We start from the raw sequence: 144,179 nt of genomic DNA, 5'->3' as shown, positions 1-144,179 counted from the left end.
AAGGCAACTGCACTGTGGAATTATAAAGACACCGTATCTTTGGAAAATTTGAATTCCAGGAAGTAATGTGGCTTGGTGAATCCTCTGAGGAAGAAAGACATTTTATGGCTAACGGTAGAGAAGAAAGAGCATTAAGGTAACATCAACGTTACGTTAGAAAGCAGTGAGCGTTGGGAGCAATTTCCTTCTTACAAAATAATCTGTTCCTCTTTTGGCAGGTGGAGAAGTGGAAGGATGAATGAAGAGCATAAAATAAGCAACTTCTGCAGACATATAATCACAGTTACTACCAAAGCTCACAGAAAATGTTCACTTAAGGCGAACTGACAGCAGATATTTCCTTCTCTAAGGATCAGTCTAATTCTGGCCTACAGGTAATGGAGGAAACAAGGACTCATGGGCATGATGATGCCTCCAAGTTATTTCCTCTTCTCTGTTAATACCACCCTTTTATCACCAAAGAGGAATCAGGAAGGAGGTCACACACCAATTATCCTGAGTTGCACACAAAACTTGCCGGATATTCCTGAATTCACACATTCCCTGGACACAACTGAGATACTACAAAGATGATCCAAATAGTTACTTTCCATCTGCCCTAAAAAAAAAAAAAAAAAAAAAAAACCTCTGTAAAGCATTTTATTCTTCAGCAGTTTTTAGAAAAATCAAGCTTGTCAATGCGCTGCTGAATAATTGGCTTTTTATAGTTTCTGATTTTTCTCAGGCAGATACAGTACTTATAAGGTTTTATAATTATAAACATTTTGCTAGCTTTGTTGATTTGGCAGAGATTCAAGTTTTTATACCATCCAAGTATTAAGTTTTCAAAATATAATCTTGCTTTCATTATTCTGATGGCGGATACCTCTGAATTCTTTGTGAATGGGGAAATAGGACTTCTTTCAGTGTTAATCAATCAATAATCAATTGTTACATTTCAAAGTTTGTTACATGGAGAGAGTCTCTTGCTAATTTTACGATCCTCGAAGCTAAGGGCTGTATCTAATTCATATTTCTATCCTTACAACATTGTATTTGCACGTGACAGATTCTCAGAAAAAAATTGTTAAATGAATGATTCAAACAATAGTGAAAGCTTAATTTAAAAATGGATATCATGCCATTCGCAGCAACGTGGATGGAGCGAGAAGGTATTTTGCTCAGTGACATAAGCCAGAAGGAAAAAGAAAAATATTGAATGGTTTCACTTATAACAGGAATATAGGGAACCAAATAAGACATCAGTGTAAAAAATAATAACAGTACAAAACCCAACAAAGCAAAAACAGACAATTATAAAGCAGAGACATCCTGCAGAGGAGGAGGAGGGAGAGGGATGAGAGGGAGGAAGGGAGGAGCACAGGGGACTGTGGTGATGGTGCACGGGTGCCTTGGGGAAGGAAAGTCTATGTGGATTCAATCTGAGGGGCTAGGGGGAAGCAAATATTGTCTAAAAAATTTAAAAAAATGATAAATGTTAAAAATGCAGTAAAAATGAATAAAATGCAGTAAAAAAACTGCAGTAAAAAATGAATATCAAAGACATGTTTTCTTTGTTGATGAATCTTAAAGTACAGGCAAGGAGACCATGATTACATTAACATAAGGTGGTACAAAATAGCAAGTTCTTATGAATTCCAACAGTGGAGTGGCCTCTTGGTAGAAACTGAATTTAAAGTGATATTGAAAAATGAGTAAGACCTCAGTAACTGGAGCCAATGCTAGGGTACTGCTAGTAGGGTTGTGACAGCCCTGGAGATCTAGCAGTGGAGTCAAGAGCTTGGGTGAGGTGTGTTCTGGACAGACTGAGATTAGTACGGAAAATAGGCCTAGAATGCCAAAGGAAGGAGTTCAGACTACATTCTACAGATCATATTGAACTGTGTACAGTGAGAGAATTATTCAGTTACCGGATTCTTACAAACTTCAGGGGAGAGGATAGAGATACAATTTAAGGACAAGACAAGAGACAAGAAGATGTCACAAAAGTGATAAGTGCTCCTATGAATGTGTGAACTGGGGTGTGAAAGCTGATTCTACCTCTGCGGGCTTAGCACCCAGGGCTGCTGCGCCTGAGCTGAGCCCTGTCTCTTCATGTTGGACATTTCCATTGTGCCCAGATTTAAAAACACTCACCCCAAGAAGCTGGCCCCAGAGGCTCAGCCCTGGGAGCTTCCAGGCAATTCATCTCATTCCCACTGTCTGAGTTTTCCCATGAGGGCTGAAATCCTATGCCACAAACTGGCCACCAAACAGACTCCAGCCGTGCTAACTATTAGTGTTTCCAATGACTCCAAATCTGGCATGAGTCATGTAGGAAATTCCAAACTTATTTTTCAAGTTCTTTAAGAATCACAGGGAAAAGTCATCATATTCCTTAACACTTAACACATAGGACTTTAATGTTGTCTCCTTTGATCAAAACATGATAGGAAATAGTTAAGGTTTCAGTGATTGTGAGAATGAAAACGAAGGCCACATGCAGTTTTTCCATCATTTTTTACTCTTTTTAAGGACTAGCAAGGGCCAATAAGAAACCAATTTAATTTTTGGCAAGCACAGAATTATCACAATCTTGGAAATATGGATTAAGAAGACATATGCTTTTTCATAAGTTTATAACCACAGTCTATCAGTTTTCAAGTAAATAAAGATTAAGTTTGGTTGGGTTTGCAGAGAAGGTACGTTACCCCTCACTACATATTTAACTTTCTTTAAAAGTGAACATCAAGAAAATGGATCTATTCAGAATTTAAAAGAAGACTGGGGAGCTTTGCTTCTGTTAAGAGAACTTGATATGCTCTTCATGTCTTTTTATTATTATTGTGTTTTGGAGCATTCACATTTATTCTTTTTTTATTTTATTTTTATATTCCCCATATAATTGCAACCCCCTTATTTTGACCCCCATTCCTCCTTTCCCCGCCCCCCCATAGTGTGTCTCTGGTTCATAGTTGTTTGTTGATTTTGATTATTTCTTTCTTATAGTTATTGTTTTTCCTGGTCCCTTATTTAGGTTTTCTAGATTCCTACTATGAGTGAGACCATGCGGTATTTTTCTTTTTCTTTCTGGCTTATTTTGCTGAGCATGATCCCTTCCAGCTCCGTCCATGTTGCTGCAAATTGCATCCTTTTTGATTGCTGAGTAATATTCCATTGTGTATATGTACCACATCTTCTTGATCTAGTCATCTATTTTTGGGCATTTGGGTTGTTTCCAAAGCTTAGCTGTTGTAAATAGTGCTGCTATAAACATAGAGGTGCAGGTGCTCTTTGGAATTAATGTTTCTGTGTCCTTTGCTCTTCATGTCTTGATGAGCTCTCAGTCTCAGAGTTCAGTGGATTAAGAGTGTGTTTTGGACTTGGGTAAAAACCTCTTTAGAAAAATCTAAGCAAGACAGGAGTGGTGTTGATGACTTTGGTAGCTTAGAGAAATGAAAACTGAGGAGCATGTTTTCACATGAGTCTCAAGGAAGCAGAGTGGCTTGCGTATTTCCAGTGGGACTTCAGTGTTTCTAAGTATGCTTCAAGTTAGTGTCCTTGGGCCCCCCTGGTGGTGCAAGGGGTTAAGCACATCACTGTGAGACTATCAGTAGCCACTGAAGCACGAGTTTGATCCCCAGCCAGGTTGCTAATCCACATGGCTCAGCAGACAGCTCCTGTCTCGCCACTGCTCCCCTCAGCAGTGTATTTCGTCAGTCTTCCTGTTCTGTTCCCCTCTCTGTCTCTGGTGAATCCTCTCACCCCTTCCCCCACCCCGCACCTCTGGCCTGTGCCCCTGTTCTTGTATGCATAAATAAATACTTTTTTTAAAAAAAACAAGCAAACAAAAAAATGTTAGTGTCCTTGCCCTTCTCACATGAGTCAGACAGACCACCCTAGTGCCCCTTCCCATCTTTACCAAAGCACCACATCAAAGACTTTATAAGCCATCCTTGTCAGTAACTAACCTTGTCTCAGAAGCAGTTTACACCAGCGTAAAGTACTTGCAGGTAGTTTTGCCAGGCTTTTCTCTTAGTTTATCAACATTTCTCCTGCCTGGACCTCAGATGCCCATCTCCCCAATAATCTATGACTGAGCACCTTGTACCTCTGCCTTTGATCCCTGGTAGCTGCCTTAGCCATAGGTCTTCTACCTTGACCACCTGAGCACCTACTTCTGACTCGCACTTGGACTAACCCAGAACACACTGCCATTTAGCTGTCAGCTTCATTAGTTGATGACCTTGACTTTGATGTCCTCACTGAACTCCATTCTCAGTTGCCACACTTAGTAAGACCTCATTAAGGAGGTTTGTGGAGTCACTTCCTTGGGAAGTTTTCATAAGAGAGGCTGAATAAACCAGTTTCGATGGTGTGACTGTAGTGTTGGACTCAGAGGCATCCTTGATAATTCCTGTAATTCCATGATCCTCACCAACATTGTTGATACAAACCACACAGGGCCAGGGGAGGAAGAAAGGAATTCTGTGGGTTACAGAGAATTTTGAGTACCTCAACTCAGGCTCAATTTCAGCTCCTCCTCACACGAGATGTGTTATTTATGGGTGAATATAAGCATGGGAAACTAGAGCTAAAGGAAATGTGGAATTCTAAAAATAATTGGAATTATTGAGAATAAAATGTGGACTATAAACCAAAGCAGGACCACAAAAATGAAGGACTTTTATTTCTTCTTTAATTATTACATATTTCTAGTAGGAAATCTAAATTGACATCCCTTATCATATTTTTTACCTTTAGAAAGATTCCTGAAAACCTGAAGACACTTTTATTTAAATTGTTGTGACTTGCTTTAAGATGAATGGACATAAGACATCAAGGAATCTGGGTGGGATGAGGCCAGTCTGGGCTGCTCCGTATTAACCCCATTATAGGACATGCTGGACCCCTCTAAGGTGAGGTAACACAGGTAATGCAGGTATGGTGTGCTGGGTAACTTGCAGGACTTCGGAGCTGGCCCCTCCTGCCTTTCATACGGGACATTTTCCATTGTGCCCAGAGAAAGAAAACAATGCCTGCTTGAAGAAGGGTCTCAGATGCCCAGCCCAGGAGCCATCTCCAGGCAATTCATCTCACTTCCAACTGTCCGGTGTTTTCCCATGAGAGCTGAAATTCTACCCTGCAAACTGGCCGCCGGACAGCCTGCGCCCGGCATTTCCTTCAGCAGCGCGAATTCCTAGTGTCTTTACAGGAATCCTGACCCAGAAATGCACCTCAATAGGTAAGAAGTTAAAAAAACATAAACAAACAGGGGAAACAAACTGGGAGATAAAACATTCTTGAGCTCCGGGAACTCAGAAAGGGTATTTGGAGCACAATTCACACTTGGGCCAGCCAGTTCTGTTCATGCTGATAAGTCATTTTGAGAAAAACAAATGAATTCATATCTGATAAACCGGCACATTGATAATACCGAATTCCTTTCGCCTTTCTAAGCCTCTGTCAGGGAAGGGGGATAGATAAGTTCTTGCTTTGCAAGGGCTGAGGAGGTAAGATTTACTGTAGATGCGACACAATGGAATATTTCTCAGTTTAAAGTTTCGCAAGGATTGTACTGATAAGTGCCCCTTCCCCCACCCGCCCCGACAAATAATTAACAGGCTTCGTGTCCCCATACCTGCTGTTAGAATGGCGGCAGATAAAATCTGTTTCAAGAGTATCCATTGTTCCAGCCCGAAATAAGAATGGCTGAGAAGATCCCCTGAGGGCTTTTATGATTTTTTAATGATTTTTTTGGGGGGGTTCCTTCAGGTGCTGTCGCTTGGTATACACATATGCATACATACACACATACAACAAAGTCCTTCTTTCTACCCATCCTCAGACCCCTAGTAACTTGGTGACCCCAGAGGAAAACCCAGTAAGCAAATTAGAGACCCAGCCTGGATTCGGAATGTTAGTTTTTTGGGATGGAGTGGCTTCTGGTTCTTCGGCTAGATTTAGCACTGACTTGTATTTGTCATTAGTCTTTGTGATGTTAAATTGTAGAACATAAACAAGTAAAAAAGTGTATGAATCAACCAGTGGCTGGAAGCAGAGCATGTGTGAAAAAGAATGGGAGCAGTGAATTATTTTCTGATTCTCTGGAGACATTGTAAATTATTTATAAAAAAATATATTTAAGCTCTATCTTGAAATATGGATAGAAAAGGGGCAGGTGAGTGTTCTTGTCCAAATACCTCCTACAGTGTAGGTATGCTTAAATGTTTATTTATTAATTCATTCCCAAGAAACACCAACATTGGGGATATAGTGGTTAATAAGACAAACTTGGTTATGTTCATCACAGAAAATGATATAGTTGTTTAGGAGCAACAGACAGGTAAAAAGACAATATACCACAGTCTGCTTAAAACTGAAAACAAGTCTGGAAGAGGGAAGGGTGTTTTCACAGCACATAGTGCATGAATGAGGAAAATGAGCTCTTACTTCCTCTCTGCCCCTCCTTTGACCCTTTCTCCTGAAAGACAGAGTAAGTGTTCTCTTGTTATTATTTCCACAGCAATATATCACCATACTTCTGATAGTCCCTCAGGAGAGTTGTGTGATACCACTTTGGTTAAAATTTTCAGAAAGGGCCTCTCTGGTGGCTCAGGGGTTAAATTATCAGCACTATCTAGCTATCCCCACTACTGGGCATGAATTTGATCCCCAGCCAGGGTGCTACCCACACTGCCCAGCAGACCTCTCCTGTCTCCCTGCTGCTCCCCTCAGCAGTATATTTCAGTCAGTCTGCCTGTTCTGTGCCCCACTCTGTCTCTAGTCAATCTTTTCACCCCCCACACCTCTGGCCTGCACCCCAGTTCTTATATGCATAAATAGATAAAATAAATCTTTAATAAACAAATTTCAGAAACAAGGCTAAGTTCATTCTTCTGCTTCACTGCCTTAAACTATGGATTAGATTTTGTTTTCCTCCAAGAGCAGGCCTGGGCAGAGCTCCCCTTACTTCTTGCTCAATGCTGTTGGTTCACAGGCCCCACAGACGTCCTGCTGGTCCATGTTGGGATACATAGGTTGTCCATCTGGTACCTGCAGGCACTCTACCAAAGACTCCACCAAAGACACCTCTCTTAGTTACCTCACTTCCAAATAAGTTTAGACTAAGTAAACTCAAGGTTCTTTTCCATCCTCTACATTCAGAATTTCTGTCATTGTTCATGTGTTGAGATGAATCTTTGAAATCAATGGTGCTTTTGTATCATTAGAGGGCAGACTACCCTTGGAATAGCAAACAAAAGAGAGTTTTGAGAAATTAAAATATTTTATATGAAGCATTGGATTCTTGTCTTGGTGGCTGAACATCGCAGAGGAGAAGAAAAAAAAAAAAGTGGTGAAAATAACTGTAGTGGCAGGAAGCCACTGATCAGGATTTCTATGATCCAAGCAGTCTGGGTGAAGGAGAGTCCTGGAGCCCTCGGTGGCTTTCTCAGGCTTTTACTGAGCTTTACATGTAGTGTGGCAGACAGGGACACAACAAGCAAGGGTGCTGGGGGCCAGGAGGCCAGAACGCCTCCAAGCGCTGGCAAGTCTTCATTCTGGGCTTCTCTCTCTCTCCTGCCTCTCTTCTGCTGCTTCTCCTGCTTCTGCTTCCCTTGGTGATTATCTCTATACTCCTCCCATGGCCCACAGAAGTAAACAAGAAAGTTTGCAATAATGTAACAACTGCAGGCACCTGATCAGGCAGGGCAATCTTAATGGTGGGAGGGCAGAAAAGCCTGAAAAACCATTTACTCTACAATTCACCCCCTCAGAGTTTTCTGCCATATAATCTATATACATACAATTTTCCCTTAACAAACATAAACACAGCAGCCATGGCCCACAAATGAAAATACAACAGAACACAAATAATTACAGGCAGGGCACCAACCTAGTGGCAAAAGACAGTTATTGGCACCAGTGGATGATCCACCATGTCTACTACGGAAGGAACTGCTTATTCGAGGGGGCACCTCTCAAGCATCTGCCGTCACAAGCCAAGAGCCGTCAGGCTTCCCTGCCTACTCTGGCTGTGCTCTCAGCCACATACAAACACACCTCATCGACCCCCCAGGATGCACTCACTCTGGGATTGGCGATTCTATACTCTTGGGGGTAATCGCCCAACCCTCAGGGTTTCTGTCTGCAGTCACTCCAACACTCGGCTTTCATAGCCACCAATGCGACACGCAGGCCCCTGCACTCAGGCCAACCCATTGCACAAGCTCATGGGTCGGGGATCCGTGGATACAAGCTCCACATGCGGCCTCTCTTCGGTCCCCTCTTTGGCTGTGGGCTCCACCACAAGCCACGTTCCCCACTCATCCCTCAAGGCCGGATTCCTCAGCTCCTAATCCTCACTCAACAGTGAGCAGGGCATCACCCACAGGTGATTTTAAGAGACTCACTGGCCTTCTTTAGCTTACTTAGGCTGTTTAACAGCCACTCAAGGCTTCCCAATCTCAGCACCAGCTTTTGCCTTTCTAAGTTGGCTTTTTCCCTCTGCCTAGCTGCTGGGCAGTACACAGGCTGCTTTTGGCATCAAGGCCCACTGGCCACCCCCAATTTCCCATCTCCTGGGGTGTACAAACAATACCATCCTCCCCCAAGGTCCCAAAAACAGAGCATTACTCTGCCAAAGTTCCTCCGCCTTCTGGCGGGATTATAAATCCAAGTCCATCAGTCTTCTCCTGCATCAGCACTGGGTGAGCTCTGAACCATGGTCCTTTCTTCCCCCACGATTCTGCTGCCTCAGGGGTCATGGGCTGGTCCTCGCAGGCCGTCTCCTCCTCCACTTGAGGTCTTGTCCCGCAGCTCCCAGACCTTGTCCTCCTCCTGTGCTGCAGCATCTCTAGCTCTTCCAGCAGCTCCTGGACTCTGGTCAACACCTGTGCTGCCATGGCATGTCCAGCATTGTCACAGGCAAACACAGTCTGCTCCTCAGCCCCTCCTGAGATCTTCGGAGGGTTCCATTCCCGTCTGCATCAAATCCATCCTGCCAACTTATGCCAATTATAGGGGCAAGGTGGCCAAAGAGTACGTTTTCTGATCCAGCAGACTGGGTAAAGGAGGAGTCCTGGAGCCCTCAGTGGCTTTCTCAGGCTTTAACTGAGCTTTACATGTAGTGTGGCAGACAGGTACACAGCAGGCAGGGGTGCCGGGGGGCCAGAAGGCCAGAAGGCCTCCAAGCCCCTGGCAAGTCTTCACTCTGGGTTCCTCTCTCTCTCTCTTCTGCCTCTCTCCTACTTCTTCTCCTGCTTCTGCTTCCCTTGGTGACTATCTCAACACTCCTCCCATGGCCCACAGAAATAAATAATACAATTTGCAACAATGTAACAACCACAGGTACCCCATCAGGCAGGGCACTCCTAATGGTGGGAAGGCAGAAAAGCCTGAAAAACCATTTACCCTACAATAACAAAGGTATTGCCCACTAATTTGTGGGCAAATATTCATTATTAAGCACATTCTTAGGGTACAGCAGTGTGTCAAACCCTGTGTCCTGTTCGTAGGTCATGAATCAATTTATTACAGTTAAAGAGCACTAAAAAGTAAAATAGAACAAAATAAAAAATAGGTATATTCCTTTTGTAAGAAGAAATATTATCTCAGGAAATTTTGCTTCATATATATGTGTGTGGGAATATGCAGTGAATCAAAATATGGAAGTTATTTTTAATAGAATGTGGAGGTTAAACATTTTGAGAAATATAAGTCTAAGGGATCAAATGTTACTTTTATGGTTAAAATACTTTTAAACTAATATAAAAATTACAGCTTAAGACCTGGTTGATGCAGGGAAAGATTTACACACTGATAAATCAGAATAGTAAGTATCATATACCCAATAATCTTGAAGAAATGGAATGCATTCTATATCATCCACATATACTCATACTCTTGCCTTAGAACTTTTAGTGATTTTCTTCTATTGTAAGTCTGTTATAAAAAAATCATAATAAACTGATTCTTGACTCATTCATATGCCAGTTCTACCATTCTTTACAGGTATGATTTGGAGGAAATCAATCTCTTTCTGCCAAGTTGCTTTATCTTCAAAATTGGAATACTTTCATTTGCAAACATAATTGTTTAAACTGTATCAGCTAATGTATGTATATTAGCTAATGTATATCAGCAAAGTGTTTAAGGCCCATCTCTAAAACATAGCAAACATTCAGTAAGTGATAGTGCTATGGTTAAAGGAATTAAAACAGAGGTTGGAAGAACACAAGGGATTATGGTGATGGTACACGGGTGAATTGGTGGTGGGAATTTCATGGGACTATAACCAAGATGAGAAAACATAAATTGTACAAAAATGAAGAATGATGTAAAAATAAACAAACAAACAAACAAACAAATAAATAAATAGAATAATCCTCCCCTCACCAAAAAAAAAAAAAAAGGAATTAAACATTTCTCCCTTTTTCTTAACTTAGGAATCTAAGTGCAGAACCAGCTGTGTGACAGCTGATAAACCAACTCGGAGTCCCACCTCTGAGCAAGAGGCATCTTTGCCCTCACCTACCCTTAGATCCTACTTACTAGGTGAGACTAATAAGTCAGCATAAATAGCACAGTACAAAAGTTGATTTCAAAAATCTGCTTCAATCGGGCTAAAAGGGTGTATTGCATTTGTCTTACTCTTGTTAAAAAACTAAAGAACTGTTCAGTTGACTGCTGACTTATGGCAACTATGTTGACTGCTGACTTATGGCAACTCGCTACCCTGAATGGCATCCTTTTTCTTATTTCTGTTTCAGATCGTGATGTTAGAGAATAGTAGTTGTTTTAGAGTATCCTATGACAGGAATTGCACATAGGTTAATCAATTGCATTTTAAATAAGTAACCAAAAGCCATGTTATTTGTGAATATCACCAATTGTAGGTGACACAATTCATTAAACATATAACATGTTTTTTCTTGAAAGTTACCTGGTGCCCTCTCTCATGGCCTACAATCTCAGGGGACTTAAGAACTTTCTGGAGATTGAGCCCACAGTCCACAGTCACATGTGCTATTGATGGCTTATCTCAACACATAACAGAATCATCTGGGTTCTGAGTTGTAAGACATAGTAGACATGACCTAGAACACTTTACAGGTGAGTAGACAAAGCCCAGAGATCTCAGATTGTTTGCTCAGTTTTGCCATATGCTTAGTGTGTGGCTCAGACATCCTGTCTCTAAGCCCAGTATCCTTCACACTGCATCCTAAATTCCAAACAATGGGCATGAAATAAAGGCAGGCCTATAGTTCAAGGTCATGGCAGGACTATTGAGAGCTGCCTTTACAAAGCTGGCTGGCAAGTCCTCTCTCAGCCTGGTCATAGGTCAGACTTTCCAGGAGAGGCAGGAAACTGGGCTTACTGCCACTCAACATCCCATATTTCTCTCTAAAGTACAAAAAGAAGCTGGTTCCCTTTCTGAAGGATATTTGACTATGTATTTTAAAAGCCAAGTGAATATTCATGACTTAACACAGTGATGCCAGTCCTAGAAATCATGAAGAAAGAATTTGGATGAGAGCAAAGATTTAGCTACAAGGATGGTAGTGCTTTAATAATCATAAGATCTTGGACCTGGGCCTCCCCGGTGGCGCAGCGGTTGAGCGCTGGGTTGTGAAGCTGCCCGCAGCCTCTGCAGCACAGGTTCGATCCCCGGCTGCTCCCCAGCCACCGGAGGAGGGTCCCACATGGCGGCCAGACCTCTCCTGCCGCCCACTGCTCCCCTCAGCAGTGTACTTCGGTCTTTCTGCCTGCTCTGCTCCCCGCTCTGGCTCTGGTGAATTCTCTTACCCTCCCGCACTTCTGACTGTACCCAGTGCTTGTATAAATAAACAAACAAATAAATAATAAATAAATAAATCTTAAAAAAAATATCTTGGACCTGTGGGAAGTATTTAAATAAATGATGGATGTATGTGTTTATGTATCTGAAGATATGTATGTTCATATATCATCTTTATTTTGTAATCATAAAAATGTTATTTTAGAAAATGACATCCAATAACCTGAGGGGAATATTCTTGATACATTACTCAGGAAAAGTATCTTACCAAATAGCATATACAGAATGATTCTAATTTTGTGACAGAACTCTATATTTATACTTATATTTGCTTAAATCAAAGGCTTAGATTAAATATCCCACTTTATCAAGCACGGGTGATAAAATGACTGAGTCATTAATATTTTTGTACTTGAATTTTCTTATAGTTTCCAAAACAAATGAATCTGGATACACATTATTTTTGTAATGACTCAAAACTATTATTAAAGTTAAAGTCTAGTTTCTTACTTTGCTGTACTTCAGAAATAGTTCCAACAAGCTGAGGATGTGTGGTGGCATTTAGATCTTCAGTGGATGAACAATGGTCAGAACAAGGAAGAATCAGTCTGAAGATTAACTAATTGTATTTCCTAGTCCTTTGGGTTTCATTTTAAATTTTATCAAGTGCAAGATTAAAAAAAAAACTTTCTTGTAGACTACCTGAAGGTAATCGGTGTCAAGTGTATCATGAGAGGAGCAACCAAACAAACTTCATAAACTAAATTGGCAATAATGAAGCTAGACCAAGAACAATTTATCATTGAAAAGCAAGAATGACAGCCATTGAACACTGTGCAGCCAAAATGTAAATGATGAAGCACCAATTTAAAAGTCACCTTTTTAAAAATATATATGAAATTCAAATATTGGCATGAATACCTCTGACACTGGGGCTGGACATTAGTGCCATGAAATCTGATGTATAAAATTTTAGATGGTTCCACTTATAGGAGGAATATAGGGGAAGCAAATAAAGGATCACGGGAAAAAAGAAAAGAGAAAAATTAGCAGGCAACTATAAATTGGAGACATTCAGCAGGGGCAGGGGAAAGAGAGAGCTTAAAACAGGGATGGGAAGAGCACAAGAGACTGTGGTGATGGTTTATGAGTGATTTGGCGGTGGGAATTTCATGGGGACAACACCTGAGAGGAAAAAATCAAACATTGTACAAAAATGAACAATGATGTAATATGTATATGTAAACAATGATGTAATATATACGTGTATGTGTGTGTATATATATATATATATATATATGTATACTCCCAAAACATGAAATTTGAATTTTTAATAAAATCTGATAATAGACTATTCTTGGTTTATGAATACAAAGTTTATAAAACATGCCACAGTTTATTTAGCAAGTTGTTTCTACATAAAATGAAAATCTACGACCTTACACATCACTGGATTTCTTAAGAATTTAGCAAAGGACACTCATTTAAAAATCAACAGTGAATACCACCAAGGTCCCAGGTTAATCCTTTGGATCACTGTAAGTTTAGGGAATTTATTGATTGATTGATTTGTTAAACTTTTTTATTTTCTAACATTATTATTTTTTGAATGGATTATGCTCTGTGAAATGAGTTTATTAATTCTTGGTCAATAAAAATTAAATAAATGGGTTAGAGTCAGTCTACCCAGCATATTTGAACATTGCCAGAATGCAGGGCGAGACTGAGAAGCTTTTTCTGAAGGACTGGGCAAAATTCCAGAAAGTTTTCTTCATTTTCTTTATGTTCCTTCATCTCCATCTCCCTCACCTGCAAGGTCTAAGAAATGAGAAAAGCCCTATGTCAGTGCTTTTGTCTTGCCTTTTTTTCTGGTTATTTTTTCCTTTCTTGGTTTTTTAACAAGCCATCTCTTATCCCTGGGTAATAACTTTCCTTTTCAATCACTATACATCCATATCCTACAGGAATAAAGGGGTAGTTCTAGATTTTTTTTTTTTTTTTTTGCACAGAAGAACTGGGGTGTAGGCCAGAGCTATGGAGGGTGAGAGGATTCACCAGAGACAGAGTGGGGAGCAGATACTGAAATACACTGCTAATGAGAGCAGGAGGAGAGACAGGAGAGGTCTGCTGTGCTGCCATGTGGGTTAACTCCCTGGCCGAGGATCAAACTCATGTTGCAGTGGCTGGCAATAGCTTGATAGCACTGTGTCTTTAGCCCCTGTGCCAAAAAGGAGGCATTTATTTATTTATTTTTGCATAGGAGAACTGAGGTACAGGGAGTAAGAGGATTCATCAGAAACATAGTGGGGAACAGGACCGGCAGATCCACTGAAATACACTGCTGAGGGGAGCAGTGGGGGAGACAGGAGAGGACTGTGGTTAGCTCCTGGCTGGGGATGGAACTCAGGCCATAGAGATGAAAGTATTGATAGTGCTGAGACTTAACCTCTAGGCTACTAGGGAGGCCTGAGTTCTAGAATTTAACAAACAATGGGATACTGGGAAATCTTAGTTACCTCCATCTTCAGACAATTAGTGATTGTGAGGAAATTGTTAGCTAGGCCCAAGAAGAAAACCTGAGAATCCTAACCTTTAGACCATGATGCCTGAGCCTTTGAATGTTTAAGAATTAGATGTTGATCACAAAGATTTACGAAGAACTCACATGACTCAACAAAAACAAACAATCCAGTCAAGAAATGGGCAGAAGAACTTAAAAGACATTGCTCCAAAGAGGAAATGAAAATGGCCCACAGGTATATGAAAAAATGTTCAACATCCCTATAATCAGGGAAATGCAAATCAAAACCACACTGAGATACCACCTTATGCAAGTAAGAATGGCACATATCAAAAAAACAAGCAACAATAAATGTTGGGGAGGATGTGGTGAAAAAGGAACTCTCCTGCATTGCTGGTGGGACTGCAAACTGGTCTAGCCACTATAGAAAGCTGTCTAGAGTTTCCTCAGTCTACTAAAAATGGAGCTACCATACGACCCGGCAATTCTACTCCTAAGGATCTACCCAAAGGACACCAAAACATTGATTCAAAAGATCACCTATACCCCTGTGTTTATTGCAGCACTATTTACAATAGGTAAAACCTGGAAACAACCCAAATGTCCAAAAATAGATGACTGGATCAAGAAAATGTGGCATATATACACAGTGGAATATTATACAGCAATCAAAAAAGATAAACTCATGCCATTCACAGCAATGTGGATGGAGCTAGAAGGAATTATGCTCAGTGAAATAAGCCAGAAGGAAAAAGAAAAATATCAGATGGTTTCACTTATAGCAGGAATATAGGGTAACCCAATAAGACATCAGTTTAAAAAAATAATAACAGTACAAAACACAACAAAGCAAAAACAGACAATTATAAATCAGAGACATCCTGCAGGGGAGGAGGAGGGAGCGGGATCAGGGGAAAGGAGGGAGGAGCACAGGGGAACTGAGGTGATGGTGCAGGGGTGCATTGGTGAAGGAAACTCTATGGGGACTAAACCTGGGAGGGTGGGGCAAAACAAATATTGTTTAAAAATGAACAGTGATATAAAAAAATTAAAAAAAACTAATTAACAAAAAAATAAGAATTAGCTGTGTAATGGGTTTTTATAGGCCCCTCCCTCTGACAGTTTTTATAGGCCCCTCCCCCTGACAGTTTTTATAGGCCCCTCCCTCTGACAGCTGACATGTCTCCCTCCAGACACAGAGGGGAATGAGTACAGTAGCAGTGTCTGGAGACCTCAAGATCTTATGGGCACCGAGATGACAATGGGCTGAGACATTGGCCTTGTGTTGCAGGGCCAGGCTCTGAGGCTAATTAGTGCTCCCAGACTGGAAGGTACCCACCCGCTCCTGCCTTGCACTGACCCTGCAGTGTCTGAAGCCCTTGGAAGCCTAGGAGCCTTGTCCCTTGACCCCCTCCATGCTGCTGTCTTCCCCTCTCTGTGTGATGCCTTTGAGCTTCTTAAGGTTTTTTTGACTCTGTCAACTCAAACTCACTCTCAAAAAAGGTGCTGACATTTGAGTTGGACTTGGATTGAGCACAGCATCTGCACGGAATTGTTATCCTCATGTGTCTTCAAATAGTGTTAAGTTCCTATCGCCTGGCAAGGGTTGGAGTCATACACTGGAGACCAGGGGTTTTACCCAGATTCTCTGAAATCACATATAAGTTACTTCTTCCTTGGATAAGGTCCAAGTGGGAATGGTTGAAAGGTATTAATTTAAGACATAACCATTGTTGGCCGCTCATAGCTCTCCCTAGGACCCCCAACAGAGAATTTTGATTTTTCTCAGGTAAAAGACAGGGCCAAGACACATGTGCCTATGTTAGATCGTTACATACTATACCTTGGGCTATACACATGGACCTAAATTAGCTGGGCCTCAGTTTTCCTTATCTATAAAGTGAGTATAACTAGTATTATTTTATAAGAGAGTTAAATGTAATCGTATGTATATAAAGGCATTTGACAGAATGGTTGACATCCAGAAATCTTTTTTTTTAAAGATTTATTTTTTATACAAGAGCTGGGGTATAGGCCAGAGGCATGGGAGGATGAGAGGATTCACCAGAGACAGAGTGGGGTGCAGAACAGGCAGATGGACCAAAACCACTGCTGAGGTGAGCAGCAGGCAAGACAGAAGAGGTCTGCCATGCCATGTGGGTATCCCTGGCTGGCTGGAAATCAAGCCCATTCTGCAGAGGCTGTGGACAGCTTCACAGCGCTGCACTCAACCGACTGTGCCACTGGGAAGGCCCCCAGAAATCATTCTTGGGTAACAGCAACTCTTCATTTCTGAGGTTTGAAGGGTTGGGACCCTACGTGGAATACGGTCCTTAGGTGAGTACTTGGTGTTGTTTGTTTGTTTCTAAACTGAAAGAATCAACATTAAGTAGCAAGCCATCTTATCTTACTTTGGACATTTGGGGGCCACATGGCAAGGGGTTATGAGCAGGAACCCTCTTTGGCCTTGAAGTAGTTCCCCTGGTCAAGCAGAGCATACACAAACCTGGTTGCCTGTCCTACCCTCAGTCTTTCTTCTAACACAAGATTTAATTGTCTGGTTGATTCACCATGTATTTCTAACTGTTAATTTTGATTCATGTCCCATGTCAACCAATGTTCCAAGACAAGAATGAAATTATCTCTCAGAACCCAATACAAACAGAAGAAAAGGCTAATCCACAAATCTTAATAAGCCATCATGCATTTCAGTCATAGCTGTTGTGTGTCACGGAGTCACATGGCAATTACAAATTTATGTATCTGTACATGCTGCTAGATTCAGTTCCTTGAAGTGACTTTTATATATCCCTAAAGTCAAATATAGGAGGTGCAAAGCATATTACCTTGTTAATCAGTTACTTAACCTTTGTTTACTGAGACTAGTCAGGGAGTGCAGAGGTGATGGTTTCATGCCAGGAAAGCAGTTGTATAGGAGAACAAGTATCCCATAGCATCCAAGAAAAGAAGCTGGGTATTTCTGTGCCTTCTGGACCCCAGGAGGATATGGGCATTGCACTGCAATTGTAACAAAATACCTTAGAGCAGGTGGCTTTTATACAAGAGTTTACTTCTCATAGATTTGGAGGCTGAAATCCAAGATCAAGGTGCTGGCAGATCCTGTGTCTGAGTTGTGACTCCTGACTTCTTGTTGTAGCCTCACTTGGTAAAAGAGAACTAGCTAGCTCTCTGGACTTTTCTTATAAGAGCACTAATCCTATCCATAAGAGCCTCACCCTCATAATAAAACCACCTCTTATATATCCCCCCTCCAAATACCATCACATAGGGCCAAGACTTTCAACATAGTTATTTGCGGGGGGGGGGGCATAAACATTCAGTCCATTTCAGTGTCTTTTTGAAACATCAACTTCGAACGCTACCACCTTTGCATACTTCTTGCCACTTCTTCCACTGGTAAGGGCTGTGGCGGGGCTGAGGGCAGGAAAGGACAAGCATGTCTGCTGGACACAGTTCTGCAGAGCACAGAAAGCAGCCCCAGCAGCCTTTCAGTCGCTTACCCTGTGCCCCAAGAAGATGAGAACAAATCAGTAGCACCATGTCCCAACGGGGTCCAACAGCCTTTTCTACAAGCTTTTGCCTTGGAGTCACTATTTGGAACAAGGTTATTTTTATTCTCACCCTTGTGACAAAATACCCACAAAGACGACAATGCCTGGGACATGGAAAGCTGTGTTTCTAAGAGGAGCTGTCAATGTTCCCAATTCTGTGACTCTGTCCCATTCCATCTGGGGCTGCAGTCATCTCTCTCACTCCCAATAAATCTCCAAGCAACTACACACACATTTCTAGTGAGAAAAGGACAGAAAATCTAACCCAAGAGCAAGAAAATCTGATGTGTAAATCAGAACTGGCTAAGACACCAGGATGCATTGTTCTATCTTTCTTGTTTTATTTGATCTTGGTCTCTGCTCTACAAGATGGGGAGAGAAAAAAGCAACAAGGAGAGAGATCGAAGAGGGAGGTGGGAGGTTATACGAGACGAATGGTCAATAATTGACCGAAAAGTGAGAGCCAAGAGCTGAAATATTCTTTTACTAAGTAAAAATAATGGCTATATCTCCTATGAGAATCTTCCTCTTTGTTCTTTACCTTGTCTCTTCAGGGATGGAGAAAACCGGGCAGCGGCAGAGGAAGTTCCAGTAGTTCCACTCGATCCTCCCCTACCTGGCCGCTTCCCCTTCTGTTTCAGCAACCAGTGAAGATCCATTACTGCAGCACTGGCCGCTATAGTGACGCTGGCTTTTCCTTATGGAATAGAACCAAGTTATTCACCTTTATATTTCAATAGCAAGCCTGTAGCGTGTTTAAGAAATGTTTGGAAAGGGCCTCCCCAGTGGCACAGCGGTTGAGCGCTGGGTTGCAAAGCTGCCTGCAGCCTCTACAGCGCCGGTTCAATCCCTGGCTGCCGGCCGAGGGTCCCCCCCTGGCGTGCAGACCTCTCCTGCCGCCCGCTGCTCCCCTCAGCAGTGTACTTAGTCGGTGTGCGTGTTCTGTTCCCCGCTCTGGTGAATTCTCTCACCCTCCCGCACTTCTGACTGTACTCAGTGATTGTGTAAATAAATAAATCTTTTTTTTTTTTTAAAGGAAATGTTTGGAAGAGCTAAGCAATCGCTCCAACAATTTTGTTATTTGTCCAGGTGGTTAAAAATCCTTAAGTTAGATGCTTTGTCACACTTTCTCTCTTTTCTATTCCTGTGACCATTGGGAGAAAAAGACAGTCCTTACCATCGATAGCTAAAGAGGGACTGAAGTTCATATAGGAATTATGCTGACAATATTGGCAATAAGGTAAACGCCACAGGGCACGGTTTCTGTGGCTGATTCTGTCTCTCTTGTAGGATGAGGTGTGAGGTTGGCTGACAGCTCAGTGCTTCCTGAAGACACCCCAGTCTGCTGCAAAAGAAGAATTGAGAGCTTTTTGTTACAAATGAGGTGTGAGGGAATCCAACTCTCAAAAGTGTAAGAACAAAATGGGAAGAAGGGGCCTTGATGTGTTAGTACCATCAGGCAGCAAAACAATATTTATCCTGGCTCTAGAGATTTTTTAATCTTTCCTGCTCTCCATTTGTCCTCCTTCAACTTTCCTGGCAAGTTGGCATAGAATAGTTACGGTTGGAACAAGAATCCTATAAGATTCCTCCTGTTAGCCAAAACAATAATAACAACAAAAGTTCAGGGTAGATCATTGTTTTTAATACAACACATAAAATAAATCTTATATCTGGACTCCCCTGCAGGCGCAGGCGGTTGAGTGCAGCGCTGTGAAGCTGTCCACAGCCTCTGCAGCGCAGGTTCAATTCCCAGCCGGCCAGCAAGGGTCCCACATGGCGCAGCAGACCTCTCCTGTCTCGCCCGCTGCTCCCCTCAGCAGTGTATTTTAGTCAGTCTGCCTGTTCTGTTCCCCGCTCTACCTCTGGTGAATCCTCTCATCCTCCTGCGCATCTGGCCTGTACCCTGGTTCTTATATAAATAAATAAATAAATCTTTAAAAAAAAAATCTTATATGACTTTAAAAAAAAAAAATCAAAGCCACCATGAAATACCACCTTACACTGGTGAGAATGGGCCTTATTAAAAAGCCTGGCAACAACAATGCTGGTGAGGATATGGAGAAAAAGGAACACTCTTACACTGCTGGTGGCTGGTCCAGCCACTATGCAAAGCTGTGTGGAGGATCCGCAAAACACTGAAAATGGAACTCCCATATGACCCAGTGATTCCACTCCTGGAATATGCCCAAAGAACACAAATATACTAATTTGAAAGGAACCTGCACTCCTATGTTTACTGCAGCTCTATTTACAATAGTCAACACATGGAAACAACCTAAATGCCCCAGTATAGATGACTGGATCAAGAAGATGCGGCATATATAGCATGGAATACTGCTCAGTGATTAAAAAAGATAAACTCATGTCATTTGTGGCAATATGGGTAGAGCTAGAAGGGATTATACTCAGTGAGACAAGTCAGGAGGAAAAAGAAAACTATCAGATGGTCTCACTTATAGGAGGAATGTGAGGAAACTGAACAAAGGGTCCAAAAATTCACAACTCTTGCAAGCTGACCATAGATCTGAGGTGCACAGCGGGGGAGGGGCGAGGGCTCAGGGGACTGTGGTGATGGTCACAGGTTCTGAGATGGGAGAATTATGGGGACTACACCTGAGGGGAGAAATCAAATATTGTACAAAAATGAAGAACAATGTAAGAAAATTTTTAAAAAATGAATAGGGGATGTAAGACAGACTCAAACTGGGTAACACTCATCACTGTCTCCACTGTTTCATCCTGATCCCATGCCTCCACATCATCTCCCCACAGGGCACCCTCCCACTGTGCATTCCTGTATTCTTCTTCTTATTATTATTACTTGGCGACCTCTGTTCTGCTCAGAATGGCATGCGAAATGACTGCTTGTGGAACCGATCTCCATTGTTAGGGAGAATAATAAAAGGATGTCTGATAAGCATCTTACGACAGATTTTTTTCTCCTACTGAAGCATATTGACGGCACAATTTTCCAAATTTGCGTTCTACCTGCAGCTCTGTGGAAGGAGCTGAGACTCCTTGCCAAAAGAAGATATTGTTCCTTCATTTCTAGAAGCTGCAAGCACTTACCAGATTGCTGTAGATATTGTCTTAGAGTTGACTAATTCTCACATTATCTGGAAGCCATAAATCTCTGGTTTTTAAAAAGACTTTTGAACTCTCTTAATGTTTCAGGAAAACCTATTTGATTGAAAAGTGTGTGAGCAGGTACAATGTAGTCTGTGCAAGAATGGGTAGATTTAAATAAATACATGTGAAAATCCAGATTATTTTTAAAAAGGTAGATTGAAAATGATGTTTTTCCTTTTTTTAAGAGTTATTTATTTATGCATGCAAGAACTGGGGTACAGGCCAGAGGTGCAGAGGCTGAGAGAATTCACCAGAGACAGAATGGGGAGCAGAACAGGCAAATGACTGAAATACACTATTGAGAGGAGCAGCAGGCGAGACAGGAGAGGTCTGCTGCGTCATGTGGGTAGCTCTCTGGCCAGGGATCGAACTCATGCTGCAGCAGCTGCAGATAGCTTCATAGGTTGCATATTAGCCCCTTGCGCCATCAGGGAGGCCTGAAAATGATATTTTTGTTTGTGGAACATTCAGTAAAGGAAGATGAGAATTTTTCAGATTCTGATATAATAACTATTTCTCTTTCACAGGAAGCTTTCTGAGTCTTCATGCCTATTATGAAGAACAGTCTAGGAAGATGTGTTTATGTTTGTTGGAAACTATGCTACATATCTTTTGAATGCCCACTCTAAGAGCCAGTTTTTCTATGACTCTTTTAAATAAGAGAATCCCTACATATTTAATATATAATTAAATTAAGGGCATTTTAAGTTACATGCCAAAATGTAGGAATGTCTGTTGGCTACAGGTAACTCTTTTTTATGGTCCTCTAATCAACTGTATTCATCATGTGTGCACAGCACATAAGACCCTATACTAAGTATTTTGGATATTGAGAAACTAGAAAGACAGTATCCGTACCGTCAATGAAACAAAATATCTATTGATGAAATAAGTCATAGATAGAAAATTAGATAGGAAATTAGAAAATACAGATAGAAAATTAGATTTAAAATACCAAATAGTTGTCACAAAATCTTTGCAGGTGATGTGGGTATTCAGATCACAGAGAGAACATTCCAAGTTATAACGCTGAGGAAATTTTTCATGAAAGAAGTGAAGTTTGGGCTTTGAAGAAAAAAAAAATTTTAATATAGGATACCTCTTTTTTTTTTTTTTGAGATTTATTTATTTATTTAAACAAGCTCTGGGTACAGTCAGAGGCATGGGAGGGTGAGAGAATTCACCAGAGCCAGAGTGGAGAGCAGAACAGGCAGACTAATGAAGTGCACTGCTGAGGGATGCAGCGGGCACGTCAGGAGAGTTCAGCATGCCACGAGGGACCCTCACCTGGCGGCCGGGGATCAAACCAGTGTTGCAGAGGCTGTGGGCAGCTTCGTAACCCAGCGCTCAACCACTGCGCCACCAGGGAGACCCTGAAGAAAATTTTGACTCATATATTCCTACTGCTCCATTTCATCCTATAATTGGGATTAATTTAGTTAACAAACCAGAATAATAGTTCCTTTTGTCGATTCATGTATCTCTCAGAAGATCACAAATGTAAGCAGAAACATAGAAGGTTAAACAAGGGTAGTTTCACAGGACATACAGAATTTAGAAATCTAAACATAAAGGGAAGCCAAAGTCGTTGATCTAAAGCCCCTATCTTCAAGAATCTTGGTAATGATTTAGCATCTTGGTTTCAATCAAGCCATTTAAACTTTAATGTTTTCAACATAGTAGTCACCAAAATAAGAAGAAATAATTGGAGTTAAATTAATGTCTCAGACACTCAGACAGTGTCAAAGGGTTGTTGGTTTTAACATTTTAAAATTGCTGGGAATACCTACTGTGATTCCTTCTAACACAATGTGAATAATAAGGAAGAATGTTAACGATTGCACTGTAGTTCTGCATCTTGTAACATTTGGTATATATAAAGTTCCTCCATTTTCTGTTCACCAGATGTGCCATATTTTTATTAACATAAAATTCCAGTGTGATTCTTAAATAATCCAGATTCAGTGACATAAAACAACTGAGATTTGGCTAAAATGAAATAGATGAACTAAATTCTACTTAGTGTCTTACTTTTGAAAGTAAAACAGCTTTCCGAGGCCATGGCTATACATCTTTAGAAGCAGATTCTGTTTTCAAGAGTACAATTTTAATAATATAGGCATTATTTAGAATTTGTTACAAACTGCTTTCATGACAGGATAGTAGTTTTTGTTGAATATATTTATTTTAAACATTGAGGATGATGATATTTCTTTCACTTAATTTGTTCTCTAAGTTATTGGGTTTTAATAGCTTATTTTCTGCTTTGTTATGAATGAGACAAAAGGAAACAAAATCAACACATAATAAACACCAATTTCATTCACTTGAGGGAAATTAACAGTTTACAATTATTTGTAAAGCATGCACTCACCCTTTTATGTGGAAAGAAGAGAGATTTGAACCAGACCCTCAAAGAACTTCCCTTCTAGGGGCCTCCTTGATGGTGCAAGGGGTTAAGACACAGCACTATGAAGCTATCCACAGCCACTGCAGCATGAGTTAGATCTCTGGCCAGGGAGCTATCCACATGGCACAGCAGGCCTCTCCTGTCTCGCCCGCTGCTCCCCTCAGTAGCGTATTTCAGTCAGTCCGCCTGCTCTGCTCCCCATTCTGTCTGAATCCTCTCACCCCCCCATACCTCTGCCCTGTACCTCAGTTCTTGTATGCAGAAATAAATAATTTTTTTTTTAAAGGACATTCTTTCTTGCTAGGGAGAGAAGACCTGCCACATGGTCTAATTAACAAGCCCTAACTTAAATGATCACATTTAGGGCAAGAGTTACATAAATGGGAATGAAGACCCTGAGGAAATTCAGAAGAGGGCAGGACATGACTTTTTAGATACATTCCATTTGGACAGTCTTGAGGGCAACAAACATTGGAATTAGGTCATGCTGTTTATGACCAGTGAGAAACAAACCACTTAAACAAGGGAACAGTAACATTAAAAACCAACAAAAACACCTTCCTGATTAAAGTAGAGATATCTTTGGGGGAGAGTGAAGTATTAGCTGAGAGTCTGCCAAGTGATGTGGACTTTGAAAATTAAACAAAAGAATCTATAGTAATATGTGGATGTCCGACTTCCATAAAATCCTGAGGAGTGCTGGCGAACCCCAAGCCCCACTGGGTATTTCACCACCAGCATAAGTCATGCATTTTTTCCAATTATATTACCGAAGTAAATTAGAAGAGAAAGTTATCTCATAATATGTGTTTTCTTTTAACTTCTAAATTCTTGAACTCTTGGTGACTGGTGATTGCTTTCTAGCTTTTTTAAATGTAGGAGGGAAGAGAGACATTCTGTGATTTGGAAGCTGACATTTTTTAAGGAAGTTTTGTGCTTGAGTCTCTAATTTTTTGTTACACACATTAACTACACTCAGATATGACAGCTGTTCTGTGTAATAAATAAGAAAACACCTTTTACCAGTGTATGACCTTGAGAAAGTTATTTTTACATGTGCCTCAGTATCTGTATATACAAAATTGGTAAAAGGATGATGATGGTAAAGTAATATCTATCTCAGAGAATTAAATGGATGTTTAACTATAATATGTATAATGTGTGTGTATATATAAACCATAAATATAAATATATATACCTTTTAGAATAGTGCTTTATATAGAAGAATTAATTGGTATCAATTATGATTGTTATATAGTAACAAGAGTGTTCCTAGTATTATACCATAATTAAATGGATTAAGTTTATTGTATGTAGAAAGAACACTATAAAATCTAGATATTAGATAAAAAGTCTTGAGAACCATATAGTCAAAAACAGGAAACAATCATAGTTTTTAGAGAGAAAATACTTTTTTAAGAAAATTATTTAACTATTCAATAGATGGGGAAATGCACAATCTTACTTATCTAGAGAGGGTTTATGTCAACTTTGTAGGAATGAGATGTTTCTAGAGCTGGGATTCAGTGTCATGGTATAGTGGTTCATTATTTTCCCTAAAGAATAATCCTTCAAACATTCAAAATAAAGAATGTAAAATTTCATAATGGAGCCAACAAGGGTGCTGCTTTTTAATAATAGCATTTTAAGTAAATTTTAATGTAATGATGAACTTAAGGAAATTGTATGCATAATTTGGAAATTGTATGCATATTTATGTGTGACTTAAATAATAACAAAGCATCTTTCAAAATATAATCAGATAATTAAGGGCCAGTATATTTCTTTGCATATGTTTTGTGAATGTCAAGGGTAAAAAAATAAGTATTGATAGCATTGATTGGTACAAATGATAAATAGCAGAGTGATAGAAAGATGACAAAAGATAAATGAAATCATTTTGACCTTTGCATTTTATATCAGATTTATTGGTAATAACACTGCTTTATTAAAATGTGAATATAGCACTATAATATAAAGGTAAATTTATTTATTTTTGAATTATCAAATATTTTATTTTATTTTATTTTATTTTTTGTGCCTCATTTATTTATTTATTTTAAATTTTATTTTTATATTCCCCATACAATTGCAACACCCTTATTTTGACCACAATCCCTCCTTTCCCTGCCCCCCCATAGTGTGTCTCTGGTTCATAGTTGTTTGTTGATTTTGATTTTTTCTTTCTTATAGTTATTGTTTTTCCTGGTCCCTTATTTAGGTTTTCTGGATTCCTGCTATGAGTGAGATCATCCAGTATTTTTCTTTTTCCTTCTGGCTTATTTTGCTGAGCATGATCCCTTCCAGCTCCGTCCATGTTGCTGCAAATTGCATGTGTTTATCTTTTTTGAATGCTGAGTAATATTCCATGGTATATATGTACCACATCTTCTTGATCCAGTCATCTATTTTTGGGCATTTGGGTTGTTTCCAAAGCTTAGCTATTGTAAACAGTGCTGCTATAAACATAGGGGTGCAGGTGTTCTTTGGAATTGATGTTTCTGTGTCCTTTGGGTAAATACCTAGGAGTGGAATTGCTGGATCATATGGAAGCTCTATGTTTAGTAGGTCCAGAAATCTCCATACAGCTTTCCACAGTGGTTGGAGAACCCCAAAAACTCCACAGAAAAGCTAATTCAACTCATCAATCACTTCAGTAAAGTGGCAGGATACAAAATCAACACGCAAAAGTCAGTAGCCTTCCTATACACAAACAATAAATCTGAAGAAGAAGAAATCAAAAAGACCATCCCTTTTGTTATTGAAACAAAAAAAATCAAATATTTGGGAATAAATCTAACAAAGAGGTAAAGGACCTATACAAAGAAAACTATAAAACACTGTTAAAAGAAATAGAAGAAGACACAAAGAAATGGAGAGACATCCCCTGCTCATGGATTGGAAGAATAAACATTAATAGATTATTTTAAATGTAAGTAAGTTCACCTATTTCTGTATCAGATTATCCCAAATCCAGCTGTTTAAAAAAATAAGCATTTATTATTTCCACATTGTATCTGTGGGTTGGGCGTTGGAAGGGGTGTCTCTAGTTCAAAGTGTTCCAGGGAATTGTGGACAAGATGTCATCTGGGGCTGAAGTCACCTAAGGCTTGACCAGGGCTAGAAGATCTTCTTTCAAAATGATCACTCAAGTGGTGACAAGTCAGTGATAGCCCCTGGCAGGACATTTAAGTCCCTTGCCGTGTGAATCAGCTTCCAGGGCTGCTTGAGTGTCCTAACATCATGGCAGGATATGTGTGATCTGAGAAAAAAGAAAGGAAATAGTTGCAGTGCCCTTTTAAAAACCAAATCCTCAAATCCTCACACTGTCATTTCTGCCACTTTCTAGTATCAGAAGCTAGGTAATAGATTATTAGAGCTACTTTGGACATATATACTCAAAGGAATGAGAATTAGCCCTCACCTTTAGAAAAGAGGAATGCCAAAGAATGAATTAATTTATCTATCTGTCTATCTATCTATCTATCTATCTATCTATCTATCTATCTATCTATCTATCTATCTATCTGCCTACCTACCTGCCTACCTACCTACCTACCTACCTACCTACCTACCTATCTATCTATCTATTTTTCCTTACACTGTTTGCTTTCTTTTCTCAGGTGTAGTCCCCATAGAATTTCCACCACCAATTCACCTGTGCACCATCACCACAGTCCCCTGTGTTCTTCCCACCCTTGTTTTGATCCCATTCCCTCTCTCTCCCTTGCAGAATGTCTCTGATTTATAGTCAGAAGGAAAAAGAAAAATACCAGGTGGTTTCACTTATAGGAGAAATATAGGAAGAGGGGGGTCAAGGACAAAAATAGTAATAATAATAATAATAATAAAGACAACAAAACAAAAGAAAAATGCCAAAGAATTTAAAACAATCACACAAATTAGTGCATGTTATACATGTAGCAAATACCAAGAAAACTCAAAAGATGTTAACCATTGCACCCAAATAATCATCACTGTTATCTAATGCACTGCCCATAGGAACTGAACATTGTTCTGTGTAGGTGTATTTTGGGTGAATGTGAGTTGTAACAAAAAATGACTTTGTAAGATCCACACAGGACTAAAAGGGCCTAGTGTGTCAAAACACAGCACTAGCATTTTTTTCCCCAATTAGTCCTTGCTTTTAAAACTAAACTTCTTGGGTCTCCCTTGTAGCAAGCTATCCACAGCCACTGCAGCATGAGTTCGACCCCTGGCCAAAGGAGCAGACCTCTTCTGTCTTGCCCCTTTCAGTCAATCCACCTGTTCTGCACCCACTCTGTCTCTGTCTCTGGTGAGTCCTCTCACCCCCCACACCTCTGGCCTGCACCCTAGCTCTTGTATGCATAAATAAATAAATCTTTAAAAAATAAAACTAAGCTTCTCCCAGGGCACACAGGGACAGGGAACACATCCTACCTAAAGCAACCGGATAACACATGCCATATTTACTGTAGGACTCTTATTTTAAAACAAACAAACAAACAAACAAAAAAAGGCACTGAAAAGAAATGAGCTATTCCTCTATGAAAATACGTAGAGGAGTCTTAAATACAGATTACTAAGTGAAAGAAGCCAATCTGGAAAGGTAAAATTCCAACATTTGACATTCTGGAAAAGACAAGCTCTGCACAAAGATCCGCAGTGGCCAGGGAATGAGAGTAAGGGGAGGGAAGGATGAGTAGGCAGAACATAGAGGATTTTTAGGCCATGGAAATAGCCCCCACTACACCATAATGATGGATACATGTCATATGTGCTTGTCAAGACCCACAGGACAACAACAAGAATAAGCCTTCATGTGAACTCTGGGCAATAATAATATGTCAATGTATGGGGCCTTCCCTGGTGACACAGGCTGTTGAGCGCAGTGCTGTGAAGCTGTCAGCAGCCTCGGCAGTGCTGGTTCAATCCCCGCCGGCTGGGCAAGGATCCCACATGGGGCTGCAGACCTCTCCTGTCTTGCCCGCTGCTCCCCTCAGTAGTGTATTTCAGTCAGTCTGTCTGTTCTGTTCCCCACTCTGTCTCTGGTGAACCCTCTCACTCTTCCGTGCATCTGGCCTGTACCCCGGTTCTTGTCTGCATGAATGAATAAATCTTTAAAAAAAGATATGTCAATATAGACACACCTATCTTAACTAACTAGAGGAAGACATTGACAATGGGAGGAGTTATGTATGTGTGGGGGTAAGAGTCACACATGGAACTTCTGTACCTTTGGTTCAATTTTTTTGTGAACTTAAAAAAATTCTAAAAAAATTAAGTCTATTTGAAAGAAAATACAGATGTATTGGAAAATACATTAGAAAGCTGCTTGGATTTTAGGATGAAACCCTAGACTTAAGTAGAGTGTTGGCCTTTTGATGACCTGCTTTGGATTATACCCCTTGATCCTAAGTAAATAATTAATTTTTTTCTATATTTGGGGGAAATTTAGCAAAATAATTAAGTGATTCAGTTAATAGATGAGGGTTTACTGAAGGCTGTTAGGCAAGATAAGACTGATATTTTAAAAGAAGTATCTGAGATGAGAATATGGGAGTATTTTAATATCCAAAGATGTTAAGGTATTGCCAACCCCAAACAATTAAGCATTTTTAAAAAAATAGGATAAGGATAAACAATCCATTTATGAGAGTAGTTGTGCCATAAATATATTCTGATAATGTAGAACTAAGAAGGCATCACTATCAATAAAGGAAGGAATGGATTGGAGGAAAGTTGGGGGGAAATTGACTCTTTAGGGAAAAATGTTCATCCTCAGCCCCATTTTGCATTATATAGGAAGATAAATTCCATATGGATGTAGTAAAAATCTAAAAATTAAATTATAAAAGACTTGAAGAGAATTAAATGTATATTTACTTGATGCCTGGGTGGGATGGGAATTCTAAATATAAAAGCATTGGAAGGACTCATTAGGGAAAGTAAATCAATAGATGTATCCAAGTATTAAATCTTATTGTAACACATTATACATTTTAAAACAAACCAAAAATACTGATGGATGGCATTCACTGTGTACCAGCGTGTACTAAACACTATGCCTGGAGCTTTGCCAGGATAATAACATCCTGAATCTTCTCAAAAACCAGCAAGGGGATTGATATTATTTCCTACATGTAATATATGAGGAAAGTGAGATTGCATCAGTAGTTTACAATTCTGGCTACATACTGAATTACACTGGGAGCTTTATTTTATTTTGTTATTGTATTATTTTTTATTGAGATAACATTGATTTACAACATTGTATATGATTCACTCTTGTTCATATGTATATTACCACACACCACACCATCATCAAAGAACTTATGATCCTCCACCACAATCCATTGGGTCCCCTCTACCCTTTGGCCCCAAAAAGGAGCTTTAAAAAGACACATGCTTCAACCCTGTCACTGAATGGTTTAATCAGAAATCCTGAGAGTAGCATCTGGACAGTTAATATTTGTCCAAAGGTCCCACAGCAAAGATAGAGCAGAGGTTTTTCTGCCTCTTAAATATTTGTATTTTCCTATACCATGTGGTAGGATTTTTTTGAAATTATAAATAGCAGCTAGTCCTCAAAGATTCTAAAAATGCAAATTAAAGCTTAACTTAAAGCAGAAAACGAATATATATTAGGATATATATGTTGATTTCTGCAATATAGACTCTTGTGGTCTGTATTTTGGGATATCAGTGGAAAAATCAGTGTTGGAATGGTGATAATCTGAAAGCTCAAAGCTGTGTGCTAATGAACACTATACAAAGTACAGGATGATGAGGGGAAAGATAGCATTTTGATGTCTAACACTTTTGAAACAATTGGCAACCTGCACAAGGCACATAACATGTTTGCATGATTCTGCTTATTCTGCATATCTTCTCTATCAGTTGACATTTACCAGAATGAATGAAGGGCAACTTTATTTCATTGTTTTTAAAAGCACAAAGTTTGGTGACAAGTCACTCAATTTAAGTCCCAAATATACTCTTACAGCTGTTTTGTCTTAGGTCAATTATTTAACTTTCTCTTGACATAATTTACTCAATTGCAAAATGGGAATAACAATAGTAGTGTATCGGGCCTCCCTGGTGGCACAAGGGGTTAAGACGCAGAATGATGGCTGTCTCACTCGCTGCTCCCCTCAGCAGTGTATTTTAGTAGATCGACCTATTTTTTTCCCCACTCTGTCTCTGGTGAATCCTCTCATCCCCTGCATCTCTGGCCTGCACCCCAGCTCTTGTATGCATAAATAAATCTTTAAAAAAATAATGGTAGTATATCAATGCTGATAACAAATCATCTAAAACACTAGTAGCTAACAATAGCTATGATTTTTTTGGGTAGGAATGCAGCTTGGTCAGGCAGTTTCAGCTCAGGGTTTTCTTTAAGCTAGTGCTACACTCATCTGGTGACTTGATTAGTGCAAGAGATTTGCTTATAGAATAACAAAATGGTGCTTAGTGTTGGCAGAGAGATGCAACTTCTGTCCACAAAGACCTCTCTAAAGGACAATGTGAGAATTCATAAAGCATGCCATCTGACTTCCTCCAAAGCTAGAGACCAAGGTGGAAGTTGCAATGCATTTTATGCTTTGAGGTCATATACTGTCATTTCTGTATCCCATTGATCAGCCCTGATTTAGTGTGAGAGAAGACTATATACTCATACCACAAAGAAAAGATCATGGGGGCCATTTTGGAACTGTCTTCCACAGGGCCCAGTTTGTGGACTTGTGGCAAAGTCTTATTATAATATCTCGTACTTAGAATAAATATTAGGCTAGAACAGAGTTTTTTTCCACAGTAAATATTATATAAGTAAATCTGAAATTCTGGGAGAGGGGACTGGACATTAGTGTTAGTAAGTTAATAATCACCTCAGGTGAATCTAATATGCAGACAGGTTTCAATAACACAATTCTATTCCAGTAGTTAACTTCATTATAATAATCAATCTAGTTGAGAGGTTCTATGTCTTGGATACACAGTAGAATCAGCTGGAGAACATTTAAAGTGTTTTCCAGGGTAGGTACTAGGTGAAGAGTGAATGAATCCCTGGGGCATTGGGATCCAGGTATCAGTATTGTTTAAGCTTCCCAGGTCATTCCCAGATACAGTTAAGTTTGACACCCTCTGCTGCAATTATGTAACTTAGATGATTAGATTCACTTTCTTCCATTAGCTGAGCTCCAATTCAGCATTCAGATCCTTGAAAGTTAATTTCAGAGCCTCCCTGTGGCACAAGGGGTTAAGACACAACCACTATCCACAGCCACTGCAGCATAGTTCAATCCCTAGCCAGAGAGCTACCCACATGGCACAGCAGACTTCTCCTGACTCACCTACTGCTCCCCTTAGCAGTGTTATTTCAGTCAGCCTACCTGTTCTGTTCCCCACTCTGTCTCTGGTAAATCCTCTCACCCCCCACACCTCTGGCCTGTACCCCAGTTCTTTTATGCATAAATAAATAAATATTTTTTAAAAAAAAGAAAATTAATTTCACTTGTTGAAAACAAAGGGAAGACCTTTGAGTCACCCAAGTGTGCGGGAATTCTGCAGATGGGCGGGAATGAGCAGCATGGCGCCAGGGTCTTTCTGTCTGTGTTCTGTGTGTCTGGAGCATTTGAGCTTCTGGCATGTCAGCCAGGCTCCTTTGGCCAGAATTTGCCTTCATGCAAGAGTAGAAATCTCTTAGACATGTGATTACTGGGCCAGGAAAATGTCACCCATTGCCAGAGAAAAACCAGCCTTCCATGAAACTAGAGTGGCACATGAAACCAATTTAGCCAAAGTGGCTGCATCAGAAGGCACTGTGAGATGGCTATTCTGGAAACGATGCCTGGAGATGGACCTGGGGATGTTTATAGGTACTATTCAGGCACAGCATCCTCAAATTCAAGAATATAGAGCTACTTGCTGCTTTGTGAATTTACTTTTGTAACTAAGCATTAACCTGGCATATAGAACAACCAATTACAATTTAGGGAAGTTGAGATAAAGAGAAAATGATGGATTTATTTGGGCCAGAAATGTACTAGGTAAATGGGAATTTCTAGTGAACTATATCATCAAACTAGACAAAGAAAACTTGTGGTATGTTGGAAAAAATCAACCCTTATTTGTGACTGAAAGAAGTGCTTCACAGACTTTGCTCATAGCTTGCTCTCCATATTTAAGCCTATGTTTGTTTTAAGAAAAACTTAATCCATGTGTTTCTGATTCCTTTACACATAACTCATCAGAGTCTTTATTTTGGAAAAAAAAATCCATTTAATGTCCAAGATGTCTTTGCTTTTTAGTCTTTTAAAGTGTTTTTCCATGTTTGAAAAGGGGCTTAAATAGCAAGTTTGCCAAGTTTGGAACCCTCTCAGATTTTGTGAATGCAGAATTTTGACCACTGTTTGGAATTTGAATTTCTTCAAATTAGACAAAAATGCGACTTCCTGTTTGCTTTTATACTCAAATCCCTTTTCAAAATTGAGTTTGAGACTTTTAATGAATCCTTAATGCAGTGGATTTGCCCATCCATAGATTCTTTTTTTGCTATTGTGGAGCTTATTAATGCATTGATATTATGATCTTTCTGACTCTTTGGAACAATTTTTATTTGTGTTGCCTAGTAATAAAAGAAAAACATTTTGAACTTGTTATAGCACCTTTTATCAAGGATCTCAAAGGTAACTTACAAACATGAACAAAGAGCTGTGACAGTAGCCTCTATACACATCATGATGAAGGCAGAACATGATTTGGAGGAAGATGAAAATGAGAAGCAAGAATATTAAAGGATTGAACCGGTGCTGCAGAGGCTGCAGGCAGCTTCGCGGCCCAGCGAGAGTCCTACATGACGCGCAGACCACTCCTGACGCGCCCACTGTTCCCCTCAGCTATACTTTGTCAGCCTGTCTGTTCTAAGTAGGTGTTTCTATTTCTCTAACTAAGTAGGTGTTTCTATTTCTCAATATCTGTCTTTCGGAATGAGAGAGACAGAAACTGACCATGTTAATCAGCTAAGCTAATGTTGTATTGAAATAATACAAATCACTTAATAATAATCAAAAGTGTTAATCAGCTATTCAGATATATTCATCTGCATAATGCCCTGTTATTTAAAATGTCTTTCTTTTTCTTTAATACATTTTTATTTATGGTTTCTGGGTTCAAGTAATCAGAAAAGGGAGAAAATAAAGCTCAAGAAAGTAGCAATGAACTATTACTGAGATCCCATAATAAATGCTATTTTCATAGAGGCAGTAAACTGATTATCTGATGTTATCTCCAGAAGAGTAATTTGGTCCACACCATCTTTTATGCTGACTGTTATTTCATAATGTGGGGACATTTGTGCAGGAAATGGAAGTCATAGTTCTTTCTTTCAAGAACTTATAAGATGTTATAATGTAATTGTAAACCATAACAAAACAAAAGCTTGATTTTTAATACTGACAGATATCTAAGCAACTTGGGGGCATGAGGAGGACAGACTATCAGTAGGGACTAAATGACCATATGGAGTTGACTCACAGTGCTAAGGCACAGAGCATCATAGTAAATAATAGCTATGACTTCTCACACAATAAAAATTTATTTTGAAAAAAAAAAGGAATAAATCATTTCACTTTATCACAGTTGTCCTAAGTTTGATACTTAAAGAGAAATCCAAATTGAATATCGCAGTGGAGATGAACATACTTTAACACCATTGGCACTTTGTTTTTTTTTTTTTTCTGTAACAAACTTTACATCTATTATGTCTACTTAACATGCACAATGGATCAAAAACTTTTGGTACTAGTGATCAAATTTTAAGTGAATATAATGAAGACCATGCTTCATAATAATTTTATATTTGGTATAATGTATGACCACACTTCCTATTTTATTTTATTATATTTTTCCTGTGCAGACATTTTATCTCTGCACTGGGTTCTTAAAATGCTAATGGTTGATATAAACTGAAGTTGCCGCTTGAAGACTATGTGATAACTTTTTCTTTTAATGAGGTTGAAAAATAGGATATTTTTCAAGGGAGGGTTTTGAATACTTTTTTAAATGGTTAACCTTAATTCAATTTGTCTTTCAGTGTCCTTTATGACAATATAAGGTTATCATTTCCCATAAATGTTGAAATGTTGAAAGGGTAAATATCGAAGAGAAGATTTTGGCTTCATGGTTGTAGGAATCATTATTCCTGGGATTCTAGGAAGATGATAGTGTAGGAAGTGTGAAGAATCTGTGTACCCATTGAGATGATTCTACTGGCAGAATATATCTTATGTAGCTATTTTGGAACTCTGGAGTCTACTGAAAGCTTAAAACTTCCAAGGAAGAATTAGACTGTTGACTAATTCAACACATGCATTGTGCACATCTCAGGAGGAGAACAGACAAAATGGCAGAAAGAATATTTGAATAAATACTGGGTGAAAACCTTCCCAAATTTGATGAAAATCATGAATACCAGCATCCAAGTTTCTCAACAATGTAAAATGAACACAAAGGGGTCCACATGTTGACACATTATAATTAAACTTTCAAAAGACAAGCAATTAATTTTGACAATACAAAGAGAGAAGTGATTCATAACAGACATGGGATATTTAATAAGATTATCAGCATATTACTTATAAGAAACTTTGGAAACCACAGGGCAGTGGGTTAATACATTTCAGTGCAAAAAAAAAAAAAAAAAAAGAACTGCCACCAAAGAAGTCTAAATCTGGTAAAACTGTCTGTAGGGTAAATGGTTTTCAGGCTTTCTACCCCTCCACCATTAGGATCACCCTGCCTGAGGGGGCACCTGCAGTTGTTACATTGTTGCAAACTATCTTGTTTACTTCTGTGGGCCTTGGAAGGAGTATTGAAGTAGTCACAAAGAGAAGCACAGAGAGAAGCAGGAGAGAAGCAGAGGCAGGAAAGATAAGGAGTGAAAAAGGCCAGAGAAGCCCAGAGTGAAGACTTGCGGGGAGGGGGGAGGGCTTTGAGGCCTGCTGGCCTCCTGGCCCCCCTCCTGCACCCCTGCCTGCCACTACATTTGGTGTAAGTAGGCAGGTTGATTCCAAGCGGACGGGTGTGGAGCCCTCCGAAGACTTCAGGAGGGACTGAGAAGCAGCAGACTGTGTTTGCCTGTGACAACGCTGGATGTGCCATGGCAGCACAGGTGGTGACCAAAGTCCAGGAGCTGTGGAAAGAGCTGAAGATTCTGCGGGAGCACAGGAGGTGGACAAGGTCTGGGAGCTGCAGGATGAGACCTCACCTGGAGGAGGAGACGGCCCAAGAGGACCAGCCCACAACTCCTGAGACAGTAGAATCGTCGGAGAAGGAAGGACCACAATTCGGAGCTTGCCCAGTGCTGAAAAAGGAAAAGACTGATGGACTAACAATCCCGTCAGAAGGCGGAGGAACTTTGGCAGGGTAACGTTCTGTTTTGGGGACTCTGGGGGAGGATGGTATTGTTTGTACACCCCAGGAGATGGGACTCTGGGGGTGGCCAGTGGGCTTGATGGCCAGAAGCAGCCTGTGTACTGCCCAGCAGCCAGGCAGAGGAGAAAAGCCACTGAGAAGGCAAAAGCTGGTGCTGAGATTGGGAAGCCCTGAGCGGCTGCTAAGCAGACTGAGTATGCTAAGGAAGGCCAGTGAGTCTCTTAAAATCACCTGTGGGTGATGCCCTGCTCACTGTTGAGTAAGGGTGAGGAGCTGAGGAACCCTTTCTTGGGGGACAGCTAGAGAACGTGGCTTGTAGTGGAGCCCACAGCCGAAGAGGGGACCCAAGAGAGGCTGCATGTGGAGCTTGTATCCTCGGATCCCGGACCCATGTGCTTGTGCAATGGGATGGCCTGAGTGCAGGGGCCTGCGTGTCACATTGGTGGCTATGAAAGCCGAGTGTTGGAGCGACCGCAGACAGAAACCCTGAGAATTGGGCAGTTACCCCCAAAGTAAAGAATTGCCAATCCAAGAGTGAGTGCATCCTGGCGGTGGATGTGGTGTGTGGCTTGTGGCTAAGACCACAGCCAGAGAAGGCCAGGAAGCCTGATAGCTCCTGGCGTGTGAGGGCAGATGCCTGAGTGCTTCCCCTCCCTCCAATAAGCAGAGCAGTGCCTTCGGCAGACTTTGTGGATCATCAGCTGTTGCCAATTATCATCCTTTGCCACTAGGTTGGTGCCCTGCCTGGACTCACTTGTGTTCTGTTGTATTGTTTATTTTCTTTTGTGGGCCATGGCTGCATTGTTTATGTTTGCTAAGGGAAAATTGTATGTATATAGATTATATGGCAGAAAACCCTAAGGGGGTGGATTGTAGGGTAAATGGTTTTTCACTGCTTTTCTGCCCTCCGACCATTGTGATTGCCCTGCCTGATGGGGCACCTGCAGTTGTTACATTGTTGCAAGCTGTCTTATTTACTTATGTGGGCTGGGGGAGTATTGAGGTAGTCACCAAGAGAGGCAAGAGAGAGAAGGGACAAAAGAAGGGAGAGACCCAGAGTGAAGACTTGGGTGGGGGCATGGAGGCTTGCTGGCCTCTTGGACCCCCCAGCACCGTTGCCTGCTGTGTACCTGGTTGCTGTACCACATGTAAAAGCTCGATGAAAGCCTGAGAAACCCAGCGAGGGCATCAAGACTCTCCTTTACCCTGTCAGCGGGATCATAGTAAACCTGCTCTGTGGCCATCCTGCCCCTACACGATCCTTCAAAAATAAGGGAGCGATTAGCAACTTTTGTTAGCAACTAGGCTAACAAAAGCTAGGGGAGAATATTGCTGGAGAACAATAGTACAAGAAATGATCAAGGGATTTTTGCAGTTTGAAGTGAGAGTACAATACAATAACTGCAAAGTCTGTATGAAGAAATTAGAGCTAAGTAAAGACAAATTTATAGGCAATTATAAAATCTAGTAATATTTTAGCAGCAATTTATAAGTCTAAATTTTATTTTCTATGTGACACACTTTTTTAAAAGGAAATATTTATTGAAAAGTTAGTATTGTTACTTTGGTTTGTAACTCCACATTTTGTTGCCAACATAATTTAAAGGATCAATGTATTTAAAATAATTGTCATTTATATTTTAGGGCACAATGTATAATGTAATTTTTGACATCAATAGCAGGAAAGAGGGTGTGGCGCTATAAACAATTTTTGTACAGCAGTAAAGTTAAGCTGGTATGAATTCATTAAGAATATGAGGTTACTTTTCAGTTAGCTATGAAGAAAAGGGTCAATTGAGACCTATAATCAATGTCATGAACTTGGAAAAACATACAAAGACTGGCTATTGGTAGGACATCCCAGTTATATTCCAATGATATCATAATTTTATACAAACTTGTGTTAAATATCTGGATTTCAAGACCTTAAAGTTTTCTTTCTCACTTGAAGAAATATTTAAATAGTACTGAACTTATCTGTTATATTACCTATAGATTTCAAATACTAATATTCCCAGACTTAGCAAAAACCTTTTCAAAAGAGATGAGAGATGACCAGTAAGGAAGAAAATTTTAAAGTCATACTGGCTTTGGAAGACTCTTATCACAGGGAAAGCTTCTAACTTAAGAAAAGCAATTGAATTCTGTACTCACCTGATGTTCACCATTAACTAGATGTGGTGTCAGATTTTTAAGTTCCCTTTCTGTGACACTCATCCCCATGTTTCCCAGACTGGTATCAAGTTTACAGATACCAACTTTTCCTTCTTCAAAAAAAAAAAAAAAAAAAGGTAGGATAAACATAAAGTAACTCAGAAATGTGACAAAAATAGAAATCCAGTTCTTAAAGTGTATGACTTAACACAATGTCGTTAAAATTTTCTGGGTTCTCCTTTTCCCTTCACTACCTCCATAATATGACACTTCCAATCTTCTCATACCTAGAAATGATTGTGTCATGTGTCAAGATGTAAGCAGTTAAATCAGTTGTAAGTAGATGTGTGCTGAGGTGGAGTGGCAATTTGTGGAAAACATTTACTCTTCTGATAAAATGCCATAAACACAGCCTGGTGCCAGGGTCTCATTTCTTCTTTGGTCTCCCTTAAAATGCAACTTCAGTGGCTACCATGTGACAGTGATGTTGCAACAATAAGGTAACAGGCAGCAAACAATATCCAATGTACCAGGGATAGCTGAGTGAAAGACAGGAAGACACTGAACCCAGAAAGAGATTTCAGAGCAACTGAGTAGCCTGCAGGAATGGTTGACCTCCTGACTTCCTGTTGTGCAGGAATAGAACCACTTACCCTCTGCTTATTTCTCTGTTACTCCGAGATTCTCCTTGCAGCCAAATGCATTGCTATGTAATGATCTTTTCATCTTATGCTTATTTTGCACAAATGTCATTAAATATATATCTTATATTATTGATTTTATATCTCATTTTGTTTATAAAGAAATATGGACTCAAAAGTAACAGCAAAATGAACCCAAGTCCTCTTACTGCCTCTCTCATGATTGTTCCCTTTTGAATCATACTAAGTGTATCAAGGTATTTTGTAAAAGATGATGCTCTTACGATAACTCTAAATGTCTGGCTTGACCTCTAAAAGTTTCCATGCATTTTCAAAATTTTCATCAGTTTGATTGTGGCAGCAACCAGTGAGGTAGACACTATTAATACCCTAATGTTTGCACAGTTATTGTCATTATTTCCTTTACTTCTTTTTTAACCACTACTGCTACTTGAGTCAGCAATTCTGCTGTGATGGATAAAAAGTTCCCACTTACTATTCTTTTTTTTATTTAATGTGCTCAAGTTCTTCCTTTGCTTCATATTTTTGCCTTGTAAGATTCTAAGATTCTCTTGTAAAATTCGATTTTAATTTAACAAGATATGTAATCACAACATCAGAGTGGTTTATGGCTTGACTAAAACCAAGAGACTCTGGAAATCTCACTGCTGAGTTTGCCTACATTGCTAAGTTTACCTATTAAAAGACAAATGTTTATATTGTAGTATTAGGCATGAAATGTGATTAGACCTGGTCCTGGCCAGAGACAAATTTCACAAAAGCATTTCTTTCATTCTGGAGTAACTGCTGCCCACTTTTTCCCAACCAAACACACTAAGAGGAAACCTCTTTGCCTCATTTGAGCTAACTCAATGAAGGATTTGTACATAAATCCTCCTCCAAGCTGGTGATTTGAAAGCAAGACCACATGTGCAAACTAACATCAGTTTATTGAAACAGATTCTGTGTGTAATGAGATAAGGCAATGCAATTTCGAGAGGGACTAAAAAGTAACTTAGAATCTCTTCGATGGAGTCTTGCTGCTGCAAGTGGGACCCTGGATGAGGATCATCTGCACTTGGAGTTTGTTAAAAATGTGAAATTTCAGATTCTATCCCAGACCAACTGTATGAAAAATTGAATTTTTGCAAAAGCCCCTGGGAATATGTATGTTGCTGGATCAAAAGACTACTGGGAGAGTTCCTTATCACATAGTTACCTTTTGCATGGGGCCCACACCAGTCTTTGCTCAAGCATAGATTCTCGACATTCTTTTTACCTTGCCTGTGGCACCTAAAGAACTTCAGTGAATTCATTGAAATGCACTATCCTCACCCACTTTTTTATTACTCAAAATTATAGGTTGGCTCCACTGATGCTTACTTTATAGTAATATATCTGAGTGTATCCAGTTTGAGAAGTAGTGGATATTTCTCTGTAATATTTGTCCTGCCTGATTAGATCCAGTTTGAAGTTCCTAACTGAATTCCTGAGATCTTACTGATCCTGGAGTATCACTCCTGCTTGTAAAGTCACTTGGATGCAGCATGTGAAACATCTGTAATGTGCCTAGAACAGAGTGTCATGCAAAAAATGGCATTGGGAGTAATTTTGTTAGATTTAATGCCATATTATTGTTTCCATTTTGGGATTCACAACTTAGAGGATATTAGAGGGGATGCAGGGAGAAATATGGACTGTGTAAATTTGTCTACTAACTTTTCATTTAATAATTATGCACAATTAGCTCCTAGTTCTCACAATGACCAGGCAGTGAACATATGAAGAATGAGATAGTTTCCCCCTTGAAGTTGCAGATGGTCACATGGAGGCAGCACCCTGCGCAGCATGACCACAAGGGCATGTCACTCTCCACTGCATGTGAATATGTGTCCTGGGCTGGCCTTACAGTCACCTCAGGGTGGGTGACCAGGCTGTAAATAGTGGATCATGAATTTAGGAATGAACTTAGAAACTGAGGTAGCACAAGAGTGCCATCTATTTCATCCTGAGGGAAAGACGTGAGTATGTGTAAAGTGTTATGTGCTTGTGTGTGTGCATGTGTGTATGTGTGGTGTATCTGTGTGATGTGTATGTGCATAAATGTGATTAGTGTGTGCTGTATTGTGTGTGTGTGTGAGTGAAGAGTGCGGGCATGCTCTTGTGTTTGTGGTGGAGGGAGTGGTGGAAGGTTAGGGCATAGGAAGAGCTTTCCAGAGGCAGCGATGCCTGTCTTTTCAGCTCTGTTTATTCAACACCAGTCAGGCTTTCTTCCTTATACTTGACTAAAGTCATGTTTTCCAAGTTGAAACATATTTGCCTGTCTGTTTCCACAACCAAACCTAATGCTTGATTCCTTGTATTCACCTTATTTACCCCACTGAATTCCCATCTCAGTAAATGGCACCTGCTTCACCTAGTGCTCAGACTGCACCTATAGGAAGTACTCTAGATTTTCTTTCTTTCCAATTCATCCAACTCATAAAAAATCTTCAAAATGCACAGAGAGTCTAAGCAATTCTCACTACGTTATTCCTACCACTAGTCAAAAATTTCTGTATATTTTACTATTATTATGACCAGATTATATCAGATTTACCTCAGTTACAGGTTCTCTTAGCACCCTGTTCTGCTATTTTATTCATAGTTCTAACCACAACTCTATTAAATATTTGTTTTCTTGCTTATTTATTTACTGTTTCCCATTGCTAATTAACATTTCTGAAAACATGAAACGTATTTGTCTGTTGTGTTTACCACTGTATCTCTAGCTCTACCCCTCTTCACAGTGCAACATAGATTCTGGAAAATAATGGATTGAATTGTAAATATAGCCCTGATTTAAAGATGATGAAAGCACTTAAATGGTTTACTAAGTTCATACAGCTAGTAAGTGACAAAGCAGAACATTGAATCCAAAATTTATTGCACCCTGTTCTGCCTTTCTTAGGTGGGGTCTGACAACAATCATTAGTTATTTTTCTGGGTCTAGAATTTTGAGAATTAAATACCACAATTTTTCCATTAAAAGAAAAAAATTGGGCCTCCCTGGTGGCGCAAGGGCTTAAGACGCAACCTATGAAGCTAACTGCAGCCACTGCAAGCACAAGTTCGATCCCTGGCCCAGGAGCAACCCACATGGTGCAGCAAACCTCACCTGACTCGCCCGCTGCTCCCCTCAGCAGTGTATTTCAATCAATCTGCCTGTTCTGTTCCCCACTCTGTCTGATGAATCCTCTCACCTCCAGCATCTCTGGCCTGTACCCCAGCTCTTGTATGCATAAAAATAAAAAATAAATCTTTTAAAAAATAAAAGAAAAATATTTCTCTTGCCTTATTTTGAATACATACTTTGTCATACACTAATGTAGGAGTGTATTCAAGTGCCTCCAAATAAGACAGTCTTAATGAGAACTTTGCTAGAGGTAGTGTTACATATACTTGCAAAAAACATTTTTTTACTCCCTTATTACTGTCAATTTCCAGGGTTAGAAGAGAATTTTGAGAAACTGGTTACTATCAGTAGAATGTAAGATTTGTTACCATATATACTGCTATCTCTAATCAAGAAATGATCATTGAATGTTGAAAAAGAAATAACTTATGTGATATGTTGAAGAACTTGATTACAGTGCATTCCTCCTTTGGCAAAATCTTGGTACTAAGAGCTGCTAATATATTTTCTTCAACTTACTCAAGAATCGAAGAATATCACTTTATGATGTTCTTAAAACAAGGAAACCCATAAAATAATATGTTTTCACATGTTTGGCTAAATAAAATATGCTTGTACCTAAACAATGGTGATTAAAAACTTCAAACCTAGGAAAATAAGATTCGAGGATTGACCAGACCAAAAAAAAAACCTTTGGAAATATAATTATGCAAATAAGTCTCTAGTGAGGATTTGAAGGGCCTCTAGAAAGCATAGAAAATGCCATATAGGGAAAGGAGAAGAGACAAAAATCTCTTAAATTTTGCCTTCATAAAATTGAAGATTGGCTCTAAGTTTTTAAATTCAGATAGGCAAGCTCCAAAATAAATGAGCAAATTCATGACTATAGTTTTCCAGAAGTAAAGAAGCAGAATCTATTACACTTTTTTTATGATGACATTTTATCAATTTGGCTTTTTTGATTCATCAGTCACTTTTCTGGTCCTCATCCCCAGGATAAAGAGAAAAGTGGATGAACTAAGGGCTGTTTAGGAAATACTAGAACAGAACATATTTAGGAGGAAGATTGAATGTGGGGACACAGACAAATCAATGATAATTTCTTGGTTCATGTCATGAGTAATTGTGTGGGTGGCAATGCCAGTTCTTGTGATGGGGAAATTGGTGATGGCACATTTTGGTTAACGAAGAAAAAAAAGATTTGGGAATTACAGGTACTAAGTGACCATAAGATGTTTGGATGTATAAATCTTGAACTCGGAGGACATGTTCGATCTAGAAAAGAAAATTGATGTAGGGTAAGTGATTATCAGGCTTTTCTGCCCTCAGGCCATTAGCATTAATGATGGATCCCTGTGGTCCTGAATGCCTGCCTGATGGCAGGCACCTGGATTTTGTTACATTGTTATATTCAGTTGTATTCTATTTACTTTTGTGGGCCATGGCTGCAGTATTTATATTCTGGGAAGGAAACTTATAGAGGGCCAGAGAGCCCAGTAAAGAGTGAAGATTCACCCAGGCCTAGGAGACCTATGGGCCTCCTGGCCCAGGCACCCTGCCTCCCCTATACTTGGTTGCTGCACTACGTGTGAAAGCTCAATAAAAGCCTGAGAAAGCCCCCGAGGACTTCAGGACTCTCCTTTACCCGTCTGCTTGGATCGTAGAGAACCAGCTCTGTGCCTTCCTGGTGCTACAATTGGGAATTAACTTTTATTTTTTATTTTTTAAAAAAGATTTATTTATTTATGCATACAAGAACTGGGGTATAGGCTAGAGGTGTGGGGGGTGAGAGGATTCACCAGAGACAGAGTAGGGAACAGAACAGGCAGATTGACTGAAATACACTGCTGAGGGGAGCAGCAGGCGAGTCAGGAGAGGACTGCTGTGCCCTGGGGTAACTCCCTGGCCGCGATTGAACTTGTGCTGCAGCGGCTGCAGACAGCTTCATACGTTGCGTCTTAGCCCCTTGCACCACCAGGGAGGCACTGGGAATTAACTTTTAGATGGTATCTCTATACGTGGGAGTTGATGAGGTTGTTCAGGTAAAGAGTATAGTGAGGGAAGGAGGCCCAGCCCAGAGCCCCAAAGAATTCTGATATTTAGATGAGAATTAGAGGGATTGAGGTCAACAAAGGGATGGGACTTTTTCTCAAGATGTGAGAGTGTTGATAAAAACAAAGTGTTTCTAGATAATCTCACTTGGATCTGGTCTATAACCACTTAATATTTTCGTGAACATGGGAACTCAAGATTATTTCTGAATTATACATATTCACAAGCCACAAAATGAGCCACTAATAGTTTCCTGAGGCCCTTAAAAAAGTGTGAGCAAAACTCTTTTGATTTGATTAAAACAACATTTATTAAAGTGTGAAGAAATTGAGGAGACAAATATTATATCCATAGGCTTTGTAGAGCACTCACGAGAATTTTATTCCTATTTCCAAATGTTTTCCTTCTAAAGGAATGATTGACATATTTGCTCAATAGGCAGAACAGTTTAATGCATAGATCGATTTATCTGTTTATACCTAAGAATGATTCTCTTTACCTGAGGCACTTGAGATGCCTGGCTCACCAAATCTTGAAGAATTTAAAGCATTTCTTTGGAAAGTCCAACTTGTCAACTAAGAGATGTCGCAATGATTTTTCAATAAATTCCTCCAAAAGAGAATAACATGGTGAATTTCTCTGTGACAAAGAAATTTCACCTATTATATCCATGTCAAAGAGTTTATAGCAAAACATACTGATGAATTTATCTTGATTTCTGCATAGTGTCCCAAAACTTTTAATTATGTTATAATTGAATAACAAATCCACTGTCCAGAAAGAAATTTTATATGTCCATTTATTTAGGTTGAAATGATTCCCAGCTTTAGCCATATTTTAGAATTTCCTTCCTACTGCATTTAAGTTGGTAAAGATCTTAAAAAAAAAGTTTCCTCTCTTTAGACTACCAGTTAGATACATAGTTCTTTAATTTATTATTAGGTGTTGCATTGAGCAATAATATAAGCTATCAACAGTAGATGATATATGCACAGTAATTTTATAACCAGAATCTGAATTCTCATGGTAGTTATTATTATGCACCCAAGATGGTTTCCAAAAGTCACTAAAGAATTATAGTTTATCCACCCAGAGATTGCAATAATTTACTTTTTAATATTAATGAAATTCATATAAGTATCATTAGTGGCATATAAATTATACTTACATGTCTTCACAGAGTCATAACTTATATCCAGTGTTCCATTGGGACTCTCTGTGCTTTATAGAGGATCATTTATACATTTCTTTCAAGGAATATATATATAAGTTGAGTTTTTATTTTGTCTCTGAAATTAGAAAATGATTTGTTCTTGCATTTCAGGTTTATTCTCTTTGGAGACTATATTTCTCACTTGGAAAACAGTGAAAGCTTGCTTTTGAGCAATTAAAATTGATTTGTGAGTTCCAGGTTTAAGAGAATGAACATTATTTTAAAGTCGATAGCCACTCGGAGGGCCTCCCTGGTGGCACAAGGGGTTATGTCTCAGCATTATGAAGCTATCTGCAGCCACTACAGCAAAAGTTCAATCCCTGACAGGGAGCTGACCCACATGGGGCAGCAGACCTCTCCTATCTCACCCGCTGTTCCCCTCAGCAGTGTATTTCAGTTGATCCACCTGTTCTGTTCCCTATTTGGTCTCTGGTGAATCCTCTCACTCCCCACACCTCTGGCCTACCCCCCAATTCTTCTATGCATAAATAAATAAATCTTAAAAATAATAAAGTCTATAGCCACTTGTATAGAATTAACTGATATATTAAAAGATAAAATTTGATAGCTATAAATGGTCAAATAAAAAATAAATGAACACATTCTATCAAATGGGTTGAATTAAAAACCTATGATGCAGATCAGCATTAGGGGTGCTCTTCTTTAAATAATCTCCTGTTACATGGTTCCCCACCCTGTATCTCTCCAATTGCCTTGATTCTCTAATACCAACAAACGTGGAGGCAAATAGCGGGGTGGGCAGAAAGACTACATGCAGCAGTCACGTTGCCATCCAGACTCTGAACACATCAAGAGGAGGAATTCACCCCCCACCACTTTCTTTGTTCGAATGCCTTGTATATAGGAAAGCTCTCCTTTACAGTGAACAAACTTCTAGATATTAGTTCCAGCATGTTTATGTAATGATCTCCACTTACTTTAGTCTCCACAAAATAACATAGAATAAATGGTTAACCAACTAGTAAATAGATGTATTTACTTATGATGCTGTATTTGTTTATTAAGATAGTGAACTTTTCATTATTGCTTAAAATGGACATCCTATACATTAGTGAAGTTTGTTTTTTCATGTGAGTCTGTCTGTTCCTGTAAGGCATATACTACAATGGGTCATTTTAGTGGGTGGAACAAAACAAGATTTGTAAGGAAAAATTATATACCAGTGCTAATACATATTTTCATTTCTTGAGATATGAGACACATGCCAGTGAAAGTTGGTTGCCACATATGCTGTTATCTCTCCCTTCAAAAACCAGAAACCTAAAGCAAGAAGTATGCAGATTGGGGATGATTTCTATTCTAGGCCGGTGCAGTCATGGTTAACAAGATACACTCTGCCTTTACTGGAAAAGATTGCTTGCAAAAATAAGTGAAACAAAATATAAAGGCTTAAAACTTACTAAGCAAAAAAAAAAAATAAGATTCTGAAAAAAACAATACTGTATTTCCTTCCATTTAATCAACTTTCTATCAGGAATCATTCTCTAAGTTGAATTTTTTTATAATTCTGATTATATACTACTCAGAGAGAGTAACTAGTTAGTTAGCCTGCACTGTGGCCTGTGGGTACACCACAGCTTGTGTATATATGTAATGTATGCACATGAATTTCCCTCCTGTTCTCTCCACCATCACATATTTAAATTATAGAGATGAATAAATAGACTTTTATTCAACATTGACAGAATCAGGGATTCTCAGCATTACAGTACTTCACATCTGCTCTAAACCTTTCTCTTTAAAACAGGTATTTCAGCTCTTTTATTCTGCATTTTCAGACACTTTAACAGAATTAATTTTCTCACAGTTCTGGAATCTAGGAAGTCCAAGCACAGGTTTATCAGGGTTCTCTTCCTGGTTACATATGACTATTTTCTCCCTGTGTCCTGACCTGGCCTTTCCTCTGTGTGTGAGCTTTTATATCTCTTCCTTTTCTTATAAGGTCAGTTATTTTATTATGACCCCTCATGAACTCATCTAAATCTAATTATTTCCCAAAAGTCCCACCTACAAATACCATGAGGTAGAATTTCAACTTAATGAATTTGGGAGATAGTTATCACACCTCCATGTACCAGACAGTTTTAATACCTGTCTTTTAAAACTTTCGTGGTAGACACAATTAACCTTTCCTTATAAAACATGACATTAATTGTCCAACCTCACCTAACTAGAAAATAGTGTGACAAACCCAGTTCTGACTTCCAAGCCCTTTCTTCCTCTTTTTTTTTTTTTTAAGATTTATTTATTTATGCTCATAAGAACTGGGGTACAGGCCAGAAGTGCGGGGGTTGAGAGGAGTCGTCAGAGACAGAGTGGGGAGCAGAACAGGCAGATCTACTGAAATACACTGCTGAGGGGAGCAGCAGGCAAGACAGGAGAGGTCTGCTGCGTCATGTGAGTAGCTCCCTGGTTGGCCAGGGATTGAATTCGTGCTGCAGAGCCTGCGGATAATTCTGCCTCTTGATATCTCTTAATCAAAGAATGAGCCCTACTTTTTATTATTTTTATTTATTTATTTATTTAATAGAGGCATGTTTTATTTTTTATTTATTTATTTGTTTGTTTGTACATGCACTGGGTACAGTCAGAAGCACGGGAGGGTGAGAGAATTCACCAGAGCCAGAGCGGGGAGCAGAGCAGGCAGAAGGACCGAAGTACACTGCTGAGGGGAGCAGCTGGCGGCAGGAGAGGTCTGCGCGCCATGTGGGACCCTCCTCTGGTGGCCGGGGAGCAGCTGGGGATCGAACCGGCGCCGCAGAGGCCACGGGCAGTTTCACAACCCAGCACTCAACTGCTGCGCCACCGGGGAGGCCCCAGAATGAGCCCTACTTTGACAATACATTGGGTCACTATATTGTTCAGTTTTTCCTGTCCATTCCATACTTCTCTGATTCAAGTTAAATGCTCTGAATTTAGTGAACCTTTCTTCAAATGACTTGAGTTTGAAACTGTTCATCGTTCTAGCTTCTTTTCTCCAGATATATTTCAAGTAATCCATGTCGTCTTAAAATCCTAGTACTCAGAACTATGCCTACAACTGCAAGAAAGTTTGATCTGGGTGGGACCAGCACATGCCTCAGTTTGCGTACTACACTTTAGTACAGACTAATTATGTAAAATAGTTTGTGAAACGGTCACGGTGCATCTTTACCATAAGTATATTGTAAGAGTTTGGCAGTGCCTTACTAAAATGCAGTATCCAAATTGTATCAGAATCTTCTATGTCTGCACTCTATGTCTGCACTTATGAGCTATATCATTGTTAAAGAAAACGTAAGTTAGTTTTCAACCTTCCTAGTTGTCAGGCAACATTCATTTTCTATTTGCTTCATCCCAGAATAAGGACTGCATTGTTATATTCAGATATTTTTTTCACTGTGGAGTGAGTCATCTTTCTAATGCAAGAAATAGCATGCATTCAGCTGCCTGTTTTATAGATGGAATGATCAAACAGGAGATATAAGTGAGAAAGCATTTTGATAGTTGAATTAATAATTCATAGTATTTTCAGCAAAATTTCCCAGTAAATGTTTTGTTTTACAAAGATGAATTTTCTTTTTAAAGATCAAAAGATAAATCAAAATTTATTGCTTTTAAGTTATCCAGATATTTTGACTTAATCCAACAACCATGATCTTATAACAGTCAAAAGAGATCATACTCAAACAAGAACCACAGGAATAGTTTTATGAAATAGGTCTCTACTAAAGTCATTTTATTAAATAAATTATGGTGAACAGTTTTGGCAAGAAAATAATTATTATTTTACTTATTCACAAAGGTAGGATTTCTGGACTAACATTTTACAACTTAAAGCCAATTATCTTCAATACTGCCTAGCTCAACAACAGTGAAAATAATCTTGAAATAATCTTTATAGTTTCACTGTACATATTATAAATGATGGAAATAAAATAAGTGACCCACCAAGAGTTCTAATTGTGTATAAAATTCTAATAAATCTGTGCTACAACTTGAGAACAACTGCAGTAGAGTCACTCTTAATAATCTTTAATAATATACTTGTATGCTGAGTCCAAAATCCATCTCAGGAAGTCCTCCGCCAGAGACATCTTCTGTGTTTACACTGGGATAGACAATGTGTTTTGAAATCTATAGGAAGATTACAATGGGTAAAATTCACTCCCTCAAAAAGAAAAGAATAAAAACAATCTAAGAGTTAGATATCATGTTGCCAATCCTGCAAAAGGCTCCAGAGTTAACGTGCAGCTTGTCAGGATCTTCTACTCAAAATACATTGTTTAAAAACTCATTCTGGCTGTTCTGTTCTGAAGGAACAGGAAACTCTTCAACAGCATGCCCTATAGGATGTCTTGATAACATCAGCCAGCAGAGGATTGAGCACACGCCTCCTGGTCACATACACACCCCATAAGAAAAGGTTAACGAAGGCAGGAGTTCTTTTATGTTCTCAGCTCAAAAATCCTGTCATGTACAAGCAGAATAATAATAAAAATGACTTTCTCTGATTCTGAATGACGGGAAGAAAACAACTTGTTTTCCCTATAGTCAATAGAAGTCAGTGACAAGGAATCTTTACAATCTGAAAAGTTTGGTATTTTCCCCATGCCACCCTCTCACTCTGGCTGCTCCTTTACCAATCTCTCCTCCAGTGCAAAAATGACATGGGAAAGTCGACCTTTTGAAAGATAACTTCCATTAATTCTTTATGTGACAATACTTTAAAACGGTATATAAACATATTAATCCTTGTTAATGTTCAGAGAAATGCTTAAGCTCTGAAGATACTAAAGAGTAAAGTAGAAAACAAAAATTTCTATCACTCACTCACAGAGCTCTGCTAATTTTGAAAAATATGGAGCTATTTGATTCCTTAAAGTGAAAGACACATTTACCTTTCTGCTCACACTGAAGCAGAGATAAGGAAGTATCTAAATATCTCCAATGCCTGACTTAGTGTTCACAGTGCAATCTTTCTTGTAGGCATTACATAGTTCAGTCCTGAAGACTATTATCCTTTATACATACTAATGAATGTGCCAAAACCTATAAATTGAAGAAAAATAATTAGGCCAACTGATTTGGGGCTGTAAAGTAGCACCAAAGAAAGGAGTGTTTATATTTATTGCTGTTGTATTCACTTTCTAGGACTGCTCTGATAGATTTCCACAGAATGGTTAACTTAAAACAACAGTTTTTCTACCAGTTCTGGAGGCTCCTAGTTTGAAGTCAATTTTTTGGTAGGGTCATGCTCTCTCTGAAGACTATGGAGGGAGGAATCCTTCCTTTCCTCTAATTTCTAGTTTTTCTACCTTGTAGATGCATCATTCTATTCTCTGCTTCTTTTTAAACTGGAGTAATAAAAAATACCACAGTGTATCTGTGTCCAATTTCCCTCGTGTTATAATGGTATCAGTTAATCCAGTATGAGGACATGTTAACTTGATTATATCTGCAAAGATCCTATTTTTAAATAAAGTCATATTCACTGGTTCTGGGGGTTAGAAGTTCAAAATATATTTTTGGGGTCACAGTTCAACCTATAACAGTAGTCATTTTAATCACTGACTAACTGAAAAATTATAGTTTTAGTAATATTGATACATCTCTTAGTTGCTATAGGATGATAAAAATGGAAAGGAGGCACGTGGTCCAAAGAGAACAACCCATTTCTTAGTGTGTATTTGGATCAGGACCATGGACAGTAGCTGATGCTCCTTCCACCACCTCCTCATCTCACCCCAATATTAATTATCCTTACGCTTATGGAGAAAAATTCCTTGCCCTAAACAGAGTTTATCAAAGAACCATTATATTGTTTTTCCACTGTTCTAAACTAGAATTATGAAAATCAATTTATCTCATTATAATTTTGCCAGGTATAGAGAAAGGATTATAGTAGTTGAGAGCTGTTTACTTGCTTATAAATGCTTATGTTATCTCTCTTTGATGTAGGATTCTATTTTTATTGTAAAGTCGTAGAGCCTAAATTTTCAGCATAGTAAATTATGATCCAATTGAAGAATATGGCTCTTAAAATTTAAACTGTTTCTGAACTTACTTTTACTTTTTCCAGAGAATTCATTAATAAATTTATTTTTGATGATTTATTATTATAAAATGATTAACACTTGTATTGTTTTTCTAATATAAAGTATATCAAGGCAATGTGTAAAGAACAAAAGGGAAAATATGATTGAATTATGCCAGAGAAAGGAGTTGGGGAGTGGGAAAGGAAGTGAATACAGTGACTGTATGATCTTATATAATGCTCTGAGAAACCTCAACTTCTAATAAACAATATGAGGACCTATTAGGGGCCTAGGCAGACCAGTGGTATGGCTAAATTTGCATTTTATTTAGATAACTTGCTAACTATATAAAGGATGATTTAGAGGTTGGTAAAACTAGAGGTGGGCAGTCATTTGACTAGACTAATAGTAATAAAAATGGCCGACTAGAACAGACATAAGAAATATAAAGTAGATGGAATTTGTAGTCTTAGTTATTGATTAGATACAAGAGATTACATTTTGGCTTGGGTGAAAATTTTATAAGGAATTGGTTTGGGGTGGGGTCAATAATGAGTTTGGTTGCTGATGTGTCAAAGTTGAATTGTCTTTGAGAGCTCAAACTTTTACCCCTCTAAGTCTGCTGCAGATGCATGACTGTATTTCCTAACTCCCGACTGTCAGCACTTCACACTGTTCTTTCATGCTCATGTTGCCACCCTGCCCTGTCAACACTTAGGACCTGAGAAAGTGCTTATTTGCTAACATTTTAGATGCTGTTCCCAAATTCTTAATTGTTTAGGTAGAAGGATTGAAGAATTTATTTTTAACCACTATATAGGTGGATTATTAATGCCTTCAAGGAAATAGGAACTTTGAGAGATTCCTCCATCTACAACAAAGATATTAAGGTGCTAGACTTTCTTAAAGTTAGTAATTAATGAAAACATTTGCAGGTATATTTTTCCTGACATAATCTACATGCATGCTGAGACTTGCCATGTTATTTAGTTTCTTCTGAATGTCATAGATTAACACACCCCTGACAGAATAGGGCAGAGTCTGATGCTTTGCTGAGGAGGAGGCTGCAGCTTAAAACTGGCAACCTACCCATTATGAGATTTAGATCTGACAATCATGCGTTGTCCTGGAAGTCGTCACACAGGGAACAGATACGTAAAATTCTGATTCAAAGAGCCAACGATGTCATGACTAGACAGGTGGCTATGGAGGTGGAGACCAGGCTTCCTGCTATTTCATTTCTCACCCTCTCATCTCCACTGTGCTCAACCGCCTGCACCACCAGGGAGGCCCCTGACATGAGATTTTTATGAGTAATTTCTTATCTTCTTTCTTGCTTTTAGGTTATGGTTTACGGGCTGATTAATGACATATCATTCTGTATTTACTTTTTAAATTTTTGTTTCAAAACTGTTGTGGATATTATGGCCTGAGCTATATTCCCCCAAACTCATGTGTTGAAGTCCTAACACCTATTACCCGGCAATATAACTTTATTTGGAAAGAAAATTTTTAGATAGGTGATTAAGTTAAGTGACATGTTTAAGGTGGGTCTTTTAATCCAATAGAACTGATATTCTCAAATAAAGAGGAAATTTAGATGCAGACATGTTCACATACAGAGGAAAGACCATGTGCAGGCAAAGGAAGAAGATGGCCATCTTCAAGCCAAGGATAAGGTCTCAAGTAAAACCAACTTCCAAAATTGTGTGAAAATAAATTTCTGTTATTTACTTCAGTCTGTGGCATCTCTTATAGTAGCCCTAGCCAAAGAGTACAAATCAGAAATAATTAGTTTTTAGATTTATACATGAACCACAAATTAATCAATCTTGAGGTGAGTTTGCCTCTGAGTCCAATCCCTAAATGTTAGTGCATGAACACTGTGATATCACTTTTAATTTGTAGCAATACCTTGGACTGATTTTGTGACTCTGGGTTATTATGTTCTAAATGTGAGAAGATATGTGTGTTTTAGAGAGTAGTTCTCAAAACAAGGAATTATAACGGATACAAGCAGCTCCTTAAACACAGAATTCTTTGTACTTAATTCAGACGTTCTAGTATGCTTCCCTAATGCATTTAAAATGTAATTTAATCTCCAAGACCTTAATCTACCCATACTCTTTCAAGAACATGCCAACTATAAACATTACAGCATGTGCATATGTTTCATTTGTTACTTTCGTCTCCCAGCCTGCACAGGTAGTTGCAGCCATCATTCTCTTATTATTCCTAATGCCTGAGGTTTCAAATGAATATTAAAAGGGAATCTATAGTTCAGAAATGCTGACTAAAGTTCACTTGCAAATTAGTTCACTCTCCCTTTCTTCTCCAGGACTGCTTCAGTGTTTTGGATGGAAATCAGAACCCCCTAAGCAGCAAGTGAAGAACAAATGCAGTAAGAATATTTCTGTAGCAGTAATGCAGACCATTAAATAGACACTCGCAGACAGGAAAGCCTGTTTGGACTGCAAAAATAGCACCCATCTGTCTGAAAGCTGCTTAAAAATGAATTTTAGACCTTGGAAAATATCCCTGGAAGAAAAATCTGACTTAGGTTCTGGAAAAACTGTAGAGGAGCTCTTGAGAGAATTACAAAAACATGTACCTTTCTTATTCCAAAAATAATAACCAGGCACAGGAGGACACTCAGTGCCAAGTTTTGAATTTAAATCAAACAGCACATCAAGTTGAGAGTTGAACTTTGACCCTTCCGCAGTTCAGTGCTGGTAAAACAAAACTAGTTCAAAGATCAGCACTTACAAAGGTATCCTGACAGGATAGTCAGTGCAGAAACAGCTATTCAAAACATATAAATGAAGTATAAATTGACAAAGAATGTAGTTTATTTATAGATACACAGATACAAATTTTTATGGAATGTAAAAAATCAACAGAAAGCTCTAAGAAAACATATTGGCTGTATATTACTAAGGTAAAAGCATTATTTGTAGGAAATAGGTAGCTGTGATATTTTATCAGAAATAAATTGCCATAATCCTATTGCTGCCTATTAAAAAAGAAGAAAATAATACAGTTTATATCTATTTTGAAAAGGGTAAGTGTTCAAAAAAATAATAGTCAAAATGTGGTTCCAAGTCATTTGCAAATCCAAACATCCTTCAGTTTTGTTATCTCTCACCTTCATATTACAAAGATAGGAAGTATATCTATTTTATAAAGTGTAAATTTTGCTGTGGTTAAAATATCAGAATTTGCATGCTATGCCTAATGATTCAAAGTTTTTTGATGTGGCAAACATCCAGGCAAAAATTATTTGGCTGTTTTACCATCAGAAGTATTATTTTCTAATGAAATAAACATCTTTAAAGGCAGAGCCACAAAAAAAAAATCTCAAATATTCTATGTGATAATAAAGTGGCTGAGAAGTTACAGCAAAGCAGAAAAAAAATAAAGTCCTTGCTTTTAAAAACTTTAGCATCAGGTATTAAAATTCCTATAGGGACACACATAATAGAAAAGGGATTATGATAAGGTTAATGAGGTAAATGGTATTCATGCATTATGGTCTGAGGATCAAAACTCTCCGATCACTGACAGTTTAACACATGGATACTTTGCATCCTTTGGGTAAAATATTGAAAAAGAAAAGTCTCCAGAAATATAAACAAATCTGTTTTGTTCCTGTAACATCTCCAGCATCTGGTGAAATTGCTGGTAACTGAATGATTCATAATAAATATTGAAATAAATGGAAATAGATTCTGAAACCCAAAATATAGAACTAGTTATTGATAACTACTGGATTAAAAAGTTTGATTGAGAAATTCACATGTTGTATAAAAGATTAGCTAGTGAGATGCTAACTCCATTGGGAAGCAATTCTCCATTGATCTCTAACATTTTTGCTTATCTTAGGAGCAGAGACATTGATTGCCTTTGTTCTGGACTATTTACTCAAGATAGTTGTAAAGAAATTGAGAGAAATAGTGTCTACATCCACAGCAAAAGGCAGTCATTCTAAATGACAATTTAAAACTATAAACCAGAGACACACGGGGAGGGGGGGAGGAAGGGGAGAGGAAGGACTAGGGTCAAAATAAGGGGGGGTACAATTGTATGGGGAATATAACCAAAATGATAATGCATACATTGTGCAAAAATGATGTAAGAATTATATAAAATAAAACATTAATTAAAAATAAATTAAAAAATAAAAAGATTTGCTATCTCTAAACTCAGTGTTCCTTTATATCAGAAAACACTCTAAGTGCAGATGTTATTTGGCCCTCTTGTCCTACAGAATTGGTGCTGAGGAAAGAGGCAAACAGATGATGATATTCTGCATCTCTCTATTGATATGAGTAACAAATTAACTATTGTCTAACTAGAAGACTTTTGGCTCAACATCCATGAGACCAGCAGTTTACCTTGCTAACTTGCAAATAACTTTATAATCTTGACAGTTTCATATACCAACAGATACTGACTTGATGTTTCCAGTTCAAATAATAAAGTGAATTTCACTTCCTTCTAGGAAACAGTGTTGCTTCCACTATGACAATTAAAAAAAAACAAGTATGACTATAAAATCATAACTTTCCTTGAGTCTCTCAGGGAATTAAAGTAGAAAGGCAACCAATAGGACTAATCTAAGTAGAAACAGGTCCTTGCAAAGAGGAAGACTGTGGATATTGCATAAGACGAAAATTTTCTAAAAATACAAAAAGATACTAAGCTACAAATACGAGAATCTCAGAAAAATTCTAGCAGAATAATCACCAAGCACCACACACATACATATGTACCTAAATACATCAGATGCAAACTTCTGAAAACCAAAGATGAACACTAAATCTGAAGGCAGCCAGAAAAAAAAGACATGTTAATGGAAGAACAAAGATCAGAATTTCTGGAGTTCTTTTCAGAAACTATGCAAGTCAGAAAACAATGGAGTGACGACTTTATAAACTTAAGAGAAAATACAACCAGTCCTTTACCCAGTGAAAATATATTTAAACAATGTAGGAAAAGTACACTTTTTTAGACAAAAACTGAGATAATGCATGTTCAACAAACCTGGACAACAAGAAATGCAAAGAATTGTTTTAAAATAGAATGCTAGCACACAGAAAGTTGGATCTAAGCAAAGAGCTCTGGATGTAAACCATCTGTAGGAATGATACAATGAAGTATTATATGAGACATTTTTCTCATTTCTCATTATTCTAAGTCTACTGTGAATTTATACCACATAGAATATAAAATGTATGACAACAATAGCACAAAAGATAAGAGGTCGCAACAGGCAATACATTGCTGTAAGGATGTTATACCTTACTTGAGGGAACACATTGAAATAAAATATAATTAATTAAATTATATTAATTAAATATGTATTTTGTAAATGGTTGGGTAACTGCTATTTTTTTTAAACCTATAAATGACAAGCCAATAGTGGAGGTAAAATTGATTCATAAAAACGTTCAATTCAAAAGTCGGCTGAAATAGAGGAGAAATACTATTAGAATTAGAAGTACTATTAGAATACAAGTATTGGGCCTCCCTGGTAGTGCAAGGGGTTAAGATGCAACCTATGAAGAAATCTGCAGCCACTGCAGCAGGAGTTTGATCCCCAGCCAGCCAGAGAGCTACCCACATGGCACAGCAGACCTCTCCTTAATCCCCTGCTGCTCCCCTCAGCAGTGTATTTCAGTCAATCTGCCTGTTCTGTTCCCCACTCTGTCTCAGGCGGATCCTCCCACCCACCATGGCTCTGGCCTGTGCCCAAGCACTTGTATGCATAAATAAATAAATCTGAAAAAAAAAAAAAAAAAGCAAATGGATCTCTCAGACCCTGAGACAAGATCATTTAAAACAAAAAAAGAATACAAGTATCAATGTAGTAAATTTTAAACTAATTATATCAGTAATCACATTAAATGTAAATGGTCTAAACAAACTGATTCTAAGACAGATATTTTCAGATTATATAAAAAAATTAAGAACTAATTATATGTTTTCTTTAAACTCACTTTAATCAAGATAGGAATAAAGTAATATTTTCCTATCTTTCATTTTTAACCTATTTTTATTTTTATATTTAAAACATGATTTATGAATTGTATTTACTCTGAAGAAAATATTGCAACTTTCATTATACAGCTCAATGTATTTCTTTATAAGTAAGCCTAATATAAACACTGTTAAGATCAAATGATTCAATATTTTCAACTTCCTGTGTCCCTTACTGGTGAATAACCTCCCTCTCTTGATACCCACAGATAATGACAACCAATTCAAAGTCAGAATAGTTACAAAATCGGTTTTAAAATGTTTAGACACTCATTTCACCATGTTGTTAAATTCTCCATTGATATTAGGTATTATTGAAATACACTCTTCAAAGTAAGCATACTTCTTAAAATACAGATTTCATTTGTCCATAATAATTCAGAGACTCAGTCACCAAAATATTTTTCATTTCAAGAAACATCTTAATTTAGGCAATATAATACTTGACCTAAGAAACTTGGGAACAAGCTTGACCTGTGTTCAAATAATATTCCTGACACTAAATTAATAGGCCACTTACCTTGTAGGATTGCTATGAAAATAGAAAGATAACATATATAAAATGGATACTAACTAAACAAATGGAGCTATTACTTGAATTAGTATGATCTTTTATAGATTATCAATGCAGCAGTGCTTTTTCTCATTACCTCTTCAATTAGTAGGTAAAGTGCTAAATTTTCATCTTACTGACTAATGCAAGAGGCTATGCCAAAGTCTAAGCATTAGTGGCAAGAATCTAGTACTTGATGAGGCAGAGTAACAAAGCCTTGGAAACAGGGGTTGAACACTTTCTGTTCAAGTTCCTTATTCTTGGACCAAAACTCCTTCCCGTGGCCCTGTGCTTTTTGAAATGAATTTTGAACCTCATTATGGAATAAGTCTGCAGAGCATGTCAAGAACAACCCTTTTTAGTCCTTAATGGGCTATGCCAAGACTGTTGCCCAGGGCACCATTGTCAGCATTTAAGCATTTCATGAGGCAGGGTTTTTTTTCTGTAATGTGTTTGGACAGAAAGCCTGAGTTAGCTCAGGCCACCTAAACATTATAATAGGATTATGTGTAATACATCAAAATTTATGTGGTCGTCACTTTGAAATAAATAGGCAAGTTAAAGTCTCTATGAATGCCTCTTATTTCAAACTAATAAAATCCATATAAACCCAAATCAAAGTTGCCAGATGAAGAAAAAGAAGGCAGCTTCTAGGGATTGTTTAAAAAATGCTTTATGTATTATTCATAGTGAGACTTACTCTTACTGTATCTTAGTTGTTTTTTTTTAATTTATTTATTTATGCATACAAGAACTGGGGTATAGGCCAGAGATGTGGGGGTTGAGAGGATTCACCAGAGTCAGAGTGGGAAACAGAACAGGCAGACTGACTGAAACACACTGCTGAGGGGAACAGCAGGTAAGACAGAAGTCTGCTTCATCTTGTGGGTTGCTCTTTGGCCGGCCAGGGATTGAACTCATGCTACAGAGGCTGCAAATTGCTTCATAGTGCTGTGCTTAACCCCTTGTACCACCAGGAAGGCACTGGATCTTAGTTTTTTAAGCCCACTAAATGTTCCCACTGAAAAGAAAGCAACTGCAGTTGTATATAGAGCAACCAGATTTCACATACTCTGTAATAATCAACACCAGATTTACTCAGAGGAACTCAGTGCCGGTGATAGCTTGAGTAGTGTATTCTCAACATGTTCTCCATAGGTCCAGCAGGCCTGAGGGTGGTATAACACTTCTTATACAGAAGAGGAGAGATGTGCAATGAGTTCCTGGTATTCATACAATATAACAAATCAACATGGCAAATATTCCTTTTTTCCATTGCTCATTAAGTTAAAAACAAATCCAGGGAGCTGCTATTTATAAGATTCTATTCTACAGGCTGAGGGAATAAGAAAACATAGAGTCCACGCTCAAGAAGCACAAATAGTTTAGCCAAATAACATACAAACATGAAAATTTAACTAATGATACAGGGCACTTCGTAGAAAACCCTAAATTAGTTGTCTAGACAATATGTCTGGTAGATATTATAAAGAAGAAAGAGAACTCTGAGTTGAAAATAGATGTACCCCTATGTCAAGAGCAGGATCGGGCTTTTAAGATGGGCAAGTAGAGAGGGTTAATGTGTATTCAGAAGTAGCAGATTTTATTAAAAGAAAGATGGAAATAAACTAACTTAATTTATGTCAACTCTTCCTACACATTCCATAAACTTGCCAAACTGAAAGGTGTCCACATACGTTCCAAGTACCTTTGTACTTGTTTATATACATTCCATTTGTTCACATGTATTTCAATCTCAATTTTACATTTCATTTATAATGCTTCATTTAATATTTTATTTAAATCCAGATGCATTCTGGGCCTCCCTGGTGGCGGAAGGAATAAAGCACAGCACTGCAAAGCTTTCCGCTGCCTCTGCAGCGTGAATTCGATCCGTGGCCAGCCAGGGAGTTACCCACATGCAGCAGACCTCTCCTGTCTCACCCACTGCTCCCCTCAGCAGTGTATTTCAGTCAATCTGCCTGTTCTGTTCCCCACTCTGCCTCTGGTGAATCCTCTCACCCACCCCTCCCCTGCATCTCTGGCCTGTTTCCCAGTTTTTGTATGCATAAATAAATAAATCTGGAAAAAAAATCCAGATGCATTCCAATAAGAATTTAAGGCATGTATTATATGTAATAACACCATTTTGCACTCATGAAAATGCTATAGAATTGTTGTATTACTCTCCAGTTTTTCCAGATGGAGAAACTGAAGTTCAGATTGTTTGTGTTGCTTGCTGGGAGTTATACAGATCTATCATTGGAAACCAGATCTGAAGCTAATCTGCTTTTGTGAAAAAGGTGAGACTTGGTCCTCACTTTTTCCCTCATGCCTCCAATATCTTCATCATACTATGCTTGGAATAAAAACAAATATACTGATGATGTTTGAAAATATTAAGAAGACAGGATAAGTACCCAGGATGGTAAGAGTTTATGGAAGATCTTAAAAGGCAAATCAGGGAGTTTTCCTGTAAATGAAAGTAAACAGAATCATTATACATTCTCAGCAAGAGGGAGATGCTGGAAGCATTTTTGTTTTTTGCTTTTTTTTTTTCAGTAATTAAAACTTTATTTTTTTAAAATAAATTTTATTTTTATATTCCCCATACAATTGCAATCCCCTTATTTTGACCCCCATCCCTCCCCTCCCTGCCCCCCACCACCTATAGAGTGTCTCTGGTTCATAGTTTTTTGTTGATTTTGATTTTCACTTTCTTATAGTTATTCATTTTCCTGGTCCCTTATTTAAGTTTTCTAGATTCCTGCTATGAGTGAGACCATCCGGTATTTTTCTTTTTCTTTTTGGCTTATTTCGCTGAGCATGATCCCTTCCAGCGCCATCCATGTTGCTGCAAATTGCATGTGTTTATCTTTTTTGAATGCTGAGTAATATTCCATGGTATATATGTACCACATCTTCTTGATCCAGTCATCTATTTTTGGGCATTTGGGTTGTTTCCAAAGCTTAGCTATTGTAAATAGTGCTGCTATAAACACAGGGGTGCAGGTGCTCCTTGGAATTGATGTTTCTGTGTCCTTTGGGTAAATACCTAGGAGTGGAATTGCTGGATCATATGGAAGCTCTATGTTTAGTAGGTCCAGAAATCTCCACACAGCTCTCCATAGTGGTTGGACCAGTTTGCACTCCCACCAACAGTGCAGGAGAGTTCCTTTTTCTCCACATCCTCGCCAACATTTGTTGTTGCTAGTTTTTTTAATATGTGCCATTCTCACTGGTGTAAGATGGTATCTCATGGTAGTTTTAATTTGCATTTCCCTGATTACAAGTGATGTTGAACATTTTTTCATATGCCTGTTGGCCATTTGCATTTCCTCTTCAGAGAAGTTTCTTTTTAGCTCTTCTGCCCATTTTTTGACTGGATTATTTTCTTTGTTTGTGTTGAGTCTCATCAGCTCTTTGCAGATTTTTGTGATCAGTCCTTTATCATTAGTGTTGTGTGCAAAAATGTTCTCCCAGTCGGTGGGGTTTATCTTTGTTTTTGTTATTGTCTCTTTCGCTGTACAGAAGCTCTTTAATTTGATGTAGTCCCAGCTGTTTATCTTTGCCTTCACTCTCACTGCTTTGGGTGATGTGTCTGTAAAGATGTCTTTGATGTGCATATCACGCAGTGTTTCACCTATATTTCCTTCTATGTATTTTATGGTTTCTGGTCTTATGTCTAGTTCTTTAATCCATTTTGAGTTGATTTTTGTGTATGGTGTGAGGTAGTGGTCAAGCTTCATTCTTTTGCATGTAGTGACCCAGTTTTCCCAGCACCATTTATTGAACAAACTTTCTTTGCTCCAATGCATAGTCCTTGCTGATGGAAGCATTTTGGTGGACATATACTGGAAGTCTGTAGAGGAGAATAGTTGAAAAGCAAATAGAACAATTAGAAAGCTATGTAGGAACGTGATGATGATGATGAAGATGATGATGATGATGATGGTGCTGCTGCTGCTGCCGATGGTGTTAATGAATAATACCCAAATGCTATACTAGGACTAATCTGCATGTTTCACAAAGATCAATTCTTTCCTCAACTGAATTAATCAATTCAAAATTCAAAAAATTTCATGAGCTGAATAGCGTTATTATCTACGTTTGACAAATGCGATAACAGGAACAAAGAACAGTTGAATGACTTGTACATAATAAAGAATAGAATTTGAATTCAAACATAGGTGAATCAGTTGCAGAGTCTGCACTCTTAGCTTCTAACTGATACTAGACAGGCGTGGGCTCACCCTTACTGACAGCTTGGGCCATTATCTGTCAAAAGATAAAGGAGAAGATAAATGTAAGAAGTATTAAAAACAACAATCTATGTAGTTTAATGGGACTGATTGTATAAATAGTTGAGTGAAAAATTAAAGGTAACTGTGATTTCGCACACTAATTTCCATGGATGAAACTAATCAAGTAGAGAAAAGGAACCAGAATTGTGGACAAGAATGGTGTATTTAGTTTCAGAATGTGTTGAGGTTACATTGATAAAATATGACATTTACATGGTACTCTTCCAAAGACTGTTGGAAACAAAAACCTAAAATTATAAGACAAGTGAGGATAATGAGGGAAGAAGCATAGTAGGAGAGGGACTACAGATTTGGTGACCATGAAGCTATAGGATCTTTGACTGAGATTCCAGAGACAGCATAAAACAGAACAAGAGAAGCCCAAGGTCTGAAATTTGGAAAGAACTCAGTATGCTACAGGACCAGAGAAGAAAAAAATCACTGTAACAAACTTCTCAGTTCTAGGACAGCACTTTACAACAAGGGAGGCAGTCAATAGTGTCAAATGTAAGAAATGACAAAGAGAATGGGAGTGTAGAGTATATTGAGTGTATTATATTTGTGTTACTGGAGGTCTTCATAAAACAGCTTCTGTAAATGGTACAATCCTACGTTACATTTTGAGGAATTACAAAAGTAAATGGTAGTGATGAAGCAGGAATTGCCATAATATTAATGAGCTATTATTGTTGGTACACATCACAATATGATAGTTAGACAACATGAAAGTGTTTGACCATCACCACAGTAATAGGCAGAAGCAAAATATGGTTATTTTTGGGGTACAGAGACGATATAATGTAATTCTAAAGATCCTGTAATCTGTTTCCATCATCAACTAACTCAGATCCGATCTATATTCATTGCTCTTAAATTAGGTTGATAATGAAATTCATACCACAATGAATTGCTACTCAAAGCAGTGATGGATAATACTGATTAATTTTCTTTTCTCACTAATGGCCTATGCACTGAATGAACCCATTTCTCCTATGACTGCAGCTATTACCTGTACTCATCCCACTCTCAAATCCTCTGTCCTCAGTTCCAGAACAAATTCACATCTGCTTACCAGGCAGCTTAAACTGGTTGTTCACTAGCACTTCAAATTCAAAATGCCCTGCACTGAACTAATCATTTTACCTACAAACCTATTCCCTTCCCCTTGATATTTCTTTCCTCAAATGGAACTACAAGCCCCCATTCATCCAAAGCAGAAAGTTTCCTCTCACCCACCTCCACAAATGAATTATCACCAAGTCCTGTGACCTCAGCCTCCTTGGTATTTTGTTTTTCTCCCTAGCTACTGCTATGGTCTGGGAGTTCCTCACATTTTATCCATATTTATTCTGTCAGTCAGTCATTCAGTTATTAAGTGCATACTTAACGAACACTTACTATGCCAGGTACTCTGCCTTGGGTTGCAGAATAAAACAAGATCTCCAACCTCATGGAGCTTATATTCTAGTAAGGAGACAGATATTTAACAAATTAATATAAAATATCAACTAGCAATTCATGCTAAAAAGAAAGGAAAAAGGAGACTAAGAAGAAAAACGAGTAACCATAGAAAGTCTGAGACTTGGATGGAATGAAGGAAAAAGACATGCTACTGATCTGTGGCAAAGCTCTGTAATCAGAAAGAAAACAATGCAAAGGCCCTGAGTCAGGAGTATGTTCAGTGAGCTCAAGAAGCAGCAAGAAAGTCAGGGTAGAAGAGAAGTGAGTGAGGGAAGACAGTTGGGGAAGGAAGTGGAGAGGTGGCCAGGGACACATTAGGTGTGCCTGAGCCATGGCAAATAATTTAAGTTTTACTTTAAGCATGAATAAAAGCCATTGGAATATCTTTTTTTTTTTTTAGTGGTCATTTTGGTGTTTTATATACATTATTGGTATTGCTTGGTAATAGATTCTTACAGACTCTGAGGTGTAGAAAAAATTGCTTATTTCGCTTCAAAGATTTCCCTTGTAATTCCTCATATCTATTTACTATTATCTTCAAATAGGCAATTTCACTGTAAGGTGAAAGTTTTTATGGAGAATGATTGAAGTATCAGGAAGAAAAAAGCATCAAATAGTGAAAACAAATACCTTGAATGAGAATTACAATGCAAATGGTTATCAGATGTAAGATTCACGTAATAATCCTATGTTAAAAAAGATGACAGGGAAGTAACTTCATGATTGGTAAGTGTACAACAGACCTTAGGAAGGCCAGAACAGGGAAATCAGGAGGTTATTTTAATGGTCATGGCAGAAGACAGGATACTTTTGATAGGATGAATACTGACGACCACCCTCCCCCTAAATGTCTGTGTTCCAATCCCTGAAAACAATGTATGTCATATGGAAAAGTGACATACATTGAGGGAAGGGTTTTGAGATGGAGAAATTATGAGATTAGCCAATATTTTCTGGATGGGCCCTAAATGCAATCATAAGTGGAACTCAGTATCAGAAGGTGGAGGGAGATTGCAGACAGAAGAGGAGGAGGAGGCAGTGTGAGCACACGGCAGGGACTTGAATGATGTGGTCAAGAAAGCTGGAGTTCCCAGGTGGTGAAGGAAGTAAGAAACATGGTACAAAGCTTGACATTGCTGTTTCTTTATTTGAGCCTAATATGACGGTTTTTCTTAGTTGGACCTCTGGAACTGTGAGAATACATTTCTATTGTTTTAAACCACCTAGATTGTGGAGATGTGTTACTGCAGCCCCAGGAATCTCACACAGTTCCCATGTCATAAGGCCTGCCACCAACAAGCAGGTGCCTGTTATATTGAAAATTATCACACCCTGTTGGTTGCCACTATAATTTGTCGCACCCAAGTTAGGGAATCTGTCCTTTGTCTCCTCACAAGAAGAGAGGAGAAGAGTTTGACCAAACCTCCACTTATCAACCAATAAAGGTAATTCTGAATTTGTTGTTTACAAAATGTCCTGGATAACTTTGTTAGCTGCATTGTTGTAAGGAGAAAATCTTGTCTTATATTATTTTTGCTCTTTTGACATTTTATTCTAGCCTTTGGCATATCATTTTATTTCATACTTGAATTGATTTAAATTGAGTTTTCATTTCTGAACTCCTATAGGAGCTGTCTGTAATTTGACACTCTATCCCTGGACAGGTTAGAGTGTGACATGTGAAGAAGTTGGAACCTCACTGTGAATCATCAATTGATAGACATACTGAACAAATACATTCAGACTTTCCAGCTCATCTCATTGAAATAGAGCTCTGGGGTGAAGGAAGAGGACCACAGATAGAAATGAAGGCAAGTGACCATTGGGGTCTCTTTTTATCTTTTTGAGTTTGAAATCTGTTTTATCTGATATAAGTATAGCTGTTCCTGCTTTCTTTTTTGGTCCATTTGCTTGTAGGATTGTTTTCCATCCTTTAACTTTGAGCCTATTTTTATCTTTTGTAGCTAAATGTGTTTCCTGGAGACAGCAAAAGGTTGGGTTTTGTTTCTTAATCCAGGCTGCAACTCTGTGTCTTTTTATTGAAGAGTTTAGTCCATTTACATTTAGAGTTAATATTGATATGTTAGCATCTGTATTTGCCATTGTGTTTGTCTTTCCTTTGATTTTATTTAATTATTCTTTTAATAACTTTTTCTTTTTTTTTGGCCTTCTTTCATTGTTATTCGCCCCTCTGAGGTTCTGGCTTTAGGACTCCTTGTAGAATTTTTTGGAGTGGGGGTTTAGTTGTAATGAAATTCCGGAGTTTCTGTTTGTCTGGGAAGGTCCATACTCTTTCTTCAAAGAGGAAGGAGAGCTTTGCGGGATAGAGTATTCTTGGTTGGCATCTGTTTTCTTGGAGTCTGTTGACTATGTCCCTCCACTCTCTCCTTGCCCGTAGTGTTTCTTCAGAGAAGTCTGATGTCAGCCTGATTGGCTTTCCTTTGAATGTTATCTGTTTCTTCCCTCTTGCCAGCTTCATTATTTTTTCCTTGTCCTGGATTCTTGGGAGCTTTACTATTATGTGTCTTGCTGTATTTTTCCTTTCATCGTGGAAGTTTGGTGTTCTTCTTGCTTCTTCTATATCAATTTTCAACTCCTTCTTCACATTTGGGAAGTTCTCTTCAATTATCTCTTTGAATATTTTCTCCGTTCCTACATCTCTCTCCTCTCCTTCTGGTATTCCTATAACTCTTATATTTCCTTTCCTCATGGAGTCAGATAGTTCCCGAAGTCTTTCTTCATTCTTTTTCCTTCGTACTTCTCTTTCCTTTTCTGTTTTGGTTCTTTTTATTTCTGTGTCTTCAAGAGAACTTATTCGTTCTTCCATTTCATCTATTCTGCTTTCATTGCTTTTCCCAGAATTCTTTAGTTCTTCCATTAATTCTTTGGTCTCCTGCATTTCTTTTACTTCCCTCTTTAGGGACTCAATTTCATTCTTCTGACCATTGTTTTCCCTCTTTAGGGACTCAATTTCCTTCTTCTGATCATTGTTTTCCTTTATGACTTCTATAACTTTTTTAATCATGGCAATTTTAAATTCTCTTTCTGGAAGGCTCAGAAGTTCTTCCAAGTTACTGTCGTTGCTATCTGGGGGCTGGTTTTCTTTTTGTGGTGTGCTTTTTCCCTGGGGAGTTGCTAGGTTGCGTGTGGTTCTTCTACTCCCTACTGTCTGTTTTCTAATTTGCCGTATGCGTTGGGACACTGTGTTGCTGGGACTGGCCGGCATCTTGGGTGAGCTTCTCTGCTCCCCTCTGGTTCCTCCAGGAGCCATATGTCAGTTTCAAGCAGACTTTACTGGAGAAAGGTCCCTGTTCTAAAATGCCGATGTGGGGACACACTCCCCTGTGCGCCTGGTCTGCCCCGGCGGTGGGTTCCTGCTCCTCCTCTGGGCTTGGACTGCAGGCCAGAGGGGGTCTGGCATGGGCGAACTTCCCCCACTCACCTCTGGCTCCTGAGGAAGCCTTCTGCAGGTAGTCTTTACTGAGGAAATGTCCCTGTTCTAAAATGGCGATGCGGGACACACTCCCTGCGCGTCCCGTCTCAGGCACACTCTTCTGCGCGCCTGGTCTGCCCCGGCTGTGGGTGCTTGTTCCCCCTGTGGGCTCAGACTACTGGTCGGAAGGGGCCCGGCGTGGGCTAACTCCCCAGCTGGCCACTGGCTCCTCCAGGAGCCTTTGCTGGTTCAAGTCACTAGGTGGCGCCAGAGATCTCTCCTAGAGCCCTTGGGGAGCTGATTTTTCCACCCGGTGGGACAGGGAACAGAGCGGGAATGGTAGGGTAAACCTCAATGGCTTTGGGGTGCTGTGTCTGCCTTGTGCCCCACCGTCGTGGAGAACCCATGCCCCGAATTTCGTGCCCCGGGTCTCAGTTCCAAAGCCCTCAGTTCCAGGACGCCGGCTGTAGCCCAGTTCAGTGGCGCGGGAATGGCGCCTTTTGAACCCCGCTCCTGTGCCTGGGCGCCTGGTTCCTGCTCACTGGGCGCCTGGTTCCGCAAGCCTAGGTCGCAGGCGCGGGGACCTGGGCAGCTGTGGTCCGGATCCGCGTTTTCTTTTCAACTGCACTGCTTTTCCGCGCGATCCCGACCCCGCTCCCGCTCCGCGTCTGCTTTTCCAGCGCGCCGCTTTTTGGCAATCCCAACCCCACTCCGCGTCTGCTTTTCCAGCGCCCCCTTTTCATTGCAAGCTTACCGGGCGACCCGGGGCTGTGTGCTGGTGCTGGTCTCCTCCTGGGGGGTGGGGTTTCTCTTTAATGGCGCCTGGAGCTCACCTCCGCGGCAAATCCTGCAGAATTCTCCACAGCTCCCGTTCACGGGGTGTGGTGGCTGAAATAGTTCCTTTCCACTCCCAGTCCCGCTTGCTGCGTCGTTTGTTCTTGTTGGTCCTCTCAGTTTGTTGTTTTCCTCCTCTCTGCGGGTCGGAGAGTGCCGCCTCTGTGGGCGGGGGAGGGGAGCAGGGTTCTGTGCTTTCCTCCCTTCTGGTCCTCTTTTATGGCAACTTTCTTCTTCGGGCAGTTTGCTGGAGTCGTCTGTTTATCTTCCCTGTTCCAGTTCTCACTGGGACCTGCCGCTTTTCCTCCCTATTAACTTTTTTTTTAATGGGAGATCTTACTCGCAGCGTCTCCTCGCCGCCATGTTGCTCCGCCCTCCTCAGTCAATAACAAAATCTGCAAAGAGCTGATGAGACTTAACAACAACAAAGAAAATAATCCAGTCCAAAAAATGGGCAGAAGAGCTAAAAAGAAACTTCTCTGAAGAGGAAATGCAAATGGCCAACAGGCATATGAAAAAATGTTCAACATCACTTGTCATCAGGGAAATGCAAATCAAAACTACCATGAGATACCATCTTACACCAGTGAGAATGGCACATATTAAAAAAACTAGCAACAACAAATGTTGGCGAGGGTGTGGAGAAAAAGGAACTCTTCTGCACTGTTGGTGGGAGTGCAAACTGGTCCAACCACTATGGAGAGCTGTGTGGAGATTTCTGGACCTACTAAACATAGAGCTTCCATATGATCCAGCAATTCCACTCCTAGGTATTTACCCAAAGGACACAGAAACATCAATTCCAAAGAACACCTGCACCCCTATGTTTATTGCAGCACTGTTTACAATAGCTAAGCTTTGGAAACAGCCCAAATGCCCAAAAATAGATGACTGGATCAAGAAGATGTGGTACATATATACCATGGAATATTACTCAGCATTCAAAAAAGATAAACACATGCAATTTGCAGCAACATGGATGGCGCTGGAAGGGATCATGCTCAGCGAAATAAGCCAAAAAGAAAAAGAAAAATACCGGATGGTCTCACTCATAGCAGGAATCTAGAAAACTTAAATAAGGGACCAGGAAAATGAATAACTATAAGAAAGTGAAAATCAAAATCAACAAAAAACTATGAACCAGAGACACTTTTGGGGGGCGGGGGTGGGAGGGGAGGGATTGGGGTCAGAATGGGGGGGCTGCAATTGTATGGGGAATATAAAAATAAAATTTATTATTTAAAAAAAAAAAGAAATGAAGGCAAGTGTCATTTTGGAAAGAGCACAGACTTGTGATGAGGAAGACTTGAAAAACTACAGCAAGGCCTGGTGAAGGCACTGAACACCCTGTGTGTATTTTCTTCTCTGTATAACATAAGGGGATTAGAGTAGAGTAGACAATTTCTCATGCAAAAGCTATGGAGCACACTGGGCCAGACACTGTTGTGTGATCTAGGGATATAGCAATAAGTAAGACAAGATGTTTTATTTCATGAAACTTAAATCCAGTAGGGAAAGATAAGAGATAAACAAATAAGAAGATGTTAGGCAGTGCTATTGATTTAACAATGATTATGCAGCATAATATAATGGACCTTTAACTAAAACGTAAATAATGAGGAGACAGTCATGCAGTGATGTGGGGAAAACTATTCCGGGTAGAGGAAGAAACCACTAAATGGGCTTTGAGATAGCAAAAGCTTTGTGATTTTGCAGAATGGAAAGAAGTCCAGTGCGATCAGAAGGGATAGGACAGAGACACACCTAGCACAAGATGACAACAGAGAGATTGGGATGGGCCAGACCACATAGGATCCCAAAAAGCAGCACAGAGGGCTTGTGCAACTTTGATTCTTTTATGTACTGGAGAGTTTAAACAGGGTACCCTTTACTATTTTCCAAGATCACCTTTTTTAAGGGCAAGTCTCAGTGAAATCAGGAACACTAGATGGCATGTCACTGCAGAAGTCCAAGGGGGAGAGGAGGCTGATGGTTTGATGATTCCCTTTAAGGTGGTAGTCATCAGGTTGGAAAGAAGTGGGATGATGAAATGTCCTTTGGAAGAAAAGTAGATTAGACTTGCTTATGTGATTATTGGATATAGAGATAAAGAAAAGGAAAGGATCAAGAATAACTCCTCAATCTTTAGCAATTATTGGATATTTAATAATATGATAGAAAGCAGAAGAGAAATAAGTGTAGGGTGGAAATCATAATTTCTGTTTTGTGATTCTTATTAGACACTTTATGGTCTGTCAAGTGGCAATCAACTATGCAATATGGCCTAGAGAATTGGTTTCTTCAGGTTGCAGAAACAAAGTTCCCTAAATAGTAGGCTTAAAGCAATAAAAGCTGAAATATTGAACAAAGCTATCCATGACATCTACTCAATGAATGGATACAAAGAATAAGCACAAAGAGAAGTCTTTGGAGGAGCTTAATGGTCAAGAGAAAACCTCTCCCTCTTGGTCACAGCGCAGGGAAGGACATTTAGTTGTTTAGATTTGATGAGTTCTCCAAGGATTTTCCCGGGACTTGAATAAGGACTTGGCATCCCTTTTGTCAGTTTCACTTCATCTCACCAACATGAGCTCTGTCACTCCAGAAATGGGAAGACAAAGTCATCCCTGGGGAAAATTTCAGTTCAAGTCTAAAGAAAACTTGTGGGCAATAAGCATTGATAATATTTCCTGAACATGTGCATTCCTACCAGGTTGAGAAGAATCAGGTTAATGACTCTTTCCAGTTTAGGAATTTGCAAAATAGTGAGCAAATGATAGGTTGTACCAGGCATTTTTTTTTTTTTTTTGAGTGGAAACTCTTGGTCATGTTTCCTGGAATTAGACACTCATTATTATTATTTTTTTTTTTTAGTGAAGTACCTTTTTCTTATGTTCTTGTTAATATTTTGACTATATAGGATTTTTCCCCTCAGGTATGGTCATCATAGTTCGCCCACAACCAAAACACCCATAAAATCTATCACTCCTCCTTTACCTTTCCTCTCCCCCCTCCCCCTCCCCCATGCCTCAGATCTATGGTCAGCTTTCAAGGTTTGTCTTTGTCTGACCCTTTGATTGGGTCCTCTATGTTCCACCTATAAGTGATACCATCTGGTATTTATCTTTTTTCCTTCTGTCTTAATTTACTGAGCATAATCCCTTCCAGCTGCATCCATGTTGCTGTTAATGACATGATTTTCTTTTTTGTTCAATGTGTAACATTTCATTGTGTATATATACCACATTTTCTTGATCCATTCGTCTGTTCAGGGGCATTTAGTTTGTTTGTCTTGGCTATTGTAAATAGTGCTTCTATAAACATATGAGTCAAAATTTCCTTTCAAATAAGTGTTTTTGTGCACTTTGGGTAGATATCTAGGAGTGGAATTGCTGGGTCATATGGCAGATCCATTTTTAGTAATTTGAGGTATCGCCACAAAGCTTTCCATAAGGGCTAGGCCAGTCTATATTCCCACAAAAAGTGTAAGAGTGTTCCTTTTTCTCCACACCTTCTCCAGCACTTGTTGCTTCTGGTATTTTTGACATGGGACATTCTCACAGGTGTGAGGTGGTATCTCATTGTGGTTTTGATTTGCATTTCCCTGATAACAAGTGATGATGAACATTTTTTCATATACCTGTTGGCTATCATCTGCATATCTTCTTTGGAGAAGTGCCAATTTAGCTCTTCTGCCCATTTTTTGATTGGGTTGTTTGTTTTGTTTTTGTTCAGTTGTATGAGCCCTTTGTAGGTCTCCAATATCAGTCACTTGTCAGATGTGTAGTGTGCAAATATTTTCTCCTATTCACTAGGGTGTCTCTTCATTTTGGTTACTGTCACTTTTGCTGCACAGAAGCTTTTTAGTTTGATGTAGTCCCAGTTGTCTATATTCCCCTTTGTTTTCCTTGCTTCTGAAGACTAGTCCTCAAACACATCTCTGAAATTTATGTCATGGAGTATTTTGGCTATGTTTTCATCTATGTATTCCATCATTCCAGGTTTTATATGCAAGTCTTTTACCCATTTTGAGTTGATTTTTGTGTATGGTGTGAGATAGTAGTCTAGTTTCATTCTTTTGAATGTGGCAGTCTAATTTTCCCAGCACCATTTATTGAAGAATCTTTCCTTATTCCAATGTATATTCTTTGCTCCAACTTGTAGATTAGTTATTTATAAATGTGTGGTTCTTCTTCTGGGCTCTCAATTCTATTCCATTGTAGATACTCATTCTTTCAAAAGAAAAATTAACTGCTTCATGGATATTTGCACACTATGCATCTGACAAGTGACTGATATTGGAGACCTAGCAAGAGCTCATAAACTCAACAAAATTAACTGCTTCATGCAAACCATGGATAACCTAAGTCTTATAACACTTAATTCAACATTATCAGATATACTGACACTTAATATCTCATAATCATATTTACCCACAGTTCAGGTACATTTCTATCTGTTTGTATATTAATAATAATATTTTTAATTATTTATTTTTTTATGTATACAATAGCTGGGGTACAAGCCAGAGGCATGGGAGGGTGAGAGGATTCTTCACCAGAGACAGAATGGGGAGCAGAACAGGCAGATAGACCGAAAACACTGCTGAGGGGAGCAGCGGGCACAACAAGAGAGGTCTGCCTCACCATGTGGGAATCTCCCTGGCCAGCTAGGAATCGAACCCGTGCCGCAGAGGCTACAGACAGCTTCACAGTGCTGTGCTCAACCTGCTGCGCCACCAGGAGGCCCAATAATTGTTATTATTATTACCATCAATTCCCAGAGTTAGCATGATGAAATAGAGATTATTAATGTACTCTTTTTGATGTCACCAAAATTGTTTACTTCTGTGTCTCTCCTTTCAGTCTGCTTTTTCTCTCTCTACTACCATCTATTTTCTATTTTCTCTCTCTCTCTCTCTATCTCTCTCTCTCTCACACACACACACATACACACACACATGCACGCGCGCTCACACACACACCTAGAACACACCTCACACCTGACTTTCAAACATCAGGCTGCACTTTATCACAATACAGATAAAGTGCACAACTTTTGCCCTTCCTTTTTGCAGATTTAGTGACAATGAGCATTCATGGTCTACTGTCACGTACAATTTTCTTCCCTTTGTGCAGTAATTGAAACAGAGTCATGACTCAACCCTTACTGAAACACCACATTGTGAGACTGACAGATTTGGAAAATACTGGAACTCCTACCTTAACCAAAGCTGTCTTACTGGTCGGCATCTATTATTCCTCCCATCAATTGCTGTCCGTGCTTAGAAACACTTTTCCCTACTTAATTTCATTGCATGACTAGAGGTAATAAGAAGCCTAAGTGAATTGCAGATTGGAAATGAGAAAGAAATAAAGTCTACAGAGTAAATTAGTTAAAAAGTAAGGATATTCTTCCATGAGAATCTCTGCATGTAAATCAAACAAGATTGTAGGAAATAAAAATGATTTTTGGAAACCCTGGATTATAATTTTCAGTATACATGTTGATCTATTTTAAGTGGTTCTAGGTAAGTACTAAAAGGTCATACATTTAACTTTTCCCTGGATTAAACCCCATGGCTTTTGTGAAAATCATCGCTTTCTCAGACTTTCATTTTTCATAAAAAAGAGAAATTAGGAGGTTAAGTATTTAGTTTTATTTCATGATACAGTGAGATTTGAAATTGGATTTGAGAACTCTGGTCTGTAGAACTGAAAATTCCAAATCAAAGGGGACATCTGCTCTGTCTGCATTTGTCTCATCATCTTAGCTGGCTGTCATTTATACAATGATAACCTCCCAGCGGGCTGCAATGCCCTGATGCCTAATTATATCTGGAGTCTTCAACTCAGGCATTTTTTTTTCTTATAATTCAGGGTTGTACTCATTTATTTTTGCATATAATGCTAACCAATTATTTGTGACTTTTGTTGCCACTCTCTCCCCCTGTCTTCCCTACTTCCTTACCAGGCCAACTCTTCCCGCTAAGGAACAGTCTTCTAGCCAGAGATAATGACTCTCTGATCTGCCTCTTTGATGAAAGCACCTTCATTTTTTTTTGCCTTGCCACCTTCTTGAGCTCTTCTCAGTTCTTGCTCTTTTGATGTCAGTGCTCTCTGCACCTTTTGAATCTGCTCAAAACCTGTTGTTTTCAGAATAATCATGTGCCTGCTTCTCCATGAAAAGTGCTGTGTTGTTGCCTGAATGGAGTGATGCCTTCTGTGTCCTCACTCTGCCTTGCACAGCTCTCTGGCTTGCAAAGCTGCACTTTCTTTTTTGGCAGCGCCAGAGAACATCCTTATGGCTCTGAGGGATTCCACCCTGGGCCACAGGCTCATGACTTTGATCATCACATTCCTAATTCTCTTCGAGTCCATCCTGACTGCTTTCAGATTTTTTACTGGCCGCTGGTCCCACTGAGTAGGCTCTGGCTCTGCAGGCTGTCTGATGAGAATCCACACTGAGCAGCTTGGCCTCAGGACACTGGAGGACGCATCTAACTCTCAGATCTCTATGGCCGTTCTTGTGGCTCCATTGACTGCTCTCAGCAGGCTGGAAGAGATGTTTGTCTTACCCTACGGTTTCCAGCAGAAAGAAATAGCCTCATGGTAGTCAGACAGCATGGAGACTTTCCAGTGAGGCATGGATTCTCAATTGAGAGCCTTTACCTGCTCACAATTTCAAATGTTCCTTTAATGCCAGACATACTCTTCCATGGGACCTGGTCTTTGGAACTAAAGCTTTAGTACTTTCTGCCTTCTATCAATATATGGGCCATATTCATGCACAGATCCTTACTTTGATATGTTTTATTTCAGTCTAGTTTGGAACTAGATTATTATGATGGCAACAGCGGTGGTCTTTCACAGGGAAAGCATTGTCCTACACTTTATAGCACAAGGATGTGTTCCTTAAATTTAGCCCACATAAATGTTCTTTTGAATACATACAGTAAAACACATACTGGAACATTGCTCAATCATAAAAAAGAGAAATCCTTCTATATACAACACATGATTAAATGTGGAAGGCATTATGTAAAATGGCATAAACTTATTTATTACAGATAGAGAAAGACAAATAAACATTGTATAATATCATTTATAGAATAAAAATTAAAGAAACACACACATAATTTCATTGAAATGGAAAATAAATGAAATGGTTGTTAGAATCTGGAAGGGGAGAAATGGAGTGATATAGGTCCATTATAAAAATAATAAATTTTGAGACTCTAATAGGAAGACAACTATAGTTAAAAATATAATATTAACCATAGAGCTTAATCATTCTCAACATACACAAAAATAAATTTAACTTATGTGTGGTGTGTTAATTATGTTGTATTATGTAGATGTGTTAATTATGTTGATCTTGGTAATCTTTCAACATTATATCAAATCATCACATTTTACACATTAAATATATACAATTTGTCCAAATATAAATTGTAGATTTTTTTAAGATTTTTTTTAAAGATTTATTTATTTATACAAGCACTGGGTACAGTCAGAAGCATGGGAGGGTGAGTGAATACACCAGAGCCAGAGCGGGGAGCAGAACAGGCAGACTGACGAAGTACACTGTTGAGGGGAGCAGCGGGCGTGGCAGGAGAGGTCTGCACACCATGTGAGACCCTCGCCGGCAGCCGGGGATTGAACCAAGCGCTGCAGAGGCTGAGGGCAGCTTCACAGTCCAGCACTCAACTGGTGCGCCACCAGGGGTGGCCCTAATTGTAGATTTTTGTAAATAAAATTTTCAAAGTTTTTATTTGACCAAAAATAAAAATAAATAAATTTCCACTGAATGACTGATTCAGATGAGCCATGTCCTATTGATTTCCCACTTTAGTCATACATTCATACATCAATCAATGGGGGACAAACCCCAAGTAATAAATGGTGGAGCATCACGGACACAGCCTAAGATTCTTGTGGTAGAGTTCTATAAGGAAAGTCAGTTGAATTTACTATGGTTTGTTTCTCTTTTCCCAACACTATTTCTTGATCATGTTGACATATTCCTGCATACTTTCAGATATGACTAGTCTCTGTCTTTAAACTTTCCATAAAGTTTTCTGTGAGTACTTAGTAGATCAGTATGCACAATTTTCTTCCACTCAGCTGTCAGTTGGGGAAATTTTCTTTCAGTAGGTAAATATAAGACCTTGTCTGTCAGCATGGCAATTTTGGTGAGGTGATTGTTTTTTAAGGCAAGGATTAACACCACTTAGTCATTTGTATATAAACTATGCTCTCTTCTGTCATTTCAGTGTAGAAATCAATGAAGGTATCTTATAATAAGTTACAGATAATAACTTTCTGTGTACATAAGTTTCTGCTTATAACTTGAAGCCAAATGTTGCTCATACTTAAAAATATGCTACCTGCTTGTCCTGGTATTAGTTCTATTTTGATATGTAGCACAATTTTGTGATTCACATTGTCACCCTTAGCAGGTTGTACCACTTGTGTGTTTCTTTCTGCCCAGTCACTGCTGTGATCATCTTGCCTGGTTCTTGTGAAATATGTTCTGTGTGGGTCTCTGCATTAAATTCCATTTATCTGGCAATATAAAAACTTAGATGTGGCTTCAGTTTAACTTGAATTCAATCAATATGAGGTTTCCTAAGTAAATCTTATGAGTAAAATTGTTTAAAGAAGTAGGGGACCTACTTAAAAAAGAACTTTTTAACACATAGTCATTATATTTGAATTCCAGAGACACCCCTGAAGCCAGTATCATGGAGTGTTTTACCTATGTTTTCTTCTATATATTTTATGGTTTAGAATTACATCAAAATCTTTAATCTATTTTTAGTTATTGTATGTATATGGTGTGAGATAGTGGTCTAGTTTAATTTCTTTGCATGTGATTGTTCAGCTTTCCCAACAGCATTTATTGAAAAAACATTCCCATTCTGTATTCTTTTTTTCGTTATTTTTATATATTTTTCACATCATTCTTCATTTTTGCTCAATGTATGCTTTCTCCTCTCAGGTGTAGTCCCCATGAAATTTCCACCACAATTCACCTGTGCACCATCACCATAGTTCCTTGTGCTCTTCCCTCCCCTGTTTTGATCCTCCATCCTCCTCCTCTCCTGTAGGATATCTCTGGTTTATAGTTGCCTGTTGATTTTGATTTTTAATTTCTTAAAATTACTTTTTTTTCTTCCTGATCCCTTATTTGATTCCTTTACATCCCTCCTATAAGTGAAGCCATCTGATATTTTTTTCTTTTTCTTTTTGGCTTAATTCACTGAGCATTATCCTTTCTAACTCCATCTATGGTGCTGTAAATGGCATGAGTTTATCTTTTTTGATTGCTGAGTAATATTCCACTGTGTATATTCCACATCTTCTTGATCTAGTCATATATTTAGGGGCATTTTATATTCTTGTCTTATAAGTGTGGGTTTGTCACCTGACAAGGGGACAGACATAGGATACTTCAGTCCCACCCCTACTCCAAACAACACAAACAGATGTTAGGAATGGACCAGCTACTGTTTACTGTTCCACCTATCCAGAATCAAAGGGATAGTATGAGGAGCCTTGCTCTCAAGCTAGGAAAGGGTTCTTGAGACCTTCTGGTCAAGATTGAAGACTCCACAGACACCCATGAAGGCAGTCAAAGAATCAGTGTTCATTCATTAGCAAAAAAGTAAGAAAGATAGCTCCAGGGAGACTTCTCTGAACATGAGAGAATCCCTGAAGTGCCAGGGCTAGGGGTCTATCTAGGTTTTAGGGTTAAGGGTTGAGAATAAATAAATTAAACTTTGTTCATTGAGAAAGCAAGGAAAGTGGACGTGGATAAAATTTGTTTGTCCATCAGACTGTGGTCCATTTATTGTTGCTAGTTGTGAGCAAAAATCGGTTCAGCTCAGTGGTCATGCAGGATGCCTGTCCATCTCCTGTGTGTATCTTATGGAGGCTGTGTGCTCATAGCTCCACTTGACCCAGCAAGGTCTCAAGGTCTTCTTTAACAGGCTAACTTGATAAGCTGTTGGAAGATAGCTCAGGAACTCACAGGCTGGGGGAAGAAAGAGTAAAAACAAAAAAAAAGAAAAGAAATAGATTACAGGACAGGAAATTTATGGCAGCAGGTATCTGGGCTAGAGTGAGATTTATTTAACTTCATATTTACCAGAGTAATTAAAAAATATGCTGCATAATGAAACAGAAGAAAAAGAAATCAAGAAAACATTCTCCTTTACAGTAGCATCAAAAAGTATTAAATACTTAGGAATAAAGCTAACAACAGAGATGAAATTCTTATTCAATGAAAACTACAAGACATTGCTTTAAAAAAAGTAGAAGAAATTCATATTATAAAAACATATGACATAGGGCTTCCCCTGGTGCCGCAGCGGTTGAGCGCTGGGCTGCAAAGCTGCCTGCAGCCTCTGCAGCGCCGGTTCCATCCCCGGTCACCGGTCAGGGTCCCACATGGTGCGCAGACCTCTTCTGCCGCCCGCTGTTCCCCTCAGCAGTGTACTTCGGTCCTTCTGCCTGTTCTGTTCCCCGCTCTGGCTTTGGTGAATTCTCTCACCCTCGCGCACTTCTGACTGTACCCAGTGCTTGTATAAATAAATAAATAAATCTTAAAAAAAAATGACATACAAAATCCAAATAGGGAAGGAAGAAGTTAAACTATCACTATTCACAGATAATATGATAATATACATACAGAACCCCAAAAACTCCACAGAAAAACTAATTAAACTAATCAATAAGTTTTGTAAAGTAGCAGGATACAAAATCAACACGCAAAAGTCAGTAGCCTTCCTATACACAATCAATCTGAAGGAGAAATAAAAAAAAATCCCTTTTATTATTGAAACAAAAAAATCAAATACTTGTGAATAAACCTAACAAAAGAGGTAAAGGACCTATACAAAGAAAACTACAAAACACTGTTAAAAGAAATAGAAGAAAACACAAAGAAATGGAAAGACATCCCCTGCTCATGGATTGGAAGAATTAACATTATCAAAATGGCCATCCTACCAAAAGCAATATACAGATTCATTGCTATTCCAATAAAAATTTCAATGACATTCTTCAAAGAAATAGAACAATGATTGATGAAATTCATATGGAATCACCAAAAACCCTGAATAGCCAACGCTCTCCCGAAAATAAAGAAGGGAATGGAGGCATCACACTTCCAGACTTCAGACTATACTACAATGCCATAATAAGCAAAACTGCATGGTATTGGAACAGAACAGACAAACCAACCAATGGAACTGAACAGAAAATCCAGAAATAAACCCACAGATTTATGGCCAACTAATCTTTGACAAAGGAGCAAAGAATATGCACTGGAGCAAAGGAAGTTTGTTCAATAAATGGTGCTGGGAAAACTGGGTCACTACATGTAAAAGAATGAAGCTTGACTACTACCTCACACCACGCACAAAAACCAACTCAAAATGAATTAAAGAACTAGACATAAGACTTGAAACCATAAAATATACAGAAGGAAATATAGGCGAAACACTACATGACATGCACCTCAAAGACATCTTTACAGACACATTACCCAAAGCAGTGATAGTGAAGGCAAAGATAAATAGCTTGGACTACATCAAATTAAAGAGCTTCTGCACAGGGCCTCCCCAGTGGCACAGTGGTTGAGCGCTGGGTTGCAAAGCTGCCCGCAGCCTCTGCAGCACCAGTTCAATTCCCAGCCACTGGCAAGGGTCCCACATGGTGTGCAGACCTCCCCTGCCGTGCCCACTGCTCCCCTCAGCAGTGTATTTTATCAGTCTGCCTATTCTGTTCTCCCCTCTGGCTCTGGTGAATTCTCTCACCCTCCTGTGCTTCTGACTGTACCCAGTACTTGTATAAATAAATAAATAAATCTTAAAAAACAAAAAGAGCTTCTGCACAGCAAAAGAGACAATAACCAAAACAAAGAGAAACCCCACCAACAGGGAGAACATTTTTGCACACAAACTGCTGACCACAAAAATCTACAAAGAGCTGAAGAGATTCAACAAAAACAAAGAAAATAATCTCGTCAAAAAATGGGCAGAAGAGCTAAAAAGAAACTTCTCTGAAGAGGAAATGCAAATGGCCAACAGGCATATGAAAAAATGTTCAACATCACTTGTAATCAGGGAAATGCAAATCAAAACTACCATGAGATACCATCTGACACCAGTGAAAAAGGCACATTTAAAAAAAAAACTAGCAACAACAAATGTTGGCGAGGTTGTGGAGAGAAAGGAACTCTCCTGCACTGCTGATGGGAGTGCAAACTGGTCCAACCACTATGAAGAGCTGTGTGGTGATTTCTTGACCTACTAAAGATAGAGTTTCCATATGATCCAGCAATTCCACTCCTAGGTATTTACCTAAATGACCCAGAAACATTAATTCCAAAGGGCACCTGCAACCCTATGTTTATAGCAGCACTATTTACAATAGCTAAGCTATGGAAACAACCCAAATGCTCAAAAATAGATGACTGGATCAAGAACAAGTGGTACATATACACAGTGGAATATTACTCAGAAATCAAAAAGATAAACACATACAGTTTGCAGGAACATGGATGGAGCTAGAAGGGATCATGCTCAGCAAAATAAATTAGAAAGAAAAAGAAAAATACCGGATGGTCTCACTCATAGGAGAAATTTAGAAAACCTAAATAAGGGACCAGGAAAAAGACAAATTAATACAAAGTAAATATCAAAATCAACAAGAAACTATATACCAGAGACACACTATGCGGGGGGGGGGGGAAATGCATACATTGTGCAAAAATGAAAAATAACATACGAATTATATAAAATAAAATATTTTTAAAAGACCCAAAAAAAAGTACAGGAACACACAAGGAAATGGGAAGATTGCATGCTCATAGATTGGAAGAATTAACATTTTAAAAATGGCTATCTTGCCTAAAATTAAATAGATAGTTATGTCTTGTTTTTATCATGGGAACTTTCCAATCTCAAGTTTATTTCTGGAGTCTCAAATGTTTTCCATTGGTCTGTGTATCTATTTTTATTCCAATACCATACTATTTTGATTACTATAGATTTATAGTATAGTTTGAAGTCTGGGAGAAGGGTACCTCATTCCTCTTCTTTTTTGTTAGTATTGTTTTGGATATTTGGGGAACTTTGTGGTTCCATACATTGCAGTAATGCTTGCTCCATGGAAACTATGTATATAAATCTATCTATCTATCTATCTATCTATCTATCTATCTATCTATCTATCTAATTTTAGGTAAGATAGGCATTTTTAAAATGTTAATTCTTCCAATCCATGAGCATGCAATCTTTCCATTTCCTTGTGTGATTTCTACTTTTCTTTTTAAGCAATGTCTTATAGTTTTCATTGAATAAGAATTTCATCTCTGTTGTTAGCTTGTTTATACAAGCACTGGGTACAGTCAGAAGCGCAGGAGGGTGAGAGAATTCACCAGAGCCAGAGCAGGGAACAGAACAGGCAGAATGACAAAATACACTGCTGAGGAGAGCAGCGGGCAGGGCAGGAGAGGTGTGCGCACCATGTGGGGCCCTCGCCTGTGGCCGGGGATCAATCCAGTGCTGCAGAGGCTGGCACTCAACCACTGTGCCTCCAGTGGCTCTTTACACTGCTACTGTAAAGGAGAATGTTTTCCTGATTTCTTTTTCTTCTATTTCATTATGCAGTATATTTTTTATATAGATTTGGCAACATGACATTTTACTGTTCTCATCTCTAATAGTTTATTCTTGGTGTATTTAGGGCTTTGTTTCTGTATATATTATCAAATCATCTGCAAATAGTGATAGTATTACCTGTTCTTTTCAAATCTGAATTCCGTTAACATTCAATGCCAATGGTAAGGGAAACAAAAGCAAAAATAAGCAGAAAAGTCTACATCAGCCAAAAAGCTTCTTGCACAATGAAGGAAAATATTAATTAAAATGAAAAGACATCCTACCAAATGGGAAAGCATATTTTCACATCATACTTTCAACAAGGAGGTAATACCTAAGTTCCACAAAGAACTCATACAATTCAAAAAGAAGAAAACAAATAACCCAATCAAAAAATTGGCAGAAGAGCTGAATATATCTTTCTCTAAAGAAGACATACAGATGAACAACAGGAACTTGAAAAAAAAATGTTTGTTGTTGCTTATCATCAGGGAAAAAGCAAGTCAAAATCACATATGAGAGTTACCCATATCAAAAATTCCAGAAACTGGGCCTCCCCTGGTGGTGCAGCAGTTGAGTGCTGGGCTGCGAAGTTGCCCAGCAGCCTCTGCAGTGTGGGTTCAATCCCCGGCCACTGGCAAGGGTCCCACATGGCGCGTAGACCTCTCCTGCCCCGCCTGCTGCTCCCCTCAGCAGTGTATTTCATTAGTCTTCCTGTTCTGTTCCCTGTTCTGGCTCTGGTGTATTCTCGCACCCTCCTGCACTTCTGACTGTACCCAGTGCTTGTATAAATAAATAAATGAATCTTTAAAAAAAAAAACCAGAAACTATATGTGTTGCTGAGCATGTGGAGAAAAATGGGCACTTACACAGTGCAGGTGTGAATGTAGACTGGTCCAGTCGTGGAAAATCATGGAGTGGCCACTCTTAAAATATTAAGAGTGGATATATCATATGATCCAGTAATTCCACTCCTTAGTGTTTATCCAGAGAATGCAAAAACATATTTGGAAAGGCTATATACATTACTATGTCCATTGAAGTACTACTTACAATAGCCGAGTTATGGAAACAGTCTACCTGATGTGTTCAAGGACATATGATTGGATAAAGAAACTGGTACACAAAGGAATACTACCCAGCTATAAAAAAAGATAAAATCTTGTCATTTAGTGCTGTCATGGAAGGAACTGGAAGGAATGGTGCTAAGTGAAATAAGTCAGAAGAAGAAAGACAAATACCAAATGATTCACTCCTATGTGCAATATAAAGAAACAAAATGAAGGAACAGACAAAGCAAAATTAAAAAAAAAAAAAACCTAGAAATCTAATTGCAGAAGTGAGACTGCTAGAGTGGGAAGCTTGGGGAAAGGGTCTAATGAACTATGGTAAAGGCCTATGGGTGTTTTAATGGTGGGTATGGTATGGCAATATACAACTGAAAAGGTGTAAACCTTTCTCTAAATTATTTACAGTGCAAATAATGTTAATACAATAAAAAAGTAGTTACAGGAAAAAAGGATCTAGTGAATCATAAACATATTGTGCCTATATGATAGAACTTATTAAAATATGGATTAAAATATAAGAGGGAAAATTATTCATTGTTTGAAAGAAAATTAAACTTGTTAAATATAATTTTCTTTAGCATGAGCAAAACTTCTTCAAAAAACATTTGCTAAGTTTTACATTACTTTATATGTGTGAAAATAATAGAAATAAAAATGCATTTTAAAAGTGTTTCTATAATCCATATTTAAACTCATACTGTTTGTTTTTCTCCTATTAATTAAAGTGACAGCTTCTATTGTCCTTAGAATTAAATGGAGAGATCAATATAGGGGGAACAGCCTTCTCATTATACCCTGAATGTCTCATACCTTTCTTTTCTTTCTACAAAGCCAGGGCAAAGGACTTGTCCAAGACTTGGAGCACAGATTCCAGAAGTGTGCTGGGGAATAAAGCAGGAGCTGGCAAATTCTTACTGCAAAAGCCATATAGTCAATGTTTTAGTCTTTGACATTCATATATTGTGTCCCAACCTCACTCCTAATATTTGAAAAATGTATATTCTATTAGCCCATTTGGCCCATGAGTACTGTTTTACTTACCCCTGGAATAGATGAATGCTTAATCTTAAAAAACATTATTTTTTGCGTGTGTGTGTGTGTGTGTGTTTGGGGGGGTGGCCTTTGGGGGGTAATTAAGATGGTGGCCACTGAGAGACTGAAAAAGACTTTTTTAGTTTGAAATATTTTAGGTTTTTTTGGTGCTCAATTTCTATTTTTGTCGTGACCTGAAACAAGCCACTTTAAATCTTACCGAACTCAAAGCAGGATATAAATACACACACAGACACGCACACACACACAAATGAATTAAAATGATGCATTAAAAATCTTTCTAATAAATATAGAAATTGTAGAAATGTTTATAGATGAACACAGACCTCTTTAATACGACAACCAAGAAACAATGGTAATCCTTTATTTCAATTTCCCACCAAACTTTCTTCTGTATAACTGTTCCTATTATACATACATATGCATCCACAAATGTGTTTATGCTACATACATGTGTACAGAGCTACATATATATGCTTACAAGATTTATATAATTTTGTATTATTTCATAACCCTCAATTTTCATTTAATATAAATATTTTTGATGCAATCATTGATTATTTGAAACATAATTTTAAGTAATTAAGCAACATTCTGTCTCACCAAAATACTATTAAGTATTGAATTATTTTCTAATAAGTGCTTTTTACCACTAATATATGACACTATAAGGAACGTCTTTATAATTATACTATTGCTGGGTACCTCTTAAAGACTTCAATCTTTGTTCTCTTCAATGAAAGTCAAAGATTTCATAGAGAGAGACAGAGACAGAGACAAAGAGACAGACAGAGAGAAAAAGGCATGAGACATCAACATTCGAGTTTCAGGGAAACTTATGTTAATCAAGAGAAGGAATAAAACAGTATCTTTCTTTTAATTGGAAAATAAATGACTTGTAAGAATTTGCTGTGCCTGTCTCACTTGATAAGATATGCCAAAGTCTTCAAGGTACTTTTTCACCCAGTTTATCTTTTCTATTTCCAAATTCCTTTTTCCACTTGATTTAACCTAATTCTCCATGAGTCCCTCAGGCTTACATTATGTACACACTTAACCAGAACTTAAATGCTGAGTTCAACTTTTTAAAGGAATATTGCCTGTTAGCAATTCAACCTACGGTAGGTCACAAATCTCAGGTTACAGAGAAATAAAGATGGCTTGAAATATAAAATTCAACTTAGTGAAAGGTCTAGTGTTTATTTTCATATTGTCCATGCCAGCTGAGTTAGTTTTTAAGCTCTACAGATAGCTAAACTTCTATTAATAGAAATATCCTGAAATTAAATATTAACAGTATATGTTTTGATGAAAAATGCAGTTTTAATTCATGCCTAATCTTTCTCATGGAAGCTCAAAAAATAAGAGAAATTGCTAATATACCATAAGAAAAGCCTCAAAACTTTAGCGTAAGACCTTGTAACTAAAACTATGAGAGTATCTAAATTTGAAATATGTATAGTACTTTATCTAAAAATATTATATACTACAAAAAAGAATAATAGAGACCATTCTCTTTAGGCAATAGCATTTGATTGAATGATAAATATCCAGAGATCTAAAAACACAACCTTCCTGAAAGATGATATGGGTTTATTTAGAGGATATCTTCAGAGTTAATCTCCTTTCTACAAAATTTTCTGTACACAAATCAATTGCTAAGTTCTTTAGGAAGCCAGGGGGATGGAAATGATTCCTGAGCCAGATGCATCTAAATTAAACTGCTATAATCTTCTTTCATTAATTATCTTCAGCCTATTTTTTAGTTTATGGAGAACTCCCTTAAAATTGATTTCTTTCATTTTAAATTGAAAAAATTAAAGCTCAAAGAGGGCATGTGACTTATCCAGGTTTCTGCACCTGAAACACAGGGTAGTTGCACTATAGAGTACATGCAACAGATCTCACTATCTAGAAGAATATGAAGAAACTGGCTATTGTCATGCCATGAGCTATGTCATGATATTATGTCATTCTAATAGATGACATCTAGCCTTTGAATTCATGTCTCTAACAGGAACTTTTCTTTTTTGTTCAAAATAGACATTCCTCTGAAGCCACAACTAACATACACCTTCTACTGAAATCATTTAGGTGGTTTAAAATGCAGAAATGATTGCCATGAAAACTTGAAGGCAGATGGCAATAAATCCAGAAGTTGGGGCAGCAGATATAAATGAACTGTAAAAATGACAAAGCTTGGAGAAACATGTGTGCATTTGGGAGAGGGGTTTGATGTAGTTGCTGATGAGCATAAGATAGTATGTGTGGACAAGTTATATAACCTCCTTGTACATCTTGTTTTTCACATCTGTGGGAATAATTTCTGCCCTCCAAGGCTGCTATGAAGAAGGGAAGTACAAAGAAGTCTGTAGAACACCAAACATGAACGAACTACCTCAAAATTTTTCCCATAGCCAACTGACAATCAGTCCATAGCTGACTGAACAGAATCTACTCTATAATCCCTATTGAATCTTTGTCCTACTCAGTTCCAAGGTAATCATATTAAAAGCTGCAGATTTAAATACATCTATGTTTATCAATTATATAGATTCAGACCAGACTTGCTAAGCACTAATTTCATAAATCTCCCTGGCTATCTTCTCTCAGATGTCTAATTGGCATCTCAAATTCAACATGTCTAAAACAGAAATGCAAATGCCAACCCCACCCCACCCTCACCCACCATTGCCAGAATTCTTTTACTGAAGATTTTCCCTAAACAATCCATAGCAATTTGTTATAACAACTTTAAACAATTATAGTTGTTTAAAGTCAAAATCGTGGAGTCACCTTTGTTCTCTGTTCTCTCATACCTCACATCCCATCATTTAGGGATCTGATTACTTCTCACCACCTTCACTACTGCTCTGTGGATTTGAAACAGGAGCCCCATGGCTATCACTAACTGTGCATGACTTGGTTTGAGGGTCAGCCTCTGTAAGAGCTGCAGAGAGAGGCCATGTATGGTCAGTGGACCAGCTCTGAGCTTTGGTCAGGTTTGGACAGCTGGGTTTTACTTTTAAATACTGCACCAGAATTTCAAATTACCAATCAGGTTTGAACTCACACCCATGCCATTAAAGGTTTGGGGACCATTCAGGATTGTAAATTGACCAGTCAGATTCGGCTCAACAGGAACCCATTAAAGAGCTGGAATTGTGAATGGACCCATCAGGCTTGAAAGGTGTGTAGCCTAAAGGGGATAGAAGCTTAGGGTTTGGAGGGCTTAGGTACCATTCATCAGATGGTTTCAGAGAGATCTGTCAAGGCTCAAAATCTTATAGACACAGACATTGAGTAGATTCACCAGGACACAAATCTCTGCAGACCTTCACATGAGACCTCTTCTTCAAACTGCAGCCTGACGACTGCTCCTGCTTCAGGCCTTGCCTTTGACATTGCTTGAAAAATAGCACCATTGGCCTATGCCTGATGTCTCTAAATGGACTGTCTGCTTTTGGCTTATGCCAACAGCTTTTAACAGGCTATAACGCTGCTATCTTTTCTGTGGCACCATCACCTGCTGACCTGTGCTGACCAGCACTGCTGACCTGTGACTGGCACTGTAGACATGTGTCTGAATATCTCTGAGAACCTATCTACCATTTCTGATCCTCTAGCAATACCTCCTAATGCTGTTGCCTCTGGTGTCCAGTCTTGCATTTGACACTGGCCAGTCTAGCCTTCAGATAGGTGTTTCTGGTTGCTATGGTGCCACCTCAGCAGCACTGCTTGTGATCACCTCCAGCTGCTGCGATGAGTTGCATTCTGGTCCATCCTTCACTTATATGGCACTGCTCCAGGCTCTCACTGAAATGACAAGGTCATCTAGCATGAGCAGCCTTTGGTTTTGGCTAGTTGACACCATAGGTACTACCTTGGGTAAGACAGCCAGGCATTTGTGACCTTAGTAACTCTATCTTTTTTCCCATTACCTTCTTTGTTAATGAACCCTGTTGTTGCACCCTGAGCCTGAGTGGTATCTTGCAGTTGTGAGCACATGAATGAGAACTCACAGTGACCTATTCCCAGGCTTTGCACTGTTTAGATTGAACCCATTTCCTTTCCTAACGTAAACAAAACAGTTTCCAGAATTCTGCCCTCAATCATTACTTGAAAGTCAGAGTGATATAGCAAAATGAGAGTTTGTCACATCACTCCTTTTCTCAATCATTTGCAATATTTCTCCATTAAACAAAGAACAAAAGTCAAAGTATTTAAGATGGCCTAGTAGGGCCAATGTCACATGGCTCTTGTTCATTTTTCATTTCTTATTTTCTCTTTCCCTTCCAACTACACTGCCTTCCTTTCTGTTTTTGGAGGCCAGGCAAATTCTGCTTGAGGCTTTGCTCTGGCTATTCTCCTTTGCCTGGGAACCTCTTCCCCCATATATCCATGTGGTTAACTCTCTTACTTCCTTGCAGTCTTTGTACCAGTGCCACCTTCTCTATGAGTATTTCCTTAAAAGACCATTCTCTTTAATATATCTGCTTTCTGTTCCCCAACCTAACAGCTACACCCAAATCCTCTTATATACATCTTGTGTCCCCCACAGCACTATTATCTTTTCAACATTCAGTGTAGTTTACTTATTGATTATGCTTATTTTGTATTTATCTTCACCCACAAAAATGTAGGTTCCCTTAGGACAGCTCCTAGTTTGTGTTGTTCAGTGATTTCCATACATTCCTGAAACAGTGGCTACATATAACCTGCATGTAATACCTGTATTTTGAGTGAATACATGAACGAATGAATGATAAATTTACTGAATCTGATTCAAGAGCAGGTAGAATCATCTCTTCTACATTAGTCTGTGAAAAAGTACAGGTGCAGCACAGAATATCTTCCTCTGACTGATCTCTTATGCTATTCCTAGGGATTGGTATGAGTTTTTCAAATACAAGTTTAGTGCATCAATTGTAAGAAAAATTGATGAAACAGAAATCATTAGGGATCTGTTGATGCAGACTTTCACCCCTAGAAGTGGATTTTTTTTAAAAGTTTGAGCAATTGTGCCTGCAGTGTTTACAAAGAAAGTAAATCAACATTTGAATTAAAATCTTTGTTGTAGAAAAGTAGTAATCTGAAAGCCAGATTCCTGTGAAAAATATTGGTTCCCAAAGTATGTTCTGTGAAGTCCCAAGTATAGAAGCCATTTAGTGAGATAAGTGTCCTTGGGCCTATAAAATAATAAAATGACTCAGCAGGGTGGGGGAGTTGGCTCATGCTGGCTCCCAAAAGACAAATGTGCATAGATTGTCCCATGTTGTTTTAGCTTGAAACTTTCTGTTTGGGGACTAGGTGATTGGCAATCAGCTAATGCTGTAAATCAGTCCTGGTTATTCCTGATTTTAGATTTAAAATAAGATAGCTGGTCATTACACATTTACTACCACACAAAATTTATAGTCACATATTAAAATCTTAGTGATTTCTGTGGGAAAATGGATTCAACTTTGTCTTCCAGTCTTACCAAATACACATTGTGGTGGAGCTAGGTTGGTTAGGTTGTTTGTAAACTGTAGAATACACATTTAACTCCTTATAGAATGTACATTGAAAAATGCCATGAGAGTAGAAATTGCAAGGTATTTTTAGTCTTAAAATCCTCAATTATCAAATGTGTAATCTGGGGCGAGGTATTCCTTCGTGTGAAGTAAGGAAAACATAAATTTGCAAGATTTTTGAAAGGCTGAAAGTGAAACAATGTACAGTGCTTGACAAATATCAGCTTAATAAATGTTAATTTTTCTCTTCTTCATCTCCAACTACCCAACCTGGTTTTTGGAAAATATAAAGTGACACTAAAGTTTTTCTTATTTTAAGAGTGGGGTCATCATCCAGAATAGTAATGCTCATTACAATAACCACATGTACAAATTACTGATCAGCTAAGAATTTTTTACTATATTTTTAATATTATTATATAATCCCATTTCATTTAAAATAATATTTTAAAGGACATATATTCTTAAAATAAATTTAAGTCTTGATTTATCATAAAAACGTTGTATAACTTGGAAAATAAATTTTACTGTAAAATACTGGAGATTTTATTTTATTTGTTTATTTTGGGCACATTTTTAATTCTCTCAAATTTTTCCTGATTACCTTTCTTATACCCAAGAGTAATGGACTTTAAAGTTTACTTCTCCGAAACAGTTTTGTATGTTCTAAATTATAAGTAAGGGCTTTGGATCCAAGGAGCTTCAGTTATGAGAAAGCTGTCTTATGTTTAGGGAGGATTTTTTTTTTTAATTAAACAAATTGTTCTCCATACACTGAATGTTTATTTCAGGAGGCACTGGAAAATATTCTTAGGTAAATGAACTGGTCTCTTATTTATTATGAAATTCCAATGGTTATTGTAGAAGCTCGCAGAAAACAACATTTTCCAAACAATCCCAACCCCACCTCAAGAAATTAATCTTTGCCAAAATCAGCTTGGCTTGCAGTAAATAGTATTATGCAAAACCCTAACAACTTTTATTAGAATAATATAGATATTCCAAATGATTCTTCAAGATTATTTGCAATGATCCTTCTTATGTGTAAATAGGAGAAAGAGAAGATAATCCAGAGAAGATAATCCAGAAAGATAAGAGAAGATAATCCAGAAGATAACCATTTTTCCTGAAATGGTTTTACCATGGGACATGTCTAGATTGGAACAAGCTGTCAAACTGTGTGAATTTCTTTTTTTTTTTTTAGATTTATTTTTCATGCATATAAGAACTGGGGTACAGGCCAGAAGTGCGGGGATTGAGAGGAGTCACCAGAGACAGAGTGGGGAGCAGAACAGGCGGATTGACTGAAATACACTGCTGAGCGGAGCAGCGGGCAAGTCAGGAGAGGTCTGCGCTATGTGCGTCAAGTCCCTGGCCAGAGATTGAACTCGTGCTGCAGTGGCTACACATAGCTTCATAGTGCTGCATCTTAACCCCTTGTGCCACCAGGTAGACCCCTGCCATGTGATTTTCAATGGACATTACTTTCTAGACTTGGGAGAGGCTAAGTGAGTGTAAATACCACGTATTTGCCAATGGAAGGACCATTGGCTTTATAATCACAGTTTTTATATGAATCTTAGCCATCAAAGACAATCTAAGGGACTTAAATTCATTGTTCTCCAACCGAAACCTGAAATATTAATCTTCAGGAGCCCAAAATGTTCAGCTCTAGCCATTGGGTGGATTGCAAAGGTTTTTCTTTCCTATTATCTTTAAGATCTCTCCAATGTGTGTGTACATTTCTGTGAAGAGGAAATAAGCACATAAAGAGAGTCCATCAGAAAAAGACCTTCCAGAAGATCCAGGAACACACAATTAGATTGTGCTGATTTTGTACAGCCAAGATTTTCTGTTCTAAAACAGCCACTTCAGGGCTTCCCCTGGTGGCACAGGTGGTTGAGTGCCACGCTGTGAAGCTGTCCGCAGCCTCTACAGTGCCAGTTTGATCCTGGCTGGCTGGCGAGGGTCCCACATGGTGCAGCAGACCTCTCCTGTCTCACCTGCTGCTCCCCTCAGCTGTGTATTTCATCAGTCTGCCGATTCTGTTCCCTGCTCTGTCTCTGGTGAATCCTCTCACCCTCTGGCACATCTGGCCTGCACCCAGGTTCTTGTATAAATAAATAAATAAATCTCTAAACATATAAATAAATAAATAAATAAATAAAACAGCCACTTTAAATTCCATTTAACGCAAATGAAAAACCATTGCCACAGAGAAATTTTAGTTGGAACATAGACTTTAAGAAGCTACATAATTAACATCAAAAGTTAAACTGCCAAAAGTTAAACTGGTCTACCCACTATTGAGAGTTGTGTGGAGATTTCTTGACCTACTAAATATAGAGCTTCCATATGATCCAGCAAATCCACTCCTAGGTATTTACCCAAATGACACAGAAACATTAATTCCTGCACCCCTATGTTTATAGCAGCACTATTTACAATGGCTAAGCTATGGAAACAACCCAAATGCCCAAAAACAGATGACTGGATCAAGAAGATGTGGTACATATACACCATGGAATATTACTGAGCAATCAAAAAAGATAAACATATGCAGTTTGCAGCAACATGGATGGAACTAGAAGGAAAATACCAAATGGTCTCACTCATAGTAGGAATTTAGAAAACCTAAATAGGGGACCAGGAAAAAGACTAATTAATACAAAGTAAAAATCAAAATCAACAAGCAACTATATATCAGAGACATACTATGGGAGGGGGGAGAGGCAGGGAGAGGAAGGGTTAAGGTCAAAATAAGGGGGGGTGCAATTATATGGGGAATATAATCAAAAGGAAAATGCATACATTGTGCAAAAATGAAAAATGATGTTAGAATTATATAAAATAAAATATTTTTTTAAAAGTTAAACTATTCTTTCTCCTATGAATCCCAGCCTGTATTTGCCAGTATTACCATGAAAAAACTATTAATAGGTAAAAAATATTTTAAGGGGCCTCCCTGGTGGCACAAGGGGTTAAGCACAGCACTGTGAAGCTATTCACAGCCTCTGCAGCATGAGTTCGATCCCCGGCCAGCCAGGGAGCAACCCACATGGCGCAGCTGACCTCTCCTCTCTTACCCGCTGCTCCCCTCAGCAGTGTATTTCAGTCAATCTGCCTGTTCTGTTCCCCACTCTGTCTCTGGTGAATCCTCTCACCCCCCTGCATCCCTGGCCTGTACTCCAGCTCTTGTATGCATAAATAAATAAATCTTTTTTAAAAATTTAAAAATAAATATATTTTAATAATTTATTTGGTTATTAGTAAAAGTGAATTTTTTTCATGTTTGTAAACTAATTATATATCTGCCTTTTAAACTTTTGTCTATATTCTTTGCAAATTTTAATTGAATTTTCTTCAATAATTAAGTCCTTTTTGTGAGCTTTTTATAAAGAAAATGATCCTTTTTTTATTACCTGAATTTGAAGTATCCTTGAATGTTGAATATTTTTGGACAAAAATAATCTTAATTTTTTTTAAATAGTTAAAGCTATCATACTTTCCCTTACTAATATTTTCTATCACTTCAAATCTTAGTGAATTTTTTCTGCCTTACAATTTATGTTAAGCAAATACTTATATTTATTATGTTTTTTAAGGCCTAACTTTCTTTAATTTTAAATACATCTAGGATTTATTCTAATCCCTTGTGCAATTTTTTTAAGATTTATTTTTATTTATTTATGCATACAAGAACAGGTGTATAGGGCAGAGATGTGGGGGGTGAGAGGATTCACCAGAGACAGAGTGCGGGGCAGAACAGGTGGATCTACTGAAATACACTCTGAGGAGAGCAGCAGGCAAGACAGGAGAGGTCTGCTGTGCCATGTGGGTCAGCTCCCTGGTTGGGAATCGAACTTAGGCTGCAGCAGTTGCTGACAGCTTGATAATACTGAGACTTAACCCCTTGTACCACCAGGGAGGTCCCCTTGTGTGATGTTTTAAAAGAGCAATTTTTAAAAAAATATCATATTTTAAGTATTTGCCAACTAGTCTTTCCTGTACCCATTGATTCATAAACCTTAACGAGATAGACAGCATGGGGAGAGGGCTCTGCTCTCAGCAATTTCTTAGCTGAGTGGTCCTGAGCAAGTCCCTTTCATGCTTTGCTCATCAGTGAAGTAGAGAGAGTGATACTGAATGGTCAAGGTCATTGTGAGCATGAATGGGAAACACGGGTCAAGTGTGGAGCACAGTCCCTAGGACATGGTGCTGTTTGTCAGTTACTAGTGATAGTTAATAGTAATCACCTCCCCTTGTTGAGATGGCTCAGGTCCAACAACAATAGGCCCTGGTGACTGCACAGACTTTTCCTAATTCTCACCACCTCAGTCACTCTCTGAAATTGTCCTGTCCTGTAGCTCAACCCATCCCCACCACACTGGCATCCTGATGACTTTGAACCTGACTCACACCCTTACTCTTCCTCTTCTCTCTCCCTGGGTGTTTACCTCAGATCCACAGCTGGCTTGCTCCTTGCTCCCTCACCTCGATAAAATATTTCCTCAGCTGATACCTTCTTTCTTGAGCATCCCCTTTAAAGCTAAATTTGTGCCCAACTGTGGGATCCATATTGTCTTGGTGCCCAGAGTTCCTACTTGTCTGTGAGGTGTAGGTTCAGGCAGGGGGTCTCTCACCAAGGGCAAAAGTCCTGGTATGAAGAACACACTGGAAAATCAGATTCTGCTAAAAATGGCAGGCAGATATTAGACTTAGAGATGATATGCTTTGACCAGCAGGAACAATGGAGCCCCCCAGCAATAGCCCCTGGTCACTCCACACTGGCTTATATCTAAGGTAACTGCTTCCCCCAGGCATGGACTCTCTTGTGTACTTGCCCCACCTTTGTGCTGGATTCTAATAAATCTGAGACTGCCTTTGGGTGGGGGCTGCACACTACTGCTGTCGCCCCTCCAGGCCTGCCTTTGCTCCACATGGACTTCAAGTATAATCTCTCTCAATGCAACCCGCTCCCAACGCTGCCGACCTATAATGCCACACCCAACGCTCTCTTTCACCCTTTTTTATTCTTCTCACTGCAATGTCCATCTCAAAATATTTCATGGATTTGCTTAGTGTGTGTCTCCTCCACCTCCACCTACCACCCCAGGACTCCACAGATTGTAGCCCACGTGGGACCCCGGGGTCAGCGGCAGTGTCTGGCACATGAAATGAGCTCTATCCACTACTGTCATGAGCAAATGGTGGAGCTTTTTGATTATAGCATTTGTTTCTAATGGCTAAGAGGGGACTTATTAAGAGGTGGTAAAGGCAGAGGTGTAATAGAAGGAGCAGCCAGCACCTTTTCTGGGGTGGTACCATTGGAAATGCCTTTTCAGGAGCCCTAGCTGAGCTAAGTGTCACCTGCCTGTCACACCCGAGTTTGTAGACATGCTGGGACTGTGCTCGCCTCTGGGGGAAGGGCTGGTGAGAACCAGACAGTCGAAGCCAGGTTGACCAAGGAGAAGTAGCGATTGTTTCAGTGAGTAAGTGTTGTCTCTGAATCTGCATTGTCAGTGAGAGCTACTCAGCAGCAGGCATGTTTAGATAATAACCTTAGCAATAAAGCATTAATTCCAGTTTGTTAAATGATGTGACAGAAAAATCTGTAACAATATTCAGCAATCATATGTAGCATGAGTCTACAAAATTGTTTAAAAAATCTAATTTGTACCTATTGCCTTCTTTCTGAATATAGCAAACGCAACATGTTTGAAAATAGAGAATTGCACTAATTCTCTTGACATCATTTTTGTGTCATTTTCTGACTATTGAGAAAATTAAATTCACTCTTAGCATTCTGTTTTTGTATGCAGATACAGATTGAAGAGATATCTTTGCACTTGATGCTGTTGTTCTTCTCTCTAATTTACCTAATAAAATAGCAATAATCTCCTGAACTCTATAAACTATATTACTAAAGTTCTTTTAAATAAATTCTTTTTACACCTATGAACTCATGAACATGAGTTACGGAAGCCTTGGCATAAGAAGGGGGTTTCTCTGTGTCTTTATTCTAATATGTTACAAGACTGTATCATGTCTAATATGTCTTGTTCTCAGTTCTCCTATATCCAGGAGAGCTCCTTACCATTCTTCCTCAGTTTCTGTCTGCTTAATGCCCCTTAATGTTATAAAAAGCAGAGGTGGGGGCCTCCCTGGTGGCGCAAGGGGTTAAGACGCAGCCTATGAATCTATTCGCAGCCTCTGCAGCATGAGTTCGATCCCCGGCCTGCCAGGGAGCAACACACATGGCAAGGCAGACCTCTCCTGACTCCCCCACTGCTCCCCTCAGCAGTGTATTCCATCGATCTGCCTGTTCTGTTCCCCACTCTGTCTCTGGTGAATCCTCTCACCCCCCACCTCTGGCCTGTACCTCAGTTCTTATATACATACATACATACATACATACATAAATAAATAAATAAATAAATAAATATTAAAAAAAAAAAAAAGCAGAGGTGAGGCTGGGGAAATGACTTAATTCTCTATGTTGCAGGTCTTTCATAACCCCTTTTGGAGCCAAAGCAGAGTCGGCCTGCCAGAGAGAGCATTTTGCTGTTGCCTTGGCAACCTTCTGACTCACTGACTTTTAGCCTCACCCAGAAGTTCTCAAATAGCTGAAACCTCTATCAGAATGCTCCCTTTGGCCCATGTTTTCTATTGAACACCCAAAAGAAATGTGTTTTTGGATAGAGGTGAGACAGCCAGTGACTGCCTGCCTGTACATGAAGAGACAGGCATCACGAAACCATGAGACCTTGCTGGTAAAACCACAGATGAGTCATAGGAGTTGGATTTGGGGACAAATACTTGCTAAAATTTTGTAAGCCAACCAATTTTGTAAGGTGCTCATTTCACCAACATTTCTTTTTAGTTTTTCATTTTGACTAATGCAAACTTACCCTGTTCTCCAGAAAGGGTAAAATAGTCTTAAGGTTTTGTTCAATCAATGTTCACATTGGGAGCGTACGTCTTCGTCTTCATGATTTAAGGCTTGCCTCTCCCTTCAATTCCTGATTATTCATAATAGGGGAGGCATTTATTAGTACAGATAACCAGGAGCTTATGGATTTTCATGCTGTTTGACTGTTCTCAGCTCTGTGATTATGTCATGAAAGACATAGAAGAATTACAAAATATTGACTTGGGTCTCAGGAGACTGCACTCAAATTGTTAACACCAGGATGACAAACTGATGGTGGAGAAGTAGCCTCCAGGCCCACTGACACGTTGATTTTCATGGAAGCAAGGCCCTTTGAGGAGAAGGTTTGTACAAAAGAGCGTAGCATTACAAGTGGGGAAAGCTGGGACTGGAGACCATATGCCCCTCAGTGTGGCAGAGACTAGTGAGAGTTCTCACCAGAGAACTGAAGACAGAAACTGAAGAGGGAACTTGGAGAGACAGACGCTTATGCTGTTTTGAGGCCTTGGTGATAAAGCACAGCACCTAAGGGGAATGGGGAAAGGCTGAGGAGAGGAACATGTTCCCATATGCAAGTAGCACACACACAGTACCATTTTGAGCACTCAGCTGGGGGTTCTCAGGGTCTCTACTTGGAAGATGAGTCCTGCGGATCCAGGTCCTAAAAGGAATAGGTACCAGTGGGCATCTCCAGAGCCAGGGGGAGCCAGCAGAAGAAGAATCCTGGTAAGCACAGGTGAGAACCACCCAGGGAATCCCAGAAATAATGGGAGAGATTTAGGGTTATAGGGCGAGGGCTTCACAGGGCAAGTGTGTGCAGTGAACTGGTAAATTTCACCTATTAGTCAGCATTGACTTATTTGTACTCACACGCTGGAGATGATTTTCCTGACCTGAGTTTTGGAGTCTTTCCAACAATTATGAAGATAATGGTAATGAGACAGTTCTTTTCAGTTCATGGCTAGGCAGAGAGAGAGAGCAGGCTGGATGGAGGAAGAGGAGAGGCCTAGAGCCTGAATCAGCACTGCAGAAGTGAGATGAATGATATGAACATTATTTCCAATTATTTTTACACTCATTACAAGATTTTGGCTACTAAAGTGACTTCAGAAGATTATAAACCTCTGGACAAGTGGAGGACAGAAGCTAAAGGGAACATTCTGATGGAGTTAGGTAATGTGAGTCAGGTGGGATACTGCTCCCACATAAAACACTGTATTTGCGTGGGGGGACTCTCCCATGGCCACACACACTGCTGGTTGTCACCTCCCTCTTCTGCTGGCCCAGCAAGGGCAGGTCAACAATAGATTGCAGTGTGAGCAGGCATGAAGCGGACACTCTGTTCTTACCTGGCACTCGGTTATTACCAGGTACATGTGAGAAAGTCTCTCTCTTTTTTAAAAGACTTACTTATTTACGCATACAAGAACTGGGGTATTAGGCCAGAGGTGTGGGGGAATAAGAGGATTCACCAGAGACAGAGTAGGGAGCAGAACAGGTGGATCCACTAAAATACACTGCTCAGGGGAGCAGTGAGCAAGACAGGAGAGGTCTGCCCTCCACCTGGGTTATCTCCCTGGCTGGGGATTGAACTCATGCTGCAGTGGCTGGTGGTGATAGCTTGATAGCGCTGTGTGTTTAACCCCTGCACCATCAGGGAGGCCCTGAGAAAATCTCTTTTAATCAAGAGATCAAGGGAATAGATTTCACCTTTTCAAATAACCCCCAATCTCCACCTTTTACTTTTTTATTGTCTGATATTTGATCTAAATTCTGCTGAGGTTAATACAATATTCAGAAATCTGAAGAAAATGTCTGCAGGTAGCACTCTCCTCTTCATTGTGACTTCTGAAAGCATAAGAATGCTTGGCATTACCTTTTGCCAGCAAGTTACTTAATGTTGAAAAATATGTGGGTTTTTTTTTTTTTACTTTTTTTTTTAAAAGATTTATTTATTTATACATATAAGACCGAAGTACAGGCCAGATGTGCAGGAGGGTGAGAGAATTCACCAGAGACAGAGTGGGGAACAGAATAGGCAGACTGAAGTACAGTGCTGAGGGGAGCAGCGGGCGAGACAGGAGAGGTCTGCTGCTCCATGTGGATATCTCCCTGGCCGGCCAGCATCAAACCCGCACTGCAGAGGCTGTGGACAGCTTCACAGTGCTGCACTCAACCTGCTGCACCACTGGGGTGACCCTGATGTTGAAAAATTTGTTGTAAGATTAAAGCCAACATTCAAGAAGAATCTTTGATAGCTTATGTCATCCACTACTTCCCTCTATCGCTGCCAATAATAACTGGTTTTAGGGCTATTTCATTATTGAGCTTTTGGGATGAAAATTCAAGATGATTTAAAACAAATGAATAAATGAATAGATTTCATTTATAGATCTCAGAAGAGATGTTTAATCTTTCATTCATCAAGATAACCCATTCAAAATGAAATTGCCATACATATTCCATGTGTCAAATACTGAAGGTCTGAGGTCTTATCTTACTGGAAGCTAACAAGTTAGCCTGCTCCAGTTTTGAGGGTCAGACATGAGTCTCCTGGGTCAGAGACAATGAGTTTTCTGACCTACAGCAATAGCATTATTGGCATTCTCTTGTGCCACTCCACAGCCAATTACACAATGCAATTCAAAGAGAGCCAGGTCACATCTCTGCCAAGTAGGGGATGCATTACAAAAAGAGATCCCTGAACCTTGGGAGCCAGGTCTTTTACAGTAAGCATGTCTTTCTTATGCCCCAGAGGGAGATACTTCAGAGGCTGGTTACCACACAAACGTCTTTGGGAAGGTGCTACAGGACAAAGGTTGCCAACACTTCTGCTCACAAGTGTGCAGAGCATACCTGTCCATTGAGAACTGTCTCCCAACCATATACAACCTATTTATTAAAGACTTATTTTACTTATCCCTATACCAATCAAAATTATGATACTAATCCATGAAAAACTGAAAATAATTATGTTTAACCCTACGTGCAATTTCTTTGTTTTATGCAGGTTTCTTTCTTCATCTGGGTTTTGCTTCTTTTCTTTATCTTTTTCTAAGTTAACAGTTCTTTACTTTTATTTATAATTTTCAGTGGCATTTTCATTTTTTTCCTAATATCCACATGCAAATTTTTAGCCAACACAGTGTCAAATTATATTAATTAAGCAGAATAGATGAGCAATATTTTAATATGAATTTTACCTTATAATATATGCATTGCATATAATATATACACTTTGCAATATGTAATTTAATTTATATGATGTTGGTAGGGTTCACCTCCTAGATAGCGTTTTCATAAATGCAAGCATATAATGATAAGCTGTATGGGGTGGATGTGAGTGGGAACGTGGGGCAGCTTGTGAGGCTGCAGAAGCAAGCTAGAGCACTGTGTGCCTGCCTAGGAGTTTGTGTTTAATTTGTGGGCATCCAGGAGCCACAGAAGTCTTTAAATAGGGTTATAAAAATTAAATCAAAATCATCATATAATTTATATGACATATAATAATATATATTATATATAATAATATGAAGAAATCAACTTTTTTAAAATGATGTTTCCATTTGAGATAAGGTTATAATAAAGTTAGTGATCAAATAGAAAACCAGTTGGAGAAAGACTGCAAAATATTTGGAATTATAAGTAGATTTGGAAGACAAATGAATAAAGGTATCTTTTAAGTTTTGACTGAATGGAGAGACATTATTATAAATGAAACATCACAAAGAAGATTATTTGCTCTCCTTGATGAGAAGGAAGGTTTTAAGCTGGGCATTGGGTCACTGGGGGACACAGCTTGATGGTGGGAGGTTGTCTAAAGCCCATAGGATGGCAAAGGATGCCTCAGGCAGGAATGCACCACGCAAAGAACATGAATTGGTTCAATACAGATCTCTCCAGTGGTGGGGAAATACAACTGACATAGCTTTTTAACGTTAGAAATACGTGATTGCTACAATGCAAGTTCCTATTTTCTTTCATTTTCTCACTCTTTATTGCGTCCCATCCCAAAACAGGAAAGATAATAATCCTATAAACCCTAGATATATAGAATTTATTCATGTATCAAAAGCTTCATGGATTATGCTTCCACTCTACATAATGTGATATAACTTTATTTTTTATTTTTTTAATTTTATACATAATTTTTACATCATTTTTCATTTTTGCACAATGTATACATTTTCATCTTGGTTATATTCCCCGTACAATTCCCATCCCTTTTGTTTTGATCCTACTCCCTGCCCCCCACCCCTTATTGTGTCTCTGGTTTCTAATTGCTTGTTGATTTTGATTTTTACTTTATTACAATAAGGTTTTTTCTTGGACCCTTATTTAGTGGTACATTTACACAATGGAATATTACTCAGCAATCAAAAAAGATAAACTCATGCAATTTGCAGCAACATGGATGGAGCTAGAAGGGATCCTGCTCAGCAAAATAAGCCAGAAAGAAAAAGAAAAATACCGGATGGTCTCACTCATAGAAGGAATTTAGAAAACCTAAATGTGATATGACTTAAAACATTTGTTTTTTTTTGAGCCTAACCACTTCCACTTAATGAGATAAATTGAGTCTAACCACTTCCACTTAATGAGCTGAATATGCATCCCTTTGACTTCTAGCATTGTTAGAGGCTTAGACAGCTTGTCTTTATGATCTATACAACGTTAATATTGACCTGTGTCTTATATTATTAAAAAAAAATCTTCTACAATAACATTTCAATACGCTGGAAAGCCATTCCATACAATTTCCTCCCAAACCTAGTAACTAAAAATAATGAATAAATAAGTAAATACAATTGCTTTCTTGCATTAAAGTACAGGAGAGTTTATAAGTGAGATTTATTTTCCCAACAAATGATAAAATTATTATTCCTATAGGCTCAAGATCCAGATCTAAAGCTTTGCTTACCACTTCTAGCAGTGTGACCATAGGAATTTACTAAACTGGCTGTAATGCAGTTCCTCCAGCTGGACAATGGAGATAATACTAACTCTTTTCTTCATAAGGTTGCTATGAGGACTTATCAATTTATAGGCATAACATCTTGGGAATAGTGTCTGCTGCAAAGGAAGCACTTAATAAAGGTTTGCTATTCTCTCAAAAATTGCATTTTCCTTTTTGTTTTTTAAGGTCAGAGTGAAATTGAGTCTGTGTCAAACAAAAACATTTACATCAGCATGAGTTCTGTGAGCACAATGTCAGGCTTAGGGTGAGCATTTGGTAATTATTTGTTGAATTAGTTGACTATATTAAATGCATATTTAAATTGACAAAGATCATACTCATCTCCTTATTCTCCTTATCCTCAAATTACACAAATCCAATAATTAGATTGAAAATTAAGTGAAAGGGGTCTGGAGAATAAATCCAGAGTCTGAGTCAGTGCCTGTGAGACGTTTGTGTTCCCACATCTGTCAACGCAGATTCCTCCCTTGCTGAGACAGCCTAAGGTAGTTTTGGTCACTCTATGTCTGCCTCCTTCTTGCTCATGGCATTTACTATCATGGAATTCTTCTAGGTAGAATAAGGCAGTTTTATGTCCCATGCTGTCTTGGATAATTAAGTTGGAAATTGAAATATATCAAGTCATATTAAAATCATCCTAAAGGACAGTACTTAACCAGTGCCAGGGAGGGGAACAGGTCATTGTGGGTTTTAACCATGCACTGATGACTGCAAGAATACTCATTCTCAGGGTGTAATGACAATGGGGTTAACAAACAGGAGACTGGGGAAACAAAAGTTTCTAGGGCCACAAGTGTCTGGCTGTTTCACCCCAGATAGTGTCTGCAGTGTCCTGTAGTCCCAAACAAAAGCTGCTCATGCAAAATAGTACTGTCCAGTCAGTGAGGGCCTGAAGCTGGTGCCACCCCGGTAAGCAGTGGAGCAAGATCCAACTTACAGCGGCAGCTGCAGGTGCTCACAGGTGGGGCCACTGAGGTGATGTTGAAGCAGCCCACAGCAATAGTCTGAAGGCCAGGCAGGACAACACCAGATGCTGGACCAGATAGAAACGGAGGCAACAGCACCAGGAGGCAATGCCAGACCGTCAGATGAAGTGGACAGCTCTCAAAGGCAGCCAGACAGAGTGCCAGTCATCTGTGAGCAGAGCTAGTTAGTGCTGGTCAGCAGTGCTGGTCACCACCAGTCACCAGGAAGTGGTTTAGATACCAGTGTTACAGCTCTCTGTGAGCTATTGGCATGAATCAATAGCAACCAGCATATTGAGACACCTGCCCGAGACTGATGGTGCTCCCTACATGCAGTGTCAGAGGCAGGGCCAGATGCAAGTGCAGTGCCTGGGTCCCTGTGAAGGTCTACAGCAGCCTGGAAGTCTCAGAGGTCTCAGAGTCTGCAGAGGTCTGGCACTCTAGCTGTCTGGGAGTCTGGTGGGGTCTCCAAAGCCCCATGGATGTCATCTGCTCGATGCTTCTTCTTTGGAGGCCGTCTGCTAAATGACTCAGGCCAGTTCCTGCCCTACTTTATAACCTCTTCAAGAGTTAATTAATATCTTCTTCACCTGCAAGCCTGGCTGGGCCATTTTTTCCATCCTAGTTTGTCTTGAAGCACCAATTAACTCACTCCCATTTTCAGTTTGCATAATGAGCTCAAGCCCTTGACTGACAGCTGGAGAGCTGAATTCTGATTAGTCCATTTATGAGCCCGGCACTAGATACAAAAGAGAAAACCCTGGCCCCTGCCTAAACCTGATCTGTACTGAGGTGAGGGAAGGCTCCTGGCTGGAGCTGACCTCATGGGACAGGAGCTGCACTGTACAGGGTGTGACAGTGTGTGTAGGGGGAGGGGACGGAGGAAGGAGGTGCTGCAGCAATGTTGGGACACAGGTCCCAGCAAATACAGAGCAGACTGCTGCTGGGAACTGCTGTGCTGGCCTGGTGTGCCGTGGGGTTCTCTCCCTGCAGCTTCAGGTTGCTGCAGCACTGGAGCTGCTTCAGGAGGGCCCGGTGCTTCTCCCAATAGCCCCAAAGTAGGGGCTGTTGTGTCCATGGTTGACACCCACAGCTGAACTGCTGTAGCGGTGGGTAGGGAAAACTACCCGGTGGGGCTGCAAGTCATGGGGCAGTGGGGCAGGGGAACCGCTGTTGCCACCTCCACAGCTGCCGCTGTTGGAGCAGACTGAGTGCTGCCAACTTGCAGTGCTTGGCTGGCGGGTGGGGAAACTCCTGTTGCTGCTGCCACTTTCAGAGTGACCTGCACCAACTGTCCTGCAGACTGAATGTGCTAGGTCTGGGAGGAGCTGGCTGAGAGTCAGCCCCAACAAGGCTGGGATGCCTGGCAGCTGGAGTGGGGTGAGTGGAGCTAGTCATGCCCCGTGACTTTCACCTCGGGGATCCAGTTTCAATATATAATCCTTTAAGATTAAGTGGGATGATTCATTACAAATTGTATTCACTTTTTTTTTTAAAAAAAAAAGCTTAAGTAGGATGAAAAATAAAAGGTCATGATATTCAGCTGCTAGATGTTCTTATATTTAAAACTCAATGTCATGGCATCCATAGATTTTACCCTCCACCACTTTTGGGTGATAACTATGTGTAGTATAATTTAGTTGAAAACTCTTGAATATAAAGGGTTGTCTCTGGGGTATATTTAATTTTTAATTCCATGTAATTACTCAAGATGTTCTATTTCACTGCCTGATTGACTATAGACTGAGGTAACCCAACAGATATTTTCTGACATGTCTTGGCAATTGCGTCTTGCCCCACCAAAGGCTTAGCGGTGAAGAAAAGCCAAGTACACTTGGTCCCATTGGAGTGGACATGGTTTTGGGAATTGTAGTGGCACAACTCCTGGGCATCAAGGACTGTGGCAATAAAAGGATGGGTAGATACTTCAAATGTCAGAGAACTTTTCAAAATTTTTACAGCACTGCTGTTACTTCTATTAGAATGTGAAGACCTGTTTTCTTCTTAACTTTTCTTCTTACTGGGAAACATTGGCCCCTGATATTGAACTGACATGGTAGGATCTGGCTAAATATGTGTAGTTTAGATTTATTTCAGTAGTTCCAGAAAACCTTCACTTCAGTGTAAGTGGAAGAAAATATTTTATGGAGACCCTTTCAGTCTGTATTGTACCTCTTCTCTCATTGCCATATTCATACATTGAAGTCCTGGCCCCAAGTATCTCAGAAGGTGACTGTGTTTGGACATAAGGTCTTTAATTAGTGATTAATTTAAAGTGAGGTCATTAGGGTAGGTCATAATACAATATAACTGATGCCCTCATAGAAAGGAAATGAAGACAGACACTTCAAGAGAGAAAATCATAAAACACAGAGAAGGAAGCTAACTACAAGCCAAGGAGATAACCCATCAGAAAAAGCAAACTTTTTCAGCACCTTGATCTCAGACTTAGCCTCCAGAAACACAAGAAAATAAATTCTGTTGTTTAAGTCACCTGGTTTGTCGTAATTAGAAACAACTCTAGTAAATTAATAGAGACAGTGGTTGACATCTTTTTCTCAAATTTTAGTCATTTGTCTGCTATTCACACAACTATATAATTTTGGAAGTAGAACTTCACGTCTCCATGTCTCCACCCGCCTCACTTACCCTCCACACGGCTCCAGTTCCCATATCTTAGCACCTTCCTCCCCTGTCCCCTGCTTCCTCCCTGCGCCCGACTCCCTCTGGTACCCAGTATATTTTTCAGAGTCCAAGGATTATTTTTACTGTGCTTTGCCACTTTGTTTTCTTTGGTTATTTATAGTTCACACATGAGTTTACAGTAAGTGTCTTTTACTTTCTGAGGATGACATTGAGAAACAGAAGCAGAAGAGCTATGACTCCAACCTCCATGGTCAAAATGATCATAAGGGTCATGAAGAGGGTATCAAAAGAAGTCATAAAAGTGTTGATATAGTGAGTAGTACATCATTTTCACACTCAAGTCTCCACTATTTAATTTTTCAGAATCACAGTCAACATGCTTAACCTTTCTGAAACTCAATTTTCTCATCTCTAATTTGGGAGGTAAGGCCCTTGTGGTATTCATAGGGACTTTTCCATCTTCTGAAAATATGAATGTATCCCACAGAAAAAAGTAACAATTTTCTAATTAATATATCAGTGATTCTAGAAAAGGAAATCAAAGGAGCCCTCCCTTTTCAAGGAGCTTACAACTATTTGGATGGAGACTCCACCTGTGGTAGGTACAAGGAAATAAAACAGGGAGATGGGTAAGGACTGAGTACTCAAAAGTGAGGGCTCTAAACTTCCAGAGAAACACTTGAAGTTAAGATAATCATAGCGTATTTCACAGGGGAAGTGAAAAATTGATTTGTATTTTGAAAATTGAGTGGATAGTGGATATGGAAAAACATACAGCTATATCCCAGTTAAAAACAAAATAAAGAGCTAGATAACACAACGTGATTTTTAAAGATTTATTTATTTATACATACAAGAGCTGGGGTACAGGCCAGAGGTGTCGGGGGTAAGAAGATTCACCGGAGACAGAGTGGGGAACAGAACAGGCAGATTGACAGAAGTACACTGCTGAGGGGAGCAGCAGGTGAGACAGGAGAGGTCTGCTGCGCCATGTGGGTAGCTCCCTGGCCAAGGATCAAACTTGTGCCCCAGAGGCTGTGGAGAGCTTCATAGGTTGTGTCTTAACTCCTTGTGCCAACAGGGAGGCCCACACACAATGTGTTTTTAGGAACAATAAGAGGAGAAGCTTGCAAATGTGGAGCACCTTGTACATGGGAGAGAATGCCATTAGATGTTAGTCTTGTAGTGTAATTCTTCATGAGCTATTGCCTTAAAAACCAAAAAGGTAATATGATTGATTGGTGGAGACAGAAGGAACTTGTCCAACTATAAAGATCATTTCGAGCTACTGTGAATTATATTATAGCAGGTGAATGTTTCATCCAGTAGACAAACATACCTTTCTGATCTGGAAAGTGAAACCTTACTATTCTATTCTACTTCATTAATACGTGGGATTACTCAGGCAGAGATCACACACCAGTTATCTCTTTGTTCCCTTTAAGGAGAAAAAAATTGCCAAAAAGTGTATGGAACAAGGACTCCAAACGGAATGTTTCCAGAACTTTTAAGTTCTAGTTCCTTTCCAGCTAGCATTCTAATGATGAATTCTTTTAATCTTTTCCTCAAAACAGGAATCCAGAGGATTGACACTGGGCATTCTTCTTCTGGCTATTGAATTCGTTCTGAATCTCCTTGACAATGATATCTTTATTTAATGACTATTTAATTTAAGCTTTTAATTCAGATTTACTGTAGCTATCCAAATTATAACATTTTTACTGTACTGATATCGTCAATTTCCTATAAACTAAGTCAACAGATAGCTACTGATTTCAAAATGCATGGTATTGCGTTAGGGAATAAATAAGTAAAATAATTGACAATTTTTTCTGTGTGATGTACATTTTTTTTATTAAAGCTATAGAGGACTGTAAAACCCTGGGCATTGGTAAATGCCTTACTCAAATTGAGGTAACAATTGGTGGGGAAGTTTGGATTTTGAAAACGATGAAGGGACAAAATCATGGGTTTATTGAAGATGGTGTTGCAGGAAGAGAGTTGCTCATGAGCATCTACACCAATGTGGGTGGGAAACAAGCGTCTAATTAATAATACTGTTCATTCTATTAGCCACTTGCACTAAGACTTTGAATGTGATAGCTGCATGAAGCTTTGTTGATAAAAGCATATGGACTAGAGAGGAAAGAAAGTACTGGAAGAAACACAGGAAGAGACAAGTTGATAATTTAGAGCTAGAGCTTGGCCTTACTCTTGAAGGTATTGAGGAGACATCGGGGTCCTTGGGGACCTAATAAAATATGAATTACATTTGCTGAAAATCATTTTAGCTGTGCTCTTCAAATGTGTTTCAAGAAAGAAACAAGAAGACAGGCTAACTGAGATTTCAATCATCTGAGTCAGAGTTGCTTATAAACTGTTTTTGGAATGTCACTAGTAATGGGGAATAAGGTAAGAATCCAAAAGATAGTGCCATAGAGACCAAAATCACATCAAAATATGAGGAAAGTAAAATAAGGTGACCAAGTCAACTCTGAAAGCTGGCAGATAGGGAGCATAGAGAAGCTACCTAAAGGATGAGTTGTAGCAAAAGTCATTGGGATAATTTCCTAGGAGAGGGATAAGAAAGAACCAATAAGTGACTTATAGTTATTTTCCCATGTCTTACAATGGTTGCAGAAATTTACATGTGTCTATGATATAAGCATTAATTTTAATCTTTTTTAAAAACTTATTTATGCATACGAGAACTGGGGTGTAGGCCAGAGGTGTGGGGGATGTTAGGACTCACTAGAGACAGAGTGGGGAGCAGAACGAGTGAATTTACTGAAATACACTGCTGAGGGAAGCAGCTGGTGAGACAAAAGAGTTCTGCTGTACCATGTGGGTTAGCTCCCTGTCCGGGGATCAAACTCAGGGAGTTAACAGGGCATAGAACTCAGGCCACAGCAGTGATAGCTCTGAAACTTAATCCCTATGCCATCAGGGAGACCCAATTTTATTTCCTTTTTTTTTTTTTTTTAGATTTTATAGTATCTTTATTTTTTTATTTAAATATTTTATTTTATATAATTCTTACATCTTTTTTCATCTTTGCACAATGTATGCATTTTCATTTTGGTTATATTCCCCATACAACTGCATACCCCCCCCTTATTTTGACTCTAGTCCTTCCTCTCCCAATCCCTCCTTTCCCCCCCCAACCCAGGGTATCTCTGGTTTATAGTTGCTTGTTGATTTTGATTTTTACTTTGTATTGATTAGTCATTTTCCTATTCTCTTATTTAGGTTTTCTAAATTCCTGCTATGAGTGAGACCATCTGGTATTTTTCTTTTTCTTTCTGACTTATTTCGCTGAACATGATCTCTTCTAGCTCCATCCATGTTGCTGCAAACTGCATGTGTTTATCTTTTTTGATTGCTGAGTAATATTCCATTGTGTATATGTACCATAGCTAAACTATGGAAGCAACCCAAATGCCCAGTTTTAATTCTTTATCCAGATTGTTAAGGTTTTTATCCTGGGTTTTTATTGTATTCTCTTGTTTGGTACATATGCCTCTGTTTCTTCACTTTGTTTGCCTCTCTGTGTTCAATTCTATGTATTAGGCAAATTAACTGTTGTTCCCAGTTTTGAGAATGTAGCCTTGAGTAAATGTTGAACTTTATCACTTAAGTTTGTTCTTTGTCTCTCAAAGAACTTTGTGCTTGCTAGGGAGCCTATTCTTAATAGGTCCTCATTGTTGAGGTGTTTTAAGACCTGTCAGTGCTACAAGGAGAGGAATGTATTTTAGCACTTAGTCAAAGAAGCTGATTGGAGGCCAGATATCAGCTTTTAAATTCTGCCAATATGTAAGATTTGTGGGGATGGAGTTGTAAATCCACCATATTGCAGGCCTCCAGACCTGAAGATAAGGAGGTGACCCTGAGGGTCTATTGTAAATATACCTAGTGTAAAGAGTGTTGCAATAAACACAGTGGTGCAGGTATCTTTTGAATTAATGTTTTTGTGTCATTTGGGTAGATCCTTAGGAGTGGAATTGCTCGGTCATATGGTAGCTCCATTTTCAGTAGTTTGAGGGACCTCCTTAGTGGTTGGACTAGTTTGCATTCCCACCAGCAGTGCAAGAGAACTTTTTCTCTACATCCTCGCCAACAATTGTTGTTGCCTGTTTTCTTAATATGTGCCATTCTCACTGGTGTGAGGTGGTATCTCATTGTGGTTTTGATTTGCTTTTCGCTGATTATAAGTGATGTCAAACATTTTTTCATATACCTGTTGGCCATTTGCATTTCCTCTTTGGAGAAGTGTCTTCTTAGCTCTTCTGCCCATTTTTTGACTGGATTGTTTACTTTGTTTTTGTTGAATTGAGTCAGCTCTTTGTAAATCTTTTCCTTATCAGTTGTATTATGTGCAAAAATTTTCTTCCATTCAGTAGTCAGATGCCTTTTAAATTACCACTTTTGCACTGGGTTCCAGAGTGACTGAGCCTGTATGTTTGTCCTTTATGAGAAGATTCTTCCTTCCCCACTCCTCTTGGATCTCCTGGAGACAAGCCCTGTTTGTTTTCCTGTCTCTCCATAACAGTTTCCAAGGTTTGGGCTGTCCAATGTGAGGTATGAACTCCTCACTCCTTAGGGAAATTTGCATATTTCTTTGGCCCTTCCATCTGTGGGTTGCTATGTCAGGGGTGAGCTTTTGTCCTATGCTATGGAGTTTCTGTTTCAGCTTGTTCTCATATTTTTTCCTCAGAGAATTTCTCCAAATATATTGGTGTACTTCATGTGTCCATGAACGGTGTTAAGCCCAGGATTTTCCTACACCACTATCTTGAACATGTCCTTGATAAGTCTTTTGATAGAATTTTTTTAAGAATGCAGAATTTAATATGAAAAAGCAGTGAAGGGTTGTGTGTGAGGACAGAAGTTAGGGCTACAGTTGATTATTAAATTTACCAAACTTCTTAAGAACCAAGAATTAGAGATTGGGATAAAAAAATATTGAGTTTTCCCATATAGCTTATGGATTTGGACTGAAATCAGAAAGCTTCTTCCACATATTAGGGAATCCCCTGTGGGTTCTTGGACTTTTTTCTTAAAAAAAGTAGTTTAACTTTTCATTTTGGTCATCAAGCCATGTCACCCATGGACAACAGCTCTCCTTTCAGATTAAGTAGTCTAAAAAAAAGCTGATATTTTTGGCAGAAAACCATATACAGGGTAATACGTCTGGCATCTGTAGGAATCCTATCTGTGCTGACCTCACCCCTCTTATGTGACTGCATCTACATTCACTGCTGAAGTGCATGATTCCTGGAGAGAAGTTGTGGGTGCACTTCTGTTTCCTTCAGAGAAATGGTGACCTTTGACAAAACACAGAGCACTCAGTGCCTTAAAGACGAGTCACATCTCATTCCCTCGTTCTGATGGGTGCTTTAGAAAATTGAAAGAAACAAAAGATTAAATCTTGCCATTCAAGACAACAAGGATGGAATTGTAGGGGATATTGCTAAGTGAAATAAGTCAGACTGAAATACCAGATGATTTCACTCATATGTGGAATATAAAGAAATGAAACAAAGGAAATGACAAAACTAAGCCCAAAAAACCCTAAAAATATGAATTTAAAATTGAGACTATTCCCCTAAGTCATGTACAGAATTGTAAACCATTCTTATCTCAATAATTAAAAAATAAAAAGTTCTAGAAGATCTTCAAGACATAGACTTAAAATAATAATTTTAACTAATAATAGTAATTAACTTTCATCTTAGGTACTTCAATTATATATTAGCTATTCAGTGAACACTTTTTCAAAGTAACCCCATAACATTTACATTCATTCATTAAAAGGCAAGTTACATTTTTTTAAGATTTATTTATTTATGTATGCAAGAACTGGGGTGTAGGCCAGAGGTGTGGGAGGGTGAGAGGATTCACTGGAGACAAAGTGGGAAGCAGAACAGGAGGACTGACTGAAATACACTGCCAAGGAGAGCTGCGGGCGAGACAGGAGAGGTATGCTGCACCATGTACAGGTCAGCTCTCTGGCCTGCTGGGGAATCGAATTCATGTTGTAATGGCTGGCGATAGCTTGATAGCAGTGTCCTTAACCCATGTGCCACCAGGGAGGCAGAAGGTCAGTTACACTTTTTTATTACTTTTAATTTTCTTCCAGCTTTTTTGAAATATAATTGACAATAGTTGTATATATTTAAATTGTATGGCATGATGTTTTGAAATGATCCTCATAATCAAGCTAATTAAAATATCCTCACCAAATATAATTACCATTTCTGTGTATATGTGGTGAGAACATTAAGATCTATTCTCAGCAAATGTCAAGTGTATAATAACGTGTTAAATGCAGTCATCATGCTGTATATTGGATCTTCAAAACTTATTCATCCTGCAAAACTGAAATCTTTTATGTGCACTTTAACAAACATCACCCTTATTTTTTTCCATCCCTGGTTCCCCTTTCTATATTACATTTTAAAGAAAAGATACCCAGCTTTTGAAGAGCACAGAAAAAATTTTCCCATCTTATATTTCCTATCTTTACTGCATTTGGATGGCTGATATTGGCAAAATAATTTTTTCCTAAACTACAAAGAGAGAAAAAGGGTAAATGTTTTTAAAAATAATCTGTAATTGTGTCAATACTGATATTTTTGCTTTTAAATTCCTTCAATATTCAACAGGGCAGCTTATCTCTGTGAAATGTGTCTTTCTTTTATATCTAATAACAAATGGATGGGAAGTTTAACATTTGTCCTTTTTTCTTTGAAGCAGTTGCCCTAAGTGGATAAAGTTCTTTCTTCAAGCTACAAATTTGATTATTTTTATTTCCCCCAATAAAGTTTTAGGTCTATGCTCATGAACTAGGTATGTAACCGTCAATAGCCATTTTTCAACTGATAGAGTCAAAGTTAGTTTATTACACATCATAAGTTGTTCTCCTGTTTTTTTTTTTTTTTTCTTTTTTTCCTACAAGGTCTTGCCCAATTATTTCACATTCTTGTAGCATAAAATAAACATGTTGTCGGGACCTCTCCGGTGGCGCTGTGGGTTCATCACCGCACTGTGAAGCTGTCCGCGGTCTCTGCACCGCGTGTTCGATTCCCGGCCAGTCAGAGAGAAACCCACATGGCGCAGCAGACCTCTCCTGTCTCTCCTGCTGCTCCCCTCAGCATTGTCTTCGGTCCATCTGCCTGATCTACTCCCCACTCTGTCTCTGGTGAATTCTCTCACCCTCCCCCATCTTTGACTGTACCCCAGTTCTTGTATAAATAAATAAATCTTAAAAAAATTAAACTTGTTGTCTATTGAGATATTGTTGCGGTTATTTATTTTTGAAATTTACTAATAAGAAGGGAGGTGACCTTTCCTACTAGGACAGGAAACAAAATTAGACCTGCCAGTGACATATTATCAATTTTCACAACTATGAAAATATTCCATAAAGCAAGCAGTAGTCTGTGCACTCAGATGACTGTCCAAGCTGGTCAGTGAAATTATAAAACAAAAATCCTTTTAAAAGGTAGCTCTGTGTTAATTTTCCATCTCCTTTTTAGGTATTGATTACTCTAACCAAATTTGAGGAACATACATAATCATATCAGCTTTCTTTCCCATCAAACTCTACTGCATTCTCCACACCAAGCGTCTATTCTTGATGCAGATGAAAAGAGCATGCGGACTCTGAATGAAGTTTTAGCTGAGGGACATGCCATAGTGAGTTTTCTACATGAAAATGAACCAAATAACTTTATATTCCTGAAACTATGCAAATCTGGGGAATGTCATGGTTCATGGACCTCATCTATGCACTTATAATTGCACTCAAATACACGGTTTTATTTACAAGGAGGAAATTCAGAAAAAGGAAACTTTCTAAGAACACAAGTAGTCATCTTTCTACCCCAGATAGTGTCTGCAGTTTCCAGAAGGTGCTCATTAATGATGGTGTTGTCCCTCTGATGGGAGCCTGGAGCTGGTGGTCAATGCATGGTGCACCAAGGACCCAACTCACAGTGGAAGCTGGAGGTAATTACAGGTGGTATGCTGAGGCAGAACCACAGCAACCAGCAGCAGCAATCTGGAGGCTGCGCTGGGCAGTGTCAGGGGCAATAGCAACAGGAGACAGCTCTGGAGGTAGCATGGGCACAGGTTAGTGGCTCCAATCAAGAGGTGGTGTAGTGTATAAGGGAAGAGTGGACAGCTCTTAGAGGCATCAGGTCCAGGCCAGCAGTGCTAATTATGCTGGAGAGAGAAGGAGTCAAGCATTGTTGTCTTGCTGCAGGCAGGAGTGGCAGTCAATGATTGGAAGTGACAAGTCAGAGATCATAAGTGAATTGTCTTCCCAAGCAAGAGTGTCCAAATCTGTCTGCTGCCTCATTTTTTATGAATGTCAGGATCCTTTTGCTCCTCCCCTTGCTCCTGACAACAACATGGGTTTCAAAGCTGATTGGTGCACTTTCAAAACTGGCATGGGTTTCAAAGTCTGATTGGCACTGTTGCAGATTCAAACCTGACTGGCACATTTGCAAAACTAACACAGGTGTCAAAATCTGAACCCACCAGCACATGAAATGCAACCTGCACCACTGTCAGCCGTTTCACTCTGGGTGTGATGGTGGTGCAGGGGCCAGCGGAGCTGGGCACAATCGACTGTACCACTGGACTGGGATTTGTGAAGTTCCTCTTATGTTCTTATATTTCCATTTATTGTACAGGCAGAGACATCATAAACAGATTCTCTTACCCTACAGTATTATGACAATAAAAAATGCATTACAAAGTTAAAGAAAATATCCCCATATGCTTACCTCCCCTTCTCCCTCAAACTCTGTGCTGGAAGAAACATAATGCTTTCAGATTCTTTCGTTTTTCTCTAATCGAAATCTCGGATATGGTTTAAGTGGATATGCTCTCTTAGCCAGAGGCATAATACAAAGCAGTCTGGAGCAGTAACATTTGAAGAGTCAGAAACATGTTATTTAAAGCTAAAGAAAAATATGTGCAGACCTTACTGACATTGAAAATTCTGAGGCAAAGGAAAAAAGTCATAAAATAGATGAGACAAATGCATACAGCCCTCTGAATACTTAAAAAAGACAGAGTTGTCTTTACATCAGTCCTCAATAATACACTCTAATTTTCTTTGCTATAGCTGTCTTAGCTTGAATCATAGTTTTCTTTTATTTCATTTTAAAGGGGATGGCTGATGGGGAAAGGAATGATTACTTACTTCCAGATTTTTAAAGAATGCAATACAGGAAAAATTCTGACCAGGGAACCACAATATTGCAATCACTATTTTCCCCTCTCCGGGTGGTAGCTTGATGATGAGGAGATTCAATCCTGTCATCATTACTCTTTTTTCTTTTTTTAAGTATTTCAGCAGAATTAAATCTAATTGCATTTAAGCTTCAAGAAAATTGGTTTTAAAAAAGAAGATTGGTAAAAGAGGTAATTGTGCTGTTGTCTATAGTGTTAAGTTTGAAGCTTTTTTTTTTTTAAGATTTATTTATTTATTTATATAAGCACTGGGTACAGTCAGAAGCACGGGAGGGTGAGAGAATTCTCCAGAGCCAGAGCGGGGAACAGAACAGGCAGAACGACGAAATACACCTTTGAGGGGAGCAGCGGGCGTGGCAGGAGAGGTCTGTCACACCATGTGGGACCCTCTCCGGTGGCCGGGGATCGAACCGGCGCGGTAGAGATTACCGGCAGCTTTGCAGTCCAGCACTCAACCGCTGCGCCACCAAGGGAGGCCCTATAGTGTTAAGTTTGAAGCTTGTGAGACAAAGACATGACTATACAAAAGTAAGACTTTTGTATTCAATATGAAATTTTCAGTTTTCAGGGTCCAGATCTTTGATTTGAATTTTGGTCCTATTTACTTGAGGTGCAATCCAGGTTAAAGCTATCATTAGGACAACCACCAAAAAACCTACCCGAGTCCAAATTGGTACAGTTCCATTACATCGAAGTTATTATGATTTTGGAACTCTTTGTTAGGCATTTTTAGCAGTAGAGTGAATTAGGATGATATTTCAAGGATTATACTTTAATTTTCTCGTGAATACATTTCCTACTATTACTTTAAAATACTCTTTCTTGACAATGCAATTAAGAGTTCTACAGTTTTTGCTGATTTTTATCTTCCTTTGCAGCTTCTTCCTCTTCTCATCATCACATTGTTTTTTTTTTGGTCTTTTTTTTTTTTTTTTTAATAGAGGCATGTTTTTATTTATTTATTTATTTGATTTGTTTTTGTTTTGTTTATACATGCACTGGGTACAGTCAGAAGAGCGGGAGGGTGAGAGAATTCACCAGAGCCAGAGCAGGGAGCAGAGCAGGCAGAAGGACCGAAGTACACTGCTGAGGGGAGCAGCGGGCGGCAGGAGAGGTCTGCGCGCCATGTGGGACCCTCCTCCTGTGGCCGGGGAGCAGCAGGGGATCGAACCGGCGCCGCAGAGGCCGCGGGCAGCTTCGCAACCCAGCGCTCAACCGCTGCGCCACCGGGGAGGCCCTCATCATCACATTGTTAACAGGTCCCTAAATAATTTCAGACACAAAGATTTTCTTGTGTGAGTGAATATAATGCTAGGTTCTCCATATGAGTAAATTTATGCATTTAATTATAAATCTTTTTGACTGTACATTTCTTTTTATGATTTAAATTTTAGAATTTGCTTTCCTTTCCAAGTAAAGTTTTTCTCGTTGCTAAAACAACTTGATACTGCTTTTAAACAAGTTCAGTAAACAAATTTCTGTCCACTGCTATCAGCAGTAAACAACTTTTCTTTTCCTCTAAGTTAGTCATCTCATCTGTCATTGAAAATTACCATATGTTAGAGGTTGACACCAAGACAAAATATTCTAATATTGGGCCATATGGTCGACCTTTTCCTTGCAGTTTTTTTTTTTTTTTGTCATTTTTGATCTTGGATAAAATATTCAAGAAATTCTTGATGTGAGAACAAATTTCATTGTGGTTAATACTTGCTATTTCTAGGGTGAAGCAACTAATAAAGATTCACTAGACTGTTCCAGGCAAACAGCAGCAATATGTTTCTTAAGCAAGTCATCTGCCCACTGGAACTGTCCTCCCTGTTTATTGAAAGGAGAATATAACCATTCCAACTTTCAATTCTGTTAGAACAGGGTTTTTTTCCTAACATGATGGCTTGTTGGTCTTCTGAGGGATATCTCCAGTGAACTGACTTGACACATTTCAGTCAAATATTTGGAATAGCTATTAGCCAGGAGAGAATAGCTCTACTGTCAGTTTTTAGTGAAATATAAATAATTCCAGAGAGTAGAAAACAAAAGCAAACAAGCAACAACAATGGGGAAAAAAGTCCCTTTCTAGTCTTTGTCATGAGTTTTACACATGACCATCTTTCTATCAGGTCCTCTGAGATACTGACATAATAGAACTTTCTTTTATGGTTAAACCAGACACTCATGAAGATGGAAGAGGTCCCTGGAGTGAGGTTTGTATCTTTCCATTGCACTCTGCAATCCTGGTCTTTCTTCTGATAGGAATCCAAGGGGAGAATATTCTATAGACGCAGACAGAAGGACACTGATCTTGAGTTCCTCAAGATCTCAGGAATTTTAGGCAAACTTTCCTAAGGCAAGGGATCCCTCAGAGGAAAAGGCCTCACACCCCAAACTGTACATTCTCTGAGACTTTTGGTCAGAAGAGATAGAATCTTAACTAAATCTGTCATAGATGAAAGGGGGTGGGTGAGAGAGAGAGAGAGAGAGAGCGAGAGGGAGAAAGAGAGAGAGAGAGAGAGAGAGAGAGAGAGAGAGAGAGAGAGAGAGAGAGAGAGAGAGAGAGATTGTCCTAGAAGTCTAGATATGATTGGATTCTGGATTTGAAAATACTGTAAGCACTGCATACCCCTGTTCCTTACATTAATAGATATCCAGAAACCTGAATCTATGTATATCTGAAACTGGGTTCCCAGTGGCAGCCCACCCTGTACTTGCTGAAACTCATGCCCAAGCACTGTTAAAGGGTCCACCAAATTGTGAAACCTAGACCCACTGAGGGGTGCAAGTTGGTGCAATGTGCCTGTGGCCTCATTGAAGATGGTTCTGGCTGTGGTTCCTTGGAACCCTTTGGCCCATGGGCCTACCCAGACCTGAGTTCATGCTGGTCTATACAGGAGCCTGAATATTCCCTTGTGTATTTATTTGGCTCCTTTTTGTATCAAGTTTCATAAATTAGCCAATCAGTTTGAGCTCTCCAATTGTCAGAAGAGGCTTGAGTTAATTATGTGTATTGAGTTAATTATGTGTATTATGTGCAAGGGGTTAAGTCTCAGTGCTATGAAGGTATCCACAGCCACTGTAGCATGAGTTCAATCCCCAACCAGGGAGCTGACCCATGTGGCGCAGCAGACCTCTTCTGTCTTGCCCGCTGCTCCCCTCAGCAGTGTATTTCAGTAGATCCACCTGTTCTGCTCCCCACTCTGTCTCTGGTGAATCCTCTTAGGCCCCTACATCTCTGGCCTGTACCCTAGCTCTTATATGAATAAATAAATAAAATAAATCTTTAAAAAAATATGTGGATTGAATATAGAAATGAGATGACTAATGCTTTGAAAGTTCCAATCAAACAATCAAGATCATAAATGGACCAATCAGGTTCAAACTAACTGAACCAATCAGGCTCAAGCTCTCTAGATGTCAGTCAAGAGCTTGAGCTAATTATGCAGATTGGAAATTAAAACAAGAGGATTGGTGCTAATCAGACCAACCAGACACTTTCAATTGAAAATGGTCTATTCAGGTTTGTAAGGTGGAGACCATTGAAGAGGATATAAGGCCGAGCAAGAGCCAGTTTGACTTACTCAGCAGTCAACCTCTGAAGAGAGGAGTAGCAGCCAGCCTCCAAAAAAAGAAGCATGCCGCAGTTGAACTCTATTTGATTTAGCATGTTTCTGCAGATCTCCAAAGACTTCCAGATCTTCAGACCTCTGCAGAGACGTGGCTGCATGCACATGCTTCTGGCTCTACCTTTGACGTCACCTGTAAAGAGTACCGACAGCCATGGCCTGACACTACCCCGGGTTCTGGTGGTGACCAGCACTTCTGAGTGGTGACTGGCATTCTGTCCAGCCACCTTAGTTACCTCTCCATGCCTCCTGTTCACTGGCACTGCCTCCTGGTGCTGTTGAGTCCTTTCAGTGTTGCTCAGCCCAGCCTTCAGACTGTTGCTGAGGGCAGCTGTCACCTCAGTGGCCCCACATGTGAATTACCTCCAGCTGCCACTGTGAGTTGCACCCTGGTGCACTGCTGACTGCTATGCCACCAACTCCAGGCTCTCATTGATGGCATAGCATCATTTGGCTGGGGGTTGGGGTGTGGGACTGAGACGTGGCTGAGAGAGCTGGCGACTGTGGCTTTAGAAAGGCTTTCTTTTTCCCAAGCCTCCTGTTGTTAAATAAACCTTGTTGTTATTGGACCCTGAGCCTTAACAGTGTCTTGCAATTGAGTACAAGGGTAAGAACCTAAAGACAGTGACCTACCCCTCCCCTCACCTTGGTGTTTTCCATTATTACTGTATTTGTATTATTTTAGATCTTGAACTTATGATCTTAGAGGAAGAGATACCATCTCTATCAAGGGTTAAGAGGGGGTTCAGATAAGCTTGGGTTGGACCACTTGCCAACCCTTAAATCAATCATTTGTGGCCAACAAAATGTGTGGCCAACATTGAGTCAAATGTCAATTCTGAAAGCTAATGGGGGCGGGGGTCGGACAACTTGGGAACTTGGGACATCACCTGGATCACATGGACTAAAAGGCATTAGTAAATATTAAAGGAGAATTGTTTCCATAGGAGGTACGGAAGTAATAGAAATATGGAAAAACATATGTGTCTAAGCTTATGTTTGATTGAGTGCTTAGAAAATTAGAGGGTCATAAGTAAATATTTCATAAGTCATAAAGTGAATAAGAGAGTGGAGATGTGTATCAGATTTTGAGCATACTCAATTTCAAGCAATTTCATTGTATTTTGTTGATTGTTCTGCTCCTGGATAATATTTTAAACTTAGTTACATTTGGGTTTGGGTTCTCTATCTCTTTATATGACTGTTTTCTTTCTCTTTTAACCCGCTGTTTCACCCAAAACATTAGTATTTCCCAAGCCATCTTGCCCTAACACCCAACTCCTAAGTATTGTCATGAATATTCTATTTCTCATTGCATCCTAAAATTCCCTGCCCTATGCTTTAAACTCTGAAGATCTTCAGGGAAAATGGATGACTTAAATAAACTAAAATGAGTATTATTTGCTACTATACAAGATATTATTGATGCTTTAAGAAAGGCTATCCCTTAACCATGTGGTTTCCAGATTTTGAGATTTTTATAGACTAGTTAGAGAGAGAACACAGCATGAGTGAAGAATGGAGGAATTTTGAGAACATAACTCATTAGTGGGAAAGATTTAAAATCACTGTACAGAGATACAATGAATATATATAATTTTTTTATCTATAAAGACCAGGTCTTGCTCGCAGGCCTGATATAATTTGCACACATCAGAATCATCCTTGATAGGGGCCAGCCATTATTCAGCACAGCCTACTAATTCCCTTAAAAGGGAGACTGAGGCCAGAGGTGGAGAGACTTGGCTAAACTCACACTCTTCAAGTTAATCTCATGCCCAAGGCAGAAATTTCATGAACTGTGACTCATAGGTGTTCAGACAGAAGGCAGAGGGTGGCCATGTCTCTGATGGGAGGTGGGCAGAGATGGCCACAGGTGATGGCAAGGAGTTCAGACCAGCAGGCAGAGCACTTCAGCAAGAGAGAATGATGTCAAAGGATGGATCCCAACCTAAAAGTCTGGGCGGGGGGTGTCTGGGATGGTTTCAGTCCCAAGGACAGACAATATCTTGGACCCATGAAGTCTAACACTAGAGTACCAGGTAGGTTAGCTACACAAGGGTTTTGAAAAAGTTGGTAGCCAAGTTCTTGGAACTGAAGGGTAAGAGTAATTGATCAGTAGCAAACTGACTTGCTGGCTACAGATTGTCACACTAGTGTTTGGCACATGAAAATTTTGTTAGGAAGATTACAATGTCAGCAACAGGAGGAATGTTTTACATTATAAAAGTGAGGTTAATAGGGTAGAATTATATAGAATTTTTTTTCCAGTTAGATGGCCATTATCTTTATCATTTTCCTATACCTTTCATACAGGGCAGCAAGGGGCATTGAAATGGTCAAGGATACTGCGTAAATAGTTCACTGGTCACTGTCTGAGTTCTTCACCCATGCACAATTGCAAGACTACGCTGGCTCAGAGAACAACAATGGAATTGATTTAACAAAACGGAAAAACAAAGAGTTACTAAGGCCAAAAATGGCCATTTACCTCACCCAAGTGTGTCTGTTTCTCAATCCTGCACAAAAGCAGTGAAAATGGCATCTTCCTGCCACTGAGGATGCAGAGCTCCCCTCTCTAACAATAGGCCACATATCCAAGATGGCATCTTCCTGCCACTGTGGACACGCAGCAGCTAGACTGTACACTGGGTTCTGACTCATGAAGACAGCAGAAGACACAATAGGAGATGCTCCATGAGCTGCTGAGATGCCCCAGCACAGCACCAGAAAAGTGACACTCAAAACAGCAGCTATAGTGGTCAAATGACCTGACAAATTGCCACACTCACTCATCTCAGTAAGACTCCTGGCTCTGGGTCTTCACCTTCTCCACCAGGCCACAAGAGCAACAAAACCGGAATCAGTTTCAGTTGCTTGGCTACTTGCAAAACCTCCAAACTCTTCCTTCTTGAAGTTGGTGCTGGAAGCCTCCACATTCAGAGGCCCACAACAGCCTTCTGAAAGACTGGTGTGGTGGGGGCCAAAATCCGCTCACCCCTCATGCTGAATCCCAAAACACTGAATGCAAAGACTGCCCCCTTCTGCAGTCACTTATATTATTTATTGGTCACCCCACCCCAAAATGCGGTACTTTTTAGCATTTTCCCTGGGGCTATCTATCCTCACCAGCAACCCCCTCCAGAGAGCACCACCTGTAACAGTTTATGGCTTCAGCCACTGGTCAAAGTATACTTTGACCTCCACTGCTGACCAAAAAAACAAAAAACACTGTGTTAGAGAAAATAAGGTCACACTTGGGTAAAGGGACATTTGGAAGAAATTGTGAAAGTATAAGAAATTTAGAAAGAAAAGGGGAAACTTTTTAGTGAAAACATGGAGAAAGACAGCCTGGTTCTTAGAAAAACAGGAAATTGGCTGAACGTAGTGTCAAAGTGTTCCTAAAAAATCTCAACATTAAGCAGAGGCAGAAAGGCGTCAGGACTAAGCTCCAAACCAGATAGCGTAAATCATGATGGAGTTGCAACATTTGCAGCTAGTTAACAGACTTGAAACCTGGTAAAGCCAAGAAACTTGCCATGTCCACAAGATACCAAAGACAAGTTAAGCCTAAATCCCAAAGAGATGGCCTGAATCTTGGACAAGAAAAGAAAACTTTTTGAGAAACACGAGAGACTAGGAGAAAAACCTCAGACTGATTTCCCAGAAAGAACACACACATTGATTCAGGGAGCATAGACCCCACCAGAAAAAACACAGGAGGGAACATCTAAAATTCGTTAGTGTTTTAAGATGGTAGGAAGTTGTACTTCAGGAATATTTGCCATTGCATTAAAGTTCAGTTATGTCATTTCTAAGTTTCTTAATTTAGGCTGGGAAGGGGTCAGAAAATGTGACAATGCCCACCTATTTCTTCTAGAATCTAGCAGTCCCTACGTATGTGAAATCTTCGGTGAAAATCAGTAATCAAAAGAAATGAAATGCATTTGTGACATTAATAATTAAACTTTCATATCTTATATGACAAAAACAATATTCAAAGCACAGTCATTACTGGAAATTCATGAAATGAACCCTCTTTTTTGGGTCAGTGTTTACTACAATCCTGATTGTTTCAGAAAGAAAACTTTATGAAAGGAAATTAAGAGCATTTCTCCAACTCTGTGAGTCCTGCAATAACAGGAAATGAAACTCCTATTTCTGTAGTTTGCCAGATAAGAACTGAATAGATTTTTTGGAGGCATGTGGCAAATATTGTTAAAGATATATAAATTACTGTCTATTGCATGGTCTTGGCTGTTTGACTTACATTGTAGCTTCTATTTCTGGAGGGGGAGCCTCACATACATTTGTCATTACTCCAGAATGGTAAAAAATGACAAGTTGGCAGAAGATAAATTATTGCTAAGAGTGCAGCCATTTCAGCTCTGGGCATTCAGTGGAGTTACTATGCCCCAAGGGCATTCTAGACAATGAATTTAAGCAAAGCAAGGACCAATTTACTAAGCAATTAAAAGTCATTTCCAATGGACAACTAAGAATCACAGTTCAGATGCCCCTAAGACTAGAAGAAATAGCTTTAAGGGGGATCTTTTCCTGGAATTTGCAAAGCAATGTTTTAGTTTGGAACAGGGTACTTTGCTTAATACATATTTTATAATTCAAGTACAATAGCTAGCTGGCCTATTACAATACACTTGTCAACTTTTCTCAAGTTATGTTGTAACAGCAAACATAGTTAGGGAGGTATGTATGTTTCATTTTAAAATTTATCCTCTTCAATAGCTTTGAAAAGGATAGAAAAGTAAGGTCAGAAAGTCAGTGGGTCATTCAAAACACAAATCTCTCAAACACTCCTTCTAAGCATATATTGATATTGATATATGAACATTAAAGTCTTCTTTAGGCTAAAAGGTTCTTTTCTGGTCATGATTTTCAGCTTTTTAATCATGACAATGGATTATTAGTTTCCTTGTTTGCTAAGACATCATTGATGTCATCCGTTGTTGACAAGGCACAGAGGAAAGAATTTTTAATATGTGGTTATGTCAACAATTGTGAAATGTTATTGGGACAAGTAACAGAGTTAGTATCTTTGTTGAAAGTATTGTTGTTACAACTCTTAGGGAACTATAAAGATGCAAAACAATTTGTCATAATCTAATCCCCAAACCAGACACAATCACTGCTTATATTTTGTTACATATTCTACTTTTTACCCATACAAAATGGCATTTATCCACAGGTTTGCATTGTGCCTTTACTCTATATAACTCTATATTGTAAGCAAATTATATGCTATTAAAATTTCATGCAAAGGCAATTTTTGTTGATACATTTTATATAGTTATGCTATATTGAGATGATAGTGTTGTTTGCAGTAATTTTTTTAAAGCAGTATTGGGTCCCCCCTGGTGGCATAGGACTTAAGTCTTAGAGGTGGCCTGAGTTCCATCCCCAATTCATATATGCTAATTCATATATGTTGCTCCCCTTAGCAGTGTATTTCAGTAAATCTGAGTGTTCTGCTCCCCATTCTGTATTTTTTTTCTTGCATAGAAGTATTTTTTATTTATTTATTTTTGCACAGAAGAACTGGGGTGTAGAACTGTCTGCAGACCAGTGGTACAGGAGGCGAGAGGATTCACCAGTGACAGAATGGGGAGAAGAACAGTTAGATTTACTGAAATACACTGCTAAGGGGAGCAGAGGGTGAGACAGAAGAGGTCTGCTGTGGCATATATGGGTTAGTTTCCTGGCCGGGGATCAAACTCAGGTTGTAAGGGTGATAGCACTGAGGTTTAACTCCTAGGCCACCAGGGAGACCCTGCAGTATATTTAAAAAGAAATTTTGTAAAACATTCTTGCACATGCATCCCTTTCCTTATTACTGCTGGTTTCATCAAGATCCTTAGTTGTGACATTGCAAAGTACAAAATAAGCATTTTTCAACAAACAACATCTAAAAGACATCTATAACAAAACAGATGAATTGATAAAATAAAATAAAAATAAACAAATTGCTAGTGACAGCAGAACTGAGGTCAAAAACTGACAACTTACCAGAAGAAGTTGCATGGGGGTCAAGCAAAGGTGGTGGGATCTAATAGATGGTGGTGAGTATTTTGTTTAAAAAGGAACATTCCAAACAAAAAAGCTAATAAAATGGGCAGACAATTTAGAAATGAATAAATACCAACATTCTCAAGAACTTAAACTGCACTAGAAAAAAAAATTACTTTCAATTCTGTCATCTTTGGCCCGAATCATGAAAGATAGAACTATGTAGTGTTCTACATAGAAATATGTAGGTAAGTGTGATATATGCATATACTTTTTAGAACTCTTGTTTTGTATTGGTTGATGGAAAGTTCGTATGAATTTATATGCCTATCGAAATTTCTGAGGGCATGTAAGAGAATACACTTGTTTTCTTTAATTTGGTCATGGTTCTATGACCATGGACTATGGTGAACAGAGAATTTGTTTATCAAACAATTAAAATATTTTTATTTAAATAAAATAAAAAAGGAATACATCTTTAAATTACTAGTAAATGCTGGGCATTTTAAAATATATTCACAATTTATAACCGGGAAAACATTGTAGATAATTTTGGGCAGTCAACTTTTTTTTTAAGATTTATTTATTCATGCATACAAGAGCTGGGATGTAGGCCAGAGGTGGGTGGGGGGCGTGAGAGGATTCACCAAAGACAAAGTGGGGAGCAGAACAGGCAGATCTACTGAAATAAACTGCTGAGGGGAGCAGTGGGCAAGTCAGGAGAGGTCTGCTGTGCCATGTGTGGATTAGCTCCCTGACTGAGGAGAGAAGACAGTCTACATTTTAAGAATAAAAGTAATCACTTATATTTTCTGCTTAATTAACACTTAGCAAGATTTTCCATTAATGACGTCTTAGTAATTACCATAAACTTCAGCAATTTTAAATAATGTGGGGGCTTCCAGAAATCCTTAAAAGCAATCATTCAAACAATATATTAAAAAATTGCCTTCCAGGGCCTCCTTGGTGGCACAGATGGTTGAGCGCTGCACTGTGAAGCTGTTCGCAGCCTCTGCAGCACAGGTTCGATCCAGGCCTGCCGGCGAGAATCCCACATGGTGCGGCAGACTTCTCCTGTCTTGCCCGCTGCTCCCCTCAGCAGTGTATTTCATCAGTCTGCCTGCTCTGTTCCCCCCTCTGTCTCTGGTGAATCCTTTCACCCTCCCGTGCATCTGGCCTGTACCCCAGGTCTTGTATAAATAAAAAATAAATCTTTAAAAAAAATTGTCTTGCATTTATAAATATATTTTTCTCATTAGTTTTAAGATTTATATACCCATGGAAGCTATCCCCTCTGGGTAAAGAATAAATTCTATGACTTGTTTATTTCACTTCCACTTAGCTAAGGAAGGCAAGCTTACAGGAGAGTGGCACAGTGTTGGCATCCCTTCTGCCTTTGTATCACCTTGAAATCAACTCAAGGAAAGAGAAAAACTACTGTGGTGTTTTCTTAAACACACCACCCAGAATCTTTCTCTGCCTCAGAATCTTTCCACTCTCTCTTCCCTTAGCCTATAATTCTGCCCCAGTTGAAGGCATGGCTTTCTCTGTCCTTTCCTCAAGGTCTTTGCTCAAATGCTACCACCTCAGGTGGGCCTACCTCCCTGCATAGTCCTGTGCCTGCCTCCCTTAATTGCAACCACCACTGTCCTCCCTACACACCCAAGGAAAGTGCTCTTTACTCACTTTTTCTCCTTTTTTCTACATAGCACTTGCTACCACTCGGTTTTTCTTTGTTTTACTGAATTACTTGTTTTGGCCTATCTTCTTTCACTGCAGTATAAACTCCATGAGAACAGGGATTTTCATCTACTTTGTTCTTTGCCACTCCCTATTACCTAGAGAGTGCCTGATAAAAAGTGCTTAATATGCCTGTGAAGAAGCAAACAATGGCTGAGTGTGGGGCCTGGATTAGTCCAGTCACTTTTCTGAATAAGCTATACAGGAAAATAACTTGACTTTGATGCCCACCCTGCCAAAAGCTTGTATTAGAGTAGGACATTTGTCCCAGGGCTACCTAAGGAAATGTACAGCAGAGAAAATCAACATTTATTTAAGTGGAGTCAGACAGATTTTGTGAAGTCAGTAAGTCTTAAATTTGCCACCTTCTGGACATATGACCTTGGCAGTCGATCAATAGCTCTAGGTTTTTATTTCATTACCTGGAAGGTGAGAATGGGGATACTTAACTCTAAGGATTTCAGTGATCATTAAATACAATGACACAGGCAGTGCCTGGCACAAGGAAGTGGTCAGTAATCGAAAACCCTTATTATGTAAGAGACACTGAGCTAAGTGTTTAAAGTACATTTTTATGCTTATTGATCATAGCAACATTAGGGAACAGATACAGTCTTCTGAATATGTGCTTGATGAGTTTCTAAATCAGTCTGCATAATGCTGTGTAATTCATGCTTCCACTATGTGTTAACAAATCAAAAAAGTCTGCAATGAAGAAATCTATTCAAATTTAATTTGACCTTAATCTTTGAGTTTAATGAAGCCTATCAAAAAGATGGGCTTTTCTGTTTTTACACGACATATACAGTTATCATGTGAGGATAGAGATTCCTGTAATTGTCCTTTAATAGATATAAAATACATGTTTTTATCCATTTAACAGCTGAGACTCAGAGAAGTTCAGTGACTTAACACAAGGTCACATAGAGAAGAAACAGAAGTACAGATATCCTCAACATAATTAGTCTAAACTAGGATACTGATCTCCTCTCTACCTAACTTTGATAGTGGACAATAAGGGGCACTAAAATTGGCCAAGAACACTGCCCAAATAATTTACTGGTCACTGAGTTCTTCAGCTGCACACATGATTGCAACACCACTTGGGTTCAGGGAACAACAACAAAGGGATTTATTTAACAAACAAGGAAAAACAAAGAGTCATTGATGTCGCAAGTGGCTGATTATCTCACTCCAAGTAGTATTCAGGGCTTTGAAGTCTTAAAAAAAAATGGTGTCCAAGGTGGTCTCTTCCGACTCCAGAAGACTCGGACCTCCTATCCCAAACAACAGGCCATACTCCCAAAATGGTGTCTTCCCACCACTGAGGCCTAGAACACATGGCAGCCAGACAATAGGCCGGGATCTAACTCATGAAGACAGCAGAAAACACAGCAGGAGATGCTCACCGGAGCTGCTGAGATGTACCAGGCCAGCACCAGGTAGGCAGCATGGGAAGCAGCCGCCGAATGACCCCCATTCACACAGCTCCGCTATTAATCTCTGCAAGGCACCCAGCCTTACCCTCTGGCCTGTTCCAGCAGCAAAGCTGTGAACATTTTCAGTCACTCAGCTACCTGCAAAGCCTCTCAACTTTCCCCTCTGAGGTTGGTTGCTGGAAGCCTCTCCACAGCCTTCAAAGGCTTTCAACAGCCTTCTGGAATATAGGCATGGTGGGGGCAGGAATGGCTGACTCCAGAATGGCTGATAAACCCAGGAACGGCTTCTGTATTCCTATTTCCTATCAGAAATCTCCAAACCTCACCTTTTTTTTTCTCAGAGATATTCTACCTGGGGCTATTTATCTGCATGTGCGCCCCCTCCAAAGGGCACCACCTCTAACAGCCTTTGATTTCAGTCCCCAGTCACAAATTCACATGGTCATCTGTTACCTAACTTGGTCATGATCATCACACATAGAGATGACAAGACCATAACAGAGCTGGCCCTTCTAGAATTGGTGAAAATTCAAACTCAACTGAAAATGGATTTGAGAAAAGATTGCATTTTGTTAACCTAAAAAAGACATGTTATATGTATTGACCATGGTTTGGTACTACTGATAACATTTATGTTGTAGGCAAGTAAATACAAGTAAAGCCATTATCTGAAACATAAAAATGGTATGATTCATTTATAAAGATTAAACAAAGAAATCAACCTTAAATTAATTAGAAGTATAGTGATACAAACATGAAATCTGAAGCTATTTTCTTTTGTCAAAGATAAAACCTGGAAAATTTCAGAACATTGGATGAGAAAAGAAAAACTGAACCAGTAAAATTAAAAAAAAATGTACATAGGTCTCTGTTGTTACTTAATCTGATAGACAGAAGTTCCAGCTAAGGAGGCAATCCCACAATCGACTTGCTTATCTGTTTGGGAGATATGCTTTTTGGTTGCTGAATAAGCCACACATTTCATATTATGTAAATATTTAGAACTTTTAGAGTTTGGCAAAATGAGGCCATGGGGTTCAGAGAGGAGCACAGCTCATTACTCAGATTTTTTTTTTGTTCTTGAAATTAATTTTCTCATTAGAAATTGGGGTGAGGGGGAAGTACATAGTAAATAGGGTAATCTACTTGAAACTAATATTCTTATAATAAATCTCCCAAAAGAATTTTCAAATAAATATGGGCAAAAGTGACAAGACAACCCAAGTGAGAGGCCAGAGTAACAACACCATTGTAAATTTCATTTGGTGTGAAGACAAATTATCTTCATTTAGATAAGTTGAAAACAATTTGTTTGCCTTTCTTATATGTTATATAAATAACATCGAAAAAGGTGTCTTGAAGACTGGACCATATATCAATCTAGCTCAGCTTGCCTTGAAAATTCTGTTATTTTTATGCTCCATGTCCCTCAATAACTATTAAAATAGGAACTGGTAGACATACTTGATAGTCATTTTCTTTTGAATAAACCGTGGTAAGAGTCCCCAGAATCCTGTCCTAGTCCAGTCTGACCCATGTGAACTTCTCTTGAGTCATCCTGTGTTTACATATAATTTGCTTCTGGTTGTTAAGACAGCAGACATGTCAGATATAAGCAGGACTTCTTGGGCATAATTCCCTGAAGTGACACAGTGGCAAAATAATTCCAAGAGACTATCAGCGGCAATGCTGATTGTTAGAAAGAACATGAAATTTCCCACACAGTCACCATTTTCTCTGTCTGTGATATAATTCTAGACCTCTTATGTCCAGATTAGCAATCCTAGGGTACTACTGAGAGAAAAGGACTTTATATTCTTATGGTGTCTTTTAAGGACAATAGCATGCACATCCTTAATGTGTTGCTCTTTAAAAAAATAATGAAGGATTTTAGTTTTACCAACAATGAATTTGAAGTAGGTCTTGCAGTGTCAACCTTAAAGATTTGTAGAACATCAAGTATTTTGTTTAGTGCAATTTGTGCACATTTGAGACAAGGCAGAGCTATTTATTTTGAAATTAAAATGTCTCCAAGCAACCATGCATTTTAGAAAAGCCTTTTGGCAATGGCTAAAGACAATTTTCCATATGTATGAATAAGCATGTGGAGATAATGGGCATAAAAACCCATTTGCAACTTCTGACACTTCTTGTCACTGATCTTACCTTAGAAACAAGTAACAGTGAGTTGGCTACATGCAATGGCTTGTTCTATACAACATCTTTAGAAAGCCAACTTTTTTTTTTTTGACATGAAATAATTACCCATGATTTAAACTGTAAGAGCAATGCTAAATTTTATCTCAGGAGGTGATTTTCTAAGTCTACATTTTTAAATAGCTAACTTTCTGATGAAAGTACTCTTTTGTGTGTGTGTGTGACTTTCCACCATTTGTTTTTTTGTTTATTTTTTTAATTTTAATTTTATTTTTATATTCGCCATACCATTGCAACACCCTTATTTTGACCCCAATCCCCCCTTTCCCTGTCCCCCACCCTCCACAGAGTGTCTCTAGTTCATAGTTGTTTGCTGATTTTGATTTTTAGGCTAAACATTTTCTGCCCTTGTACTATATTCATTGTACAAATGGAAATGCCTATTTGAGAATATCCATCAAATCTCTAGATGGTAGGGGAAGGTGGGGAGAGACATCATGGGGCAAGAAAAATCATGATTATTATTTATTGGTATATTTACTTGGAACTTATAGGTGGAATTTCCAGCACTATTTCTCTGGAGAATAGAGGAGATTAGATGATATTATTTCTTCATTACTGGAGAGACATGAGGCTAGAAATTAAGGGGGTTAATAACTTTTTTTTTAAGATTTATTTTTATTTATGTGTGCATACAAGAACTAGGGTGTAGGCCTGAGGTGTGGAGGTGAGAGGATTCACAAGAGACAGAGTGGGGAACAGAACAGGCAGAGCTACTGAAATACACTGCTGAGGGGAGCAGCAGGTGAGACAGGAGAGGTCTGCTGTGCCATGTGGATCAGCTCCCTGGCTGGGGTTTGAACTCAGGCCGTGGTGGTGATAGCACTGAGCCTAACCCCTGAGCCACCAAGGAGGTCCCAGTGTTGATTACTCTTAATTTTCTGATGTTATAGGGCAATTCTGAGTCAACTCACAGGACCTAGTTTTCAGAATTGTCAGTACCCCACAGGATTGGCTTACATTTGTTGTGGTTTTTTTTTCCCTATCTGACCATGAACATTTTGAAAATTTTTATCTGCACAGGGGTCATCCTTTAGTATAAAGGTAACTTGTCAACATTCTATGTGTTATACCAAACAAAAAACAATTTCTCAGTTAAATATAATTTACGTTTTTTGCCTCAGCAAAAATTTCAGGGTGTCTTACAAATGGGTGCATCACTAGACACTGAAATCCTGGCTACACCCAGACACTGTTGAGAGCTTGATGTAGTTTTGCATTCAGCTAATCTAACTCTTCATGTTCTGAGTCTAAGCAAATACTGACTGTCTCCCCTGCAGGTCTGACTGCACAGAGAGCTGTCACTATTCAGGCCAGTATCCACATTCCAGTTCTGTGATTGTTCCGTTTCAGATTGCAAATTAATGCAATGGGTTCCTATGAATGATGTCCTACACTGCTTATTTTGAATCTGCCTGCTCTCTGTGTGTTAACGAAATCTGATTGATTTCAGAGTCCACAGGGCTAGAAGTCAGACTCAGGTTCATGGCGAGTGATTTTTTCCAAATGTCCTCTTGGGCCCTCAGACTGCTGGTGGGCTCCCCTGAAGACAGTTCTCAGACATCACCTTATGGGAACTGCTCTAAGTCCCTACAATCTAGTCCTCTTTATATTTTTGTTAGGGAAATACAGAACCTGTAAAGCAAAAATATAGTGAAATTGGAGGTGGTTATTGGGGAAATTGAGGTGGTAATAGTATACAGAGAACATTTCTTTGAAGGGTGGGAGCACTAGGTCAGGCAAGGATAGATTCTATATCCTTCTATACAGCATTCACAACATCTCTGGCATACCAACGCGAGGGGAGAAGAAAGCTTCCACAGAGGGAATGTTTATCCAATGATAGCCAGGTTTTAGAGGATGAGGAAAATAACAGTTCCCTATCTATATTAACTTGGATTTGTCTCTGCCCTTTATCATTAATCACCGCTCTAAACAAAGTTAATGGGAATGTTATGGCTCAATTTTTGTGGACTGGGGAAGCTTATCAATGGAGTTGCCACTTCCTAGCTACTTGTGGAATTTATCTGTGTTAAATGAGTTCACTCAGGGATGTCATGAACATTATAAGTGCTGTTCCGCCAGGATGATAAACTACTAGAAAATATTCAGATACATTTAGAGGGGGAAAAACTCCTCAAATACAACTTCTTCCCTCTATTTAGTCATGAACTTCTTGTTCAGAAGACTTAATTACACACACTGACAATTATGTGTAGAGTGAAGTTATGTTATGTTTTAAACCCAAATTGTTTATAGTGATGTTTTTGAAATAGGTTGTGATTATTCAAAGACACATCCCCTTAAGAAAGAATATAAGAAAATATTATAAATGATAAATTTGAAACATCATTAAGAGTTTCTTTCTTGGGAGTAAGTCTACCTGATTAACTGGCAGTCTACCTGAGACATTCACATTAATCATATAGATGTACAAAGTTATTCTATAATGTTATTCAAATAGTGAGTCACTGGTGTTGAAGAACACTTATTCCTGTAGTCAGGAAATTAGGCCACATCAATAACACTGTAGTTTAGTTACAAAGAACTGTAAAAGTCTTGTCTTTCTATGACAGAGAAAACTGTAATTTCTCTGTTAATCTAACTATAGTTTAGTTTAGTTACAAAGAACTGTAATCAATAACTGTAATCAATAACACTGTAGTTTAGTTACAAAGAACTGTAAAAGTCTTTCTGTGACAGAGAAAACTGGTTGTAGATCCAATTCTTGCCAGTTAAAGATACATCAACTAAATTTACAAGACTACCCTGTGTTTCAATTAAACTGTCTTTGAACAAGAAGAGTGAAAAGCAAATATGGAGATAGCAGCAGCATTACTAAAGGAATATCCAAAAACCCTGCAATATGACTTCACTAAACTCTGTGCTATATTTACATGATTATTCACAGTATTGAGGGTGCAGATAGCTTAAGGGTCCAGATATCATTATACATATTGCCACAGTGGGGTACAAAGGATTAGAGGAGAGGAGAAGGACACCTCACTAACAAATGCCACTCCCCCAGTTTTCCTTTTAAGCTTGTGGAAGAATGATATATTCTAAAAGAAATTATATGACTCTTGAATTGAGTTTCTTAAATATGCTAAAATAGAACTTTTGGTGGGGGGGAGGATTGTGTGATATGAAGCAACTAAATTAGTTAAAGTAGTTAAATTTCACAGGTGTTGAGGAACCACAAACACTGACTTCATCATTATTTCCAGGAGATAACTTTTCCTCAACTCAAGTCTTTATTTTCACATTGTTCACAAAGAACATTTTCATTAAATTGCTTCTTCCTCAGTCCTGGACTCCTCTGGCTTCTTTGGGTTGTGTGGATCCCTATTGGTGTTGTTCAAAACCACTCCTACCAGGCCCTGGGTGGTCTCTGTCACCACTCACAGCTTCAACAAGTGTTAACCATGAGACCACCTCGCTGAAAACTTCCCCACTGCATGCCAGCTCTTCACCATTTTGTTTCCTCAACATCAGTGAGCTATCTTTTTTTTTTTAATTGAGATTATGTTGGCTTACATTGCTCTTTGTTTTTTGGAAGCATAGGACACCCATTTCAGGTGCTATTGCTGTAGTGTACCTGCCACCAAAGCACCTGTGATCCACCATTTTAGTCCATTGTGCTCCCTCCCCACCTTGCTCTTAACCCTCTTCCTCCCTGTACCCTGTAGTTTCCTCAGTTCTAGGATTAATTTTCTAGGGTCAGTTTTTAAGTTTAGCTTTATGTGTCCCTTTATTTAGTTTCTCTATATTCCACTTATAAGTGAAACCATCCAGTCTTTCTCCTTCTGACTAGTTTAGCATAATCCTTTCTAGTACTATCCTTGTTGCCACAAATGGGGTAAGTTTGTCTTGTTGATTGCTGAGTAGCATTCCATTGTGAATATATATATACCTAATAGATATACCACATTTTCTTAATTCATGGATCCATTTGGGGGCTGTTTCCATATTTTGGTTATTGTAAATAATTCTGAAATGAACATGAAAGTGGAAATTTTCCCTTCAATTAGTGATTTTGTGTTCTCTGGTAGATACCAAAGGGTATGATTGTTGAGCCACACACAGGAGATTCATTTTTAATCTTTTGAGGAAACTTCATACTGTTTTTCATAAGGGCTGAATAAATCTATAGTCCAATCAACCATGTAAGACAGTTCCTTTTTCTCCACATCCCTGCCAGCTTTTGTTGTTTCTGGACTTTTTGTTATGGACCATTCTCATAGAAGTAAGGAGGTATCTCACTGTGGTTTTAAGTATTTCACTAGTGATCAGTGATGGTGAACATTTTCACGTGCCTGTAGGTCATCTGTATGTCGCCCTTGGCGAAGTGTCTATTGAGATCTTTTGCCCATTTTTTGATTGGTTTATTTGTTGAGTTGTATGACTTTCTTATAGATCTTTGCTACGAACATTTTATCACACTTATGATGTGTAACATTTTCTCTCATTCATTAGAGTGTCTTTTCATTTTAGTTATGGCTTCTTTCACTTTGTGAAGCTTTTCCATTGAAAATAGTCCCAGTTTTTATATTTTCCTTTGTTTTCCTTGCTCTTGGGGATGAGAAATAACATTTTTTAAGTATGTGAATTAGAATTGACTTTGTTAGAATGAGAATTTGCTTCAAGAAATTCTTCTGATATGCTAAAATGCCCTTCAATTTAAGACATATTACTAACTTTTTTTCTAGGGTGGTAAAAATATATGACTTTTATTTCTCATTTTCTAGTACTTTGTGCCTAAGTTCCTCTACACAAGCAAAGAAGCCTTAGGGATATTATTTTAATTCTTTGGACTTCAGTTTCCTCAGATAAACACATGATTTTCCTGGATTTTCACAGAATTAAACTGTATAAGTTATATAACATTGTTTGTCCATACATTATAGAGGACTTGTTATTAGTTCCCCTAGTAATCTACTCAACCTCAAGTAGAGTTTTATTCTGCTTTGGTATTATGGTAGCCAACTTTATTTATAAATTAGTATAATTAGTCATCAAAATACAACATGGAAATTATTTGTGATGGGATCTAACTGCATTTACTACAACCATAATCAAAGGCATTGTACTCAGTATGCTTTATGAGAAATATTATCCCAATTATATAGTACTAAACATTCCTTTAAATTCTAATGTACATATTAATTTCACAGACAGGGTGATTTAATAAAAATATATGACACATAAGAAAAAGTAAGAGATCATAGGCTTCTTTACTCAAAAGCAATATGATTTATTATGCAGCCTCTGCATAATAAATAGGTTCTTTTCCCTAATTTTTCTACTCCGTTGTGGTATCATCACATTCTCAAGGCTTCAAAAATGTGGTTTCATGTCACATATTCAAATAAATTGTTGCAGCTCTCTTGCTCTTATACTTTTGCCTCCCTCTCTCAAACAAACATAGTATATATTTGCTACATAGTACATATATACTCTGTATATATACACATATAAATGTATACACATATAAATATATATGTTCTTCTTATCCTGATTTAAATCCTCCTAAATCCTATTAATGAATCAGAACCCAGATCAAGTACTGACACCTTCAGCAATTCTTCAGCAGTGTCTTATTTAACAAATGAAGGGATCACTAGATGAGGAGGCACTCTGCTATGAGTCTTTCAATAGACTTTGAGCTTAACATGAAGAATCAAGAATAAATGGGGATTTGGAAGCTATAGAGGGTCCCCTTGGTCAATTCAATTTGGTCAAGTTGGTGTGTTCCAGAAAATGTAAATGCAATATGAACTTGACTTTGTATACACAAGTATCTTGTGTGCAAAGTAGGTGTCCATAAGCAGAATGAGTGGAAATGATGGTGGAGAGATCTATTTTTCAGAGAGGGACTTATTTTGTGAAACCACAAAAACTTTTTTGCTATGAAAATCATGATTGATTGATTAGTTTATACTTGCAGAACAAAGTAACCTTTTATTCTCTTGAGTGAAGCTTTTTAGCATTATTTTTATATTAATTTATTTTATATTTTATTTGTTAGTCATTTACATAACTATATAATTTTGGCAGTACAACTTCACATCTTCTTATTTGTACATGCTTCATTCACCCTTAACGAAAACTCCAACATTGGATCCTATCCCTTTCTATCTCTTATCCTCTCACCTCCCTCTTACCCATTCCATCTGGTAAACATTATATTTTCATGGAATCTAAGAATTAATTTTTACTGATTTTTTCCAGTTTTATTTGGTTATTTATATCAAGCATATAAGTGAAACCATCTAGTCACTTTCTGACTTTTATCCTTTAGCATAATCTTCTCACGCTGAATCCATTAGGTCCCAAAAAGCACTATTTCATCATTTTTAATAGCTGAGTAGTATTTCTGTTGAGTGTATAATCCACTGTTTCTTTATCCAGTCATCTTTCAATGGACATTTTGGTTGGTTGTGTGACTTGATTATTGTGAATAATGTTGTGATGAACATAGAAGTACATAAATCTTTTCATATTAATGCTTACACACTTCTTGGGTAAATACTTAGCAGTGGCATTGCTGGATCTTATGCTATTTCCATTTTTCTATTTATTATTTTTGAGATTTATTTTTACTTAGTTATGCATACAGGAACTGGGGTGTAGGTCAAAGGTGCAGAAGCTGAGAGGATTCACAGAGACAGAGAGGGGAGTAGAACAGATGGATCCACTAAAATACACTGCTGAGGGAGCAGCGGGAGGCACAGGAGAGGTCTGCAGCACAATATGTGGGTTGGCTCCCTGGCAGGGGGTCCAACTCATGCTGCAGTGTCTGCCAATAGCTTGATAGTGCTGAGACCTTAACCCCTATGCCACCAGGGAGGCCCCATTTATTTATTTTGTACAATTTTCTTGCATCATTCATTTTTGTAATAGGTTTCTCCCCTTAGGTGTAGTCCCAGAGGTCTCCCACCATTATATCACCCATGAAGCATCAGCATAGATCCTTGTGTTCTTCCCTCCCCTGTTTGCTCCCCTTCCTGCCCCTGCCTTGCTGTATGCCTCAGGTCTATGGTCAGCTTGCCTGTTTTGTCTTTTTCTTGACATTTTGTTCAGCTTCTCTGTATTCCACGTATAAGTGATACCATCCGATATTATCTTTTCCATTCTGATTTATTTTGGTTAGCATAATCCATTCCATATTGCCACAGATGGCATGAGTCTGTCTTTTTTAATTGCTGATAATATTCCATATTTCCATTTTTCTCCATACCATTTTCCATGGAGGCTGCACCTATTTATATTCTCACCAACTATGGATGAGTGTTCTTTTTCTCCACCTCCTTGTGAAAAATCTTTTGCTTCCAATCTTTTCGAAGTTGGTTATTCTCCAAAAGGCACAAAATCTTGAAACGGCTGGTTTGTTAAGTGTTACAGGAACTTGGTGGGTCTGGCAAAGAGAAGTAGGGTAAGAGATAAGATGGAAAAGGCATGAAAGTTCAAATCTTCATGCTTTTTTTCTTTATTCTACAGAGGTTGGAAATTATCTTTGAGGAAGTGAAGAGTTATTGGAAAATTTAAAAAATGTGACCAAATGAGAATATGCACATTTTAGGAAAAGCACTGAAAGAAGCACAGATTAAGGAGGACCTGACTTGATTGGAGGTGTAGTTTTGGTTGGAGGCTGTTGATGTTTTCCAGCTAGAAAATGACTAACTCTCTCCTTAGAACCTCTCTCACGCTGATTGTCAGCGCCATTCATTTTGCCTCTTATTTTTTCTCCTTTTGTGCTTATATGAGCTGTTGCTCTACAACTACTTTGGAAAATACACATTCCCTAATATGTCTGCATTGTTTTTTAATACTTTTTCTGCTAACTTTCTGCAAAAACTTCAAATACAGTTCCCACAGATAGCTACAGAGAAGATGAAAATAAAATGATAAATTCCACTGTTCTCAAGAATAATTAATTGATATAGACAGATTGATTGAGATCAGTAGCAAAATGAAAAACATACAAAAACTCCTGAAGGATATTTGAAGATATTTAAATCAAATCACTAGAAAGTTGGAATGTACGCATATCTTAAGATTCTTTACCCTTTTGACTATTCTAAGAATAATTTTGACTTTGCTGAATGTATGTTTGTCCTGAAAACATACCATCCATCCATCCATCTTCTTCTTTCTTTTTTTCCTTCCTTCCCTTCCCTCCCTCACTCCTTTCTTTCCTTTCTCCTTTTGTTTTTTCATTTTTTCTTTCCTTCTCTTGAGAATAGTTAAGGGTCTTTATTATGATTTTACAAAATAGAAAACTATGCTAAATGGAATATATTGGGTTTTCTTTGAAAGTTGAGCTTAATGAATTCTCCAAGTAATAAGATTTTTCTGCCATAGCATAAATACTTCTTTCAAGAGGAGATTTTTAAGGGCTTTATCAACTCAATGTAGTTTGTATTTAAAAATCCATTGTTTTCCTTGTAAAGCTTACTTTTTAATGAAACCTCTTATCCATAAGAACAAATTAGCCTTTACTGAATACATCATCTTAATGGGTAAATGGTGACAATATAGGTGTCTAAAAAAAAAATACTCAAGTTTAGGTGTAGTGGAATTTTTTTTTAAAGATTTTTTTATTTTATTTTATTTATACAAGCACTGGGTAGAGTCAGAAGTGTGGGAGGGTGAAAGAATTCACCAGAACCAGAGAGGGGAACAGAACAGGCAGACTGACAAAATACACTGCTAAAGGGAGCAGCGGGCATGGCAGGAGAGGTCTGTCGCACCATGTGAGGCCCTCGCTGACTGCTGGGGATTGAATCGGCACTGCAGAGGCTCCGGGCAGCTTTGCAGCCCGGTGCTCACCACTGCGCCACGAGGGGAGGTCCTAGGTATAGTGGAATTTTGTGGGTTATTGGGAAGAAGGAAGAAAAACTACCTCTGTTGGAGAATTTGAGGGTCCCTGCTTGCCTCTTTTTGAGGTATCATCACAGGGCCCTAATAAAGGTGGTATAATGGTAAAAGTGGACCAGTGATTGTTAGCAGACTTTCTTTCTTTTTTAAAACATTTTTACCAAATAATGACAAATATAAATGTATATATTTAACATGAACAACATGATAAAGGATACACATATACCTTGTAGAGTAATTACCAAGATCAGGATAATTAATACATCTATCACTTCAGAGTTAACGTAGGTACTACTTTTTTATTTCTTTTTTTTTTTTCCTCTTTTGTATGTATATGTTGTGAAAATGCTTAAGGTTTACTCTCAAGAACTGGGTGGTACAGCCATGGCCAAGATTAAGCCAAAGACATTGGTGGCATTAACAAAGAAATAGCTGGGTGACCTAAAGGTGGCGCTGTCCTAGCTTTGCGTGGGCACAGACAGACAGTGTGACAACCAAACTCAACATGATTGGAGTTGTTAGCAAACCCATCATCCATGTTCTCACTATCATTAACCAGACTCCAAAAGAGAAGAGAACCTTAGAAAATTCTACAAAGGCAAGAAGTGCAAGGCCCTGTATCTGATGCCCCCAAAAACACACACCAGGAGCCTCAGGCTGAGGAAATAAGAGGAAAACCTAAAGGCCAAGAAGGCGCAGAAGAAGTTGCTCTGTGTCCACTTTGGAAATATGTGATCAAGCTCTGGTATCATAGCATCAATAAAACACAAGCTGGCTGGAGAGAATAAAAAAATCAATAAATGCCATGTTATTATCAAGAGTCCTTATGGAAAATATTATGGCAGTTCCTAAAAAAAAAAAATTAGAAACTGAACTACCATAAGATCCAACAATTTCATTTCTGGGCGTACATCCAAGGGAACTGAAATTATCAAATATTTCTACTTGAAAATATTTCAGATATCTGTAATCCATACTCATTCCAGCATTATTCATAATAACCAAGGTATGGAAAGAAATAAAATGTCCTTCAATGAATGAGCAGATAAAAACACATTTTAGGTATGTAAAATAGAATACTATTCAGCCACTAAAAAGAGCTAAATCTTGCCATTTTTGACAACATGTATAAATGTGCATGACACTATGCTACCTGAAATGGCAAGGAAGGGAAAAAGAGTCCTGCCCCAATGAAAAGTTAGTATCTTTCTGGATGACTTCTCTGTCTTCCTGGCTGTGGTGCCCACCATCACTGATTCAGCCTTGAACACATACCATGAGCATCCACGTACAGCCCAAAATGAGGAAGGGCCATATTTGTGGGCTCTGACACCCATGCTTTAGCCACAACCCTCTAGTGAGCTCCGTGATACTTCCTCCTGGGCCATATGATTTTGAATATAGTGTTCCTCAAAGGGGCAAAAAATTTAGTAGTATATTTTTCCCCTAAAAGTTTTTCTATATACCATGGAATATTACTCAGCATTCAAAAAAGATAAACACATGCAATTTGCAGCAACATGGATGGCGCTGGAAGGGATCATGCTCAGCAAAATAAGCCAGAAAGAAAAAGAAAAATACCGGATGGTCTCACTCATAGCAGGAACCTAGAAAACTTAAATAAGGGACCAGGAAAATGAATAACTATAAGAAAGTGAAAATCAAAATCAACAAAAAAATATGAACCAGAGACACTCTATGGGGGGTAGAGGGCAGGAGGGGAGGGATTGGGGTCAAAATAAGGGGGTTGCAATTGTATGGGGAATATAAAAATAAAATTTATTAAAAAATAATTTAAAAAAAAGTTTTTCTAGATACGAGAGTAAATAGCAATCCTTATATTTGTTACAAAGAATTCCTTAAAATATTAGGTCCACCAATGATACTGCTTCTTGCTTTCTTACATTATTGTTTTATTCTCCTGTCATCTTTTCTAATATTTTCTGTGTCAGGAGATAGGTAGGTAAATGGAAGTTCAGTTCACTATCCTAATACCAGAATGTTTTTCTCCAGGTGTAAATCTTATCATATCACTTGCTCCCTTAAAATGTCTCAGTGAGTCTCCAGATCCCTCCTCTGACTCAAAGATCCTTCACAAACTAGTATCTGCCACTTGTTCAGCCACTTTTCACATCAGCATTCTCCCAGAGCCCAGATTTCTAAACGGGAGACATACTGAACTACTTATGTTCCCCAAACACACTCTCCTTCAGCAGCTCTGCTGCCCATAACCCTTAGATCCTTCATTATTTACATCAAGTCCATTAACCCTCATGTATTCGCTCCTGGGGAAGTTTTCCTGCCCTCTAAAGTAAAGTTCATGCCCACTTCTATTCTTCCATGGCACCTTCTTTCCATCATTGAATTTGTTGTGCCAAGTGGCAATCTGATTTTTCACCTGTTTAATGTTTACTTCTTTAGCCTGTATTTTATGTGAAGGGTAGAGATCATAATTCATTCATGGTCTTAAGTTCCCTGATGTAAGGAACTGCAATTGACCTTTATCTGTATACTTTCTAGGACCTAACACAATGCTTTAAGCATAGCTTTTGTTAAAAGCAGGACTTGGAGCAAGGCAAACTTGGATTCCAAGTCTAATCTGTGTGTGAATGGCTAATATAATTTACAGGGACCCGTGAAAATAAAATGAAAACCCTGACTGTGCTAAGGACATCAATCTCCTCTTCACACAAGCCTACCCCCTCTGCCAAACTGCAGCTTATGAGCAATGTCCAAAGGGTTGCAGCCTCTCTTTGGGATGGGACTGGTGTCTGAATTGGAGCAGGTAAGTGACTTTTGTCATTACCTATTAGCAATGCCAGGGCAGAGGCCTCTGTTCCCTTGGCCCTTTCCAAGATTCATAACCTTTGTGTGTGTGTGTGTGGCCCTGGGGACTGGGATGGCAACTGCCCTGAAAGGAGGTGTTTACCATGGCGGAGGAAAGGCCAATGGCATCTGATAGGAAGCAAAAGTACTTCTAGCTGAGGATCCAATCTTGCAACAGGTGTCATTATATGCTCATTCTGCACTTTAAAAATGTAAATTCTATGATAAAGTTATGCAAATTACAAAGAGTTACCAGAGAGCATGCTAAGCACAGCACCCTCCTACATGGAGAGTCCTGTGCGCTGGCCCTAGTTATGTCTGCAAAGCTGGCCCTGGGTCTGTGACTTAAGAAAAGTTCACCTAAATTCTTTGACCTTCAGTGTCTTTGTTTGTGAAGTAAATATGCTGAAAACCACCTCTCTAGGTGACAGTAAGCCTTTAAGAAGCAATGCACTCAAAGCTCAGGGTACAGCACTCTGAAATGTTTATGGGATGTTAAATATCAATTACTTTTTAAAAAAAATATTTATTTATTTAAGCATACAAAAGCTGGGGTATAGGCCAGAGGTGCAGTGGGGTGAGAAGATTCACCAGAGACAGAGTGGGGAGCAGGACAGGCGGATCTACTGAAATCCACTGCTGAGGGGAGCAGCAGGCGTGACAGGAGAGGTCTGCTGCGCCATATGGGTAGTTCCCTGGCCGTGGATCAAACTCGTGCTGCAGTGGCTGCTGATAGCTTCATAGTGTTGAGACTTAACCCCTTGTGCCACCAGGGAGAACCAAGTATCTATTACTTAAAGAAGGACTCCATATAATTTTTAATGGATATTGGATTGATTTGGAGACTCAATGGATTGGATGGATTTTTAACAGATTTTAATGCGTCTGGTAATGCTTAAAGTGTTCTGAAGTTAACTCAGCCATGAAGTCTTTTAGAATGTACTTTGGGTCAGCCTCTGAGATGGAGGGAACGGCCAGATGGTTGGCTCCCATTTTGAGCCTGCCCCTTCACCAGGCTGTGGCAGAGCAGCTGCTCATGATTGACCCTTCACCAGCCTGTGGGCAGAGTGGCTGTTCATGCTTGACTGTGGTGCTCAGAAAGGAGTGTTTTCTGAACTCTACCCTCAGAACGTCTGGAGATAAGATCCAGGAATGCAGTTTTTGCAAGTCTTCTATGATTCCTATGCACACACCATTTTCTTGATGTCTTCTTATGCTTTGCTTTTTCTTGTGAGGTAAATTTACATACATTGAAGTTGTGAGATCTCAAGTACCCATTCATCAAGCTTGTCATGAACTCCTATCAAGATATAAAATGTTATGGACCAAATGCTTCTGTTCTGAAATTTATATTTTGAAGCTAATCTCTAATGTGATGGTATTTGGAGGACGGGATTTGGGGGATGCAATTAGGATATGAGGGCCAAAACACTCATTGGTGGAATAAGTGTCTTTGTGTGATGACAGCACAAATGTCCACAGAACGGAAGCTAGCCACCTAACCTTCACAGGACTCCTGATATGCAGGCGCCTTGATCTTTGACGTCCACACCTCCAGAATGGTGAGAAACCCAGGTTGATTTAAATCATCCAAGCTCTAGTATAGAAAGCAACCTGAGCTTACACAGCATATTGCCATCAGTCCAGAAACTTTCCTCTTGCCCCTTCCCAGCTAACAGACATGTCCAGCGTCCCAGGGGTGATCTCTGTTCCAAAGCCTTTGCAGATTGTCTGTTTTAGATCCCCATATAATAGAGTCACATCTTACAAACACTTTCTTGTAAATTACTATATTTGTAAAGCAAGCAGCAGCAAACCCCACCCTGTGGTTGCTCCTCACCCTTTGCTGTCTTTCTCCAAGCTCTGTCAAATCACCTCTGGCCCTTAACTTCCAAGGAGGTGGACGCAACAGACACCATTAAAAAGAGTTGCTTGTGCAGGTTGTAAGTGTCTGGTAATTATTATTATTTGGAGAAAAAGACAGATGACTCTGTTTATGTTGTTCTTATTATTCAGAGACACAAATTCCTGTCTATGTTTAAAAATTTCTGACAGCACCAAAGTATGGCCAGAAGTATGAACTCACAGAGAAGGGAGAGGGCATATAATGAGTTCCTTAGGCTCATCTTAATGCTCAGTATTTAGAAACAATCATCTGAAGATCTGATGGCATTTGACAGAGAGCTATAGTAACCATTTTTGATGAGAAAAAGCAGACATAGGGAGACGGCCCCTTGCCTAAGGCCAGCACGGGGCCTTGGAACAGAAGCCAGGCCCCTATCAGGAGATCCCAGTTGCCTCTGAAATTCCGCGATCAGAACAGGCAGAACACAAAAGAGAAACCCACTGAGGAGAGGAAATGTTTTCCCACAAAAGCAATTTCCTCCAATTTGTATTTCAGCAACAAATTTGTTTCCAGTTTCAGATGCCACTATTCAAAAATGACCTGTTGCCTTTTGACTATAATAGAACCTCGCTCATTCTTCAATGATTTGCTTGTAAATATTTATCAATCCAGCTTGGCCCCTAGCCCCTTTCTTGGACTTTATTGTGGTGAGCCCCCAGCCCCGCCAACATTTCTCAAACCTTGATTACTGTTGTGTCTTTTACGTGGGTCAATATGGTCGATGAGGTGCTATAAACATTTACAACTGAACTGTCAACATGGATAAATAAAGCACTGTAAATTTTTACAGTTCAGTGAACTTTATTATGCTTTCTATGCTCTCATATAGGGTCAGAAGATTTGTTTTATCTCAAGAAAGTGAAGCAATAGATTAGATTAGTTTAACTATACTACTGAGTACCAGATGTACTAAATCCTGAAATTGGACCATTTCTATAGTTATGGTTTTTTTTTTCTTCAGTTAGAATTTGTTTTTTTTAAAAAAAGAATATGTTTTTTTAATGCTAGAAACCAAAATTTGATTTAAATTTAAATCTTTCTCTCATTGACAATGACAGTTATCTGAGACAGAGTTTCCAAATTATTAACAAGCAACAGAATTCCCTAAGAACTTGTTAAAACACAGATTACTGGAACTCATCTCCACAGTTTCTGAGTTAGGTCTGTGGGAACGCCTGACAATCTGCATTTCTAACTAGTTCCCAGTGCTGCTGCTGCTGCTGGCCCAGGAATCCATCGTTGACTGGATTCATTCATCTGAAGAACCGAGGATATGTGCTTTTCAGTTCTGATTTTCAAGCAATTGATTACCTACCTTATCTTTTTTTTTTTTAAGATTTATTTATTTATGCATGTAAGAGCTGGGGTACAGGCCAAAGGTGCGGAGGGGTGAGAGGATTCACCAGAGACAGAGTGAGGAACAGAACAGGCAGATCAATCAAAGCACACTGCTGAGGGGAGCAGCAGGCGAGTCAGGAGAGGTCTGCTGCGCCATGTGGGTAGCTCCCTGGCTGGTCAGGAATCGAACTCGTGCTGCAGTGGCTGTGGACAGCTTCATAGGTTGCATCTTAACCCTTGCACCATCAGGGAGGCCCCAATTACCTATACCTTATCCTTATATCCAGAGCTAAACAGATTATTTAGACTTTGTCTTCACAGAAAGCAGAGTTAGCTTTAAAAAAAAAAAAAAAGATGAAACTGCAG

This window comes from Talpa occidentalis, unplaced genomic scaffold (assembly GCF_014898055.3).
Source record: "Talpa occidentalis isolate TD23 unplaced genomic scaffold, MPIMG_talOcc4v2.1 talOcc4.2, whole genome shotgun sequence".
Lineage (NCBI taxonomy): Eukaryota > Metazoa > Chordata > Mammalia > Eulipotyphla > Talpidae > Talpa > Talpa occidentalis.
The sequence above is the reverse complement of the archived record's forward strand: the minus strand, read 5'-3'. Positions refer to the sequence as shown.